The sequence below is a fragment of the Uloborus diversus genome, chromosome 3 (assembly GCF_026930045.1).
Source record: "Uloborus diversus isolate 005 chromosome 3, Udiv.v.3.1, whole genome shotgun sequence".
Lineage (NCBI taxonomy): Eukaryota > Metazoa > Arthropoda > Arachnida > Araneae > Uloboridae > Uloborus > Uloborus diversus.
In genome coordinates, this window is record NC_072733.1 from 144866813 (window position 1) to 145010991 (window position 144179).

A 144179-nucleotide genomic window follows, 5' to 3' on the forward strand; every position below is an offset into this window, starting at 1 on the left:
CAATGCTTTCTAATTCTAATAATTAGCACTAATTCTTCAATTTTGTATTTTTGTATTGACTTTTTAAGTGTACCATTTTAGCTAGAATGGGAGTTATATGCATAATGAAGGAGGTTAAAAGTGGTAAAGGGGACAAGTGGATTTCTTGTGACCTATGTCAGATGTTCTGCTTATTTAAAGGGAAGGATGAGTCTGAGAAGGATTTCTTTTGCACTAAGTGTGTTGAACTCTCAGAAATCAGAATTAGGATGCTTACTTTGGAGGGTGAGTTAGCATTAAGCTGCAGGAGTGTAGATGGGGTAAACACTCCAGAGGGAAAGGGGGAAGTTAGTAAAAAGGAGGTAGACATTAGCTGTGTTAGATAGTGGGTATATTCCAGAGGTAAAGGGGAAAGTTATTGCTGAGGTGACAGACTGGGAAACTAAGGGTATAATTTTGGGAGATTCAATGGTGAGTGCAGGCACGAAGCTAGAACTTTGTTAAGGGTGGGGTCCAAGGTTACACGAACTTCAAAAGAGGAGGCATGCTAAGGCAGAATTAGTAGCTGATAATTACACAAGATACGATAAATCCAATTAAAACTGATTATTAAAATATGATAATTAACTAAAATTAATTAAATAATTGAAATAAATAAAGTCATTAGTTAAAATTAGTTAACAAGAATTTTATGTTAAGTGGTAAATTAATTATTGTCAGTTTGTAAATTAACATTAAACTGAAAGTTATCACATACAAAGTTTCCAAATATGGGTAACCTCTGCTCTCTTGAAAATGAGTGATATATTTTCTATTAATAAAAAGGGCACAATAAAAGAAAAACCGAAAACTGTTCTAGAAATTACTTGGAAAATGCATTCGATAATTTATAAAATTTTAAAGCGTTGTAATATATTTCAACAAAATATGTACATTTGTACTTATGCCATTTTATTTGAAAACTAGAAAGTCAGCCGTCAAGGCACAACGGGTGAAAATTGCTTCAACTCTTCTTCATTTGAACGAAGAGATTGCCTGTTTGGTGATATGTTGATAGTTGAAATTTTAACTTTAACCCCAGTGGATTAACCCTAAACTCCAGTAGATAGCGTTCATTGTTTTCGTTTCTTCATTCCTGTGAGATGACACAGTCTTACCAGTAAAACTGTTAAGTTAACGGATCGAGTTCAGCCTTGTCACAGTAAAGCCTTTCCCTGCATGTTAAACATTACCAAAACATATAATCAAATTACATATCATGTCGTGGCACGAATTCATTGTTGAAACATGCGAATTACTCGATCATCGGCATTATTTATATGAGGATAAAAAGATCTATATCTATGGAGTCGAATGTATAACTAGTGATCATGTTACATAAAGTAACCCTGTCCGATTTGAACAACATTTCAGGCAAAATCCCACAACTCTCTCAACGAAAATATTAACTAGATTTCATTTAAAGGCTTGAATTAGTTTTTATTTATTTACATTTATAATATTCTTTTGATCATATGAAATAGAATGATATTTCCAATCTTATCCGTTTTCTAATTATCATTCCTAATCATCAATTAAAAGCTTGAACAAACTATTAACTCTTTGAGGGATGGAGGCTTCCTTTGGTGCAACCATTTTTTTTTATATACTTATTTTTTCTTTCTTTAGCCAACTGACACAGTGATTTCAGTAAGCTGAAAAAAAAAAAAAAAAAGAGAGAAGCAAGAAATAAATGGGGTTGAAGTCATTATTCCTCAAAGGGTGAAAGCTGTTCAAAAAAAATTTAAATATCGGAAAAGGCGTATTGCCGTTTTTTACCATTATTTTTTTCATTCTAATGGGGCTGTGTTAGAGGCTTTAGCCTTTTGCGGAACAAGAGCGAACCAACGATATGGCATCCAGTCATTCATATGCCACCATTAAGGCGCGGATGTGAATGTCACAGGAAAATTTGATGCCCAGTTTCCACCAGATGGAGACACCTGAGCTCTCTTCGATGCGAAACTGCAAAAGGAATTTAGTTTTGTCAAGAGTATTCACAGTCAAACGACCTGAGGGATCTTTTACATGCCGATTAATGGAATGTATACCTAATGAATTTAATTAAGCATCTGTGTAATTTTATTTTAACAACGTGTTGTTAGTTTTAACAACAATACATATCATATTTTATGACGCAGGAAAATGATTTTTTTTCTTCAATACGATGTTAGCAAAACACTATTGCAAGAAATAGTAAATATCTTTAGCTTGAAGAAAATAAGTGTTTAAAAAAAAAGGCAATATATAAAAGAAAAGCTCAAAAACATTTACCTTGTATTCACCTTTTTTGTTTCTTTGCTTTTAATGCAGTAAATAGCGGTAATTTTCTTCTCGTAATTTATAGTGAAATGCACATGCCTGTTTTTTGTTACGTTTAATGCTACCTTCACAATTTACTAAAGATGGATGCATAGATGCTAATTAAATAACTCCTTAGTACAAACGGAAAATGTATTCCAATGATGCAAATACAAATATGTTTTATGGAACAACATTGAATAAGAGATGTTTTCGTCAATTAAAAACTGACAAACTGTTTTTCTTTTGAGATCATAGAATCACAATTCAGTAAGATTTAAAAGTAGTAACTTCTAATAAATTACTTATTACATGCGTTAATATGGCCGAGCTTGCAATTTCATAAACTGATCACAGTAAAATTTTCAAGTAGTTTTCAATGTTATTTTTCTATAAAATTTTGATACCGCAAAAAGTTAGTTACATCAACTTCATGTTTTATTTATTCATTTATTTTACCTTCAAACACGAATTCTTTTTCGGCATTTTATATGTTCCATGATCATGCTTAAATATTGGGGGAAAAACATAAGTAAAAAATTACGTAAGTTGTTACTCAGAAAGGAAAGAGATGTTAAAAATAATCTAAAAGTTCAAATAAAATTTTTATCAAAATATGAAATGAATCTGAAATGAACCATGCCAAAAATATAAAGAGTTAAAATGAAAAAAAAAAAAAAAAAAAATCAATAATTATTTTTTCTCATCCTCAAACACACGAAATGTGTAGAATTTCTTTTTTCACTGCTGGCTTAGAATCTAAAATTAGTTTTTAAATGGAAAAACAAATTAACATGTAAAATTGCTCGTATTATTAAGAAAACTTTAAAAGGGAGCACTGCGACTTACCTAGTTTGGTTAAACTTAATTTCCTTTTGCATACAAAATTTTGTTCAAGATATGTTTCCTATAAGTATGACGTAGATAAAAACTGCGTGTTAAAACAGAAAAAAAATCGGAATTACTGATTCACCAGGAATGCACCTCACTCTGGCTGTCTTTCGTACAACATGCGTCTACGAAATCCACGAAAATCCAAAAAGAAAGGAGAAAGAAATAAAGAAAACCACGCTAATGAGACTGTGGAATACGGCGGAAGTGGCAATAAATGCTTGTTTTTACTTTGCCGATGGCAATTTGATGGACCAAAGGAGAGGGGCTGAATTTCAAGGTCACACGACCCAGCTGGTTTGAAGGACGAAAGGGACATCTCCCCGTTTCGAGCAAAGTATGCGACACAGCAAAAAGCAGACGAAAATTGGGAACCTGCAATTGTTGCACAAGGTTTTTGCGTTATGAATTGACTCAAGAGCTGAGAAAATTGCCGATTAATGGGAATATTTAAAGGGAAAATGCTGCGTTTTATAAAAGCATTATCTTTCAGAAAAATTTTGTTGATGCGAGATGCAACAACTGAAAACAAAGGACAGGGGTCTTTCAGGAAGGGGGGGACCCCATGGACCCCCCCCCCCTTGGATAAGTCCTTGGTGAGTGAGGTGGAAACTCAATAGGCAGAGTTAGACGTAAGGTGGCTAGATGTTGTTTGTCAGGGGCTCGGGTGAGAGATGTAAATAGGGTTGCTGAAAAGAAGGGGATATTTAATAAAGAAGATGTAGTTACCTTGTGGGTGGGAACTAATGATGTAGGCCATAATAACAATGATGAGTTTACAAAGGAATGGGATTCCCTGTTGGACAAAGCAACCAACTGTTCGGCAAATGTCCAAGTGGTTGGTTTGCTTCCCAGGTATGGAGTGCATAGGAGTTGGTTAAACCAACGGGCTAGATGCATGAACCTGGTACTCAAGGAAATTTGCGTCAAGCGTAGTATCAGGTATATTGATGGGTGGAGTAAATGTAAACGTGATTGGATTGCTAGGGATGGCCTGCATCTGAGCTCTACAGGGGTCAAAATGGTTAGTGGTTTGGTTTTAGAGGCTTCAGATTTAAAAAACTAAGTTGGAATGGGGGGCATGGTTTAAGGAGCAGAATTCAAAAGGGTACTAACTATTGGGATTTTAGTAGAAATGGAAATAGGGTGGCTAATAAGAGAAAAGATTTTAACAGTTGGGATTCAAATAATCACACAGCATTAAATAAAAGTAAGATGGGCTTGCTTAAGATTTTTATACGAATGCTAATAGTATTAGGAATAAGATGGAAGAATTGAAAAGCATAATAATAGACGAGAGGTTGGATATTATTGGAGTTACCGAGACATGGGCTACCGAAAATGATGATGATTTATTATCTATTGCTGGGTATACTTTGTTTAGACAAGATAGAGTAGGTAAAAGAGGTGGTGGGGTTTTATTTTATGTCGGAGACACTTTAACTTGCAACGAATCGGTAATTAATGATAAACCTAATGAGATTGATACGATTTGGCTGGAGTTGATGAGCAATAAGGGCAAAAACTACGTTTATGGAACATTTATAGGCCACCCATCTTAAGCCAAGGTCAAGATGAACAGATGTTTAGTATTATTAGTGACATTTCAAGCAAGGGGTCAGTCATCATAATGGGAGATTTTAATTAACTCAGGGTACTCAACAGGACATGATTTTGGATCTAGTTTTCTGTGATATGGAAGTTTCTGTTCAGGGGTTATGTGTAGGGGACCACATTGGAGATAGTGACCACAACAGTATTAGGTTTGGGATTAAATTTGATATGCACAAAGTAGAGAATTTTAGGTTTGTGCCCAATTTCAGAAATACTGATTTTGTGGCACTTAGGCAGAGTTTGAAAGCAGTTTTTTCTTTTGGATTGGACAATCGCGATGTGAATCTTCAGTGAACAGAGTTTAAGAAAAATCTAGCGAAAACGGTTGGGGATCATGTTTCCTTTAGGAGAAAGGGTGTCAACACTAAAATTTGGCCAATGTGATTCTCCAGGGAAACTAAAGACGCTCTAAATTACAAGCAAGCCGCTTTCCATAGGTTTAGAGAAACTGGTCACAGTGCAGATAGGCTCCAATATTGTAACGCAAGGCGTAAATTTAAGTATTTGGTACGGATTCAGAAAAGAGAGTTGGAGCAAAGACTGGCAGATAACATAAACAGGAATCCCAAGAGGTTTTTTGCATATGCTAATTCGGGGAAAGTTCGAAATAGTCATATTGGGCCACTGGTTGATGAGCACGGAATTTTAATTCACGACGATAGTGATATTGCTTATGTTCTTAATAACTTTTTTCGAGTGTTTTTAACGATAACTGTATCTCAACAGGTGACACCAACAAGACACAAGCTATAGTACAGCTTGAGGACTTTGTACTTTCCAGGGATGATGTTCTACTTCATTTGAAAAAAATTAAAGAGACTAAGGCTCCGGGACCAGCTAATATTTATCCAAAAATTTTAGTTGAATGTGCGGAGGAATTAGCAGATGTAATTGTGAATATTTTCAATGCTTCTTATAACTCGGGGGACAGTGCCAGAGGACTAGAAGCTGGCTAACATTACACAGCTCTTCAAGAAAGGGTCTAAAGGGAATGCGAGAAATTATAGACCTGTGAGTCTAACTTCAGTGGTTTGCAAAATTTTTGAAACATTGATAAAAATTAAGATAGTAAATTTTCAAGAGACTAATAATCTATTGACTAGTTTTCAGTACGGTTTCAGGAAAGGTAAATCTTGTGCAACTAATTTATTACATTTCTATGACAAAGTTACCATGGCTTTGGACAATAAGAAGCCTGTAGATGTTGTTTACATTGATTTTCAAAAAGCTTTCGGTAAGGTACCGCATGTTACTCTACTTCGCAAGTTAGCTGATATAGCAATAGGAGGGAAAACTTTCATTTGGGTAAAAAACTGATTGACCGGAAGGAAACAAAGGGTAGTTGTAAGGGGAAATTATTCTAATTGGAGACAGTTTTTAAGCGGGGTTCCTCAAGAATCAGTGTTAGGGCCTGTTTTGTTCATTGTTTTTATGAACGAGATTCACAAAAATATTTCTGGGAACATGAATTGTTTTGCTGATGTTGTCAAAGTTATGGGGACTGTAGAAAATGAAGAACAAGCAAATCAGCTGCAAGAGGATCTAGATCGTATTACAGAGTGGGCTGATAAATGGGGTATGGCTGTTAATGCTGGGAAATGTCAAGTGCTACATTTAGGGCATGGAAATAAGTGTACAAGTTATTATTTGCAAGGTTCAGTCATTAGTCAGGCAGACAAAGTGACTGATCTGGGGGTCTTAATAAGTCAGAATTTAAAGTTTAGCCAACAGAGTGCAGCATTGCTAGTAACAAAGCCAATACGATGCTTGGGTTTGTCAATAGATCTATTTCAAACAAGTCTAAAGAAGTTATTCTGCTCTTATATAGAAGTTTGGTAAGACCTCATTTGGAGTATGCTGTTCAGTTTTGGTCTCCTTATCTTAAGAAAGATATTAATGTATTGGAAAGGGTTCAAAGGCGGGCTACAAGGCTAATAAATGAACTTTCTCACTTAGACTATGATTCCAGGCTTAGAAGGCTAAAAATGTAGTCTTGAGCAAACAAGAAACCGAGGGGACATGATTCATTTTAATAAATTTAAACAACTGAAAGATGTTACGGGGCTGAAGTTTAGCACTGAAAACAGGACAAGGGGTCATTGTTTTAAGCTGTTTAAATCTCAGGCTAACATGGATATTAGGAAAAATTATTTTAGCAGGGTAGTGGAACCTTGGAACAGCTTACCGGAAGAGGTGGTAATGAGCAAGGGAGTAGATAGTTTTAAGAGGGCCATTGATCTTCACTGGGGATTGTAAATTGACTAGGACCAGTCTATAGCTGGGCCCAGAGCCTGTTGCTGGTCGTCACTTTTGTATTTGATAAAGTTCCCTAACTTTTCCCTTATCTGTCGCCACCCTGCAGCAGGATAATGCCCATCCACATGTCGCCAGGACTGTCAAATCCTACCTTGATTCGCAGCAGGTACAGCTTCTTCCTTGGCCTGCATATTCCCTGGATATGTCACCGATTGATGTGTGTGATTCTACATGCGTGAGATTTCATTGGGTGGAGTCTCGCTCGTGATCCTAGTCCTGTTGCATCGACAGACGAACTTTGGTAGCGCATACGAACAATATGGAATACTCTTCCGCAGGCAGATATTCCAACTTTGTTTCACTCCATGTCGAGTCGTGTAGCAGCTCTTTTTGTGGCGCCTGGTGGCCACACAAAGTACTAATTTCTATCTCTTTTTATTGTTTGTTTGATTTGAAAATGTAATCATTTATTTGTACCATTACCACTCAACTGTGTATTAAATTTCTTTCAACTATGATGCTTCCTTCATGGTGTTGTAATTTTCACAAACAGGAGTGTAGTTCAGCTCTATCCCTGTATGATCCCACATCTTTGGGGACCTTAAGGAGGCACTTCGGGGACAGTTTCATTCGTATAGTGATGTAAAGGAGTGTGAGTGTAATTGGTTCCAGCAACAGCCAAAGGACTTTGCATGGAATTATACAACTAACTTCCCAGTGGGATAAGTGTTTAAACGATTTCAGTCAGTAATTTTGAAGAATGACGAATAAAATCTGTTTTATAGCCTCTGTCTTGTTATTTGTTGACTGCCCCTAATAAAATCATTGTAGACCTAACTAGAGCCAAAGAAAGAAGTGTGTTCATTGAAAAAAACTATTTTTTGAAAGAAAAATACTTTTACCAGAAGTTTTAGTCACACGTATTTGTTTTAAGCAAAATTAATTATTTTTTTTTTAAAAATGTGTGTGCATATCTAGTTTTCATCTCAAAAATTACTGCTGGAGAACAGTCATCTTTTCATCAGTTTTGGAGGTTGGATAATTGTATTAAGGTAAAACCATTCGTAAAACAAGGATCTTAAATTTTCGGTCACTTCCATAACTTTTTGGTGCCTCTTCCATACTCTCAACAGTAGCTCCTCTTGCATGAACAGCTTATCCCTGGAGACCTGAGCTCAATCCAGTCTACAATATCAAAATTTCATAAACTTTCCAACAAATTTGACAAAGTTTGTAACAAGTAGCTGCAGTTGGGTCAATGTTTCAAAACCTCCTGCAACTTTTAACTCATCTTCCCCTTCCATAATAAAAGCTACGTTACTAAGCCCTGAGAATTTGAGTCTGTAATCTTTCTTTTAATCCAATGCTGAGAATTTTTGTTTTTGTCCTGTGTTTTTCTTGTTTAGAGTTCTACTTTTAGCTTTTCCTTTCTTTTCCAAATATCTCTGACGGATTTTTTCAAGTTTTTATACTGGGCCAAAGTAGGTGGTAATTTTTAGATTAAGACATGTTGTTATTGTGAAATTTTTAAATAAAAACTTTAACAGAAATGAGAAGTACAACTATGCTATTACATTTAGTTTTGAATAGTGTTCATAAATAGACACTTTAACGCTTAGCTAATACAGAACTGCTTCTACATGTAGAAGTCTGAGAGGATATAAGTTACATCTTAGCTCAAGGAAAGTGTTGTTCCTTGAGCAGAATTAGCAAACGGCTTGGCATACGTTACTGAATCCTTAAAGCTGCTCTCTAACGGATTATGCCAAAATATGTTTAAAAATTGCTTCCTGAAGGCTCACAGAAAATATCTTTTTCTCAATTTCGGCCAAAGAAGGAGCCTAGGGCCAAAGAAGTCCGTGTTTTCAGTATGCAAAAATAGATAGAAAAATTGATTGATTTCACACTTTGTTTTGCGTTATTGATATGATCTTTCATTTGGTAGAGACAGAAAAGTAAAGATTGAAAAACTCTTACAAGTAGCTCTATGCAACTAAAATGGAAACATTCAATTGGAATTTATCAGGGTTGGCAGGGTTTTGAACACTACGGTAAAAACCATGGTAAAACCCTGGTTTTTACCGTCCTGTCCAAAACCCTTGTGTCCAAAACTGTACGAAAGTGTCCAAAACTATATTTTTAGAAAAAATTTATTTTGTGAGAAAACATCAAAAACAGAATAAAATGTATCAAATGTTTTATATTAAACATTTATTCAATGAGAACATTCTACTTATTCATGCAGCTGATTTTAATCGAGTTGCATACAAGTTGAATTCTTGATTAAAATTTCAACTTCTATGCATAAGTTTTAGTTTTTGATAATAGTAACTAAATTTCCCAATGTTTATGCAAGTGTGCAAATGAAAGGTTTTTTCCATCCTGTTCAAAACCCTTGTGTTCAAAACTATTTTTTGACAAACTATATTTTGTGAGAAAATATCAAAAACAGAATAAAATGTGCCAAAATTATTTTTTTGACTACTTAATATATTTATTCAATGTTAACATTCAAGAATAAATATATATATACATATCTTATTTATGCAGCTGATTTTAATTTAGTTATGTAGAAATTAAATTCTTCATTAAAAGTGTATGCAGGAAGATTTTCTTTTTTTTCATAAACCAAATTTTTTGACATTTATTCATGTGTGCAAAAGAAAGTGTTCAAATTATAGTGCAATAATTTACTTAAATGCAATAAATTACAATTTTTTATACTTACAGAATGTATTATATTAATATGACCTAAAAAAAAAGAATAGCACAAGTTTTATAACATACATGTTTAATCATCAATTTCTTCTTCTTTGATCTATGATTTAAAAATAATTTTTGCTTAAACATCAATTATTATACAAACTTACCAACTGTTACGTAAGGAAGTTTTTTTTGTAATAGTTATCGGCAATTTTTTTAAGCAAAATATTTTTTGAATAAACATCTTGTAGAAAAATATTATCAAATACTCATTAATATCTATATTTATGCATTATGAATACTGCAGTAAATACGAATTGATTAGATTGCACTGCTTTAGCTTTAGCATAGTTTTGGACAGTTCAAGACAGTTTAGAGCTTAGGACAGTACTGTCCTAAACTAGTTTTGAACAGTCCAAAACCCCAACACTGGAATTTATACATCACATAAGTGTTTCATCTCACACAATCCTCTGTGCTACCAATATGATAAAAAAATTTGGGACAAGCATAAGCCGCTAATCTCATTTTTTTTTCTAAAACACAAGAATTAATCCTCATAGATGAACCTATTATTTCCTTTGTTATTTATTTTTACTGCAATATTTTATACTATACAGGATTTTTTTGAAGATCCCAATTCGAATGTGGAACACGTTGTCGACCTGATTTTGAAGCAATAAAGAGTTCCAGTGTCATAGATAAAAGTAAAACCTGGAAATTTTGTCATGTATTGAATGTGAGATGAAGTTGACTAGGTAAAAAAAAAAAAAGTAAACAACATTTTTTTTTGGGGGGGGGGGGGGGGGTTAACAGGAAATTTATCTGGGACTTAAAGTAGCTTTTTCTCGATTTTCACTCATATATTGAGGAAAACTGAACAACTCATCTCCCTCATCACTGAAGATCATCTAAAACTTGGTTCCTATGACCTCTGTTTGAAATACAGTAACCCCTTGTTATATCATGCTTTTCGGGAGACAAAGAAAAAGAGCGATACATCCAAAAGCATGATATAACGGAGGTTATTAAAAATAGTTATAAGTCCAATACAGAAGTAAATTAGCATTCATTCTTTTAGAAATGATTTTCTCATGGTTTCGATGTAGAGTTCACAAATGTACTATCACACCTATCGAAATTTACACAAGATTGAAGTTTAAGTAAATTTTCAGTCAGAAAAATAAAAACATGAAATGGCGAATGAAGACGATCTTTCTGAGCAACCACGAGATGAGAGTGAGCATTTCAATACCCTCTTATTCACAATAGACTTTCTAATCCGTTTGACTTGCTGTAGAAAGGATGTGAAAAGTAAAAGTAACCACATTATTTACAGAAAACTCTTTTACCTGTCCATCCAGATCATTCTCCCTTTCTTTGATGCAAATCCCAGTTTGTGCAATCAAGCACAAATCTTTTCTGTACTAAAAGGGCATATGCTCTCTTTTACATGGGCAAGTACGACCTGCTTGGTGCTTGATGTCTCTCACTGACTGGAAAGGCAATGTATCAATACAAAAGAAGATGTCAGGTAGTTTTACAGACTATCTTAAACTGAAATACACTGCGCGGGTATGTACATTTGAATTACAGGAACTGCTGCTGCTTTTCCAGTGAATTCAGAAGAATAGTTTCCTTTTGTTCATTGACAAAATAAAGAAGAAAGAGATCTTCTCTGAGCAATACCATATGTTTTCAGAAATGGTTTCAAACTTAAAGCAAAGCTTTTGCTCTCTTATTTTAAGCTTTAATGTTTCGGGAAACAGAAGTTAAGAGCAATATAACGAGGGGCTACGGTAATGCCACAGGAATGAAAGTCAAGGGAGAAATGTTATTTTGGTCCTTGATAACGCAAGCTGTCACTCTCGCGACCTAAAGCTAAAATGTGTAAAAGTAATTTTCTTGCCACCCAACACGACTGAAAGACTTCAACCCCTTGGATAAAGACATTATCAAATGTTTCAAGATGGAGTACAGAAAATTAGTCCTAAGATTTATAATTTCTTATCTGGACGACTCTCTAACATCATCGGAAATAATGAAAAAAATTATTATACATGATGCTGTGCAATGGATAAAACAGGCGCGGAAAGAAGTAAGCCCAGATACTATCAAGAACTGTTCTGCTTCTTGTGGTATGATGAACTCAGAAATTGAAAGAAACATTCCTGCGGTTGTCGACAATAATGTGGAGGTTGAGCTTATGCAACTCTCAACAATTTGTGAAATCAAATATGATCCGAAAGCAGCAGAATATGAAGATAATATTCAATACTATGACAACTTAAATGTAAATTGGGAAAAACTCCTAGTGGAAAGCTTTACAAATTCTGGTAAGCTCATTTTCGATATTTTTAGTAAGGAAATAATTACAGAATACATTTTGGGAAAAAAATATTTTTACCTTTCAGGCACTCAATTAATGAAGGTGACGAGTATGCTGAGTTGAGGAATGCTGTACGACTAAAGCTGTCAGCACAACAAACTTTAACATAAATAGATAATCTTATCTTGCACTCAGATTGCACTAACAATGAGGACATTAGTAATTCATTTTTACAGCTAAAAATTAAGTTAGAAACTATAGTTGTTTCAGAGAAAACTATCAGTCTGAAGCAGGCAAATCTCTTCATATTTTAAAACTACTAAATAGTTTTTAAATGGAAAAATCATGTAAAAAGGATATTTTACATAAAAAATTTAAAAAAAAAAGTTTTTTTATTTAAATATTCTTATTATAATGTTCTTGATTACTCTGCAGGAAGAATATAAATAATTTCTATTGGTGCTATATTTACTTTTTGCATGTTCAAAAATAACCTCTATAAGAGCAACCAACCTCCATTAATGATCACTTTTTCAGGAACGGAGAGTGCTCGCTCCTGAGAATTTTCACTGCATTTATTTTAAATCTCAGGCAAAGTCACAAGAAATCTAAAATGACAAGGCATTTGTAAGACTGGTTTAATCTCTCTACCTTTTAAGTTTCTAATGTTAAATAGGGCAGGGCGATGCACAGTGGAGCATTTGAAAAGAAAACCTGGCCAAAATTATTTTATGTTCTTTATCTATATAAATCTCACATAGAAGCAATATAAGATATTATTCAATGCATAATTTTAAGAAATAAGAAAAAAAAAACGTTTATTTAATACAAAATTAGATATTAAAACTTGATTCATTGCTTCCATCGTTTTTTCATCGCTGTTCTCAATTCGCACACACCATATATCAAGGAGCAGAAGACTTTGACTTCAGAAGAAAACATTTTGTTCTTTTTATACATGACTATACATGCTGCTAAATTAAGGGTCGGAAGTTAATAAAAAAACTTTTTACTACATTGCTGTCGCACAACATGAATGAAAATTTGCGAGAAGAGTTTTATCTATAACGCCTAAATTGTTTATTTCGAGCTTCGGCTGCTCCTTCTGAGATCTTTAAAATTGCCAGAATAAATTGTGAAATGACAACAGTACCACACATTAAAATTTTGTGTACAGTGGATGGCATTGAATACCAACCATCTAGAGCTGCTAATAAAGTTAGTAGTTTGCAAAATTCTCTGCATCAATGATGTGACCACTAGACTGTCTTTCTATTATCACTTTGAACCAGTAATGAAAAATGATTTAAGCTTACTTTTATGTGCATATTTTAAAGCTTGATAAAATTGGAAGGGGGCCTACAAGATAGTCTGATAAGAGAGCCTATTAATGAATGCGGGGGCCGTGGTCCCCAAGCCTGCATTTGGGATATTTATTAAATGCTCCAGAATAAATAACACACAGACAGCCAAAGCTTAACATAATGTTTGTTTTTTATTTATTTATGTTATTACTATTTATTTTTTTGAAAATAAACTGGTTTTCCTGAATTGCACGGTTCTTGTTGGTGATAAAATTATATGATTAATTGTTTTAGATACACGGGCATTGTCTTTTACACGTTAACTCATTTGAGCACAGCATAGCTTAATTCTCTCGTAACTACTTGCTCCCTCAAATCCTCCGCTTGCTTCTCTCACTTGATTTGACAAATTGTCTAGTTGATTCTTGGTCGTCCAGGTTTCTCTGCGTTTCAAAAATCAAATTTATGTGATTGAACAATTGATCATTCTTTTGCAAAACACGTCCCTCCACATAGGGAGTCATTGGCAGCAGTCATTTTTTGTTTGAAGTTTGACCTAAAATGATTAAAAGTGATTTAATAGATCAAACTCACTCTCTGGATATTTGGTAGTTTCTGAGAGGTTTTTCTCAAAAAATATAATTTTTACATCCATTTCCTTGGGTGAAAATATTTATATTATGTCGTATAATGACTATTCAGTAATTTATTTAAACTTTCTAGAAGTTTCTGAGAAAAAAGAAGAACGTGTGCAAAATCAGTAGAAAAAATGAAAATGTATACCAGTAAGTTTAAACCCACTTAAAGCATGGTGATGGGAAAATGGGGTAAATTTTCTTTCACAACCATTTTAAGAAAACCCTAAACTTATATTTGGTGGTCGAATGAAAACCCGGAAGCCCCCGGAACACAAACAAAAAGTCTTAGATTAGAATTTTTTCCCAAAAATCCAATCACTGATTTATAGTTGTTTAAAACAATACAAAAAAGATATTTCCTCAACTAAAAGGCATAAAACATGTATTTCTTAGTAAAGTACATAACTTCTTCCATCTGTGAAAAAAATATTCTTTACTTCCAAGAAAAACGACTGACACAGCGGATAGAATAAGTAGAGCAAATGCAGTCTCCAAAAACACAGCAGTGCAGCTTCTACAACGACTAAGTTTGGAGTTCCGGTATGACCCTCAATGAAGGATGAAAAACTTCATAAAAGGGAATATGATGTAGCAAATATTCAGGTGTTTGAAAACTGATACTAGAGTAAGATTGACCGTACTTTCCATTTTCGATTTTGGCCAGGTTTTTGGTATAAATACTCCTCTGTGCGATGTAGGAATTGATACATTGTGATTCTCACCAACCTTACATCACAATATTGTTGTGACTCACGAGGGCTCCCACTATCACAGCATATTAAAAAATTAAGTCCTTCCTATTGCCTTTTTCTGGTACATTTCTAACTTTATAATGCTCTATCCATTTGCATGAGTGTGAAATTTTTAGTTTATATGTGTACTTGATTTTTGGAGTTTTCAACCTTGGCTTTTGATTCTCTTATATTTTAATGTAAGGAAGCATTATGTATTGAATATCAAGTATCAACTTTCTAAATGTAACTATATTCTTAAAAATGATTGGTACATGTTGTGAGTGTGACTGTATGGTCACACTTACAAAATGTACAAATAATTAATTCTCTTAAATACAAAAAATAAATAAATAAATAAATAAATAAATAAAAAATCATATACTTTTTTCAAAATTTTTATTTTGTTTGAAAATTTTTGAATTTTGTAGAAAATTTTTCTTGAAAACTATTTAAATTTAAAACGTCAGATAATTTTTTTAAAGGAAAGTCCAAACAGTAGATAAAGAGGGTGTGCTCTACATTGACTACTACAGTAGAATTAATAGGGAAGTTGCAACCTATTAAATGTTCATATTTTGGCTATTGGATATTGTTAATTGACCCTTAAAACTAAAAAAATTACCATCGCTGAATTTTAAAACACCGTTGTTGATTTTAAATGAATTTTTAAAATCCACGCGCAAAAGTGAGCTGTTCTGAAACGTCACGAGCCTACGTCACAGGGCGCGAATGGGCAGCCTTCCGCCGAAGATCCCTTGTTTTCACTAGGGACATTTTGAGCGCGCTGATATTTTTATTTTTTAGAAATTCAATAATCCTTTTGAACACACTATGGAGACCGGATTCGTTAAAGCACAATCTAAATAATCTTCCTCATGTAACATCAATGATGATATTCATATATTTCCGAGAGGATGAGAGGTTTAATGTTCCAGAAACGCGAGGAGTTAAATGCGAGGAGATAAGCCTTTTACGTTTCGTCTTCGAAGTCGAATGCGTGACCTTCGGCTTCTCCCCTATCGGAAGAGCGCATGACGTCACTTCCTATGCCATTTGACGTCACAAGCGCTTGAAGTTTAAAAATTAATTTAAAAAAAAAAACTACTTATTGTATCGCAAAAATTTTTTCACCTATGATGTTCATACATGTTACTCTATCATATAAAGATAAAATTGAAAAATCGAAAACTTCCCTATTTTAGAATTCTTTCTTCATACATGTACACAGGTTGTTGTAATTTTACTTGTTACATTGTACAAAGTTTTAGATTGTTTTTTTACAAACTCCTCTAGACATATAAATTTCAACATTTACTTGAACTTGTGCAGTTTTTTCTCATTCTGTTTGTAAAAGATAAACGTTACATTACATGCGCTAACTTGTAGTTTATCTTTAATTAGTTTCAGAAGCTAAATACTAGTTTAGTTAATGACTACACTTTGTCAATGTTCAGCACACAGACAAAACATTATTTGTTGAATCACTCTTATCATCAACACTATTAGCCCTTCCCAGAATTTTCCCCTATGATTTCTTGTGGATTTTAGAGTGCTGTTCTATCATGGGAAAAAAACCCTACCATATTCAAATCTTCAATGATTACATCAGATCTCAAAATATTACAGTCAATCTAATCATAGAATGTTTTCAATAGAGGAAACAAAAAGCAGATTTTATTTCAAAAAATAGGAGAAAAACAGTACATTTGACATCAGAAAGCAGAAGAAAGAATAATTTTACATTAAAAAGGAAATTTTACAAGTTAGTTTTCCCAACCAAATTACTTAAATAGAAAATTGTAACTTTACTTTCAACGGACAATCATATAAGAAAACAATAAAGTGGAAAATAAAAAACTTTACAAATCAAAAATGAGAGAATTAATGCTGAAGTAGTTAATAAAGTACCTCAATCTGTAAATTCTTAACTGTTAATTAATTGCAAACAAAATGAGAATAAATAAAATACAAAAGAAATAAGATATTTGCAAAATAATTTAAAAAAACAAAAATAAGTTTTAAAAAAAATTGCATGCGCGTGCATTAAAAAGAACATTTCAGAAAACAAATAATAAATACTATTTAGCAGAAAAAATAGAGTTAATTATTCCAAGAGAATAATGAAACTATCAATAACACATAAAGCATTTCTCGACATTGATATAATATCAAATGCATCATATTGCACTTTCAAATAAATTTTTTGGTTTCATTTTAGATATTTAATGCATTCTTTAAATACATAATCATTTAATTATGATGAATAAATCTTTGTTTACTTCATAAAAACATTTATTCATCACAATGAACTAAGTTATTGCTATGGTGATGCTGCAAGTTGTGCATAGTCAGCAACTTTTGTTTTTTTTTTACTTTTCCACATGCAACTAATTTTTATCAGTTATTCTTTAATTCAACCATCTTCTAATCATTGGAAATATAACGTATGTATTTCAATACTTGACAAAAATTAAAACAAAAAACTCAACTAAACTAGCAATTCAGTATTTAATTTTATGAAATTTGAATGCTTACACTGAAAACCATCTGTGAATTCCATTAAGAAATTTTCTAAGGTTTTAGTGAAAATGTATTTTATCTTCTAGTCTTCAAAGTGAGCTTCATGAGCATTGAAAGGGGGAGTGGGCGGAATGGATGCAAAAACATCATACGTTTTAAAATGTAAACAACTGAAGTAGTAAATAAAGGAGCTTCTTAAAGCAAAATAATTTCAGAATTGTATTTTAATAACATTAGTGGCCAATATTAAATATTATTGAGAGTTAAAAATAATGAAAAAAAAAAGATATTTCAGATAGAGATAGCACGATGACCTATTTGGCTGAAGCGCTGAATACTGAAGCTTCCGCCAACTAATAGGCTTTGGCTACTCCACATGTTGAGTTCTAGCATTTAACGCACAATAAATGCATTTAACATCATGTTATTCTCCATATACTTTACTACTCTTTGTTTTGCCAACACATTTTCTGCTCACTGCGGTTTTTTAAAATTAATAATTATTACTAGTTAAGATTTTTTGCTTTGCCCTTGTTCCAGAAAAGCACGTTTCTAATTTTTATTAGAATAAGTACTATAAAGCATTATTTGGAATATTAAAGGCATGCTCAACAATTAAGTTAATGTTTATAATAATCAACTGATGTGATCAAATATTAAGTGAGGAGTAATTTATCAAAAGGGAACATAACCACTTTTCAGAAAAATTCATTTAATGACATTTTCTAAATCTTTCAGATAGCACTTATCAAATCACTTAGAAGTCCAAATGTGGAAAACCCGTGGTTATTTAAGAGTAAAGTGTGGCTTTTTGATCAAAAAGTAACAAATCCGACCCCTGCATGTTTTATTTTGAACAAAAAGGGACCTTTTCCTGAAAGAATCTGTAGTACGAAGACTTTTAGATTCAAAGGAACACATTTCCAAGATCCTCAAATTTATTCCACTACTTTTAGGTTTCGATAAGAGAATATGAGAAGGTGAAATATTAGGGTTGTGGTGAAATTGGAATTCTCAACATTCAGGTTTTCGTTCAAAAGGGCACATATCCAAAATTAAGATGGCGATATCTCCTTGTTTTTTATTTTTACACTAATATTTCTTACCCTGGGCCACGATTTCCTGTGCTTTTGTGCTCAATTCTGTACCCACATAAGTTGTTGAAATTATTTTGGTCTTACCCTAATTCGTTTTTCTCACCTCCTGAACATGATTAGAAAATGAATACGTTCCTTTTTGATAAATTAGTCCTCAAATCATAGAATTATCCATTAATAAAGTACCTAATATTTAGATTATGTGTTAATATTAACATAAATTTGCAAACATTCTTAATGGAAAATGTTTAAATCTTGGATTAAGTTGTAAAAGTAATACCATGCCTTCTTTCTTACTAGTCCATCATTTAGTATTTATTTTTAGCAAAGGATTTAACAAAATTTTAAAACTAAAAATATTTGAAGAATGTTTAATGCTGTATATTTTTAAATAACTTCATGAGTTCTGCCTCCAAAGGTTTAATGCACACAAATTTTAAAATTAAATATACATTTCTGTTATGATTCATCATAGGGTACAATTTTGAATTTAAAAGACAATATCTTAAAAATAATAATTGTAAAAGAAAATTTGCAGCATTAAATTGTTTCAGGCTGAAACGGCCAAACCACAGCTCATGATTCACCTTGGCCAATGCTTTGTTCCATCTCTAATTTCAGGTAATATTTTGCAAATGTTATCCTTTTTTCTAACATTTAATCTCGTGAGGATTTTTAACTCCCTTTTTTTCCCCCATAACTTCAGGTATATTTTAAAAAGAGGGGGGAAATTATACTTGTGCAGAAAATTTGGAAACAGCCTATAAAAGCAGAAAATTCTTGTGAAAAACAGTTGATTTGAGTAGGTATGGAGTCGAGATCAAGAAAACATTTTTATAAAAGAACATCTTAAAAGCAATGTTGTTGTCTAAGAAGCACCTCTGTTTATAAATCAGTAAAAAAAATCTACCATACTGTTAAAACTTTTCAGTTGAATTTTCAAAGAAACAATTAATAAAACTCAGATTATTAATTTGAGATACAGGTCTCCCGACAGATTTTTTAGTTTCCCCTTAGGGAGGAAAGGGACCAAAATTCTATAAAAATAGGGATTGAAAACGGATTTTAATCATAACTTTTAAATGTTAAAGTTATGGGTATGCTGAATAATCTGAAGTATTCGGAAATCGGGCGCATGCGATTGTTGAAAATCAACCTATTTCGATCAATTTACCAGCTGGAAAAAAAAAAAAAACCCTGTTAATCAAGATTACTTTTGCTTAGAACAAGAAACTATGCGGAATGAATTTACTGCACATAGCAAAAAAATTTGAACACTAGCTGTCACATGTCCTGACATGCTTCAAAATTTAAATTATTGGGATAGGGGTGTTAACAACATCCATTTTTTAAAGGATAAAAAAGAATAAAAGAGATTGCATGGAAAATTCAAAATAAAACTAAAAAAGTAAAGGAAAAGGGAACCAAATGGGAGCCTTGTAAACACTTTTAAGCAAAAAAAAAAAAAAAAACACATAATAAATTTAAACTTTAACTTACTTTTTACTATAATTTAAGAACCAAATTTAGATTATGTAATTAAGTATGCAACAGTAAGATTATGCTCTTTGTAACTGAACAACAAATGCACATTTGTAGGATTGATATTTACAAATGAAGTACAACAGATTATTTCTGTATGAAGATAATGGAATATTACATGTTTTAAGTGATTACAAATGCCATTAATAACCTTTCCATAAACTTAGACATTCTCTTTGATAGCTTGGTTTAAAACTAAGGTTAGCTTCAATTAAAATGCTTTTTAAAGAAAACCATTGCATAAAATTTGATTAAAATAACTTCTGCTATTTAAAGTTTTAATACAAATTTATTTTGTTTCAATACTCAAGACCTGTTTTAGAATATTTTTTTTCAAGAAGTTAACTCCCCCCCCCCTTTACTGAGAGGTTTTTTCAGCAGCCCAATAAAAGGGAGTGAACCATCTGGCAAAAAAAAAAAAAAAATCACTTCTTAGCTTGAATAAATATCTATACAATTTTATCACAGTAACATCAGATTGAACTGCATTAGTTATTACCATAAAGCCCAAACTCAAAAAATAAATCAAAATGCAGTTACTTGATATACGACTTTGTCAATAGTTCTTCTGCATACAGGGCATCTTTGTTTCTGCTTCTTCAGCTTTTTTGCACATTTATAGCAAGCAACTTGATGAGCATATCTGCTATGCACAATTGACGCATTTGCTGGTTTTCTACAGCAAATTATACACAACGTATTTTTTCGAACAGCATCAGTATTTGCTATCTCTTGAGATGATGATAAAGATTCTTGAGTTGAAGGAGCTGAATCACGGTCAGTTCTACTTACATTTGCAAGATACCTTTGCCTTTTTCGCCTGAGAGAAGCTTTCTGTTCTTTAAGTTTTTTATCATTTTCAGGCAACCAATTTGGTCTTTCACCCCAGCATCTTAAGCAAAATCTACGCAAGGGCTTGTTCAAATTTTGACAGTCTTCACATTTCCACAAATCCTAAAAAATAAAATTCTGGAGCTACAATCATGGAAAGATTTAAAGCTGCTTGGTGAAAAGCATTAATCAAGCACAATATATGAATTTATGTAATTGCACGGAAAGAAGCTTTAGTTTTTGATTTAAGCACGAAGATGATTGATGAAGCAAAGTTTCGATTGTACAAAAAACAAATGTTGTTTTCAAAATACATACACCTATCTTTTACAGTTTTCAATGTCTAACGGGCTCAGCCCGGGCCCGACAGCCCGAGTCCGAAGTGGACTCGTGCTCTAGAACTGAAAATAGGTTTTGGGCACGGGCTCAAGCACAGATATTCAATCTCCAATCTTCATACAAATTCAAAGCAAAGAAACATTTTCCTGAAGTAGAAAATGAAAGGAACATTTAAATCAGTTCAATCAATGTCAAATCCCCCCCCCCAAAAAGAATTAATTAACGCTTATTTATAGTGGTTTTTTTTGCGATTACTATTACAATATATCGTATAGTAATGCATTTGAAGTGGAGCATTTTAAGGAAATTTAAAAACTTCTGGTAATGAAGAACATTTGACGTAACATTTTTCAGTAACAGAGAGATCATGTCAGACTGTAGAAGGCTCAGTTTTTGATACAAGAAAGTTTCCTTCAAACTCGGGTGGGCTCAGTTACAAATTTTCGGGCTTGGGCGGGCCCGGGCTCTCAAAAATGAGTCCAAACTCATCTCTAGTGTCTAATGAATGAAAAGTTTGACTTCCAGTGCATCGAAACTGCGCATCCAGCAGATGTACATAAAAAGCATTTCTTCAACAGTTGTTAAAACTTTCGGCTTGATTGCGATTCAGATTACCTTTAAACAACCTAAAATTGTCTTGTCGCATGGTTCGTGCTCATTACGAGCAACTCACATTTTAAAAGAGGTCATATCATTGGATTGAAAGAGGCCGGTTGGTTTAATTGGAGAATCGTTTGCCATTTGAGTTGAAGCGATGCGGCGATTCGAAGATGCTGGCAAGGATGGGTGAAAAAGAGCCGAATTCAGCATCAGGATGGTAGCGGTCGACCTAGGGTCAAAACAGATCATGATGACAAAGTGATTTTCCGATCAGCTGTCACAGCGCTTTCTTCATCTCTATGAACCATCAGACGTTCAACCCAAACCCCAGTGTTCATCATGACCATGTACAGACGGTTGAGACAGCGAAATCTACGCTCGCGCTCACCGTTACTCCACCTGCCACTGACGCCTACATACTGCCGAGCCAGATTACAGAGGTGCATGGCTTGAACAGGTTGAAATGATGCCGACTGGGGACGTATAGTCTTTAGCAACAAATCCCGCTTCCAACTGTGTCCTGACGATAATCGAAGAAGCGTTTTGGTGACACCCAGGGCAGAGGGGGGGACCCTGGTTTCACTTTTGCACGCCGAACTAGCCCTCGACAAGGCATAATGGTCTGGGATGCCATTTCCTTTGGTAGCTGGACCCCTTTGGTCATAATTAGAGGTACACTTACTGCACAGTGGTACGTCGAACGGTTTTGCTACGGTTCCTCTTGCAGTACCCTCAGCTGGGTTTCAGCAGGACAATGTCAGATAACATACGGCTCTTGTTGCTATGAACTGTCTGAAAGCTTGTCAAATTCTTCCGTGGCCTGCTAGATAGCCAGAACTCTCTCCCATCGAGCATGTCTGGGATATGATGGGATGGCGATTGCATCTGGCAAGGAATGTTGATAACCTTGTTCGACAATTGGAGCAAATTTGGCAGGAAATAACATAGGACACCCTCCGGGAGCTTTATCAATCTTTGCCACACCTTGATTCAGCTTGTATCCAAGCTAGAGGCAGGTCAACACCTTATTGAACTTGTTAGTGTAACTCCGACATAAAATATTCAATTGTTCTGAGAATTTAATCATTTACTATTCTGTGCATTGTCTTCCTATCCCCCAATTTTCGTCTCAATCGGACAACTCCTTCTTGGTGCGTCGTTTTTTTGTTATCGAGTGTATTTATGCATGTGCATATTTCTATATGTATGAAAACTACTAACAGTATCTAGATTGTATCACAAAATATGCAATGCCTATAAAAAAAGCAAACAGTTTCAAAAATACACATACAGTATTACAGCCAAACTAAGGCTGAATAATAAAACATACAACGAGCTCCAAGCTTTGTCATCTAAAAGATGTTTAAAGCACTTGTGGGCTCGATTCAGTTTCATAAACTTAATTATTCGATAACACAAACATTTTAAGTTCATCAATTTTAATAAACACAATGGAATAAGACTTTTTGATAACTAGTGCTAGCCATTCATCATTTAGATATGGAGTTTCTTAATTTTTACTCAAAGTGTAATCAAAGGTATAAATCTCACATACAATGAGAACACATTGATTAGCTACATTTAAACATTACGCATAGAAAAGAACAAGCATTTCCAAGCACAGAAATCTTTGGAACAAATAGTATTAATATGCATGAATAACTAACAAATATTAATAAGTGTTTCTAAAAAAGTGGAACTTACAGATCTGGGTATTGGTGAATCCTCTTCAGAACTGTGATCAGCCCAAAATTCAACATCACTGTCAGATCTGGATGTGAATCTAATAACAGCTGCATTTAAAGCAGACTGCAATGAAAAGAAAGTATTTGAAGAGATGCATTTTTATCTCAAGAAGAAAAAAGTTCATTAAAGCACACCTCTGTTTCCTTGATTTATGTGGAAAAACCAAATTTAAAAAGACTTAAAAGCATTTAATGATCTCTCTATATATGGGGTGACATCAGTTGGGGGTCTGGGTGACATCAGTTGTTTCACTGCAGGAAGGAGGGGGAGGAGGGTCCGTCCAGGTCTAATAGGTCAGGGGGAAGGAGTGATACACAAAATGAATTTGCAAGTTTAGGAAAAATATAAATACTTCAATTCTGAAAATGTTCTCCAGTATTTCGCTTTATATTTACTTCATCAAAGTTAGTAGCAGCACAACTGGGGGTGGAGAAGGAATCGTTCTGGATGACATGCCCCCTGGGTGACACCAAAATGTGTTTAAGAGCTTATGAAAAATATAAATACTGAGATTCTTGATATATTTAAAATAATGTTAAATCTATCAAATGCAGAAGCATCACTATGGGAAGGGGAGGGGGAAACACCCAAAAATGTATTTAAATTTCTAAAAAATATAAAAACTGTAATCTCAGTACATTTTTAATAATTTTTTCCATCAAATGTTCATATTGAATGCAGGTTTCATTTGATTCAAACATGTAAATTATAGGCAATAATATAAAAAATACAGTTGGCTCTCTGTTTAACAACGCTCTATTTAACGACTTTCTCTATTTAACAATGGCTTTTCACGATCTTAGATGGTCCACTGTAGTGTTAAAAGCATTCTATTTAAGGACATTTTCTACTTAAGGTGGATTTTTTGTGGTCCCTTGAAAGTTGTTAAACAGAGAGCCAACTGTATAGGAAAACAAAATTACATTTTCTACAGAAGCAGATCACATGGGGTTTAGTTTTTCCCATCTTCACATTCAAAATATACTTTCAAGTATATTTTCAAGAATAAACAAGCTTATTTAAAAAAAACCTCCATGATTGCAGGGCAAAGAAAGCTTTGCGCTTTCACGGTAAGAAATAAAAATACTCAAGTACAGTGGCCTAGCCAGGAGTAAGGTTTTAGGGTTTGCCCTCCCCCTCAGAGCCCTTGGTTTTAACCAGAGCAGTGGAGTCGGAGTCTGATTGATTGTGGAGTAAAGGAGTCAGATTCAGTCATTTTCTTTTAAGGTCTAAAACTCTGCCAGCGATTGCAAAGTCAGAGTCAAACTGATTTTGGGGTAAAGGAGACAGAGTCAGGGTTGGTCATTTTCCCTCCGAATCTGCAGCCCTGGTTTTAACACATATTTCCAATCCTAATATGGTAGTTTATATAGGGGAAAGGGGGGCAGATGTGAGCACGGGGCACATGGTATGTTATGGTATGTTTTACTAGGATAACGTCAAAAAATCTTAGTAATACAGCAAGTAATAGCAGTACCAGCCCTACTATTTAACCAAACTTTCAGAGCAAGGAGTCAGTTTACGTTCCTGTGGTGACAGCTTCTTGGTTTTAGAAGATGCTGATGTAATTTAATCACTGTCATCTTCCCGTAAAAACATATTTATAACATACTAAGCTAAACTTAATTATTGCAAACCATTATATGAGGCAGTGAGAGGCAAAGGAATGTAGGTCAGGGTTCATACTCATTTTTAAAAGTGAAAATTAAGGACTTTTTAAGGAATCATTGGAAATAAGATAATTTTAGGCACACCATTGCAAAGTTTCCCAGGGGGAAAAGTACTTGATACATATTTATATACACATACACAAATGCATAACATTGTTCCCAAACTGCAGGAAAAGGCACAATTGACTGCGATGCCCCATTATGAGTGAATTATATTTTAAAATGTCATACATCACAGGGATGAGAGTGGTCTGAGATCAAAAGGGAGAAAATCCAAAAAAAAAAAAAATCATGCAGAAAAGGGATGAGATCAAAATAGCCCTGGAAGTCCATGACATTCCAAAACTGAACAAAAAATGGCAAATTTACCAAATTCAAAGATAATACGAACATTTCCCTTATTAATTATCTCTGAAATAATTGGGTAGTGATTAATACAATACACGGGACATATTGTTTTTAAAACATTGTATTTATATCTCAAATTTCAGTTATAAAAAAAAGATCAGGAAAATAATAAATGTAGAAAATTATTTGTATACTAAAGCATTATCTTTTTAGCATACCTTATTGGAGTGAGAGGGAAAGTGAAGAAAAAGAACTAAAATCTTTTTTCAAGGTATTCAAACTATGGTTAATTATTGCTTTGCATTTGTTATTGTTACTAACATCCCATTTTGTTCAAATTTGCTGCATTGCACAAATCCTTACAAGTTTGTTTATTTCAATATAAATTTAAATTTTGAAAGACAGGCAGCAATTTCTAGCCCCCCAAATCCTGAAATAAAGGGTTGAGGGAGCTAGAGTTCAATCTTGGCTGTATCACTAAATAATATCAATTTTTCATGTTTTTTAGAGAAAAATATATTTTTTTAACGAAAAACATTTGTATTTAAGGTATAGAAAATTAGATCGTAAATTTTAAAATCAGGTTTATTTGTAAAGTAAAAATTTACAACAGAGTAAAAAATCTAGGTTTTTCTTATCTGGGAGAACTTATTTTCACAGTGATAATTGAAAATAAATAAACATATATAAATATAAATAATTGGTTAACCTCTTCTCTTTTATTGGAATTTATAATTTGGTTTAAAAAACTTCATAACCTTATTTCAGGATCAAAATAACTACTTGAAATTGCTTCATTTAATCATGAAATTCCAAAAAAAAAAAAAAAAACTCACAGGCTGCAAAAGCGTAAACCAATAGAGATTCCCCATGAATATTTAGAAGGTTTTTTTAAATACATAAAAAAGTAACCATGCCAAGTTTCAATACAATCTGAGCTTGTGGGGGTTAGCCCACTTTTTTTTTGATTGAGTTTTGCATTTTTTCTAAAATAAATTTAAGAAAAAATTATTATTGAAATAATGAATAAAATACGTAGATATAAATTAGCCTATGGTGAAAAAACCTTCCAACATTAAAAATGATTGAAATATTTGCAGGATGCAAAAAGATTGAAATCTGAAACAACACATGCAATTTTCGGCGAAACACATGTTTCCCAAACATACGTTTTCGGCAGAAAATGCGGAGGATGAAGATTTGAAGGGAGAAAATAGAAAAACTAAGAAAAGGGGACCAAACTTAATCTAGTTTTGAAAAAATTGAGGAAATTTTCAGAAAATTAAAGACTTTTTAAGGGTTTTTTCTTCTTCTTCTTCATCAGCACAACAGCCTGGTGCAGGCCAAGGCTTTCTCCGTCTGCTTCCTCCAGGCGGTACGACACATTGCCAGGTTTCTCCAACTGTTCACTCCCAAAATTTTAAGGTCCTTCTCAACACTATCCAGCCACCTTGTTGCTGGTCTTCCCCTTCTCCTTGTACCCTCAATCATCGAAAATTTAGCTTTTTAATCGAATCCAGATCTGCACGCCTAAATACGTGCCCCAGCCATCTGATTCTATTGGCTTTAATTACTCTTAAGATGTTGGGTTGTCTGTATTTATGGTATACTTCAAAGTTATATAAACTTCTCCAAGCATCATTTTCTTTTACTGCTCCAAAAATTGCCCGAAGGATCTTTCTTTCAAAAAAGAAAGTCTGTTTTCCTCTGTTTTATTAATTGCCCATGTCTCACTACCGTATAAAATGATCGGTCTTATGAGAGTTTTGAATAGGTTTATTTTTGTATTAATGGAAAGGAGCTCAGATTTTAATTGGCTCTTTAAGCCAAAGTAGCATCTATTTGCCATCAAAATTCGATTTCCAATTTCAACTTTAAACTCATTCTTACTGGTAATAAGTGCACCCAAGTATTGAAACTGGGTGACTCCTTCAAAAGGGTTTTTTAGGGACCTTAATTTTGCTTGATGAAAAAAAAGGGTTTCTTAAGTGTTTTTTAAGGAAGTACGAATCCTGTAGGTGGACATTTTCAAGTTTTCAGTAAAACACGTTTAGAGATAAAGTCCTTGGTAGGCTTTCATTGAGAAGTTTTTTAAAACCATGCTGTACAGCAGCATCTACCAGGGCTACTAGTAGTTTTACTTTTTAAGGACGAGTTTCTTGTTTAAAGATGCATGTTTTAAACATATTTCAAAAAAATTATGCACAACTCTTTTATTATTGATTTTGCTTTCATACAACACATTGAATGCACACAAACATACTAAATTTATAGTAAAATATTCAGTTACTGCTTCTTTGACTTGAGCCAACTCGGAATCAAATTCAAATATGGGGGGGGGGGAGGGTAACCATTGAAATATATTTGCATTTGAAATTGAATAAAAAATAAGTGAAATTGATTGAAAATTAGTATTTTCTCAAAAACAAAACACAATACTAACAATTTTCGAACCAAATAAAACTTTAAAAAATAAAATAATTGTTAAAATAAGAACTATAATAAGCCCACTGAACGTAGTAGAGGCCAAAATAACTTCCAACTATCAAAATAACTGAAATCTTTACAGGATACAAAAGGAAAAACTTGAAACACAACAAACAATTTTCGGCAAAGCTTGTGCTTGATTTTGGCACATTTTAAAAACATAAGGTTACTCATACCAGATTGAAATACAGAAAACTCAATTTAAATATTAAGCATCCTTTTGTAAAATTATACAAATTGTACTAATCTTAAAAGTGGATCAAAATTTTGTAGACTATTTAAAAACTTTTGTGATTCCAAGCTAATAAACATAGAAAACTGCCAAGTTTTAAGAATTTTTTTCTAAAAACTATGAAAATTATAATTCTAGAAAATAGTGGTACCACTGTTTAGCTATTAAACTCTTTCATCTATTCCATAAAATGTTAATTTATAAATGTTAAATAATTAATATCTGCAAATTTTTCAAAGTAAAAAAAAATTTGGAACTTTTTTAAAAATTTAAATTAGATTTTTTTAATCGAAGAAAAAAAAATCACAAACCCTGCCAACTACACGTATTACGTATGAATTAAAACACTCAAAATAGTTGAAACAATAATGAATTTCAGCCAGCGATTCCATACTTAACTTTCTGACATTCGACACTTTTAAAGGGCATGAATTTCGTTTAAAACTTTTTAATTTAAAGATTTTAATAAAAATATAAATAAAACTTAATTTCCTTACCTCTTTACAATGCATTGTAAGTGTCATAAATGCAAAAAATTTTATTCCCATGGCGGATGCAAAGAGATTGCAATTTTCGAAGTGAACGCGTTAAAAGTAAAAAGAGAATGGCACATAAAAGAATTTATTTAAGTAAATCATTTTAGAATTGCATTTAGAGCTTAACAATGAACATATTATTCATAACAATCGACATAATGAAGCAAAATTAAATTAAACCAGCGATTTAGATTTTCTCTTATAAAGGACACAGAGAATTTTGTTACAAAATTTTAACTTTGTGATTCTTAGAGGAATAAAAAGAAATTTCATTTATTTGCCCTCTAAAAAAGCATAATGAATATCAAAAATCAGAAAAATTTGATTCTCATATTGGATGCAAAGAGATTGCTTTAATCAAAATGAATGACTTTTGCTACCTAAAAACAGCAAATAAAAGAATTTATTAGAGCCAAAAAATTTTAGAATGGTACTTTAACAAGTCTACAAGATGTATATTACAAATAATTATCGACATTATCATTAGAAATTTAGAGCAAGGGGAAAAAAAATCGGATGTGGGGTAGAAATTATTCTAACGAAAAAGCTGGATTTCTGTTATTAACAGACGAAAAAATATCGGAATTTTGGTAAAATTCAGTATAATGTATTCACTTGTATCGGATTGGCAACAGAAGAAAATCTTTAAGGTTATGTAAAATAAAACATAAGGAGTTTGTAAGGAAATAATAGCAAAATTCAGGAGTTTTAAGGGCCTTTATTTTCTTTTCTTAAAAAGCAGGAGTTTATAAGGAATTTGTAAAGGGTGTACAAACCCTGTTTGACAACCTGTCATTCTTCTGAAAGGGCAATAAGCTCCAATCTCATCTTTTGCATAGTCCCTTAAAACTTGGAATTTGAATATCTCCATAAGTTTTGGTCCCACAAACGTCAATATTTTTGTGTTAGTAATATTTTTTAATGGAGATTATTTCTCTAAACATAAGTTAGAGGACTTAGGGCCCTTATAAAAGGTTACATTTTGTGTTTTTTGACCCAGTATAATAAATTTAATGTTTACTTATTTTGATACAGATGCACAACGTGCATAAATAAAACAAATTAACGTAAGTGTTTATAAAAAAGAGCTGGCAATGATATTCTTTTCACAGACAGCAACTATTTTCTCTTTAGTTCTTTGTGAGGCACAAATTCATCAATGAACACCTGTGTCCTTTTCCTGACAGGATCTTCCTTCACTAACACATCAGAAAGATCCTTTGAAATGGCTGAACCTTTTCAAAACAAAAACTCCTATGCCTTAAATATACATTGATTGCTTTTGATAAAGATACAACTGGGGGTGGGGAAGGAACCGTTCTGGGTGACACCAAAATGCATTTAAGAGCTTATGAAAAATATAAATACTGAGATTCTTGATATATTTAAAATTATGTTAAATCTATCAAATGCAGAAGCATCACTATGGGAAGGAGGCGGGGGAAACACCCAAAAATGTGTTTAAGTTTCTAAAAAATATAAAAACTGAAATCCCAGTACATTTTTAATGAATTTTTCCAAACATTCATATTGAATGCAGGTTTCATTTGATTCAAACATATAAATTATAGGCAATAATATAAAAAATACAGTTGGCTTTCTGTTGAGCAACGCTCTATTTAACGACTTTCTCTATTTAACAATGCCTTTTCGCTGTCCCAGATGGTCCACTATAGTTTTAAAACATTCTATAGAAGGAAGCTTTTTACTTAAGGATGATTTTTTGTGGTCCCTTGAAAGTCATTAAACAGAGAATCAACTGTATTTGGTTTGTCTGCCGAACATGCAGTATACCAAATACCAGCCTAATATTTAATGCATCTCTACTTGGTATTATACTTATTGTTTCCAAATCCCTACATAAAAGATATCACTAACTATAATATAATTGCACTAATAAAAATTGCACTTTTACTGGATATGGAAAAAAATAACTAGATGCACTATATAATTGAAACTTTTTGGTATTATGATTTTAATAAAAATATATAAAACTTTTACTTGTTCTGCTTTTTAAAAAGCATAGTAAACATCAAAACAGGGCTCATACACTGGTGGTTAAAAAAAATTCCCTGACTTTTCCAGGTTTTCCAAGGTTTTTTTTTTTAAAGAAAATTTCAGGTTACTCGCTTCATTCAAAATTAAGTTTGAATAGCAATATTTTCAAAATAATTAAAATGGTTTAAAGTAGCAATGCGGAAGAACTGAAACTTTCCCCATCAGATTTTTTAAAAAAAGAAAATCTTGGAATTTTTTTTCTTTTTTTTTCTCTCTCAAAATTTTAAGTTTTTTAAAAACATTATGTTCAAAATTGTTTTAATTCATTTATCACTTGTTGAAAACAAAGAACTTTCAACTTATTTTCGCATTTTATCGATGCCACATGTCATGAGTGAAGCGTTTTGCTGTAATCTCGCAACTTTTAGCATCTGCTTTTGGTTTACAATACTTCTTTTCATTTTCTTATTAGTATTTCACACAAAACATATTGAGCAAAATAGAAAGCTATTTTCTAGTATAAATATGATTAACTTGTTGCATTGATCGGCATGCCATATAATGCATAATAACAAAAATAAACATCCACATATCATAGGTCAATGCCAATAATCATCAGTTTGTTTTTCTTTCGCATTTTAAAGGATGCTTATATTAAAATTAAACATTTTTAAAAATTTATAATTTATTGCACATTTTTTACATTGAGATAGACATCCAATTCTGTTTTTGGAAATTTAAGTCTACTTTCATCGTGCAAACGACCAAATATGGATACTAAGTGAAAAGTTTAAGATAATAAGTAGATATTTGAATTTGTATCATAAAAGTAGTTAATGAATAATTAATAATCCCTAAAAAAATACAAGAGACAAAACAGTCAGTTTTTAGCACATAAGTGTCTAATCAATTAGAATAACAAAAAATGTTCTGAAGATAAAAATTTTGTATTTTTTCAGAAAATAATTACGAATTATCCAAAAAAAAAAGACACATTTTGCATTGTTTTTAATAGTTTGCATTGCAATAAGCATCCAATGCCGTTTTCGAAAACTTGGGAATGCCCAAATATGGCGGATATGCCAAAAAAAAAAAAATATAATAATAATTTTTTGAATATGTAGCATGAAAACAATTTTAAAATAATAAATCTTCATAAAATTACAATTTAGTTGAAAAGTTTTTAGCACATTTGCGTGCAAGTCAATAAATAAGATTAAGTTTTAAGAACAAAATTTTTCCTTTCCCAAAATAGTTTTTTAAAAATAATAATAATAATAAAATTGTAGCACATTTTGTGTTATTTTCATTAGTTTACAGTTAAAGAAAACATCCAATTTTGCTTTGCTTTGGGAAACTTAGGCATTTAAGGATCGTGTCTACTTCCACCTTGTGAATGACCAAACATGACGACTACGTTTCACACATAGCTGAAAAGACTTTTTGATCAAAAAAGATTTTCCCTGATCAATCCTCCCATCTTCAGGCTTGTGCTTCTGAAACAGTAAATTATCTTCTCCCCTGTTCAGTTTGTGCATAATTTCTGTTCTGTTCACCCGAGGAATTTTTTTATTGGGAACTATTGAGGGTCAAAAATGGTGACTGTGGAAGCTCTTTTGGGTCGCCACTTTTGTTATTGGCAGCGTCATTTTACTTCAAAATTTTAATTTTTTTTCAGGAAACATCGATAAAAATGAAGATTAAATCTCCTAGAACAAAATTCCCTGCAAAAAAATTGGAAAAAAAAAATTTGGAGCAAATTTGGAATATTCCCAGACTTTTCCCAGACATTTTTAACAATGTCATTTTCCCTGACAATTCCAGGTTTACCCGGAGCTTACGAACCCTGTCAAAAATAAGAAATAGTCAATTGACATAGCTGATGCAAAAATGTCACAACTTTCAAAATTAAAGCACCAAAAGAACAATAGTGGCAATAAAGAAATTTATCAAAGGAAAATTATTTTAGAATTGCACTTTAATGGTCTACAATAAACATTGCGAATAGCTACGGACACAATTGAAAAAAGAAATAAATAAACCAGTGATTCAGCATTTAACTTGAAAGTTTTCAGTTTATGAGTTTGATAAAATTAGAAAGGAATTTTATTTGCCTCTGAACAAAACCTATTAAGCATCAAAAATGAGGAAATATGTTTCTCATATTGGATACAAAGAGATCGTGTTATACAAAATGAAGGCATCAGAAGAAAAAATGACTAACAAAATGGTTTAAGAATTGTATTTAACAGGTCTGTACAATGAATAATAACAATCCATATATATAAAAATAAATGTTTGTCTGTACGTCATCCATGGACTCAAAAACTACTCGGCAGGTTTGGCTGAAACTTTCACCGTTTGTTATTTTTGGTACTGGGAATGTTTATAGACCAGTTCGAAAAAAAATCCGATCAATAGTTCCTTTTTTATTCAATTTAAGTCACAATCCATTGGATAAATACGAATAAAATTATCGGCTGCAGAAATTAATTCGCGTGAAAGATCTCATTGATAAGAAGTTAGCTGTTGCCATTTTTCTTGAGTTTGAACAAATAAATTCTTTCTTTATTGTTTTATGGCTTTTCATGCAACGGGGGGATTTAAAACTTTTTCTATTTGATATTTTTAGCGATTGATTGATCTTGCAAACTGCGTGAGTACAAAATTTGAGTATAGTCACGGCTTCACTTGATACCTGGACCGATTATTATGAAAACTGCTATATATATGTATTTTTCCACGGAGAAGGTGCATAATATGCTCATTGAAGCCACTCGCCACCAGGTGGCACTGCAGAGTAGCAACTTCTGCCCCGTTCAACCAATTGTCATGAAAATCAGTATAATGATGTAATTTTTTGTTGGCGTAGCAACGCGCGTCGGGTACAGCTAGTTAGAGACATGAATGCCAAAATTGGGGGTAATGGAAAAAACACTAGTGGTGGGAAGGTAAAAGCATAACGAATAACTCCGGATTTAAGGTGAAAAAATATGTGACATATTCATCCCTATAATATACCTCAATTATTTTAGAAAACACCAAAACGTTAAGATATATAAAATTCAACTTTATATGATGTTATTTTTCAAACACAAATGATAAGTTCTTATATTATGTGCTCATCTGTTTAAATTTAATATTTTTCCAAAAAATCTGTTAAATAATAAATAAGTATATAAGCAAAGACAAAAGTAATTAATAGTTTAGTTATTAAAAATAAAATAATCTAATCTGAGGTAGCACATGACAAAATAACTTCCAGTTTCTAAAACTATTAAGATATTTACAAGATGCAAAAGGATTTAAATCTCCAACACAGTTATCAAATTTTAGTGAAGCATGTTGAAGTTCATGTCCCCCCCCCTCAAAAAAAAAAACATTTACTAAAATTAAACATGAAATATGCTAATCTAAGGTAGCCAGGGGGTCATTCCAGGATTTTTTGTCAGGGTAGTGTTTTAGGAATTTTGTGAAAAATAATTTGGAATTTTGTGAAAACTAAAATGGAATTTTGTGAGAAAAAAAAATGCAATTTAGGTTTTGTTTTTTGACAAATCATTGAAGTTACACCGAATAATCGGCAACCGAAAAGTAAACAAACATATTTCTTATGCATGAAATGAAAGCTTCAACATAGTACCACAGACCAAAATAAATTCAAATTGTTTCTTATTAGTTTTATCACATTCATAGTTAATATTTATGTAAGGGAAGACACTCGGTTAAATTTATGCTTTATTGCTTTTCAATTTTTTGAAAATCTTATGACACACAACATTAGCCTCACTATTACAATTCATTTAAATATGATAGTGACTAGAAAAAAAAGAAAAGAAAACTCATAATGTCAAGTTGTAATAAATATAGTCAACTCTCGATAACTCAAACTTATTAAATTAGATAAATATATTCATGTAATTTTAAGAAAAATTTAATTTTTGTCAAAAATTTAAAGCTATTCACTTACAAATACAAAAGTCATTTAATGAGTTACATCATTTACAATATATTTTATTTTAAGTTTTACAGAAGAATACGTCTATTGCCAGTTGAATTAAAAATTGAAATAATCGCATCACATTCTTGTTGTGAAAGTTTTTCGGGGCCATTTAAAATAATTCTTAAATGCTTATCAAGAGATTTTTGTGACAACTTTGATCTTAATTCTGTACAAATTAAGTTCATCTGGGAAAACAGTCTTTCAACAGTAGCTGTTGAAGCTGGAATGATGGTAGAAATCTTAAAAAGCTTCATTAAGTTTGGATGCTGGATCCAATTTGATGGATCCTCTTCAAGAATTTGGAGAGCCTCCAGAGCATTTATTTTTTTTTTTTTCTAAAGTTCTTTGAGCTTCTTCTTTTTGATCTCTAAGCAACAGTTCTTGAGCACTAGAGGATTTCCTCATATCATACGATAACTTTGCAAGGGCTAGTTGGTTGGAAAAGTCAGCCTTCTCAGTTAGAACAGCTTCAGCATCAACTATTGGAGCAGAAACTTTCACAGCATTCCTAAACTCATTCTTTTGCTCTTTGCCATAAAATTCCAAGAGTGGATAAACATGTAGCATCCTTCATTTTTAAATCTATATCTAAGGAACTAAACATATCAAATGCACTCAAAACTTCACTAGAGATACTGAATGCAGTTATATCTCTTTTTTAAAGTCTATCATGAAATTTTTAAGGAACTTCTGTTTGAAGTCATTGATCAAGTCCTCTGTACAGGAATCTTTTTTACTTCTTCTTTTTCTACTCAACTCAGTATGCTCTGAAGAAAACAATAAAAATTTCGACACTTTTTGAAATTTGTAGCAGAACCCAAATTCTCAAGGAGTTCTTCAATTTCGGTACACGTTTGCGAAACTTTCTGTTCAACTAAACTGAAAAATATTGAAGAATTTTGTAGTCAAACGCTAAGTTTGTTGATAATTTTTAGAAAATTGCTTAGAAATAACATTGTGAGAATTCTAGAAGCTGCTCTCTAAGCCCTTTCAATTCGGGTTCCCTGGAATTAACAAACAGTGTATCCAAGGTTTCAACCAATTGTTGAAAATGAGAGCAGACTCTCTCACAAGCATTTCCATGAGACAGCCATCTTGTGACCGACACTTTAAGCATCTTCAAAGCTTTTTTGTCATAAACATTTTCCTGAATTTCTTTAAACACTTGCTGTTTAAAAGGGCTGTAGTGAAAAAGTTTCCACAAACTCACTAACAGACAGTCTACAGCTTTTAGCACATCATACTTTTTAACCAAATGAGAAAAAATCAGGGCTAACCTGTGATTACGGCAGTTGATGTACAAGCAGTGAGGCGAGAGATTTCGCATATGGCGTTGCACACCAGAAATCTCGCCACTCATAATGTTGGTACCATCCAAAGATAGAAAATTGCATTTGGAAATTGAAATTCCTTTTGCAGTCATAAATAACTCAATGGCAGAAGTTATTGATTCAGCATCCCCTTTAGTCAAGCTTATTATTCCTAGGAACTCTTCTTTTACTTCTGAAGCACCTTGCACCTTATATACCTTGCAATTAAAGCAAGTTGTTGGTGTTGAGCTTTGTCAGTTGACTCGTCTGCAAGTAACGAAAACTCGTCAACTAAACTCAAAGTCGTCAGTCTTTTCCTCAAGATATGAAGAAATTGCATCCATCAAGTTATCTACTGATACTCTTGACAAGTATGTAGCATTTTTTGCACACAGACTCAAGTAGCTCTCAATATCTGAATCACCTAATTCATTGCCAATGAACTTTACAAACGATTCAAAGTTCTCGGTTACTGCCCAATGCTTCTTTATCATAAAATATAGGATCTATATATATTTAGTTAGCACTTTTCTATTTTTTTCTTCTTTTTTTTCTAACACAAGGTTTGATCCCTCCACCAACTTCTCATGCAGAGACCTTTTTGAGGCAGAATTTGAAAATGAAACTGCCTGCTTGTGTTTTGCACTATTTTCATGTTTAGAAATACATCTATTAGGATGGTCTCCAAAGTTGGCAGCTAGGTTTATCCATGGCCCATCTTGGTAAAAAACTGAACAAAATTTACACAAAAAGCCATTTGCTGAGATGTTATAAAAAATCCACTTGTGTAGCTTTTCATATCTCTCGATATTTTTAGTTATCTTAATTCTGGAACCTTTTTTAACACATGAACTTGTACTAGGAAGGTTATCAGGTGCTATTTCTGGGTCCAAGCTTTTATCTAAATCATTTCTTTCATTTTCTCTGCACAAGCTTACACAAGGAATTATGTCAGGATCTTCTTCTTGGCGCATATTTTCATCAACTGAATCTGATGCAGTTGAGGGGGGTACAGGTGAATACGAAGCAGTAGAGGGTACAGGTGAATCTGATGCGGTAGAGAGTACAGGTGAAGCTGATGCGGTAGAGGGTACAGGTGAAGCTGATGCGGAAGAGGGTATAGGTGAAGCTGATGTGGTGGAGGGTGCAGGTGAAGCTGATGCGCTAGAGTTTTCGCAGGCTTTAAAAAATGTTGATAATTTAATGCACCCCTTTGCATCTGAAGGCTTGAATTTTTTAAGAAAATAATCGGAATTTCTGGTATTTCCACCCGATTGTGGACGGCCACGCATCATCGCAGTATCAAATAAAAAAATTAAAAAACTAGCTATAAATTTTTCTAAGATCACTATAACCTAAATAACTCTTAGTTATAGTTTTAAAAAGATGAGAATTCAATTAAAAATCATTTTTAGTTCATTTATTTGAACAGTTTAAGTTTAAGAATTCAATTGCATGCCGTGCATTTTTTCTACTACTTGAACTTGTTGTTTGCATAGTGTTGCCAAACTGGAGGTTTCAAAACCGCCAAGAAACATGATCATTCCGACTAGTGAAGTAAAAAAAAAGGCCGAAAATCAACTTAAAGTCATATTTTTTATTTTTTAGTAAATTTGAGAGCAAAAATAAAAGCTTTAAACAAAATTAAGATGGCATTCCTAGCTCAATGTTCCAACGTGGCGAGCAAAATAAAACACACCATGCAACAAGGCATCCGCCAACAACTTCCATTTCGTTGCCACACTGCTCGCAGTTCAAAATGGAAACCACCAATAAGCAAGCACGCTGCGCATTTGAAATTCCTTCAATCACGGAGAGTCACACATCATCCTGCCTCCGATACAATTGGATACAATCAATCCGATCCGATCAGCATACGTGCGCGTGACTCATTCCGCCCGGAGTGCCTAGGTGATCTGAGGTAGAAACAACTTTCAGTGACTGCTTTGCGAAATAGATTTTGTGAAAGGTCCGGTTTTAGTTACGGATTTTTGTGAAAGGTCCGTTCATAGGGGTCCGAATTTTGTGAAGGGTCCGTTTTTAGGGTTCGTAAATTTGTGAAGGGTCCGTAAACGGACCGAATTTCTGTCTAGATTGACCCCTGGTAGTATATGTGAAAATGACATCTGGTAGCCCAAAATATTAAAACATTTACAATATGCAAAGAGATTGAAATCTCTACCACAAGAAGCAATTTCCCATGAAGTTCGAGTAAGTTCAATGTTGAAGTTAACCACAGAACAGAAAGTAGTTTTTCCAACCACTGAACTGCTCATTCAATTTTGTGAGGAGAAAAAAAAAAAGAAAAGTAGAAAAGTGGATCAATACACTCAGACTGCCCCTTTATTTATCAGTGATATTAACTATCAATAATATAAGTTTAGTTTAAACTTACATCAGCATTTCAGAAAATAGAAAAAAGGCTTAGCTACAGCATTTTTATCAAATATTATACCTCTTCAGCTCCTTCATTTTCAGAACCAATTTGTGTTCCATTATCTGAATCTATCTCAGCATCAAAAGTCCTTTCCTCCGCTACAATGAATTTGCTTTCATTTCCTACAGACCATACATCTTCCTCAGTTGAATCTTTCACACAAGCCTGTTGATGAATAAAAAAACAAACTGTATAAGCATTATACAACAGTGTAGGGTTTTTAAGCTACACTGCATTTTTTTACAGCAAAAAAAAAAAAAAAAAAAAAGAAGAAGAAGAAAATTGTAATTACAATAGAAAGAAATAAGAAAATATAAGGTCATATTCAAGCAAAAGATATGGTATTGTTTCCACCCTCGAGTGCAGCCAGAAATACTTTCTGGAAGGGCTTTTTTATGATCAAAAATACCTTCTGGAGGGTTCTTTTTTTAATGAAAAAAACCTTCTGAAGAAGGTTTTTTGCTTAAAACAGCAATTTCAAATGCATAAACTACTGTATTAGAATTTATATTTATGTTAAAACCAATACCTCTAGAGGGTGTTTTTACCCTCAAAACCCCTTATTCACTGCGCCACTGTCTCCATCTAATAACAGAATGAAGAACTTATGTTATTTCCGATGAGCTGAATTTTGCCAAGTTTAATATTTTTACGATGTTAAGGAAAATTTCTTTGCTGACTAACTCTGGGCTGACTTTCTTTTGCAAATCAATGTAAAAGCATTATGGAGTTTAAACTAGTGGTTCTGGGAAATTTCTTTCCCCTCTTCGAAGTTGGAGCATTTTAGGAAGAGACAGTGAACAGAGGGTCAAAACTCTCTGGTATATACCACAAGATAAATAAACAAACCACCAATATCCCATGGGGTTTTTCAAAAGAAACTTCTTTTGAAACAAGTTCTTTTCGCCAGGAAACAAGTGAGCATGATAATTCACGGATAGAGGACCATAAGCAATAAAAAGTACACAAGTGATTTGATTTCTAATAAATCATCAAAAAGGATAATTTAATTCATACGGAGTATTGCGGTACAAATTATACTTAATACATAGGTTTACAATATAATACACATAGAACGATGCAGTGGTTTTTCACAACATATTAGACATTACCATAACATCATAAATTCTGACATTAAAATTTGTCTCTGTATTTTAAAGCAAAATTTTTTCTTGGGATTTAGAACATCATAAAGTACTAGATTGCTACCCAGTATTGCCTAGTTGCTTACTATACCACATACAGCGGAACCCTGATTTTACGTATTCTGTCGGACTACAGATAAAAAATACACCTAGCGAGAAAATGTAAAACCGGGGTCCGGGATGAAAATCAAAGCATTCAGCTTAAAAGTTAATATTGACTAGTGGAAGAAATTTGTAATCTTCATTTATTTTCTGTTTTTTGCATACATTTTCATTTATAGCTTATTCTATTAGAGCAATTTTTTGCAAATTTGCACCTTGGTTTACATTTGCAAAAAAAAAAAAGTTTCTGAGTTTTTTATGCTTTGACAATAAAGATAGTAAGACAGAACAGAAAGAATACCAGATTGGCTTCAAACAGCAGAGAAACAAATTTATCTCAAAAAAGACACTGAAAAAAAGTTTGTGAAACTTTTAGGGAAATACGATTTTGATGTTTTCAGAAAAACGCATTAGACGGATTTTCTGAAAAAAGGCAACGTTAAATGCAGAGTATTTTAACATTAGAGGTATACCAATTTTCTTGGATCAACAGAAAATCAGAAGATGGATAACATACCAAAGGAAAAATGTAAAATCGGGGTTTCACTATATCTCTTAGATAATTATGTGGATTAGTTTATTTACATGGGCGTAAAAAAAATTGCATCAACTCTGCCTCTGCTGTTCATGAGGAAAATACCGATTAAAAATTTCACTCAACCCTCACTTTTTACCAATTTTTAAAGTAATTTGAATTAAAAGGCGGCACATAAGTTAGGAAGGACCTTGAGTGACCCCAATGAAACCCAGGGGCTTCCCAGAGCATGATTTAAGAAAAAATGATGAACTGCAAAATTTTTTATAACTATGGCTTTCTTGACAAAAATTTTCCAAACTTGTCGATGATAAGCACTAAAATCAAATGTTAGGTATACTTTTTATGCTGACTGTGTTTACATTTTTTCCTAGTGATTATAAGTTGCTAATCATTTTTGTTTGCTTGCAACTTTAACAATTATACGTAACCTTCGAAGAAAATTTATCTTGGTTAGTTTTTTACTTTTCACTCAAACCAAATTTGTAAGCGGGAACTCGTTTGTGAAGAAAAGAGCAATTTAATAACTCACGTAAACTGTGGATTTATATAAGAAACATACATGCAAACACTTACATAGTTATTTTTACTCATATAGATTACTAAAATCTCATTTTAAATGTATAAAATATCTTTAACCCAGGGGAATGTGCGCTACCTGAGCGAACAATAAGATGTTCTAAGGGTCATTGAAGGACCTCAATTGAAAATCCAGCTACACAAATAAAAACATTATATATCTACTTGTTTACTGTTGAAACAATAGCGTTTTATAATTTCAATACCAATTAATTTCAGACAAAAATGAGAGCTTTATAGTACACCTACAATGAAAGCATTTCTACATTTGAGGCAGTGAGAAGCAAAGGGATACTAGTGAACATTTTTTAGTTTTGAGTAAAACACAGTTACAGATTAGCTCCTAGGTAGGCTTTCATTGAATTTTTTTTCTAAATCATGCTGTACAGCAGCAACTACCAGGGCTACTAGTACCATCTCTTGCCCCAAGACAGAGGACAGGTTCACCTACCATGTGTACTGGTTATCTCCAAATTTTTAATTTTGTCACTTATTTCCCTTTGCTTCTCACTGCCTCATTTGTTCTCTAAATCAAGTATATGTAGACACTGCGGGTAACGCTTTTTGAGTTTTACAAGCTTTGTAACAAATAAATGCAGTTACTGGTATTTTTAAGGCAGAAACATGTAAAATTAATGCAAAAAATATCTCATTTCTTAAAAAATGTTACATTTAAGGCAATTGCAATTCACTTTACTTCAATTTGTATCATCTTTTGCTGTAAAAAAAAAAAAAAAAAATCAGAGTTATTTCATTTTATTTTCAGAATCTCCACCTTCTTTTGATTCTGTATCATATACGCCGAAAATTTCAATGAAATTCCTTCTAAAATATCTGAAGCTCTATTTTCTTCATTGAAAAAACAATCATCTGCTTCAATTTCAGCAAAAAATGTATGCAAATGACCCATTTCTTCTTTTATGGATTTGGCATTACTATATATGTTTAAAAACTTCAATGCAGAACAGATAGAAGCAATTTAACTGTAATGGCTACTTGAAATAGTTGGTCTATGGAACAAACAGAAGGATGAGCAGGGTCATTCTATGATTCCAGAAACTGATTAAATGTGCATTAGTAAAGCAAATGCTGGAAATACCTTTTAACTGCTAACAAGAGGTAGATGGGGGGACCAAACTCGGCTACTGCTAAGAAAAGAATGAACTGATGGCTAGGTTTTTGGCAATTATAATTTGCAGATTAATTGGGATCATAAAATGACCCCAGGCATTCTCCCAGGTTAAAAAAGAACTTTCAATTGCAACAAATTCTGATAAATTCATATCTGGTGGCTGAACAATCAGTATTAGGGAGAATATCGGAAAAATTGCCAATTTTACAACAAAAATTTCAACTTTTAAAGATATTTAGAAAATGAAATTAATAAGATATGTTATATATATATATAACTACAAATTTGTAATAGATATTGTTTCAAATTAGGGGGCAAGGTCAAGGTGAGAATTTACCTCAATTTTAGGAGGGCTGTAATTTTTATTGAAATATCCTAATGAAAGCAAAAGCAAAGAAAGAAGATTGAAAATTATTTTAAAAGCCCTTGCTTAAATTAACTAAACATTTTATTTCTTAATAAACAGAAGATGGCAACAGATAAAAATTTTAAATCATTGAGATTTTTTCTGATCATTTGCTAACAATTAAATTGCGAGAAATACACAGATGACAATTAAATATGATTTATCTTTCTTATTGTTTCAAGTGAATACAAGAAAATTTGCAAAATCATAACTTTATGTCGTTCAAATGTTATGATACATTAAGAATTTGGGTTGAAAAAGTTTTTTTTAATAGCTTATTAGAGTCTCAAACTTCCAACTAAATTCACATCTTGTATTTAATGAATCTATAAAAAAAAGTTTTAAAAAAATATCACGAAATAAATTTGCATGAGATGATAAATAAAGTTACAAACAAATATGAAAATAAACAGCTTGCATTTACCAGAGTTATTACTACAATTTATGTAAATAAAACAGAGAATATATATGGGTGATTATCCAAAAACCTGACATTTTCGAATCACATTTTTTTTTTTTTTTTGAAAATAAAAATGCTTTAAAAAAAATAAGAATTAAAAAAAGAAAGAAAAAATTCTTATTCTTTGTTATGAACTTATTAAGGGAAAATAAGTGAACTCACTTTAACTATGCTACACCTCTCAAAACAGGGGGTCAAATTTTCACACACCAGGAGAGTGACAAGCAGCTCCAGGTGAGTGACAAAATGAGTTCCATCAAAGGTTGTCAAAAATTTAGTTATGGTAATAAAATAACTGTAACCTCAATCAAAAAGTATGTTATTGCATGACAAAACAAAATCTATGTAAAACTTCCCTTAACGGACACTCCCAAATAAACAAACATTTCTTCGAGTCCCAGTCTCTTTACATAGTTTTTTCCACATTATTCACTTTGAATATCTTACACGGCAAATAATGAAGTTTCTTACACTCCATATAATGAAGTTAGTTTTTAAAAAAAGGTTTCAATTGCTATACTAAAATTCTAAACAAACAAAAAAATAAATAAATAAATAAAAAATAATATTAACAACAATAATAATAATAAAAATTTTCACATAAAGTTCTATTGTTCATTATTTCTTATCATCTATTTTAGAAAAGTATTTACATAGTTCTAAAAAGTTAGGCTCTAATTTATCCAAGTCAGAAATTTAAAACAACTTCATTTACCTATTCGAGCAACATTTGGTTAAACATGTCTAATGAATAAATATCTTTTGGAATGTTTCGTCTGAACTACAAGAAAAAAAAAATTAAATAAATAGGCTTATTCCACTGATACATTTTTTATTTATCGTTTGCCAAATTTAACTTTATTTTTTTCAATCAATCTTATTTTTCAACTAATGTATTGGAAATAATTCCTTTTATTCTACAGAATGCATTACCAGTGCTTGAGAAATAATGCTAGGAGAGTGATTTTTTGCACAAGAGTATGACATTTTTTAGGACAAGAGTATGACATTTTTTAGGACAGGAGTATGACATTTTTTAGGACAGGAATATGACATTTTTAGGACAGGAGTATGACATTTTCCATAAAATTTGCCTGTTACATAAGCCCAGGATCATATTTAAGGTAAATAACATTTTTCTATTCTAACCTCTTAAGTCAACCACACACTATGAGTAGAGTTTAAATTTTCCATTTATTTAAAACAGAAATATTGTCCAGGAGAATGACAGCGAAAATGTTACATACCCTATTCTTGAACTTCAAAATGTTAATGAGAACAGCAGACAAATCAAATTAACAAAATGCTCAAGGAATCTAACAAAATGGTGATAATAAACAGTTTTATAGTACAGCAGATTAAAAATTCCCTTTTTTATGCATAATAGTTGAACTCATTCTTAGGACAGGAGAATGACATGAAAATCTGAGGACAAAGTTTAAAATGATGTACATTGATTATTTAAATTTATTTAAAGAATGCTATTTTACACCTTTAAGTATGCTTAATTTTGTACTACAAATTGAATTTGTAGACTGTTGATATAACATTTTGAAATGATTTAAGGCCAACTGAAAAGCGGACGGGTACACGCAAAAAATGTGACTTTCTGGCTATTCAAAAATTTTTGTAGAAAAAACTAAATGAGTTATTATTTTAATAAGAGTAGAATAACATCAGATAAGTTATTCCTAACTATTTAAAAAAAAGGAAAACACTTTCTGGGTTACACAATTTGGTACAGATGTGATATACCCCCCCCCCCCCCCCCCCCCCCATTTGGCAACATACGATTTTTTGCACAAAATTGAAATATTTTTCTCGCCAATGAGGCGATAACTTTTAAAGCATGGCATCCCTGGTGAAATTAACCCGTGTTTCGCAACCCGAAGGCAATCTTGTTCAAACTTGTTTACTTGAGTTGTTTACTCGGTTTTACGTAGGAGAGATAGATGTTGTTTTGCGCAAGATACCTAATAGGAAAGCTTATTTCGTGTTAGTTTAAATTCAGTAGTTGTGTTTTGAAGTAAAAACATTAGAAAATGCCAGTTTTTTCAAACTTGAACGTTAATTAAAAGTTAACTCCATCGTGGTGTGTATCTGTAATGTGCCATTGTCATATAATGTATTGTTTTAGACTGAGTGTGAGGATTTATACCATAAAAAGGTAAGTTCTTTATTTTTACAAATCCTTGAGGCGGTCTTGTAGTTTTTAACTGTATTTTTACTGTATGTAAATTAATTTTACAAAAATAGTATGGTTATTTTGTTCCAAAAGTTAATTCTTATCGATGCCACGAATTATTTACACATTCTATGAACGTGCCTCCTTTAGGTACTGAATTTCTGAAAATAAGTTGACAGCATTTTATAGAAATATAAAGGTGTTATTTTATGTAAAATATAATAGGTATTTTGAAAGCATGTCTGGATAGCAAATAAATGTATGGTATTTTTGTATTGTTTATGCTTAGGATGGTTCTGTTGAGACATTTTTACTTTTCATACATCATACATTTGAGTAACTAAGCGCTTTATTGGCTGAAATAGTTATTGATTTTGGGGATGTTTTCCTCTTTAAACATCGCAATTTGAATCGCTTTGCTCTTTTTTAGCAGAATATGAGAAAAGTTTTTGTTCGATGAAATGCATGTTGGAAAATAGCTTTTCTTTCTATTGGTACATATTTCATTGGTGACCTGTTATAGTAATTTGTCAATTTAAGCATTTTAAATACTTTCTAGTAATTGTTCTTTGTGTACAAAAACTTTCTAGTTTCTGGTATTTTTGAAGCGTATATTCGTGATGTTTTTTGTTGTTTTATGTTGCTTTTATATATATTGTGTTCTGAAGTGCTTTGATCATGTTTTTTTCTCTGATTTTTTCCTGTTGGCACTAAAAATGCACCACTAAGAATGATGTATGACATATGTTGTCATACATCGTTTTCTTGGCGACGCTTTCTTGGCACCAACAGGAAAAGTCACCAAGGGTGGGGTATATCACATCAGTTCCCACAATATTTGTACTAGGCAACTGGGACATAACATTGTTAGGATTTTGGAGAATCACCCATATGTGTGTGTGTGTACGTTCTCTATACAAATACACCAAATTTGGCAGGGAGGTACTTGGGCACCCACCAAGGAACTTAGGGGGTTTTCAAACACTAAAAATGTACCGAACCGTTCAAATTTAAATTTTAGTACCCAAAAATGGCACTAAATGGCTTTTTACTTGAAATAAAATACCAATTTTCTTGATTTAAGTCTCATTGGAAAGCTTGCGAAAAATACCCCTGAAGTTGATTTACTTCCCTCGAATTTCTTAAAAATCAGGGCTGTAAAATCACCATGAAAAACATTATAAGCATTGTTAAGCCTAATCGAACATCAAAATCAAATCGGAAATTCATAATTCACCATTCAGCTTATTTAAATTAGCATGAATAAAATCATTGAACTGAAAGATCTGTTGCCTATTTTTTTTCCCTCGACTGTGAACAAATAAAATTCTTGCTTTTGCTTTGAGGTAAAATTTTCTCCTTTTGATTATTTTTTGGCCTTTCTTTTTCTTTTTTTTTTTTTGTACTGACAGCAGAAGATAATCAAAGATTTTAGCTGATTAATGGAGGATATAATTTAATTTATTTCGGACTTTTAGATTTGCTGTTAACGAAATTTAAGAATCATTTTGACAGCAATTTTTACAGTATTTTTTCTTTCTATTATTTAGGCCTAATTGTTGAACACCCGTCACTTGATATATATTTTATTTTCGAGGTAGATTGTGCAAAGCCAGGCTAAGCAGCTAGTCATAGAATAAACTAAACGCAATAATCAAATGATTATCAAGTAACTTTCATCCCAGCTGAACAATTTTTTTTTTTTGGGGGGGGGGGTGGATTATTATCAAGGACAAGTGAACAAGTGAATAGATCAATAAATTTTTTAAGAGTAGATCTAGACAATATTAATTACCTGAATACTTTCAGCAGAGCCTGATGTAGCACATCGAAGAGGAGATGTAGGGATGTACAAAACCATAGGTGAATGTTTATTACAAGTGCACACAGAAGAATAACTTTCTGAACACTTTCTTTTTCTGGTAGTCTCTTCTGGTTCTGTAAGAAAATAGGGAATTAATGGACTTTTATTTTTCAAAGAAAAAAAAAATACAGAAGAGAGATTAAAACAGTACCAATACCAATTTCAAATGCAATTATAATGCAAAGTTTTACTGCATTATTAAACTGAACAACCAGCATTTTATGATGTTTTAAAATTCTAAAAACTACACAAGAAAATATTTTTCTGGAAAAAATTGCTAAAAATGTAAAATATTTCAACTATTAACTGAACTATGAAAATATTTGAATTACACTGGCTCATGGGGAATGGTTAAACTCTCATTATATAGGTTCAGAGAATTGTTTTATGATAAATACTGATATGCATTCAATGCTATAAGAAAAAAATGTACTACTAAACAGCAGCAAACTGTTGTGGGAATTGGGACTGGGAGGTGGATATGGGAGAGGCGGGGTCATGATTTACACCTAAAACCATCCACACGAATAAAATGCAAACAATTGCAGCAATCTTTTTAATTCATTTTTTAAAAAAATAAGTAAACATTTAAAATACTTCTTTTCATTGTTCATGAAATTAGCAACATTTTCCCCCTATTAGGTGCATTGTTCCTGGCCGATTTGGTGCTTTTTATTGACATTCAAGTAGTTTCAGAATTTGTTTGCACTCAAAACTGTAGTGGGGGGAGGGTCGTTCCTCAGCATGAACCCCCCTCCTAAAGTGATAGTGTGCATCCGCCTTGATTGTGTCATCAATGGGGATTAAAGTTGGTTCTCAATGACTTACAAATTTGCAGATCAAGTTGAAGTCTGGTGAAAATGAGCTTGCTGTGGTCTAAAATTAAAAGTTAGCAAAGTGAGTATTCGCAATTGCTGTTAAAGTCACGAGGATGCACAGACTGCTGTCTTTTTTTTTTTTTTACTGTACAGACAGTTGTCCCTTTTTTACTCTATATAGTAAAAATTATCTCCATATTTCACGTTCATAACAACTATTCAATGCACTTAGCACAAGTAAATTCCCACAGCATACATTTTAAGTCAACACCAAAATTTTACTATTAGCATACAAATTTCAAATCATTTGGAACCTTTAAAAGTGCAACTAACATGTCATTCATAAAAAATACAGCAAGTATTGGTCTGAACTTATGTATATCTTCAAGGCAATAAGACTCATTTGAGAGACATGAAAAAAATAACAGATGACTTTTTCAAAGTTATCCATTTGATTATATCAAATGAAGACTACTATGCTTCTTTACGAATGCCATGATGAACCAAACATCTTGAATTCTTTCTTGCTCAAAAAATTCTTTTCTTATTAATTTTAATACACTTGAAAGGAAGTTTCCAAGATAGTAAGAAATATATTAAAACATTAATTATTAAGAAGTACAGTAAAGTACTTGAATTTTTTAAACTTTATGAACAGCTGTTAAGAAATGATTTTTAAACTATCAGATGCTATGTTTTACAGTGCTTTAGAACAATTTTTGGTAGATTAAGAAATTCTTTAAGTCCTTTTCAGGAAAATGAAAATCAATTATGGAAAACAGTACTAGGTCCTTTAAAGCTCATGAAAATTATGAATTATCTATAATTTTAAACAAAATACAATTATATGAACAACACTGATAAATTTCACAAAATATTAAAATGCTGCTCTTACCATCTGGTGTTCGTTTTGCTGTGCTATCAGATATGGCTTTCATCACTTCAGGAAATGCTTTTTCACAGAAATATCATATTAATTGCAAAGCACATTTTAATAAAACATAAATAATTTTAAAGAGTTATGATACATATCTACTTATTCTCTAGAAGCAAGCTTTAAAAATTAAAAAAAAAAAAGCTTTGTTTCTCAACAAACATCCAAAGCTAAAGTGAAAAACTTTCTTATTCGCATTTGCTTTCTTATTTGCATATGATCTACTTGTCCATTTGAAGAGGAAAGTACTTTGCTGTAATGCTTCAGCATGAAAAGTCTTTACTTCATTATTTTTATATCTTTAACAGCAATGCCACATGAACACGACAAAAATCCAAAGTTAGTTGCAATACCTAAGTCTTAAACAAAACATTAAAAACAAGTTGAAATCATTCCGCTTCTATTCCACTGCAATTGCATACAGCTGTATCTTGAACATCATCTGAGGGATTCTCAAAGTAAATGAAGATTCTAAATTCACATTGTTGTTCCATCTTCAAGATGAATATATTCAAGTTAATAATGCCTAAAATTTCAACTGATAGCAAAAATTAATGAATAAATAAATAAAAATTGTAGCTTCATATATTACAATTTAAAAAAAAATCAACTATAAATGTCAAAGCTTCATTAATCTGTTTAGTAAGAGCAATTATAAAGAATACTGCATATAAAACATTTTTGAAGCAAAACTTTGAAATTCTTAAGTGTAAAGCATACTACATGCTATTTTTGTAATTATTTAATTTTAAAAGTAGGTATGATACAAGAAAACATTAAGAATGTTTGAAATTCTATGTAGTATTAGAGAAATCTGATACTTGGTACATTTTTTCTACAAATTTACAGGATTGAATCCTTCATGACAAAGCAACATACAAGGAAAAAACGCATACAAGTTTGTTGCTAAACTTCAGAGGAAAGAAATGAGACAATCACAAACAGTCAAATGACAAATTAAGATAAATATAATTAAGGGGATTTGCAACAAAACTACAGAAAGAAATAGATTAATTTATTGAACAAACATAAAGCGAAGTTACACAGCATGGGATGGAAAAATAAAAATAATACATACTGGGGAAATAAAAATGAAATAAGTTAAGAAGCATATTACTATTTTTAAATATCTCTAGAAAAAAGACTAAGGAAGCAAAATAATAATGATTTAAAAGTAAAAACCAAAATATACATTCAAAAGCAACACTTTTACTGAAAAAAAAAACTTAAGAGATAGTTACCAAGATAAGTTTAAAGCAAGCTACTACAGTAAATAATAAACTACCGACAATTGTCACTTTTATATTTTACTAGCAAACATACTCAGAGTTTCCTAGGTCAGTAATAATATTGAGAAACTATTTATACTTTCCTTCATTTATTTTTAGCTGTGCTCCGCGGTTTCACCCGCGTTAATAAGACAACAATGTATTAAAAAACTGTTTGAGGTACTTCACGCTATGATATATATATGATACATATATAGTAAAAAAATACACACCCTTATCCACATAGCTGTTTTCCATTAAATAAGGAAAAAAAAAACAATGAAAATAATTGAAATCCCTTGATTTATAAATTAATTTTTAAGTGGTCGGGGTGATTAATGCTGAAAATCATCAAGTTTGCAGCGGGTCTCGGGTTTCAACCCAGCACTTTACCGACTGAGCTATTCGGGAAACAAAAGTTTGAACTGTTGATGCAACAAAAAATGCATGGGCAGTTCTCAAAAGGTGGGAACAAAAAAGTTAACTTTGAGCAATTTCAAAAATTTTCAAATTTAACATCAATTTTGCTTTTATTCCATAGTATGCATACCTAGAATACAATATATGAACATGAAAAGACAGCAGGTATTTGTAAAAATTGTTAATTAGCAAATTAAATCAGCAGTCTGTAGGTAACAGATTTTGGACATTGTTGTCCTGTAGGTAACGAATTTTGGACATAATTATAATGTTAGTTTCACCATTTTTGACGATTGTTAATCTGATTTTTAACTTTTCCAATGAAAAATTTATTTACTACTTTTTGAATTTTGCAATTTAATAATAAAGAGGATATTAATGAAGTACTTGAATGGCTATACATTCTGCTCTTTACACATAATAAAGTTTTGGAATGATTTTGAAATAGTTGATGAAAGGTAAAAAAAAAATGGCTTCATGGAAATAACTACACAAACTCGTAGTTTGATTTATTGGGACAAACAGGAAATAAAAATGGAGACAAATAAATATGACATATACATTTTTAAAGGAAAAATAAACAAAATATGCTTTAAGAAAGTATATAAAAAGTGACACCAGTTTTAATAATGAATATTTTTTCTAATGTCATAAGAATTAAAACGATGTCTAAAAAAAAATTATTGAAAAAAGAAATTTGTATTTCTATTTGGAGATCGTTAAATTATGTTTCCAAAAGAAAGAGAAAATAATTTTTTTTTGGGGGGGGGGGGGGGGAATTGCTAGCGCAGGTGATAAAGTCGCCAAAACTGGTGCAGCTGACGATAAACTACATTTGTCAAACTGGAATTCCCCTCTGGTAAACTTTAGCGTATACTGTGTTGTCGCCAAGGGAGGTTTGCTTAGCGATTTTAGTGCAAAAGGCTTTCATTACGATCATAACCAGCCATGTTTCTAGTGTAATTTATGTATTGTTCAATGTGTAACGTATTAATTATGCAAAATACCAATGGATTAAAAAAGATAACATTATAATAACCTTTTTTATTGAGGTTAAAAGACAGTGAATCATCAAAAATTATGAATAAACGGACAGAATTATCGGCGTCAAGATCGTAACGCCATTTGGATATCTCACATGTATTTTAATAAAAGTAATTTTTCTTCTATGATACTGTATAAAAGCTTATGAAAACATTTTTAAACAGCTAAAAATTGATTCTGAGGATCTATAAATACCTTTAAAACGAAAACACCATGTACTTAGTTCTCAAATAATAGCATTGTAAAGATCGTAACTTTTGGACATGCATCAAATTTCAAACTTACTTTTTTCTAAAATCGTCTACAAAGTAAATAATGTCTTTACTTTTGTTATTTGTGTAAAATATTAACAAAAATTATTCAGTGTAAGATTCATACCTTTAATTTCTTTTTTTTTTTTTGAAACGTATGGAAATAATTTAAAAAAAAAAAAAAATTAATGGTACATTTGCTAAGTTAACGTTTTGGTACGTCCAAAATTGTGCCTTTTAGCAAAGAAAATTTTTTTTAAGGGCATTTGAAGAGCATTTTTTCCATAATTTATGTCAATTCTTGTCTCTATACAGTATTAATTTAACTCAAAAATTTTTCAGTTAATTAAAATGAAAGTTATTTGGTGTTGAAGCTTCGAAGTTGAAGTCTGAGTTTGCTCCCACCTTTTGAGAACTGCCCGCATCATGATTATCACTTGATTTAATTTCTATTTATTGCTGCTCCACTCCTATTAGTTATAGAGTGATGTTATATTGCCTATAGCCTTCCACAATAAATGGACTATTCAACACAAAAGGAATTTTTCAATTTGAATCAGTAATTCCTGAGCTTAGTGCATTCAAACAAATTCTTCAGCTTTATATTATTAGTATAGATTTTGAATATGTCCTTCTTTAACAGTACAAAAATAATAGTTTCACATGAGGTACAGTCTGGCTCCAATGAGATGATATTTAATTATAAAAAATGACTTTTAAAGCTTGTTAACTATACATTATTAAAACTACAAGATATAAAATCCAAGCAATTGATGTGATCAATTACATTGATATATTTTTGACAAGTATCTTGATGCATGAATGAATTGATACACATGCTATGCTCCATCACTAATAGAATGGTTGATTTTAATTCTAAACTAGGATGGAGTATATACATTTAAAAATAAACTTGACCAAGATTTGCAACTCAGTTGGGGTTTTATAGTTGAAGTGTACAATCTTAAGACTCTATTAGCTGTTTTCAGTTCTATTTAGCACACCGAGTTTGTGGTTAGCATACTCCTTATTTTAAGGAATGATAAGGAGGATAAGATAAGGAGAAACATACTCCCCATTTTAAGGCATGTGAAATTAGTGAGATAAGTAATAATTATTGTTGGTCTTGACTCAATATTGTTGGGTCAACTTGCAATCAACTGGCTTAAAACTAACTATGGGTCATTTTTCAGAATGAAATTTAATGAAAATGACAAAGCGAGAAAGTATGCTTGACTACATATTTAGGCATACTTCTGATTTTCTATGGAAGAAATAAGTTTAGAGCATTTCTTTTTCACCCATCTTTTAAAAACTTTTAGAATTAGGAACATAAATATGAAAATTGATCATCTTACTCTTTTGATGTAAGATTTTAACACTATTTTCTTCTGATTAAAAAAGGATTTCATTGCAGTTACTAGAAATAAATATTTTTGTCTCGGAAGAAAAAGTTTCAGAACACTTTTTCATGCTTGGGGCTGTGATTAATGATCTTATTTGTCTACTCTTTAATCTTTACATTAATCTTTATACTAACTTTTCATTTGGGCTGAAACTATGACAAAAAAAAATAAACTTCATACTGCCTACATTGCATACCTTTGCCAGTAGAAATAAATTTCATCTTTACGAAAAATTCAATGAAATTAAAAGTTCTCCAAAGAACTATGAATGTATAATCTGTACAAGAGTATGTATGAAGCCTTTTTTTCCACCCATAAATTCTTTGTTTTTTAAAGATGTTATCCAAATGCTCCCATCCAATTATTTAGAATAATCATTGCTCTAATGTGATTGTATTTACAGGAGAGCATACAAAATAAACATATTAAAAGAAAATACAGAAGCATACACATTATATGCAGTTTATCAATATGATGAGTTTAAATAAAAGTACTTTTTAGAATTAAATGTGCATAAAATCTTCAGTATTACAATTACTTAATATTTGTGGTCTAAGATAAGAAAAAAAAAAAGCTTCTTTTCTCAAAAGTTCCCAAAACAAATTTGTCATTCAACACTGAATAATAAAAATAAAAAATTAATATTTAAATTTACTTACAGTTAACGTCACATTTATCAATTGGCTTTATGTGCATCTCAAGAATATTCCTGAAAAAAAAATATTATTTTTCTTAGGTAGAATAATTATGGACTTTATATGATTAAATAGTTTGCAACACATGCAAAGCAAATGTATAAGAAATATCAAAACTATTAAAAATAAAAAGTGAATTTTAACAGAACATGCTAGTAAAACTAAGGGGATAAAAATTACCCCCTATGTAAATTAATAATAATGGAAGTTTTTGCAAAACAGTTCTTAATTTTAAATATTCAGAGTGTTAGTAATTTTTATGTAGAAAAACTAGTCATTCTAAGCCTCCTACCCACACAGACTGGGTAGGACAAAAAACAGCTGTAACAAGTATTATCTCTCACATCTGATCCTTCTGTTTATCTGTTTCTAACTCTTCCTCACTTTTTCATACCATACAGAACTTTGACAATTTGGTCATAGCATATAGCGCAGATACAGATAATACTGCCTGGACAGGTAAACGGCAGTATCTGCAGAAATGCGTTATTGAGATATTTGAAGAAATGTGTGTTGGATTCAATACTAACAATAGGGAGATGTTGGAATTAGACGTTATTTTCATGCCTTTTTTTCAGCGGAAACCAAATAAGCAGACATTCTTTCAATTGGGGGAGGGGGCAGTGAAGAAATACTGGCATATATTAACATTATATTTGCATTGAAAGAGCTGATTTTTCTGCTGAAGATTACATCTGTTTGAAATTTCCAAGTTGAATAAAAAATGGAGTTTCGCTTTTTAGTTACATGTTTAAAGGCTTTCCTCAACCCAATTCAGAATTTACTGTATCATCAACTCCCTGTTGATACCTAGAATTGATTATATAATTCCTGCTTTTCAAATGACTGTTCAAGGCTTTTCTCAAGTCGAATCGTAAAGTTACGTTTTTTTTCTTACTTATCCTTTCGACCAGGAATCTTGCCAAACTTTTTGCAGAAAGATTTCAATGGTAGTTTTTCAACTGTTTCTGTTTTTTAAGCCAAAGACAATGTAATATTGTTTCTTAGCTTTCACCATGTAACCAAAAGTTGCCATTAAAATAATCTTTAAAACGTTTGCAAATATGTAAAATACTATGAATGCCAACTAAATTAGGCAAATCCTTAAACAGCACAGAAACTTTCATTAGTTTGACTTTTTGCAATTTCAAACAATTGTCATATTGTACTACGCATTTTGATAATATTCCAGATAAAAATTTTTAGCGTCACTTTATAAACACCAGAAGTATCTCATCATTTGGCGACAATATCTCTTAGATGAAAATTAGTTTAGGCCTTTTCAAAGTAGGGAGGGAGAGCATTATGCAAGGTATCCCAAAATGATTACCGCAAATTTGGTAACATTTTAAATCATACCAAGCACAATAGTTAAAGTTTTCCAAAATAACTATTGAAAGTATGGGGGGGGGGGAGGGTTACTAGGGAGGCAGCTACATTTTTATACAACAGTTTCTACTTCAGTAGCCATATGGAGAAGGTTTAAGATGCCATAATAAAAGAAAATAATAAATATATTAGAGATAAATCTTTTTAAACAAGTGAAGGTGGGGTTGATATAACTTTTTTACATTCATGTAGATAGAATTCATCCATTTGATTATTTATGAGATATGTGGCATTAATAAGCATCCCCGTAATGCCGGGTAATAAGCTAGATAATAAATAAATAAAAAGTCTCTAAATTTAAAAGGCTTTTCAGAAGAAAATTTTTAAGAGGAGTTAAGAGTTTTCCCCAAAATTTTAATTAACAATTACTGAAAAAAATATTATCAACATTTATATAGAAAGAGAGCTCACTGAATTTTTTAAGCAATATATTAACACTACTCTTAACTTCACTGATCAGCTCATATTCAGGAGTAGTATTTCATTAGCTTACCAAAAAAAAAAATCATATGCATGTATTTTATATAACTTTACACAATGTCCAGAAAATTTTGTCACCTTCTCCTGTGTTCTGAGAACTACTCGGTGCGCATGAGAAGAGCCACTTCAATCACACTGCAGTTTCTTTTTCTACAGCAAAAGAGGTCTGTAGATCCATTTCCAGTGGCATTTGCATATTCCTGTACTTTTCCCACAGCAATAGGGGTCCTCAAAATCTAATTCCATGGCATTTTAGGATCCGTGGAGTTGCCTCACAGACAAACAAATTTACAGACAGATTTTTTGATCTCATAATCAACCTTTTTTCTTTTTTTATTGATTGTGTTTACTCATTTTATTAATTTTATTTCTGACTCACTTTTGCTTTTTAAAACATCCTTTAAAAATATTTTTAAAAGCAAAATGCTTTCTTTTATGCTTTTATTTAGTACTTGCCTGTTTTTAAAAACTTTTCCCGGAAAGTAAGCAAATAAAATTTGACAATGCATGACTTATCTTAAGGTTCTTTTCTCTAAAATAATGAAGTCTCATCCTTACGATGGTATTTCCTAAAGTTAGAAATGGAGGGTTTGAGCAAAGCACTGTAGCTTGAGCTTGAAACTAGAAGTTGTTAAGCTTAGTTTATGCCAAAAATTTTCTCTTTTGACTTGAAACTTCATGTGCATCATATTTTTTTTTTTGATTTTATGACTAGGGAAAGGCTTATGGGGAAAGGTAGAATATATGTAACAAAAAAAGCAAACTAAAAACAATCTGTATATATTTTTTAAAAAATTAATGTAGGAATTGCTTTTGATTATATTCAAAATCAAAACAAAGCCCTATTAAAAACCATTTCCCAGAAAATGTTCTTTTATTTAAATGCAAATTAAAAGCATAATGGGAAAATATTAAAACTATGGAATTCAGTACTGATTGTTTTGAATTTACTACATTACCCTTTCCTTTTACTTCTACTGAAAAAAATGGTCGATGAATTCAATGCAGTTAGAATAGTTAAATGACTTAGCATGAGAAGGGCTGAAACGGGTTTTAAACCTTATGTCTTTTTATTAGTTACATGGAAATTGTACAAAGTGTTTCACGTCGCTTTTGTGCTTAGATTGCAACAACAAAGTTAGGAAATAAGCAAAATCACAAATTACTAACCAATTTCAACAATGCGTCAGTGTTTTAACAGTTACTTTAAAAATGTTTCTGCATAAAATTTAATGAAAACCATGTTCCTATAGTAAAATTATTCTTACTGAAAGTAACTTGGCGACAATAGTTCCTAGAGTCCTTGTCTAGTAAAATCACGAGTATTAGAAATTCCGTAACTGTGAAATTTCAATCAGTACTCAAGAGCAAACATCTCTCTTCATCTCCCGTGAAAGCAAACTGACCACCTACCACCCTGGTGAGACAGAGAACGTTTCTTCTCATCAGCTTTAGTCAGCAGCAAAGCATTTATGTTAGCTTAATGGTAGGGAGAATTGGCGAATCTCAGAGAATACCATCACAAATGGTTAAAAACTGGTTTTCTCAGACTCTTCTGGGGATATCATTGGAAGGGTCCTGGTACCAGAGGAACTGTTCTTACAAACATCAGCTGTAGCCAGTAGATAATGCGTTAAATTAACTATTGTTTTTATAATTAAAAAATAAATCAGTATAGGTATGTGTAAAAGGAATTGTTGGTAGATAATGTGCTAAAAAATATATATGCAGAAATAAAAGAAATGAATGCACGTACGTGTGGTAATATCTATACTTCTTAAAAGCATTATTTACAAAAATTAACTTTAGTACTGTACAGTAGATACAGTAATAATATTTATGAGTTAAAAAATGAAGATGATGAAGATTTATGCTGCATAATCAGATCGTTATTTTTTATTAAATACATTTTAAAATATGGTTGCTTCACCTTTTCTTTTATAACGTTTCCATTTATGGCAACAAGCCCCTCTTCTCAATCTCTTTAATCCACAATGCAAGAGCAGCTTCCATTTTCATATACTTTACTCAGACTCTGCAAGCTTTAACATTGAAACTAAGTTCTGAACTTATACGGATATCATTTTGTTTTTACTTTTAACTGTACGTATGGAAGATTCACTCATACTTATTGCGTTGTTACCGTCAACATTTGGTAGTTGTCCAAACATATCAAGAATCTTAATCTTCTTTTTATTGTCAGAAACATTATTTCCCCCCTCCCCCCCCCCCCCCATCTTCATAAACTTTAGATGAAACAGCTCACTAAGGTTCCATTATATTTCATCAACATTAATGTTTAGAATGTAAAAAAAGAAAGCTGCTGAGCAGTTTTTTTATGCACTAACAACGTGATGCCTAGACTAGTTTGATGTGGAAACTTTCGATGGTCAGTGTGATGCTAATGGGATGTAATAACATTCACAAAATATATATTTAGTTGTCAATAACGAAGCTGCTACTTCCTTCTAAAGAAATTTGTGTTGTAGACGAGGAATTCGCTCGCGTCAGCTCTAAAATTCGTTACTCGTGGAAAATTCGCGTTATAGCCGTTTTGCATAAGTTGAATCGCATTGTAGCGGGAGTCGACTGTAATTGAAAACTGGACAGGATGCAAAATGAATGTAACTTAACGTACAGCACACAATTTTTGGTGAATAAAAGAAATATGATGAGTTCTTTCACCCCTCTTTTACTTATTTGCTCTTTCTTGACTTTCAGTGAATGCCCTAACTGCTATTTTTATTTTTAGTGAAGTTTTTGGATGATAAAAATATCATTTTGGTGCAGTTCGGCACAAAAATTGTGAATTAGGACATTTTGTATCAGGATGTATCAGAAATTGAAAATTGATGCAGATTCCCCTCCCCCCTTGGAGTAAATGATCTGAAGATCTTTCTGAAAGAAGTTTGAAACAATTTACATTATGCAGAAGCAGGACTAAGTTTCATACTGTGAGTTGCTCAAAGCAATGATAACAGAAATATAGCATTCACATTCGTACTAATAAATATTATGGTTCAAAACGATTTTTGAAATGTTTGGTTAGGCAAAAACAAAGTCATATTTACACAGAACTAACATTAACAGAATTTCCATAGAATTTTTTAAATAAATAAATACTGTACCTTAGCTCTAGAAACGTAAAGTCCGCCACACCAAACACAGAGGCTAATTCATCATTTTGACATGAAATTCTAAATGGATTATGAGGATCAAACAAACGCTTTTTACAAATATACACTTTCAACCCTATCAAGACCTAAAAAGATAAAATTTAGAAACTATGAGCATGAACAACTACCTTTTCTTGAAAATGCAAAAGAAATTACACAAAAATTTGGGGACTCATTGTCAAATATATGTGTATATCTGAATTACCTGCAGTACAAATTGTAAAACAAATGAGAATGCATTACAAACTTGATTTCTAATCAGAAACTGAGAATATTATGCAAAAAAAAAACTTTACTCAAAACACAGTGAAATTCCATCACAACAAACTTATAGGGACCACAAATTTTATCTATTGTAGCGGAATTTTGTCATAATGGAATTCAAGCAATATAACAGGAATTAAATTAGGACTGAAAATTTGATTTCATTGAAATGGATATTTTGCTGTATAGGTATTGGTTGTAGTGGTATTTCACTGTATACAACTTGCACTGCATTCATACCTAAATGGTCAATTTAAATTAAATGATTTGTAAGACTTGGTTAGTAGGGAACACACCAGAAAAAAAAAAAAAAAAAAAAAAACAGAAATGAACCAAAAGGATTCATACAAAAATAAAGCAGAATTAGAATTTCCTTTTAGGCAATTATGAACTTTAAAATGTAAAGAAATTGTTGATCAGAGCAATAGTGAGAACAGGGCTTAATATGAATGAGAGCTCCGCTCCAGTACCTTTCAACTGTATATGAATTTTAACATAACTGCTGAAAATGTCATGTGCAAACGAATTTTTTAAGTAGACAAAATATTTGCATGGACAGCATGGATCATCCTCAAAGTCTTAAAATATCCTAGTGAAAGTTATATTAGTTCTGAAAATTTGAAGGGTGAGAGCAAAAATTTAACTTCATCAAAAGATTGAAGTTCATGTTTTGTGTCTCAACTTATTTTAAAAGGCATATAACACCTAAAAATTATTTATGGTTAATAGAGCAGAGGTAGAAGTGGCTAACATGTAACATATAGGACATTTTCCACGAAAAATAGACAAATACAGGACACGTTTTATGAATAATTTTGTTTGAAAATATAAAAAAATACATAGTTTATATTATCTAGTTATTCTTGCACTAATTATTACCAATGATTTTAATTAATACTGCATACAGTTAAAAAAAAACTAAAATAAAAATTATAACATGCCTCTAGAATGAGTTTTCTGAGTTCTTGAAAGAATAACTTAAAAAAAAAACTATTTAACTTATGTAAAAATATTTTAAAACAAATTTTAAACAATGTGATGTCTGAAATACACCGCCAGCTCAGTCATTTCCAGCCGAGGACTGCAGTTTCGTGCTTATTAGAACTCATTAGCACGGCATAGGAAAGTGACTGAGCTGGAGACGGAAAACCTCTTAAGGAAGACAAGAGTGCGAAACAAACTGGTAGCTAATATACTGAATGTGATGTCTATTTACATTTAATACATTCATTTATAATTATTGATTATTTATATTTTTGAAAAGCTTTTGTCAAACCCTTTTTTCTCCATTTCATCTTTTGCAAGTTCAATATTTTTCTTGCCAGAATCAATAAGAATTTGCAAAGCTTCTATTTAATACATATACAGTGGATGCCGGTTAGTTGAATCAGCCGCTTAAATAAATTATATTGTCAAAAACAGAATAAAATCCAGCTTTATTGATTTTTTTTGAAAGTACACCAACATTTTTCTTTTGTCTCGGACTTTTATGAGTCTTTAAAAAGATTTTCCCATTACTTTTTGGATTTCGTATTTAGCGACTAAATTGCCAATTCTTTGACTAAGTACTTCATCAATAGTTAGGAGAGCTTGTTATGGATCATTGAAGCATTCTCTCAAAACAATTTTAAACATTGGCAAAAATACTCGACACCTATAACAAAATTAAAACTAACAGAGGCCGCCAGAGATTTCAAAATTTGTTTTTTATGTACAAGTATTTTGTTTTCCAGCAGTCTTAAATTATTTTTTGTTAAACTTTGAAATAAAGTATGAATCAAGTGACCTAAAGATTTTTCTTAGGTCATTTTCTAAAAATTTATACAACAAATTATAGGAATATGGGAAATATAGGACACTTTTGATAGTTTTTTTTTTTTTTTTTTTTGAAAATATAGGAAATATAAGATACTAGAGGACCCGACAGACGATGTTCTGTTCAAACTTTGTAAATTGAAAAGTTGAAAAATTTCAGTAAACTATCAAGTATTTGAACCGTTTTGTTACAAAAAAATAAGTAAATAGAAAATATTTTAAGCTGCTTGGTGTCAGAATGCATATATTTATTACAACCTGATTTATCTAGTGCCCACTGATCAGTTGTTTTATCAACTATTTTTTCTCGCGTACTTGAAAGATCTTCATAGATTGTATAGTTTGTTCCTTCAGACATACTCAAAGGATAAAAATATTCCTCAGATATTAAGTATAAAAAATAACTACCCATGTAGAAAAAACGGGAAATCCCGCTGCAACGTCCCCCATATGAAAAAAAATAAAACAATCCAATGGATATTGTTTACAAAAGTGATAATTGTAAAAACAGTTCCCTGAATAAGCAAAAACACGCTGATCTTGTGTGTACAGAACTACCCTGTTGTAATTTATCTGGACGAAAATAAAATTTGTTTCGTCTTTGAATTCCACCATCCTTTCCTTTAATAATGCACTGATTAGTTGATAATCCTTAAAATATTCTTGCTATTGGTGCCAAAACTCAGATGGATTTGAAACGAGAAACAAATGTTGTTATGGTACTTTCCGATCATTTAGTTAGGAAAACCTAAAGCACCGATCCGGTCACATGGTTTAACTACGACGAAAAACACCCGTTTTGCGTGAACTTAGTGAAAGAAACTCTATTTCTTCCAGTACTTTACTTTGAAATGTATCACTGGACCTAAAATTGTTGCTTTCAAGAAATGAAGGCTTCACTCTCTCTCATTATCACAGTAGGAAATTTCATTACAAAAAGCAGAACTGGCTTTTGGCAACGGGTTAAATATTTATTTCAATTCTCGCTCAACAATCGGTTAAAATAAATATTAATCATTTGGGAGAATAAACCATCCAATGTTTAAATTAATTAATTAACAAAAACGTTTCCGATTCGATCCATCGCGCTTCGAAACCATGCTTGCCATAACTCAATTATACACAAAAAATTTGATCAAAATCAGTCCAGCCGTTTAAAAGCCTTATGGTGACAAACGTCCGCACAAAAGATTTTTATATATTAAGATTATAGCACTACTTCAACCCCTGATAGAGGAATAACTTGAAAATAAAAATTAAAAAACAAAATCAAAACCATCCACAAAATTAGCGAGGAATGCCTAAAAAACTGGTCGAAGCATTTCCTGGAAAAATGTTTTGACCAGTTCAAACCAGTGGTTGGAAAAACTACATTTTTTTGTAGGGAACTACAACTACTTTCTTCAAAATGTAGCAACTACAAACTACTTTTGAAAAGTAGTCGCTACCTCGCTACCTTTTTAAAATTAAAAAATGAAAAGCATACACATACACACCATTTGAGGATTGAACAAAAGAATTCAAAAAGTCAGGGTTCATACTCTATTTGGATGGAAAAATTCCATGACTTTTTCATGACTTCATAAAAATTTTCATGACCTTGTTACACGAAGAGAATAGTACTATTTGCCAATTTTCTGCAATGGTATTGGCAAAACTATTATGTGAATGCCACTACCTTATCAAAACATTTACTTGTGATAGAAAAAACATCAGCGCATAGTACAGAACCTAATAACTATTCTTATTTACCTTTTAAATTTAAGTAAGGTAAAAATATAGTAAATGCAATATACAGATGTTCAAAATTAATAAATATTTAATAAACAGAGCTTAATACAGTGAAACCTGTGTAAGTTGAACACTTGCGGTGCACTACTTTAGTGGTAAACTTAAACAGGTGGTCAACTTATAGATTGATTTATATGTCAAGGGCAAATTCCGTGCCTGAAAAAAGTGGTCAACTTAGACAGGTTTTACGGTAGTAATTAATGGGACAGAATATTAATAAATGGGACAAAGGTTGAATGAGTCATTACAAAGTTTACAAAAATAAATTTACTTCATAAAAATATAGCATTTTGGTATCAACAGTGTAGCTAATAATCTATGTAACTTGACAGTATTTTCATTCATTGAAGTAAAGCCTCGTTTTACAGTAAATTCTTTTTTTAAGTATTAGAATACCCTATTTCTTTGTTCTATCGCCTGATTAAACCTTTATTTTCTAAAGTCTTCAACAAATTAAGATAAATTCTGACAAGTTTAATAATGGTTTTTTATGAGTGGTTGAAACAAACTTATATGCAATTGAATTATACTTTTTAAGTGGGTGTGGCAAAATCTAGAACGTGCAAGTCCAGTTCTAAAAAAATATATAATGTGCTGAAAATAATTATGAACTCTAAATAAGTGACATCCCAGCAGTAAAACCACATAACAAAAAAAAGGCGGAAGGCTGTAACACAAGCGGATGCAATAGGATTCCAAAACCCAGATTCGTGTTTTGGGATGGTTCAGTTTTCCAGTGTAAATAGCTTTTACATGCAATACTGTTAAATCACTGAAGATTTCTAATGTTCTTTTAGCTTCTGTTACTTTCTTACTGCCCAAGACATTTTTCCATAACTTAAAATAAATTTCCAGGACTTTTAATGAAAACATGAATTTTCCATGACTTTTCCAGGTCTGAAATCTGTTTATTTTTTTTTTTCCATGTCTTTCCAGGATTTCCATGACCCGTACGAACCCTGAAAAGTGCTTAAGATTAAAAAATTGGCTCATTTGAACATGGAATATTACTAAGTATTATTTATTCTTTTTTAACTTTACTGAATCAATTTCTCATTCCAAACATTTTTCACGGTTTTTTCAAATATTCGCTGCAAGAAATTAAAAGATGAAAGTTGGATTTAAAAGTTGAAAGAATTCAACCTCCAAATTTTTAATTATTTCTGAACAGTGAACATTTAATTCAAGAAGTACAATTTGGCTACCGTATATACTCGCGTATAAGTCGAGAAATTTTGTCCAAAAAATGAGATCAAAGGAAGGGGGGTCGACTTATACGCGGGTCAAATTTTCCGAAAAAATTTTTCCGATCAACGAGAGCTGGGAAGCTACGAGAAATGCCGATGTGCGGTTACAGGTAGTTGCTGATAAGTTGATCGTGTGAAAAAGTAAACTTATTCAAAAATAATAACAAAAAAAACCTAAATAATACACATAAATAAAGATAATTTTATTCTTCTTTATTAAGGATCAAATCAGCAATTAACAAATATCGTGAAACGTATGAAAATATTTATCGTCAACAGTCACGCCATTCAGACTGAGAGTGCGTTCGACGAGCACGACCGGGAGCGACCGGTTAGTGAATCACGTGACAGCTAATGATCACGTGCTCAAATCAACCAATCAACTGCTTAGACTAGTAACCGCTGCGGTAACCGGTTGATCATAGAACGCCGCGGTTAGTAACTGGTTACTTACCGGTTTACCGGTGAGGTTCGTCGAACGCAACCTCTGATGTCATTGACGATTCTGCAGCCGCCGATGTATACGATGACGCGGTGATGACGGAAGCGGACTTTAATGAACTTTTTTTTTGCGTCCGACTCGGAATCCGAGTTTGAAGGCTTTTAGAAATGTTTTCCTATTTAATTCCTATTTTATTTGTAAATAAATGTGTTCATTATTTTGAAATTTCTTTGAAAATAATTCGCGATGTTTTTGGAAAGTGTGGGGGTCGACTTATACGCGGGTTTTAGATTTTTTCTGAATTTTTTCTCTGAAAAAGGAGGGGTCGACTTATACGCGAGATTGACCTATACGCGAGTATATACGGTACTTGAAAATGTAAATAGATGCAGGCATAATTTGATTCAAATTTTACATAGGCATACATGTACATAAAATTGATTTAGATGATGAAAAACATATTTTAAACAAAGAGAAAAATTTTAATTTCCATTATAGAAGTTAATTTTAGAGGAACTTATATTTTGTAGGAGATAGTTAATTGATTTTGAGCTTCAAGTTACAGGTCAGGAAAATGGAAACCATCTCCTTTCTTACGTCACTGATAAAATGAAATAAAAACATCATTTAATTTTACCGAATAACCTTAGAAACTTAATATATTTAATAATTGACTTTTATTATGCTAATGTGCCAAAACTCAACCGGTAAGAAGAAAAAATAAAAAAAATAGGAAAAATATCCCAAACGGTACTAGTATTAAAAATCAAATATTAATAAATATCCGAAATATGAAACATAACTAAGAATGTTTACTTTACTTCTATGTGCAATTTTAAACTGCAGTGAACTTGGGCTGCAATGCGATTCAAAAAAACTCAAAATGGCTATATAGCGAGTTTTTTTTGAAGAACGAATTTTGGAGCCAACGCAAATTCCCCACCCGCAACACAAAAAATTTCGGAACTGAATCGCGGGGTTTAAGTATATTGCCTTCTTTATTAGGTATGAAATATTAGTATCGTGAATGAACTTTCCCTTTAGCATCACTGAAAGCGGAATGTCCTCGCACCATACTAGCGGAAACATTGCTTTGTTAACGTACAAATTGCCACTCCGTAGCTTTTTCATTCTAAATATGACGTTGATGAAATATAATTTCACATAAGTGGGCTGTTTATCTAAATTTTGAAAATAAAAGGAAAAATAGAAAGTTTCTGACGACAACTATAGAAATTTTAACCTTTTCAAAATGCTTAAACAACTAAAAATGTGTCGAATATAATTACTGTAAATTACAGCCCATTAGCCAGGGCTAAAGCAGTGGTCTGCTAATTCTATATTAGCTACCAGTTTGTTTTGCACTCTCGGCTTCCTTAAGAGGTTTTCCATCTCCAGCTCAGTCACTTGCCTATGCCGGGCTGATGAGTGTTAATTAAGCACGAAACTGCAGTCCTCGGCTGGAAATGACTGAGCTGGCGGTGTATTTCACATAATTACTGCATCTATTGTATAGTACTATTGCAGTGCTGCATTTTATTATTGCTTTATATTATTAGTTCCATACTATTTTATTTTGTGCCATTCTCTCCCATTGATTATGTGCACCATAACAGTATTTTCATTCAACAACACAGCTTTTTCAACCAATGCGACGAGGAATGCATCCCTCACACAAGTTCAACTGTATATATGGATGACATTAATACCAAAAGATTTTTCTTGACGGGCAAAGTTTGCATGAAACAGAAAATTTTCCTTTATCATACATTTCTATAACACTGTAATATTTATTGTTAACCAGGTCAGGGCCTTAAACATTTTTAAATGATCATCCCCGGGACATTTTCTGCTGCCAGAAAGCACAAATGCTGCACTAAATTGGCAATTATCGCTTATTGTTTTCTTTCTATGTATGCTCTATTCAAGGCGAATATTGGGGAAATGTGAACATTTCGATGCAAAACTAACTAATGAGAACAAGCAAAGAGAAAGAACATGCAGCGTCAAAATAATGTGTCTGAGGTCAGCTCGTATTTTTCAGAGTTTTACGAATCTGATTGGTGCAAATTTTACTCGCTTATGATTTGCACCAGTCAGAATTGTTTGACACCTCATTTCTTTCTTTTTCTTGAAACTTTATTTAAAAGTAGTTTCTCGAAATGGCTACAAATTACTTTTTTTGTATTGCACTACATGCTACTCTATTTTTTTTCAAAAGCAGTACGCTACTTCCAACCACTGATTCAGATAAATAAAAATCCTATGAATTTTGGGTAACCACAAAACAGAATCATAAATGACCTAAACATTAACACAAATAATATAAAATTAATGAATGTAGCAAAAATGAATTCATACAAAATTTCAAGCAGTTAAAAAAAGGTCAAAACTCAAGAAAATATTAAAAAGAAAACCCTTTAATCACAAAGCATGTCCCAAACTTATAAAAAATATGGAACAAAAGCTGAATCATTTACCGAACTAAAATGATACCATAAAATGGGGAAAACTTCTTTCCAAAGCAAAACCTACAGGGGAGAACAGTTTTGGACACTTTTAAACTTAAAGGTGAACTGAAAGATTGAATGGAATTAGAATACAGTAAAGTCCTGAGAAACTTGTTTACTTGCCAATATAACTTTTAAATAACATGAGAATACAAAAATAAGGATTAAAAGTCCTACATAACTACTCAACTTTCAAAATTAAGGTGGAAATATGAAGTTGTTAAAAACAAGCAACAATCACTCATTTAAAAAATTGTTTATTTAGAGGGGGGCAGTTCTGTGGGCTGTTAGGGACTCTTTGCAAGGAGCCAAAAAATTTAGATCCAGGCATGGTCGATGGTTTAGGGGGGGGGGGAGTCAAGAGCTTACCCGCCTCTGACGTGACAAGCATATTTACAAAATTAAAAAGTTAACATTCTATGTACTTTGTAAAAAGTTGTATTAAATTATTTTTTGGGAGAAAAAATGATCCAAATCCTTTCAGTTTCATTTAAACTTGCATTTAACCTAAATGTAAATAAATTTCTTTTCCTAAATATATAAAAGTTTTGGAGGGAAATATATGTAAAAATATCATTCTAGTATGACTCAGTATACGAACTACTCAACTCATGTGACTTCGGTTGTTTACCTTTTTCTCTCCCTGTAGTTCTACTTCTCTTTTGTGTGTTACTATGTCGTAATAAATGTTGTGTGTTCGCTAACGGCGCATATTATTGTTTCCACTGTGAATATATCACTTTGCTAATAGGTTATGGGCCCAGGAAACGTCCAATGCGCCATGATATTTGTTATTTTAAGTTCATAACAACCGCTTAATATCGAACAACAGCAAAGTTAAGATTTTTCTTTTCGAAACTATCGAACACGTTCTTCATCAGAAACCGTAATTTTTCCTGATGCCGTTAAAAACTATTCGCCGTCAAATCTAAGAAAAAGGTACGTAACTGAACTTTTCGTTTTCAAAATATAACGTTTTCATCGATCTGTACTATCAAAAAGGTGACTGTTCTAAAACGAAACTCTTTTTACCGTCATCCATATATGCTCTCCGATCTCATAGAACAAGTGTATATAAGTCGATTTTTACGAATTAGAGGTTGTATTTTGAACATTTTGCGATAAATTTCATGACACAATGACGGAAGCAGCCACAATCGCCGAATTACAAGAAGAATTGAAAAGAATCCAAATTCAGTTAAACACGAAGAAAAAAACCGTCAGCACATCCAGTGGGGGTTTGCCAGATTCTAAACACCTTGATGGCAATAATTATTCGGAATGGAAATTCCTCACGAAAAATTTCTTAATTGATGCAGGTTTGTGGCAGTGCATTGATTCGTCAGATGAAACCGATTCCGAAACTGATCAAAGAGATTTGGCAAAAATCAATTTATCCATTAAACTTTGTGCATCAGCAGAAACAAAGAAAGCGACTATCGCTAAAGAAGCTTGGGAATCTTTACGTAAAACTTATGAAGACAAAGGTATTGTTCGCCGCATCGGACTTTATTCTTCACTGTTTAGAACAATGTTTAGTCCACCAACACTGTAGTCCACCACACCAGTAACAACACTGTTTAGTCCACCTACATCGATCGCCGAGCAGCTAGACAGCATAGGAAAACCCTTAGATGATGAAACTGTCAGAGGAATTATCCTAGGGGGACTACCTGAAAAATTTCGCCTTCTGATACTAGGAATACAGGGTTCCAATCAAAGTACTTCTGTAGACTTCATTAAAAATTTACTCTTACAAGATAACGTTAGAGACATTTGTTCTAATCAAATGATAGTGCATTTCATGGAAAATTAAATCAAAACAGATTTCCATCGAAACAAAATGAAAATCGCAAACCAAGATGCTACAATTGCAATGGAATAGGCCATTTTAGCTCTCAATGTAGGAAGCCTAGACATGCACGAAAGTCCAAAAATGAAACTGCAGATAAGCCAACTAACTTTTTCACAGGCACTTTTTCGACCCCACCTGAACCTAGTGATTGGTATCTTGATTCAGGTTGCAATGCTCATATGACACCAAAGGAAGACTGGATAACAAATCTTTCTCCTGAAAGCGAAAAGAAGGATAGATGTCGCAAATGGGGATACAGTTTCAACAAAAGGAACCGTAAATATTCCACTTACCACAAGCTTAACTGCAACTCTAGAGAACGTTATTTATGCAAAATGGCGTTGCAGAGCGCTTGAATAGAACTCTCGTTGAAAAGGCACGTACTATGCTAATTGATGCTAACTTACCGATAAAACTTTGGGCCGAAGCCGTGTATACAGCGAACTATTTAAAAAACCGTTCTCCTACGAAAGCCCTTTCTAAGATGACTCCAGAAGAAGCATGGTCCGGAACAAAACCAGATCTATCGCATTTGAAAATCTTTGGATGCAAAGCTATGTGCACATTCCTCAGGTACTTAGAAGAAAATGGGATGCTAAATCGGAAGAGAAAATTTTCGTAAGATATGCAGAAAACACAAAAGGTTACCATGTCATAGATCCAGTTAGCTTAAAATTTACCATCGTAAGAGATGTTGTATTTCTCGAAAATGAGTTCATCAATAAAGAGATACCAAAGACTGAAGAAACAGACAAATCCCAACAAGTAAGTCAAATAACATCGGAGGAATACATTAGCACCAAAATTTCATCCAGTAAAGACGAAGTAGAAGACACTGAACAAGAAGAAATCCTAGAAAATGATGTCATTGATGAAGATAATCCGCCAAAACGAATTCCCATACCCAATAAAAGAATATTTAATGATGATTTCATAGTATACCAAGCAAATGTTTGCAAAGAACCTTATAATTACGAAGAAGCCTGCAGTAGACCAGACTCCCTCAAATGGAAAACTGCAATTAAAGAAGAAGTTGAAGCACACATCAAAAACAAGTCCTGCGAATACTGTGAATTACCACCCGGCAAAAACGCCATAAAAAGCAAGTGAACTTTCAAAACAAAACATTGATCTAATGGAGAAATTGAAAAATACAAGGCAAGACTCGTTGCCAAAGGATATTCCCAAAAACAAGGAATCAACTATGACGAAACATTCTCGCCGACTGTGAGACACAGTTCAATACGATTTATACTTTCTCTAGCAGCAAAGTTCAAATTAAACATATACCAGATGGATGTTGTGACCGCATTTCTTCACCCAGTTCTAGAAGAAGAGATCTACATGGAGCTTCCGGACAATCCAGAACATTTTATCCACTGGTACTGTAAACTGAAGAAGTCTATCTATGGCCTGAAACAAGTCAGCAGAGTTTGGTATCAGAAGCTAGACAAAATTCTTTGCAAAATGGGACTGCAACGATCAAAAGCTGATCCATGTATTTTCTTTAGACCAGATCAAGAAAACATGCTCATAATTGCTGTATATGTTGATGACCTGTTGATACTTTCCAATAACCAGAAAGAGAAAGAACATGTTCAAAACGAACTTAAGAAAGAGTTCAATATGAAAGATCTTGGAGAAGCACACTACATTCTTGGATTGAGAATTAGTAAAGACCAAACGAATGGAACGATCACCCTGGATCAGTCAAACTACATCAAAAACATGCTCAAAAGATTTGGAATGGAAGACTGTAAGGAAGCAAGCACTCCCATTGCTCCGAACCAGATCATAACGAAAGAGATGTCGCCACAGACGGATGAAGAGAGGAAGTCAATGGAAAAGGTTCCCTACCGAGAAGCAATTGGTAGTCTGTTATATGCGTCTCAGGGGACACGACCTGACATTTGTCATGCTGTTGGCGTCCTAAGCCGTTTTTCAAACGACCCAGGGCAAGCTCATTGGTCCTGTGTGAAAAGAATATTTCGTTACCTCAAAGGTACTATAAACAAAAAGCTACATTTCTTCGAAAGTTCTCCCTCCCCCGAGCTAGAGGGATTCTCCGATTCAGATTGGGCAGGCAATAAAGACGACCGTCGCTCCACGTCTGGTTGCATCTTTAGTCATGCAGGAGGAGCCATAAGTTGGTGCTCTAAAAAGCAACAAACAGTCGCCCTATCGACGACAGAAGCTGAATACATGGCCTTAAGTTCAGCTACTCAAGAACTGTTGTGGTTGGTGCAACTGCAACAGGAGCTACTCAAGAAACAATGTCGCCCAGTACCATTATATTGTGACAACCGTGGATCAATAAATCTCAGTTCGAATCGAGTGTTATCCCCCCGAGTAAAGCATATAGACATTCGACATCACTTCTTGCGTGAGAAAATTGAGGAAGGACTGACTACAATAAACTTTATTGACTCTAAAAACAATGCAGCTGATATGTTGACCAAAAGTGTGTCTGCTGGCCAACTTCATTCATGTTCAATCAAAATGGGACTAGAATGAAGTGGGGGTGTTAAAATATCATTCTAGTATGACTCAGTATACGAAATACTCAACTCATGTGACTTTGGTTGTTTACCTTTTTCTCTCCCTGTAGTTCTACTTCATTTTGTGTGTTACTACGTCGTAATAAATGTTGTGTGTTCGCTAACGGCGCATATTATTGTTTCCACTGTGAATATATCACTTTGCTAATAATATAAACATTTAGAAAGCAAAGAATTAGAATTACTTCTTCCAGTGTGGTGACAGCAGCTATCTCTTTCACAGTTCCAATTAATGCGTGAAGTTCTTCTGATACCTTTTTAAAGAGAGAGTGTATTAGATCAATCTCTTTAAAAATACATTGCATAAAATTCAATTTTGACATAATTTAAGTATCAATCAAAGCAAAACTAGTTCTACACATACTGCAAGACAAATTTACAAGAGTAATTTAATTAAAATCATAAGCCACATGAATAAGATTTGAATCAATAAAATAAATTAAACTGCTTTTAAAAATTTTTCAAAACATAAACTCCAAGTTGTGTTATTCAACATAAAATACTTACAATGCACAAAATCTGTCTTTAATTGTAGGAAAAGTTATCTTCCACTTTCTGTCTTCATTAGTTTTGTCGAAACAGCTCATTTGGGTGACAGTGTATTGAATATCACCTAACCACTCCACGCACAGATTAAAGCAGTGATTAGGTGTTGGCCTCTTACACCCAAAAGAGCAGGTTTGAATCAGGATCCAGATTTTAGATTTCAGTCTTGCATAATATAGACGAACGCGCGAACGACGTTCGCAAAAAGTTTTTGGTTCTGCAGAATTTTTTTTTAAATACTAATGTTAATTTTTTTAAAGAAATTTTTAAAAAATCTCACACTTTATTTCTGTTTCTTCTAAATCTTGTGCAAATTTCATCTAAAAAATAACGATTGCTTCTTGAAATCGTGATCATAGTACGTTAATTACTCAAAAGACTAAGGAGTAAACAGTTGCAAATGGAAACTGCTTCCACTATGACTGTATGGTTTTTTTATTTTACACAGCCTGAATCGTGTATGAGGAAAATCCAAGCTATGCAAAATAAACAACTTTACAGACTACAGAACGGTCTCTATTGGTGAATCCTGCTGTAAATTGAGTTTCAATGCATTGGTGTTGAGAGAGAGGCGGGAAAAAGCAGATAATTCGCGGCAGCGTATACTCTGAACCTCAATAGTTAAAAAAAAAATTTTAACAGATAATATGCAGAAAAATACGGTGTTTATTTTTGCAGAAATACATAATTTTTAACAAATAAGTAGTTTTTGTTGATTTATTTACAAAATCAACTATTTTCGTAAAATTTTCAAGTAAAATGCAGGTACCTCATGTTTTATTAGATCTACATGAACTTTTTCACTATAAAATGAAAATAACGATAATGATCATGTGATTGATTTTGGACAAAAAAAATGGTCACTGCTTCAGTTAGTGAAAAGGAAGCATAAAATATATATTATTGCAAAAAAATAAATAAATGAATAAATAATTTTAAAGCCTTTTTTTTTCATATTTTAATATAAATTAAGGATGAATTAGGCAGAATAATTATTTGCAGAAAACTTTCCTGTTAGGATTTGTGTTCGCAGAAAACTTTTCATTTTACTTAAGTCTGGTAGATTCTCAAAATGGAGAAAATCGATAGCCTCTGTGTCACATGATTATGTGGCAGACAAGTATTTGTCTGGCTTTGAATACTCTTTGCAAAATGAAATTACTATTTTAATGCAGTTTCAAATGATAAGAGCCCAAGTGCCTCCAACTGGTGGGGTAATTGGGTATCAAATTGCGGTAATGGCATCTGACAATAGTAGCGCACGTGAAGGAATTGAAGGGCTTGGGGCAGAAATGTGACAAGCCACAAGGAGCGACTTTTCAATCAAAATTTTTGTTTCTCAAACCTAAAATTGAAATAAAAATGAAAACGGATTATGCCATTTGGAGAAAAACATATCTGGTTTTAGTATTGCAGAATATAGAACATATAATACCTTTGAAAAATTCTACAAATATCTTTTATAAATTGGAAATTAGCCTACTGAAAATTCACATCATGTGGCATATCACACTCTTGCTCCAAGCCCTTCAATTGTTATTTGGTTTCTGAGGAATGCACTAGGTCTGTGAATGCTGAATTGCCAATATGCTGCCCCATCAGAAACAACAGCAACATATTTAATACCTTTTGTCTTTAGAGCGAAGAAAATGAATGAAAAATACCAAGTGGTTTTTCATACACACTAGCATAGCAAAGTTTAGACTGGTATGGTGTGGGAACTTCCGCCTTCAATAATGGGTCATTCCATGCGAGATGAGCAAATCAGCTGTGGCTGACATGTCACAGATTTCCATGAAAATTTTTATTTAGGTAAATCATGCATATATATGAGGGAATGCAAAGAATGGAAGTATAAAAATTGTTTGTAGCTTTGTTATTGAAATTAGAAGTTGATGCTTACGCTAAGCCTAAATTTTCAGAGTTCATGGCAGCCAGTTTGTGACTCAATAACTCCGTAAGTTACGAACGTACACTTAAAAAATAAATATTTCTGCATTCTATAAACAAATCTCTATTAGGAATGAGGAAAGTAAGATTTATTGCGGAGCTTTTTTTGAATCTGAGATAGTAACAAAGATTGAAAACTTGCCAATTTACTTCAGATTTCAAATCACACTTCCAGCTCTTTTAATGAAAAAAAATAACAGCAAAAAGGATTCAAATTAAAAAATTATCTATAACTAACAGTCTGCTCCAATTTAGTAATTGTTTTTGAATTCCTTGATAGTGAAATTGTACTTTGAAAAAATCAAAAATGTCCGAAATTTTCATTTTTTCTTCTGTTTCAGATGCTTGGTTGAACATGAGGAAATGCCCTTAATTCATTTTTTTTTATGTAACATACTGAAGTGTCTTTTAGATAATACTAAATTTCAATCAGTGGAATCAGCGTAGTTTTGTTACTAGAGTTACTTGAACTAAGATAAAATTCCATTAGTTACGGCTATTTATTGTAAGTTTAGCAAGACTTAAGGCTGCTCTTCAGTGGGGAAGAAAAAGGATCTCGCTTGAAAATGTGCCTTTTCTTTAAACGAAAGCAGTGTAGATCAGGGAAGTGATTGACACTTCAACAACCAATAGAAAGAACGGTGACCGACGAAAGTGTGGATCATGTGACCTGTCACATTTTGCAGGGAGACAGACCGGACGCTCCCCCTGCTGTGCAAGTCAAGGGAGGTATAGCTGTCGGCGAAATGAAACCGCAGCTTTTTAGAGACCCTTCCAATGAAATTCTAGTTCTTTCCCTCTTGAGTCTTGACTACATAGGTAAAAGAAAAATAACTCAATGTAAAAGGCGCGGCATTTTACATTGCCGCGCATTTTGCAATCCTACTTGTGATATTAATTTATTTGTATTCGCACTAAAATTAATTTTGAAACGAAGATTTTTCCCCCCATTAAGATCTCATCTAGGAAAAATTAACGAATGAATGAATATTTGCAATAAATAAATTCATAAATTCGTTTTATTTTTAGAAAAATGTTCGTTATTGAAAATTGATGATTTCAAAAAAGGAAGGTAAAAAAAGCCTGCATGACCACACTGAATTTTAACGAAATGAACTCTAAATTCTAACCAAACAATTTTTCTTTAAAAATGGATGATCCTACTTAATATGTTTGAAAAATCAAGTGCCGAATAAAAGTGGGGACTAAAAATACCAGTTATCGGTTGGCGAAATTGTTTCGCTTCCGCTGCCTGTTTGCCACTCTCCCCAACCCCATCCGAGTTGTCAGAAAACATTCTTCTTAAAAATGAAACTAGATCCTCTTTGCACAGTCCAGGGGTCTGGCCAGAGGATATTTGGGTCCGTTAACGGACCCTTCACAAAAATCCGATCAATCAAAACGGACCTTTCACAAAATTCCGATCAAACAAAACGGACCTTTCACAAAATCCCGATCAAACAAAACAGACCCTTCACAAAATTCTGATAAACAAGATCGGATCTGTCAAATTGTTTATTGAAAGAGCAAATCTGAAAGCAAAATAACGCATATTTCTGTGTATAAACCGATAATTTTTGGAACCTTTTTTTAAGTCAAATTAGAGGGATCAGCTTATACAAAATCGGCTAATTTTGAAAAAAAAAAAATCGGCACTCTTGGAATGCTCCTGCAAGCGATAAATAATGGTTACTGCCAAATAAATATAATGGTTGTTTGTTTTATCACAGCTAATTAGCAGCGGTGTTTTTGTAAACTTTTCTGAAAAGGCATTGGTAAGCACTTTTCTCCGCTCATGATTTAATAAACAATAATAATATATATCTGCGAAATGAACTTAGAACTGCAAAGGGATAGTAAGGGTGAGGAAAAAATATGATCCCTTCAGATAGTGTTACCAACTTCAAAATTATCACCCCTTAGCGTCTGGCTTTGAACCTTTATAATGACTTGATTAGAAAATATTCTCATCATTTTGCCAGCTTGTCAATATTTGCGTTTTTACGGTGGTGCGGTGAGATGTTTAATTGTTATTTTGGGAGAAAATTATATGGGTTTTGATTTTTCGATGCTAACAAGGATGATTAACTTTAAATAAACTCCTTTAATTACCGTTTTTTTTTTCTTTAGATGTCTACATTTTGAAAAATGCAATCTTTTAACATCCGATATGAGAATCACATTTTGTTCTTTTTTCAAGCTAACTTCGCTTTACTAGGATTCAAATAAATGAAAAGTCTCTTTATTTCTGTTAGAACTCTCATTTCAAGTTTTTATAGCAAAATTCCATTTTCTGTTATGAGTCAAAACTTAAAATGCTAAATAGATGGTTTATTTTATTTTATTTTTTGGGTCAACTGTGTCCACAGATATTAATGATATGTTTATTATAGGACTCTAAAATGCAATTTTAAAATAATTTTATCAAAAATATTTCTTTTACAAGCTGTTTTTATACTTTTGATGCCTTCACTTTGAGAATTGCGATCTCTTTGCATCCGCTATGGGAATCCGATTTTTCGAATTTTTAATGATTATTACGCTTTGTTAAGAGGTAAACAATTGAAATATCTTTTTATTTTTGTTAAAATCACGGAATTTAGAAGTTTTAAACCAAATTCTGTGCTTTTTAAGAGTGTCTTGGGTCAAAAAGTTGAATGCTGAACCCTATTCTGAATTTTATTTTATTCATTTATATTTTTGTTACAATTATTTTAAGTGCTGTACAGAAATATATCTAGTATAATTTAACATAATGTAGAATGGTAGATAAATATTGATACTTGAAAGAGCGATGCTTCCCCCCCCCCCCCCGCCAAATATCAGAAAAAAAATCCAGAATGATTTTCTCGACGTAGAAGAGGAAAACACTCAACTTTAAGTTTAATTGATGCTATTTGTGCCATCTCTAAATTCTAAAATTTGTTTTAACAAAAAAAAAATTTTTTTTTTGCGAAATTTTTTGACTTTTCACAAAATTAATTCATTTTTCACAAAATTATTTGATTTTTCACAAAAAACGGACCCTGTGAAAAATCCTGGACAGACCCCAGCAGTCAATACTTGATTGTACAATTAATATTAATGCCACTGTAATTAGTTACATTAACCTTTATTTGAACTGATAATATTTATATTTTAGTGGTAAATTAAATGCTACTTTGTTGGTTAGTTACCTGTTTTACAAATGGAGTGGCGACTACAAAAAAATGTGGCTACTATAATTGCCTTTTCTCACCACTGGTGACCAGAAACTTCCCCCAATCTTTATCGTTGAATCCTTTTCTTTTTGAAAAAATATTTATTTATTTATCTAATTACTATATGCAGATGAGAAGGCTACGATAGCCTTTCTCAACGGGTTGTTATGGTGAAAGTTCTTTCAAATTGAGCATAACAACGGCAAAGTCGTGGACGGCTTCGGAGAAGGATTTCCTGAATTTGAAAAATTAAAGATTTTTCTCTGATCTTTGTTTGTATGCAGGGGTGCTCACCTTGCTCCAAACTCAAAGGCACAAATCACCCCTTCACCCACTCTCAATGTTTGTAAACTATCTTACGCTGAAATTTTGGAATAAAGCTAAACCTAGCACTTTTAGAGTCTCATATTCCCAGTTACTAAATTCGGCAAAATACATGAGGTATTACATACACTATATGACCAAAAGTATTGGGACACTTTCAAAAATTCACAATTTTACGGATTTCTCGAGAAATAAAAGAACAATTGCTCTCTGCTCTGTAATTTTTTTCACATGAAAAGTATACTCCAGACGTCAAATCCAATAACAATTAAGTCTGCTATTCATTTAGGGGACCAGCAACAAAATATACGTTCTTATAATGAATCACTCTGTAACGATGGCAGGAAAGTGTTGCCAGTTTGCGAACGACCCTTTACCATTCGTCGCCTATCCTAGAATTATAGAAATTCGGCTCATTAGATCACTGATAACTTTTTAAATTTTAAAGAAATTGCGGTGGAATTTTTTTTATGGCTTGTAGGAAGTATCTGAGCTTTGGATTATGAACGTTATAAATTGCTATCTTCCGTGCATGCGCAGTGAAAAATTAATTGCTTTAATTGTTCATATTTCATCAATTTTTCCAGATTTTAACTTCAAATTTTACTATTATGTCTCTCTAAAATGCTGTCAAATATTCTAAAAGTTTAGTAACGTTTGACGAAATACTCTGCGTGATATGAGGCGAAAACCTTCAACAAAAAAATTTGCATTTTTGAAAGAAATGCTTATATTTCCATGGGTATAAGAGATACTTTCACAAAAATATAAAAATAAGTTTTTGATAGATTTTTAACTCATTTCTGAAAATTATAGCTTATTCCCAGCAATTTACAATGAAAAATGATCAAAAAACCTTTTTTTTTTATTTCCTCAATTTGTTGTTGGTCCCTAAATGAATAGCAGACTAAATTTTTATTGGAAAATGACAGCTAGAGTATACATTTTATGCGAAACAAATTATAGAGCAATTGGTTTATTATTTTTCGAGAAATCCCTAAAAATGTGAATTTTTGAAAGTGTCCCAATACTTTTGGTCATATAGTGTATATAGTGCTTCTGCTTCAACACATTGAGTTTTTATTAAAATTTTCTAATAAGTCTTGTGAGTATCTGATCCTCGTTAGTTGTCATGTAATAAATATTAAGGGTTGTCCTTTTTCTCAGGAGGTACGAAAATATTACCTAGATACATATCTGCCTGAAAAAAAAAATCTCGAAATACTTAGGTGAAAAAAATCCTCGCTCTGCCAGATTTTAAAGTTTTATCGCTCTGCCTCGTTTTCATGCATCTTGCATTTAATGGATCAATAATAAAAAATAAAAAAAGGGCAAGAAACTGATTTGCAGGAAATTACATAAAGTTACGATGAAAATGAACAGCTTACATTTAGGAAAGCAATTATAAGTACAAGTAAGGGTATTTCACAATTAAAAAAAAAAAAAAAAACCAAGACAAACTTTTTTTTTAAAGTTCTGTGTTACGCACTTCTGTGCCGAAAAATTATAGTATTGTGTCTTCAGTCACAGAATAAAATGAATGTTCTAATCAAATGATGATTAGTAATTTTATCATTCGTACTGAAAAAAAATCTTTTTTGAGATCCCACATTTTCTATTCTACTGACTCCTAGTAATATGTAAATACAGTGAGAGAAAGGATTTAGCTGAGAGGGAACCATTTCTATATTTAATTAATATGATCTTTATCGTAAGCATACTATTTACTCAGAAATACTCCCTATTTTTCCAAGCACTCTGTTTGGGGACTATGCCTTTTAATTTTCTCGAAAACAAAATTTTCAAAATGCAGTTTTAAACGATCTCTGGTAGTATTTGAAAACGGGGAGTTCGGAAGCTTTCCCCGGAATTTTTGGAAATAGTCTAAACACGCAGTCTTAGTGTGATGTTGGGGGGGGGGGAGGCAAAATTTTCAAAGTGTTATAAACATGATTGTAGGCCATCTTTAGTAACGTTCTGGGACATGCAGGTTTTTGAAATCAAAGTTCCAAAAATGCAATTTTAGACGACTTTTTTTTTATGGTCAAAGAAGGACTTTTCGCAAACTCCCTTCCCGAAATTTTTCGAAATTAAAGTCATAAAAACGAAATTTAAGACGATCTTTAATGATGTTTTTTAAAGGGAGGAGGGGGGGGGTGCTTATGTGACCTGAAAACCATTAATGCCCGTAATTAATTTTTCTACATCATATTAAAATACTGATCTAGCTTCTGAGAATGAAAATAGAAAGCAGTGAAAAGTTGTAACCCCCATTCTATATTGTTCACACCTTAAGGCTGAAAACGTCATTAAAACTAATACATACAATGCTTAGTAATTCTACCATGGTGTGTTTTTTACATTAACCGAATCATATTAAATTACTAATATATTTTTCATGATTTTCTATGTATTTAATGAGTATGTTGGTGTACGGAATGTTTTCCGCAACTGAATAAATGTTTTTGAAAAGTATTTTTATTCTCCAAAAATACAGCTTCCAAATTCTTAAAAAAATAAATAATAAAAAAAAAACTATTCCTATTGTGAAAAGTTTCTGAAGACATCAGAAAGCCTTCTGTATTTTTGTTTTCTTATCAATCTTAAATGTCGGTATTAGTAATCTGGAAATTCTGTATTTGGATGAAATTTTGTTTTTAATTTCATCCACATTGATGTTTTTTTTCCTGAAATGTAATTTTACACCCCCTCCCTTTTTAAAAGTAAAATCTACTTAAGTTAAACCTTGAATGAACACAAATAATTAGTAACCATGGCGACGAAAATTTGACTTCTTAGTAAATATTAAAACAACGAGCTAGAGTTATTCTTCTCATCATGACAATCTGAAAAATCAGAGCAACATCAGCTTTGGTCAAGTAAAGATAATAAGCATTCGCAATTGCTCAAAAAAAAAACTTATTTTTTTCTGGAAGAATAAATATTGTCCTGAATTTTAGTTGTTTTCCAAAAATGATAGCGCTGTTGGAGAAATAATATTTAAGCAACGTAATTAAAAACATATAAAACATGTTTTTTAATTGTAAAGACTATCTGTACAAGCTTGATTCATTCTGAAAAGTATGGAATAATACAAGTACATGATTTTTTGATTTAAACACTCAAAACTTGCAGTTAATCACAATATCGATATATTTAAGCTATTTCCAAAACAGTTAATTAAAAATAAGTATTTTAACTTTTTTTTTTCATTGTTTCTGGCAATAAATAAACCTTGAGGTAAAACGCAGGAATTATGACACAAAATGTAAGCTAGGAAATAGTCTTTAATAAAAATAAAATTAGCGACAATTCGCATTGCTGCACTGGAAAATAAAAATTATGCTATTTTGTTTCTCACGTAATGTTTTAAAAACTGTATAATATCGTACATGTCTTAAAATAAGGAGTAATATTGCGACCCCATAAGAAACGTTTCACGATTCTATTGGGGTCAAATTATGCATCGTTTTCTTCCTTAGAAAGTTTTCTAAAGTGAAATACAGTAAAATCCTATTACAATGCATACTAATGCAACGAAATACTTGTTTCAACCAAATAAATTTCTAGTCCCGATTCTGAAATTCGATGAATTTTACTGTATATTATGAATTACATGTTCAATGTGTATCTACCTTCTGAAGAAATTTGACGAGTCTGGCTCTTAAAGACACAAATAATTTTCAAAAACGTTTGTTGAGCTGAGGAAAGCACTTTATTTGTGTACATTTGTAGTAACATAAAACACATGTAAAACGATGCAAAATACCTAGTATCTGGAATCTGGAATACGATTTAATCCATATATAAAAATATTTTTCTACTGGAAGGGAAAAATGTCAACTTTTCGCATTCGACAGCATTGTAACAATATTCATTATATTGTTAATAAACAATTTGACTCAGAAATATCCCTTTCCAATCTATTTCTTTTCAAACCAAATTTGAAAAAAAAAAAAAAAAAGCAGATGTTGCTAATTTAACAACTAATAGCATGCATCTACATGAAATCACTTTCAAAAGCACTTGATTCTTCAAGAAAGCCTTAGGAAAAAAGAGGAGAACGTCCAGCGAAGGTCAATGAGGGGAACTAATGAGAGGGTAATAAATCTTACACCGCATTAGCTCAAAAGAGGGCGTTTACTATGAGGGGCGGGGCGAACGCAAAAAGTGAATGTATTTTGAAATTTTTTTCAATAGTTAGAACCCGATATTTGTTTAAAAAATGGTCCCATTATTTCAAACAAGATCTCAAAAGAGAGCTGGAAATATTTTCCGTGTTAGGGCGTTCTTAAAATTTCGATAGCACGAGTTCCAGATGTTTTACAGAGCGAAATGTCCAACAGTACCTCGTTTTCGAAGAAATTCATTTTTTCTCGAATTTTAAAATATCGGAGAATAGACACATCAAAAAAGTAAAAACTAAAATACCCAGACATGGTCTTGAAAAATGCTCAGAAAAAAAAATTGATCCGAAAACTTCACAGGAATTTGTAAAACAAGCTCCAACTTTCCTGGTAGGTTAACATTAGATCCGAATCTTTCACTCTCAGTGAAGAGCACCCTTAACCATTTCTTTCATGTTCTCAAAAATAAGTTCATGAAGTACTTGTTGAAATGTTTCCCTCATTATTGTGAAGTATATAATAGTCCAGTATGCATAATTAAATATAATTGTGCCACTGAAAGTTGAATTTTAATCTCTACCCGTGGTATAAGAAAATATAACAGTAAAGTTTCTAGAAAACCTACCATGTCAGCATGACTAAAAGAACATACTGAGTTTAAAGATTAAGAAAGAGGACCATCTCGTCTAATTCTCAATAACATTTGAGATTGGGCTATGAGTTTGAGGAAATTTGTTTTATCCATGAATAAGTATATTTGACGAAATACACCCATTTATTTCAACCGTCCTGCTGCAACGTTCGTTGAAACAAAAGGATTCCTTTGAAAGCGAAACTTGTCTATTTTAGTTATAGGTTTTCTGTCCAGAATAAAAATTGCCAGTTAAACAACGTTTGCCACACAATTAATCTAATTTTCAATGGAAAGCAGATCACTTTTCTTTCTACTATCAATATCAAAAATGCATATTATGGCATATCGATAAAACTATCAAACTATTATCCGTCAGGACAAGTATGCATATGACGTATAATAATCCACTTATAACTGCAAGATATTTTCTCCTTCTGCCTGCTACAACCACAAATAGTTTTTTTTTTTTTTTGTCTCGTGAGTAAAACTTATCTATCTTGAAAGTTAGGCTCAATAACAATTTATTGAAGTACCCATAGCTGTCTTGGAGATATGAAATCATCATCGTTTCAACTCAATTAACAATTGAACACCTAAATTCCTAGCCTCAGATTTATTTCAATCATCAGTGAAAGGAGCATATGTTTGAAGCGAAAGAGTTTAGAGATCAGGATGAATCCAACATCAATAATTTCCATTGTTTGTTACATATATGTAACAACTATTTGTGGCTGGGTAATGTTTTTCTACACATTGATTTTATGCATCGATATCTTTTCAGATAAGTGATTTTCTTATTAAGTTAGCGAACCCACATGGTCCGTTACTATAGTACACGTGACCTATTAAAGATGATGTCTGTAACTTCTTTAAATATATTAATGAAAGTACTATTAATGTCTTCAGCTGGATTTTCCTTCAAAAATTGAGCCTCAAATTTTTAGCCAGATCGAAAGAACTTTTGCAGAGAGCAAAAAAAAAAAAAAAACTTTTGATGTATTTGTTGAAGTTATTATTATTGCTTAAGATATAAATTTTATCCACTAATTGTTTTATAAATTTCACACTATGCCAGTACATTTTTTCAAAAAAAATGAAATGAATGTTAGATATACTTGCTTTTGCATCATTTAGTTATTTATCTAGTTTTTTGAATTTTTATAATTTCAAATAAAACAAAGAAAATGTTAATGTTCTGATTTTTTTAAGCTTGGAAATCAAAAACAAATTTCAAATTTCTTTAAACAAATAGTAGAAAAAGAAATATTGTTCTATATTTCTGCAAAATTTGAAAGTTGTCGAAAGTTTCCCTCATTTAAATTGTTGGGTCTATGTGAAGGGGAAAATTGCCATTTTACAAAATGTCACTAAGTTCAAAACTGATTTTGAAAACAAAAGGAGTTAAAATACAACTTCAAAAGTACTTTATTTCTTTTTTGACACTCATCATGTAATTGGGTCTCAATTTCAGCAAAGCTAATACATTCCTTAAAGTTGAGATTAAAAACTATTTATGAAATATTTTCAGTTTTTAAAACATGGTTAAAACTATAATAATCGTGAAAATTTTACTCATATCAGATGAATTGCTCTACTTCATAGATTACAACTAGGGTAGACCGACCAGTGAGTGAACACCTCCCAGTGAATGAACAGCGCGTCATTTTTTAAAAGAAAATAAGCTTCCAATTTTTTTTTTCTGAATAAATTCGCTACAAAAGCATTATTTATTGATATTCTAATCTATCTGACACCTGATTGGTTAATTTGGATACGCATTTTTTTCCAGAAATTTTTTTTACATTTTTACTGCCTTGAATCCTTCTTTTTCTCTTTCAAAATAATAAGACTGGTTTCGTGCTATCAATTATTTTCATGAATATTATTTTTATTAATAATTTTATTTTTCAACTCCTCACAAGAAAAATGAAGTATACACATCTAGGCTATAGATTTAAATTGTTTCAGTCAATGCAGAATGCATATTTTTTCACGTAGAGTGGTGTTCAGTCACTGGGTACGAAAAATTGCGAAAACCCAGTGAATGAACACTGGCAAAATTTCTTTTGATTTAAAAATGAATTTGAAGTTTCTTTGAGATATTTTCATTTTCGTACTTTTTTGTAATGCAGATAGTTTTATATGCTTATTTATTTATGTATTTCATTATATATTTTATAATTTATTTTTGTCTTCGCAAACTATGCACTTTTTACTGAGTTTTATCTTTTATCTATCTATATCTCAATCTATATATTACCTACCTACATATCTATCTATCTATCTACTTATCTATTTCACCGCTCTCACTATCTATCTATCTATCTATCTGTCTGTCTGTCTCTGTCTGTCTGTCTAGATTTCTACCTATCTGTATGTACCTATCTACTTATCTATCAATCTAACTATGTATATCTACCTATCTACATCTATCTATCCATCTATATCTTTATCTCCCTTGATAGATAGGCAGGTAGATAGAGAGATAGAGAAATAGAAATATATATACAAAGAGAGAGAATAGATAGGTAGATATGTATGTATGCTTGTATATAGATAGATAGATAAATAGATAGAGGAAGATATAGAGATAGACATATTAAAAGAGGTAAATAGATATATATGTGGATAAATATAGAGAAAGAATAGGTAGGTAGATAGATCGATAGAGTTATTGATAGATAAATAGATAGGTAGTGGTTAATAGATAGACTGATATAGAAATAGCTAGGTAGAGAGACTGATATATAGATAGGTAGATATATTGACAGGTAGATAGACCTATAGATATAGATAGGTAGATAGTGATAAAGAGAGAGATAGATATAGATAGGTAGATAGACTGATAAAGAGATAGATAAGTAGATAAGTATACAGATAAGTAGATAGATAAGAAGATGGATAGATAAATAGACAAAGAGATAGACTGATAGATGTGTAGATAGAAAAATATGTTTTTAGATTAACCGATAGATATGTAGATAGACAGATAGAGACATAGATAGATATATCGAAAAATAGGTAAATAGATTAGTAGATAGAAAAACAGAAAGATATATATTTAGATGGATAGAGATATAAAAAGATATAGATAGATATAGATAGTTATATAAATAGAGAGAAAAATAGATATAGATAGTTATATAGATAGATAGTTTCTTTCTGAATCAAAATTTATTAAGTTCATTCACTGGACCAATTTGTGTTCATTTACTGGTTGGAGGTGTTCATTCACTGGGTCATTGTGCCATTTTTTCTTTAAACACCTAAAAAAGTCGGAAGCGGTACCATTTAGGTTCCCAGGATTTTTACGAGATATTTACATAGATCAATTAAAATGTTTTAACTATCACAATCTGTATAGTATAGAATTTAAAATTACTAGGATTTTTTAAAAATGAAATTGTGCTTAGCTGTTCATTCACTGGTCGGTCTACCCTATATATAAATTTTATGTTTTGATTAAATAGTTAATAAAATACAAGCCTTCAAAAATGCAACATTTAGCATTTATGAGAATGCTGTTCAATTCGACCAAATTTCAATCGCATGTAACTATTAAAATAAAAAATATTTAGCCAAAATATTTTAGATATTTTTATATAGGCATAAAAGAACCTGTATACCAAATTTCATAAAAATATGTTACCATGCAGCCACCATTTTTTTTTTTTTTTTTGCGAATTTTGCTCATTTTGTATGGAAAGACTCTAATGCTAAAGCGATGAAAGTTTATTTGCTTAGCAAATACTCATTAGCCAATATTTAGTCTCTTACTTTGCTTCTGAAAAATCAAGTGCTACAGATGAGGTCATAGGTATCAAAAGTTTCAACACCTGTAGCATAAAATACCATCAACAAGATTGTTTTTTTTTTATTGCGACAATGATATGGATGTAGCAAAAAAGTACTACAGTCGTCCCCATTCAATTGGGGAACGGATAATCCCAAACAAAATTAATTCCAATAGCAATAATGTTAAATTTCCCCATTTTAAGAATTAATTTTTTCCATCCATACCCCGCTTAATTGCATACATATTCAAAGTTTCTTGAGCGAAACAAATTTCAAGTCGAATTTTTCCTCTACCTTTTCGGAAGAAATTCCAGTTCACCCCTTGAAAGTAAAAGGTCATTTGTAACAAAGCACAAAAAGAGGGGCTAACAGTTATCCTAGTTGGCTTCTAGCTCTAATCTTATCTCAGATTGTAAAATGCATCAGAGATTGGGTGTTTGGAGAATTGGATGACATGAGTGAGCAGGGATTAAAATGTTTCTTTGATTGGCTCTGGTCCTGTCCGATCCCATTCCATCTAATCCTTCAAGGAACTTAATTGCTTTCTGAATAGGAAAGTGGTTCCCAAGGCTATTTAGTTCTTGTTCTTGGAAGAGACAGTTGTCAATGACATTCTTAGACTTGGTTTCCTGTTTGACGCAGGTCTTGTGTTTGAAAAGGTTGTAGCTTTAGAATACAGAAAGGTTTTTTCCGAAATCGGTTAATTGTTGATCTTCTGCTCAGCTTCGGACTGATTGTGCGGTAAAATAAACGGAAAAAGGAACGACGTAAGCTTATATGTTCAGTTAAAAGTTTCCGAAGCAGTTGAAAATAGGAAAGCACTGACAGATAATTGCAAAAGAATTTGGGATTCCTAAACTCAGGTTTTGAGAATAAACCAAAGCACTGCAGAGTTCTTTAAGAAAAATGAAAATAAGTAAATATAATTTTTTTATGTATTCACGTACAGAGTACATGTAATTTTTCTATCATTTTACATTAAAAGAAAGTATTTTATTTTTGGTGAAATTCATGTGTATATTTAAGAAACAAAGAATCATTTACCATTTGTTGTAGTAATAATGAATATAATACCAGCAAAATACTTCCAAATTACGTTTCTTGTATTCCCCGTACAATCAAATTCCCCTCATAATCAAATAAGGCATATTGGAACTGCTGATATTTGTTTTAAGCGGGGCTGACTGTATGATTTTGAGAGACGCTCTCGATTAAAGATGTTCTAACAGTAAATTTCTTCAACTTTTTTTTTTGATCTTTCACAAGACAATAGAACAATTAGGGAAATTTTTTCTATACTTCTAATGTTTTGATATAGCATTTTAAACTAAACAACTAAAAAAATTTATACAACCATTAATTACCCAGAAAAAGTGTGACAAAAAAATTTCCCTCAGTACAACCCTTATGACAGGATCCAAGTTTCCTATGAAAACAGTAGGGTGGGTCAATACTTTTTTTTTTTGCAAAATTTTGCTCTCAAACTATCATGTGTGAAATTTTATTACATTCTGATAAGTCTTTTTGTATCTGAATTGGTTTTGAATTTTCGATTCTTACACCTAGTTTTGCTCCATAAAGGATTGCAACAACAATAAAAAAAACTTTACTTTGTTTACACGTAAAAAATTTATCAAAAATATCTGCTCTGAATTCATAACTGCCATTCAGCAACGAGAATGCCTTTAAATAGGCAGCTGAGAGTCAAGCACATGAGCAAGTTTATTACAATATTTCAGTACGGCTTTGATGTTTTTACCATGAATCACACTGATTGATTGCAAGCAATTAATGCAAACTTGCGAACAACCCCTCATGATTCGTCGTCTATCCAAGAATTATTGAAATTCGGCTCATTAGATCACTGATAACTTTCTGAATTTTTAAGATATGGAATTGGACTTTTATCATAAGTTGAGAAATTTAGTTGAGTTTTAGATTATGAAAGTTATAAATTGCTATCGCTCCTGCATGCGCTATGATAAATTAATTGCTTTAAATGTCCATATTTCATCAAAATTTTAACATTTCAATTTCAAATTTCAGTATTATATTTCTCTGTTTTCTGAAAGTTTTGTAAGCTTTAATGGAAAACTTCTCGTGTTTAACAGTAGCAGAAACTTTCTTGCCAGTCTGCGACACTATTTTGGACAGTTGAAAATATTCTGCAGCATTATTATCAGTTTTATTTTAAGTATTCATAAAAAAAACAAATAAAGGTCCAGACTCGGTAATTTTCCATCTGGCCAGTGGCTGCTAGACCTCAAAAACTTAGTAGCCACCACTGTCGCAGAGTTTTAAAGTACAAAAAAAAAGAGGGTGTGGGGACAGTTTTCACTACTCTCACAAAAATAAATAGAACTCTGCGCATTATAAAAATCAATTAATCAATACATATTTATTTAAATGTGGAAAATTTAAGTAAAAATAGGTTTTTGAATTTTTTTTCAAAAAATAAATAAATCTGCAAATTAGAAGTTGGCTGGAAACTACATTTTAGATGAATGTTTTTAGTTTTTAGGAAAGCTTCTAAAGCAAATACAATTTTGCAGGTAATAATTCATTTTTTTATGAAAATCATTTAAAAAGAAACACAATTTATTGTATATTTTTATGTAATCTTCAATAGTTTGTATTGAGATAAATATCAAATTCTGTTTTTGGAAACTTAGACAATTAATAGTCTTGTCTATTTCCATCTTGCGAATGACCAAACATGGCGTCTACGCGAAAAATGCATGATTCTAAATATATTTTTGAATCTGTTACTTAAAAGTAGAAATAAATTCAAAATCCTTAAAAAACTACAATTTAGATGAAATAGTCAGTTTTTAGCACATTAGCCTCTAAAGCAATGAAGATAAGATAATATTCTAAACATAAAATTTTGCAATTTTCAAGACAATAATTAAGAATTATCCGAAAAAATGGCACATTTTGCATAATTTTCAACCCCCCCCCCCTCCAAGTCTGTTGCGAACCGAAGCAAAGAAAATGTTTTATACAGATACAGTTTCCCAATATTGGCAGTTTTAATGTGATTCAATGGTTAACTCTCTAAATATGGCCAAGTTGAAACCAGAGTTTAAAAAATTAATTTGAATTTTGACATCTGGAATTCAAATTATGTTTTTCACAATCACGAGTGTGGGTATGTAGGCGTGTGTGTTTGTGTGTGGGGGGGTATGTGTGTTTGTGTATAGGGGGTATGTGTATCTGTGTGTAGACATATGTGTTCGTGTCTGTGTGCAGGCATGAATGTGTGGGTAGTTGTGTGTATGTGTTTGCGTGTGTGAATTGGTTTGCGTATGTGTGTGTGTTTAGTTGTGTATGTATGCGCGTGGGTGTAGAATATGGATGAAACCTGTGGACTGCTTTCGCTATAGGAGCAGCATTGCATAGCTGCCAACCTCAAGACAAAAAAAATAGGAGCACCGAAGAAAAAAAATAGGAGCACCGAGGGTTAAAATAGGAGCATGAAGTTGAAGTACTAAATTGCATATTTTTTTAATATTTCTGCTCGATTTTCAACAAAACTACAACTCGGCAAAATTAAAAAATAATTTTCATTTAAAAAGATTACGCAGTTACATACATTTTTAAATGAATTAATTTCATTCCATGAAATTACAAGCTAGTCTGGAATTAAATTTTTTATATTAAAAATTCAAATGGATGGAATTTTGTTAACTTAAGGTAATATTACATAATAAGCCACAGCAAAAAATCCAAACATAAAAACACAATTCTAATGGCACTATTAATTTTCCTATTGCATAAATAGATTTTTAAATTACAATGATCTGATTACCTGAAGTCAAATCAGTTTCAACTTGAAATAAATTATTATGCAATTATACAAGAAACACACAATCACAAAAAATATTAATCAAATTAAATTATTTATTTAAATTTAATGCAACTGTTGTAGCTGATTTTGCTTTTTTTAAAAACTCCTTATCATAATTTTGCAAGTAACAAGCATCAGTAATTTGAGATTTTGCAATGAGAATTGCTTGCAGGGTCGATATGTTCATAGAGCTTCTGAAATCAGTTTTGTTCCTCCAAACAAGACTAAATATGCGCTCACAGGTGGCATTACTATTTGGGATTGTCAGTATCCCTAGCATAACCTTGCTTAAATTTTCGTACAACGGCTGTCCAAGAGGTCCAATTTCTTTGGACAACATAGCCCATTGTTCATCCATTCTAGGAAGCTTTAAAATATTTTCTGGAATGTCAGCTCTTTGATAGACCAAAAACTCTTCTTCCAATCTATCTATTGCATCAAATTTAGTTTCAGATACTTCTTTTTTCAACAAGCAAGGAAACTTGTCTGTAAAAAACTTCACAGATGAAAAAGAAACAGAGTCCTTTTTTGAAGTGTCTGCAACCACAGCATTTTGAAGTACAGCACAATTAATGGGAAAATTTAACTTTATCTCGAATTTGAAGGGAGCATCAAAAAAATTCGAGTTAACAAAAATTCGAGTTATCAAAAATCCTTGGGTCGCTGGGGGGTGGGGGATAAAATGCAAACAAATACTCTGAAAATAAATGCATATATTATTCACAAAACACTTACTGATATATTGAGTCATTTAAAAAAAGAATCGATGCTGGTTTGCTTCAAATTCAAGTCCTTTTCTCGTTCCACTACAAGTTCTAAATGAGAAAGTGCTCTAAAAGTCTCTTCTGTCATATGTGGACGGGATTCGATGAATCTTCGTAGAACATCAGTAGCGGATAGGGCTTCTTTGTTTGTAGGTTTTTGGTGAGGATTGCAGATCTCTTCTTCATCCTCTTCGAAATTGGGTCGCCAGCGGTTATTTGAGAAATAATTTCGTGGTCTTCCCATCGACCACATACTGCAACTTCTTCATCAACGTTTAGGAAGTCTTGAAATTGCACTTCATTTAAATCCAAACGTTCGGAAAGTCGTCCCCAATCTGTCCTTGACACACTCATCTCAGGTTCATCACTTATGTCGCATACGGGGATATCCTCTTCATTCTTTACGAATCCAGCTTTCTTAAAGCAATTTCTGATGGTTGAGGAAGTTACACTATTCCAAGCTTTGTCAGTCATTCGCATGGCTTCTAATATGGTCACTCCAGAAGACTTGACTCCTTCTTCAATTTCAGCCAAGAGTTTTTTCACAACTTGATGGCGATATTTGATCTTAAAGCTGTGAATGATCCCTTGATCAAGGGGTTGTAATTTTGATGTCGTGTTTGGGGGAAGAAACTCAACCTTTACGTAATCCAATTTCGGAATTATGTTGTGGGCTTTGCAGTTATCAATGAACAATACGATTTTCCTTTTTTCTCTTTTCATTTTCCTTTCTAATTCTTTTAGCCAATTTTCAAAAATTTTGGAAGTCATCCAAGCTTTACGGTTAGAATCGTAAGCAAAAGGAAAGGATTTCATGCCTGAAAAACACCTTGGTTTAGCTGATTTTCCAATCATTAGAGGCGGTAGTTTTTCAGTCCCATCCATATTGGAACAAAGCAGCAAAGTCAATCTTTCTTTACTTCTCTTGCCTCCTTTGCAGGCTTCTCCTTTTATAGCCATGGTTTTATCCGGAGTGCATTTAAAAAAAAGTCTGGTTTCGTCAGCATTAAACACAATTTTTTCATCATAATTTTGCAGGATTAAATGTAGTTTTTCTTTAAATTCCACGCAGACTTCCTCATCAACACTTGCACTTTCGCCGCATACCTTAAGAAATGTAATGTTGTTTCGGTTTTTAAAATTCTCGAACCATCCATTGCTTCCTTTGAAACTTAAATGGCCTAATTCCTTAGCAAATGCTTCGGCTTTCTCTTTTATTAAATTTCCATTCAGAGGGATGTTTTGTGCTCTGCATTGCGTTATCCAAATCATTAAACATTTTTCCATATCTTGAAACTCGCTAACTCGAATTCTCTTTCGTTTCTCAAAGCCGTGAGCACACTTTTCCAGAATAGCCTCTTTGTTTTTCAATATGGTCGATAATGTACTGCTTGGAATTCCAAACTCTTTTGCGATTTGGTTTTTCTTTTTGGAACCTTTTTCCACTTCTTCAATTAGTCGTTTCTTCTCCTGAATAGAAAGCGTATTTAATTTTCGTTTGGTTGCCATAGCTAACTATGCGTAAATGGACGGCTTTGAAAGTTATCTGAAATGATTCTTTTTTACCACTGTACGCGATATGAAGATAGAACAGAATGAGGGTCCAGCAGAACTGTAACAAGAAGCAGCTACCGTATATACTCGCGTATAAGTCGAGAAATTTTGTCCAAAAAATGTGATCAAAGGAAGGGGGGTCGACTTATACGCGGGTCAAATTTTCCGAAAAAATTTTTCCGATCAACGAGAGCTGGGAAGCTACGAGAAATGCCGATGTGCGGTTACAGGTAGTTGCTGATAAGTTGATCGTGTGAAAAAGTAAACTTATTCAAAAATAATAACTAAAAAAACCTAAATAATACACATAAATAAAGATAATTTTATTCTTCTTTATTAAGGATCAAATCAGCAATTAACAAATATCGTGAAACGTATGAAAATATTTATCGTCAACAGTCACGCCATTCAGACTGAGAGTGCGTTCGACGAGCACGACCGGGAGCGACCGGTTAGTGAATAACGTGACAGCTAATGATCACGTGCTCAAATCAACCAATCAACTGCTTAGAATAGTAACCGCTGCGGTAACCGGTTGATCATAGAACGCCGCGGTTAGTAACTGGTTACTTACCGGTTTACCGGTGAGGTTCGTCGAACGCAACCTCTGATGTCATTGACGATTCTGCAGCCGCCGATGTATACGATGACGCGGTGATGACGGAAGCGGACTTTAATGAACTTTTTTTTGCGTCCGACTCGGAATCCGAGTTTGAAGGCTTTTAGAAATGTTTTCCTATTTAATTCCTATTTTATTTGTAAATAAATGTGTTCATTATTTTGAAATTTCTTTGAAAATAATTCGCGATGTTTTTGGAAAGTGTGGGGGTCGACTTATACGCGGGTTTTAGATTTTTTCTGGATTTTTTCTCTGAAAAAGGGGGGGTCGACTTATACGCGAGATCGACCTATACGCGAGTATATACGGTATCCCCCCCCTACTCTCCTACTGTCCTCCCGCCAACATTTCACAGCTCCCCTCCTGCAGGTGTGTGACTTTGAAAAGTCAGAAGAAGGGGAGAAGGGCGGAAGAGGGTGAAATGACAAAAGGAGAGGAATGTTGAAAATTCGGAACGGCTCAGAATAGAATAGAAACAGGTTTGTACACATTTTGGAACAAGAAAAAAGGAAATGGAATCCGAGCGAAATAGCAAAACATTTCGAGTTATCAAGAGCTTAAAACTGAAAATTTCGACTGAACAAGGTAATTTTAACATTGACAGCATAGGAAGTATGAAGGGGGATAAAAAAAATTCGAGATATCAAAAATTTCGAGTTATCAAGGTTTGAGTTATCGAGGGTTGACTGTATATAGTTGCAAGAAGCAATGAAGAATTTCTTCACGTGACAGAAAAATGCTTCCTTTTCAGTTGGTGACAACTTTTCTAAGACATCTGTTGTCTGGGAACCAACTGTAATATCACTGTTAATCTTATGGTTTGATTCATCACTAAATTCAATGGAAAATATAGATTGAGAATTTTTGATAACTTCCATCTTAACAAACCTGCATAAAAGTTCGGTAAAAAAAGATTCCAGGTCTGATTTTAATTTATGCACTCTGGGGGTTTCACTTTGAAATAAGGTGTTATATTTTTCAAAGCTTGTAATTATATTTCTCAGAAAATAGGCTATAGCCCGGTACAGGTCACTACTCAAAAGGAAAAATATTCTTTCTTCTCTTTTAAGTCCTATATAATGCATTTTCTTTTCGATGTTTCCAAATGACCCGCCTTGGTCTTTTTCTTGCTTCCACTATTCATAGGCGCACATGTTTTCTTTTTAAGAAACTCTTCAGGGTTTGTCTTGACCTTTTTGTTGATGGAATTAGATGAAATTTTTACCATACCTTCTTTTTGCTGCTTTAAGTCTAATGTTGCAGGTGTGGATATTTTCTTCCTTGAAATCACATCAAGACTCGTCTTAGCCTTTTTGTTGCTCTCAGTAGATGTATTTCCTTCAGGATTAAGTAATCCAGATGCTTTTCTTTTCTTTGTGTCAGATGCAATTGGCTTTTTACTGCTGGTACATTCTCTTTTAAAATAAAAGAGAAGAGGTTCCCATTGATCAAGAAGGCGGTTTAAACATCTGCCTAGCGATAACCATCTGGTTATTCCATGCTTCAAAATTTTTTGTTCTTCGGCCCCATATAGGTATTGGAACTTTTTCAATTCTGATATTCGTTTCAGACTTCTTTTTAAGTAATAATAAATATCGATTAATAAATCATCTAACGAAATAGGCAACACTGCAGAGCCTTTTTCGGCTGCAAGACTAATTAAGTGGCATAAACAGCCCATGAGATATAAGTTATCATTTTCTTTTTTTAAAAAAGCATACACACCTTTGTTTTTTCCAGTCATTACGTATGCATTATCACAACTTAGAGACACACAGTTATTAAAGGGTACTTTAAATTTCCGGAACTCTTCAAATATTACATTTGAAATGTTCTCCCCTGTGCCCTCTGCTTGAAGGCAGGGAAGCGACAGAAGCTTTGAAGTAATTTGGTTTGAAGTTTCATCAAAAAACGTAACGACGATGGGATACATGTGATGTTCGGAGTCGTTGCTTCCATCAGTTGACACTGTGAAGGGGCTATGTTGAAGAATTTTTGAAATTTTGGTAGTGGAGTCTGTAGCTATTTCTTTTAACATATGTCCAGTTTTTGTTCTCCCGGAGGAAAATTTCTTTGCTTCAGCAGAATTTGGGAACATCATCTTAAATAACTTCGAAGCGTGGTCTGCTGCAGCAAGCGGTATGTTGTGCTCCAGTAAAAAATTTGTAAATAACAACTCTGCTTTAATAGTGTCCATATCTTGAGTAATTGCAGAGAATTGTAGTTTCGCATTCTTGGAAGCATTGTGATTTACAACGTGTTTTTTTGTCTTTGCATGAGAGGAAATGTCAGTCTTGCCACCGTGATTGATGCTAATATCAACATTGCAAGCAATGCAATATGCAAAGCTATCACCTTTGCGTGATTTTTGAATAAAATTGAATTCTGTAACGTATTTGTCACAAAATGTCCGATAGTGACTTTTTTGCTTTGAAAACATATTAAGGGCATTAAAATAAACAAATCCGCAATCAAAAGACAAACATAAACATCGAAAGCCTTCAGAAATCCCACGTGCGTGCAACGCTACTGGCGTGAAACTGCTGCCAGACGCGGAGTAACAGCCAACTACTGATAAAAATAAAACAACGCACTTTGGATTGCTTGACGCCAGTGGCGTAGCTAGACCCGACTTTCGGGGGGGGTTACTTCTTATATATATATATATATATATATATATATAGATATATATATATGTATAATCGCTTGGAATTTTTTCCTTTTCTTCTTTTTTTTTCTTTCTCTTCTCTCTTCTTTTTCTCTTTTTTTTTTGAGACTAACTTTTCGGGGGGGGTTTGTCCCCAAAACCCCCCCCTTAGCTACGCCCCTGCTTGACGCGTTCGAATAGAGCTACCGAATATTTACCAGCTCTACCAATCGAGTGGACCGGTAGCTCTATTCGAACGCAAGCTTGAATGACGCTACTTGACCAATTTAATAGTATCAAGTTGGCGCTGAACGCTGGGAGGTACGTTCAGCGCCTCCCTAAGGGGGAGGGGGGGAAGAAAATAATGTAAAACAGAAGGAGTGAAAAGGAATTCTTGTTGATTGACAGATGGGAGGGAAAGTTCGGTTTTGACGTCACGAGCCGATACTATTCTTCGCGAATGGGGAAAATTCTTCCCTCTTCAGATCTGGAAGTTGATTGGAGAGTTCGAAAAATCGGAGTTTTCTAGAGTAAATCGGATTTTCGGAGCACGCAAAAAAAATCGGAGAAACTCCGGGAAAATCGGAGCACTTGGCAGCTATGGCATTGTGAGGCGGCCGGTCGACGGTGGTGATGCAGAGGGTGCTGGCGGGAAAATAAAATGATAGGACACCAAAACAGTCAAATGAAAGCAATAAGCAATCGTGATTGCTTGGTGATATATTGCCAAATTATAGCACCGCTTGAGTTTACATTGAAATTAACAATAATTTTACTCCAAAAAGGTGTAAAAGACCCCCTTTGGAACATCCAAATGCTACTAAAAGAGAAGGTGCACAACTAGACCCCAGTTGGAGTCTATGTGCCAAATTTCAACTTTCTAGGACATACCGTTCTTGAGTTATGCGAGATACATACACACATATGCACATATGCACATATATACGTACATAGAGACGTCACGAGAAAATTCATTGTAATTAATTCGGGGATCGTCAAAATGGATTCTTCAGGTGTCTATGCATTCCTAGGCATGTATCCAAGTGTGGTCGGGTTGAAAAAAAAAATCAATATTCATTCGGGGGCGAGCAAAATGGAAATTAAGGCCAATTTTTGAGTGAAATTTTTTTTAGGCGAATACAACTTCCTTTTTTTGTAAAAGGAAGTAAAAACAGTCAACTCACAAGGATATAGAGGACATGAATGTAAAAAAAATAAAATGAAGAAATACGTCTAAATGCATCTAAAAGCTCAACATAAATAAGTGAAAGTGATGTTAAAAAATTGCTTTTTGAAATGGAAAAATATTTTCAAATCACACTTAAATTTCATATAGGATATTTGAAGTGTTTCCCAGTACCAGCCAACAAATATTTGACATTTCATCTTGTAAGTGCAAAGTAATTAATTATTGCATTGGTCAAAAGAAATAGGAGAGAAAAAACCCCCAAGAGCAAAACTTCCTAACTAATCAAATTAGCACTTGAGAAGCAGTGATTGGAACACCATGGAATGTGCTACTGTAAAAATTAATTTCAATTAAATCAATGTCCAAGAGGTAAAATAACATAGTTAATTAAAAAGAGCTAGTTTTACAGAAGCAGATGCACATGAATTTCAAAATTTGTAACCAATTGGGTAGAACTCGGCTGATGTTAATTTGGTAAAAACATCCACCCATTGGCCTTGGAAAACATCTAAATGCCGATGCATCCCTGATGTTTTTCGAAAACTAAAGGGAAAAAAATCTAACTTTTATTTATCTATTTTTTACTGCATAGTTAAAACTAAGTACAGAAAAGGCACTAAAATAGGGCAGCAATGGGACCAACACCTGCTTTGGACTTGGGAAATATGTCGAGTTTCGGACCACTACCGAAATTTTGACAACATGTCAGACACTTATCAAACACTGATTTTAATGAGAGTTTTAAGAATTGCATGCCATTTAGTTCAAATAATTACAGTATTTATTAGCATGTTAGTGGAACAGTTTAGTATAAAAAACAAGGCTGAAATTTGTGGGATTAACCAATGTCACAGGACAATATTTCTGAAAATTTTCCTTTCCGAACAGAAATTGCAAACCTCCATGTCCCCCCCCCCCCCGATTTTAGATTACCCTTTTTATCTTAACATTGAACAAATAAATACTTACATATTCATGTAACCTGGTCCTTAATAGAAGACTTTAACTGCAGCAAACTGGTAAACACCAAATGGTATGTATGGTGATTAAAATCAGGGCTGTGGAGTTAGAGTCAGATTTATTTTGGGGTAAAGGAATCAGAGTTGTTCGAAAACATGCCGACTCCGGGTTTCTTTTTTTCTTTAATTTTCACCGACTCTCCTTGCATTTTTTAAAAAAACTGACTAACAATTTGATTACATGTATAAAAGCCTACTAATAAGAAAATACAGTAAAACCTCTTTAAGTCGTCACTCAAGGGACCAAAAATTTTTGAACAATTATGCGGAGTGACATCTTATGTGGAGTGGGAAATTAAGGAAGAAAAAAAAAAGCCTTACAAATAATATTCATGAATGGCAGTAGAATTCTGTGAGAAAAACAATAGCTTATGTAATCAATGTCTATAAATTAGTGGAAATATTAAAAAGGGGGAAAATACTAATGACAGTTACTTTGTTTTATTTTCTCTTACTTATGCATTACTAAATAACAACAACTTATTTTAATGTAGTTAAGGTACATTAATACAATCCTTCAATGTTGACTCATGAAGTTGTTGCTTACGGAAAAGAATGATATCTTCTAACATACATCAATCTTTAAATTCTGTGTTTGTAGTTCCTTGAACGGATGTTAAATAGTGACTAACTTTCTCTAGGTATTAGATTTTGCATGTCTTGCTGAAAGGAGTTTGATTCATACTCTTGGCACTCGGCAGAGTCACAGCAAGAAGTATGCTTTGAACGACCAGAACGGAGGATCAAGATTTCATGGAAAAATGACTATCAAAACAGTCTTTCAACTAAATCCGACACTATTTTCGAAGATCCGATAAGGAAAAGGAATTTTAGAAAACAATTTTTGAGTGACTAGTTAACCGGGTAAAATGAAATTTGGTGACCAGTAAAAGAGGATCATTTTATATTACTGTGAATGAAACCTTTTTGGGACCAAAGAAAAATGACCACTTAAACGGAGTGACCACTTAACCGGTCGACTACTTATTGAGGTTTTACTGTAGCTCATTGTGGCAACCACCTGGCTTGACTGTTCATCATTCTGTAACAGCTACCTATGCCGTATCCTAGTTTGCTTATTTTTTTAACTTTACTATTACTGATAGCAACTCTCGGCAAACAGTTATGTTGCCTAACATTTTCAAAGTAATCACTTTCAAATAAAAATAATATATTTTTTACCTCAATCTCAGTTATAAAATAGTAAAATGAATGTATGTATTGCGTGAGCAAGTCGGGAAACTTCTGAGGGTGCTTGGTAAATTCAAATAAGTGCTGGCACAAAAGCGCAAATCCAAAAGATCCATTAAAATAAAAATGTGTTTTTTTTTTATCTAAAGACTTTATCTAAGAAAGTTTGGTTATCATGAAAAAGCACAAAATAAAACCAGTACATGATTTATTGCTTACAATATTCAAAAATTGTAGTTAATCCTAAAATCTTCATATTATAGTTAATTCTAAAGCTGCTAATAAAATTAAAATTAAAAATTGAGCCAAGAAATCTAGTTATAGTAAAAGCTATTCGTACAAAGCGGTACATCGCCTCATTTTGTGTAAAATTTGCTCCAGATGTACATGTACCCGACCTCTCCCCACAATACAAAGAAATATTTTCGTTGAAATTTTTAAAATGAAACTTAAAATTTATTATTGAGGAAATTTTTCAGAATTAAAGTGTTTCAATTTTTACAAACTCTAAAATTAAGTTGAGGTGTTACCCACCAGATGGTCGTCGCCGGGGGGGGGGGGGGGGGACCGCCCCCTCTAAAGAGAAGTTTTTTTGACTTAGAAAAAAGTTTTTCTCTCAAGTTACAGCTTTCAAAAATTGAAAGCACAGGATTTGATCAATGTTAAACATTAAAGGGGAGCAAGTTAATCCTTTTCACTTTTTTTGAAAACAGGACTTATCTTCTCAACAGAATTATTAAATTATGCTTTTAAATAGCATGAACACTAAATTTAATGTGAAATGGGTATTTTTCGCCGATGTAAGCTAATTGGTAGTAACAAGAAAAATATACTGCAAAGGAAAAACCAAATAAGGAGTGATTTTGCTTAAAGTTTTGTACATTCCCTAGTCCCTACCAAAAAGGTAGCAACAAAAATTTAATTACTAAAATCAAAAAAAAAAAAATCAATATATTACGAACATAAAATATAAAATAAGTAGGTATAAGGTAGCACATGTTAAAATAACTTCAAACTTTCAAAATAATTGAAATACAGTTGAGCCCGCTTAATGGAATAGGCAATTTGCCAGGAAAAACTATTCTAATAAACGGGATATTCCATTATCCGGGATAAAAATAATGCACATCAACGGTGTTGCACATTGGAATTTTATTACATTAAGCGGGATATTCTATTATCCGATATTCCATTAAGCGGGCTCGACTGTATTTTCAAAATACAAAAGGATTGAAATTTGCAGCAATTTTCGGCAAAGCACGTAATTTGTTGAATATGCAATGAGGAAAGCTTCTAAAAAACTAATTTTTACTAAATGAGTTATTAATTTAAAAAATTCTTATTCTCCGATATTGGTAGACTAGAAAAGGGTGCCATCTATTGAGAAGAAAGTGAAACGTTTTGATAATTAACTGAAAAAACGGGAGAATATCTTTAAAAATGGGAAATCGGGAGACAGAAGCAAAAATTGGGAGTCTCCCATTAAAAACAGTAGAGTTAGCAAGTATGCTAATAGATACATTTTTCAGGAAAATTTTTTTTTCCTTTGTTGCTACAATCTGCACATGTTAAGCACATGAAAACATGTTCAATTCTTTTTTAAATTAATTTACATCCCTGAAATTTGAGTTCACGGATGTGAGGAGTCAGAATAACCACACTAAGTTTTTAAAGCAAAATGTCTATCTTCATGTTTTTCGACAAAAATCTCACAACTTCAACTATGGCTGTTATATAAACAAGGGGGCTCCCCTGTATCATGGAAAATAAAATTTGATGTCATAACTGCCATGCATTAATGAGTAATGGCATTTTGTGCTTAGGTAACAGAGGTGAGAATTTATTGTGTGACATAACTCCTTATCCTTCTAAAACGAACTAAAACACAGTATTAAAAAATTAAATATACTTAAACAATTAGTATTTGAGCCACTTGTGAAAGGAATAATAAATAAATAAGTATATATTTTTAATTAAACAAGTTATTAAGCAACATAAACAGTGACACAAAAGTGTGTGATATACAACGGAGGTGAGAATTCACATGTTGTGAACCAAAAATATACTCAAATAAAAATTATTATTAAAAAATTGTTGGCAGGTTCAAATAGATATATTTCTGATGAAATTAAAAACCATTGTTAAATTAATTGTTTCTTATTTACTGTAAAAGGTGTGTGACACAAAAGTTACACTTTTTGAAGCATGACCATGTAGGTTTTTTTTTTGTTTTTTTTAAGGAATGAAAGATGAAAAACAATTACATTTCCTTAAATTTTATATTCAACTTTCCCCCGACTGTGTATGCATATGAACTAGTTAAGAAAATCATTATTTCTCCTCAGCTACTAAAGTGAGCGACTACAGAAAGCAAAATCAAAACTCTAATATTATTGAATGCTTAAAAAGAGGTCAAAAATTTACATGAATGTTCTTGTTCTTTCAAGCCAATTATATCTTTCAAATAACTGTAACTCATTTAGCCACAAAAAAATTATGCAATATTAATGGTGTCTAACGATATGTAGCATACTCAGTAAGTATATTCACGTTTAGTATACTGCTAAAAAAGCTCTGCACTTAGTGTAATAGCAGTTGTGGAATAGTGTGTATATAGAACTGATTTTGCGCTGAATATTAGTGTTAGAGATATTTATAAATTAAAGCTTTATTTGAAATTTTGATTTATCACTATTACTAGTATTTAATATCCAGTTTGTCTTTAAAAAGCTAATAAAATTTTCGGAAATTAAAACGCAGTTTTAGAGGGTCTTAGTTTTAAAAAGGCAATTGTAAGTTATTTTGACAACGTTAAAGAAAGGGAGTGAGTTCAATGACCCTCCCCTGTAGCATTCTTTGAAAATGGAATCTTCAAAGCGCAATTTTAGATGGTATCTGAAAATGTAAAATGTTGGGGGGGGGGGGGGTCTTTGCTAGTAATTTTTCAAAAGTGAACTCTTAAAATAATTAGTAATATATAAGACTTTAACCCTTTTATTCGTTGAAATACAATAAATCATTAAAAGTTTTGCTTTACTTCCGTTTTTACCTTTGAACATTTAACTACCAGTGTACTGGTGTGACTTTTTATTACAAATCTTTAAATTTCTATCTTTTTCTCTTTTATCTTTTGCTAGACATATTTCTGCCACCCATATATCTTTCTCTACTTTGCTGTGATTTTCGACACAATATTTTCATTAAAAAATGAAAAATGTCAGAGGCCTCTATCTAGCTATCATATTTATTTATCCATACATTTTTTACTTCCTTTTACAAAAAAGGAAGTGTTGTATTCGCGAAAAAATTTTCACTCAAAAATTGACCTTAATTTCCATTTTTCTCACCCCCAAATGAGTGTTGAGGTTTTTTTTCGATCCGACCACATGTGCATATATACCTAAGAACATATAGACATCCGAAATATCGATTTTGACGATTCCTGAGTTAATTACGAGTTTTTTCGTGATGTCTGTATGTATGTGTATATGTACGTCGCATAACTCAAGAATGGTATGTCCTAGAAAGTTGAAATTTGGTTCGTACACTCCTAGTGGGGTCCACTTGTGCACCTCCCCTTTTTGGTTGCAATCGGGTGCTTTTAAAGGGGTTTTTTGCACCTTTTTGTCGGGAAATCATTATTAATTTCGATGCAAACACAAGTGGTGCTATAATTTGGCGGACACTTGGCGATATATCACCATTTTTTTGGTCGCCAAGTTTTGTCGCCAACTTGGCGGCAAGTTTGGTGATTTTTTTTCTAAATCTGGTTTCAATTTGGCCACTGTTGGGGATATTTATTGAATCACATTAAAATTGCCAATAATGGAGAAATAACATTAAATTGGTATAAAAAGAAGTCATGTGATGCACACATCAGCTCGTTTTAAACATGACTTGACATCAGTTTCTACAACGTGCTGAATACTTTTTTGCTTTTTGAAAAAGGTTTGAAAGCTATATTTTGGCTGTTCTTAGGAAGGTGCTTCCATCGGTATCTTAGAACCATCGACCAACAATCTGCATCGCCCCATGGGTCAAAAATTGCCTTTGGTCAAGCCCAACAACTGGGATAGGCAGATAAGAAAAAGCTCAAATCTCACAGCCCTGTTATTTTTCTTATAGGTAGAGTGATGAAACATTTGTTTAAAAGATTAACTGGGTTGTCTTTTAGAAGTAGAATTTTGTGAAAGGTTGTTCTAAAGGAAAAAATATTGTGAAGGGTCCATTTTTATAACAAAATATACTTTTAAATGTCTATTTATCAGCTCTAGTGAAAAGTTTATTTCTACAATAAATAGTTAGTGTGAAGGGTCGGTTAAAATCTTCCAAACAGACCCTAGTAAAGTTATCCTAATTTTTTTAGGAACAACTACAAATTTAGGAGTTTTAAGACTTTTTTAGGAATTGTGTATTTCAGGGGGAAAGCTACCCCTGTTAATTTTTTTAATGTCTACACATTTGCTGATCATACGGCACATCAGTAAACTTGTTTTTCATGATCTCCTAATGTAATAAAATTTTATATTTAGATTTAAAACATCACTTGACACTTTTCCAAGTTACGCCCACAAAAAGTAACTTTTTTTTACCATAGTATGGTGATCCACCCAAGTAAACAGTATTTGCATACAGTTTTCTTTAATGTAACTCATAATATGTTTAAATACTTACATAAAAAAAACTTTTCAAGGTTTTAGGCGAAAATGCAAACGCTTCTGCAGTAGTCATACTCATGGATTGCAAATATCTAAAAAAGAAAAACAACATTTTAAATTAAAAATTTACATTAACAGAAAAGAAAATTACCAAAAATATTAAACAAAAAATTAAAAGTAGCCATTTCAATGGAGATCCTTGCATTAGATATCAGAAATTGCAACTTCTAAAAATCATATATTGCTGGAAATTGAATATATGAATCTATGTGCTCACATGATCATAGGGGGAAATGGGGTATGTTGGACAATGGAGCACATTGGACCAGTCTCACTTATTTTAATACTATTAATATCTTTTATTTTATGACCAACAAATAGCATCTATGGTCCTACAAACCCTATAATGAAATCACATGGTAGTTATATTGAACAAATTTTATTCCAGAAAGTGTTATTTCAGTAAGTCTTGAGTAATTTTCAGAAAACTTAACTTTATTTTTTTTTTAATGGGTTTCATCAAGATTGCGGGGGAAAAATTTAACTCCTTTCTTAAAGTTTTTTTAGTTCATAATGATTGGCATTTTTGTGTCAGAAAGAAAAAAATAATGACAATCCTTTTTCAGACCAAGAAGGTGGGGTAGGTTGTAGGGTTTCCAATCCCACACTAAATTCAGTCCCGCGGGATTTCGGGATTCTAAGGAGCCAACCCCGCGGAATTGACTTGATTAATTAAATTTTAATGTCAAATAGAAAAAGTTGTGCTTTTTAGGAAGAACAGCTGTTGTTACTTGAATTAGTAGTTTTCTCCAATCCCGTACACCAATTGTTTTGCATTACAAAGTCAATTCCCAATTAGCAATTACCGTTGAATACAAAAAAGTGTGCCCTAAAAATGTCCAATGCGTCTTAACAAAGCTTGTATAGAATGGGAAAGAATTTTGGCTCAAAAATGATGCGCTTGATGAAAACACGTGCTGTTGCTCTACAGCAGTTGGCTTTACTGAGATTAAATAATTATGGACATTTAGCAAAAGATCCACATCAACTTAAAACCTTCTGAAATAAATTTTTCTTTTCTTATGCTGATAGGTTTTTGCTCAAGAACTGCAAATTTTGGACAAAAATGATGCCTATTGGATATATATTATGCTGTATCCAATTTAACTTGCATTGAGAATACCTTGTTCCTTCGTTAACCCATTCCGGACGTTGCATCAGCGCTAGGTGGTTCTTCAGAGACGAAAAACGCATTCCCTGCTTTACAGTAAGTAGTCGCAGCCGGCCTAACGACGCTATGCTATTCTGTGTTTTGGATTTGGAACGAAATGTTTACAATTAGATGGCTGTTAGATGGCGTTACTTATCCATGTTCCTTTCAAGTGATTGGTCTCGAACATTAGTATTTCTCTGTCTGACGTCAGAATGGGGTCTGTCACGTGTCTGTGATTTATTGGATTTCGTGAAAGAAAATATAAACATGTGCTCCCAAGTGAGAAGGGAAACGTATACTCATTTTGAAGTGGCTCTTTCTAGTTTTGGTTCCATTTATAATGGGATTGGAAAGGAGATATTCAAGCAAGGGATTTTACTTTTATGTTCATTTGGTAGCCATGGTGAACATGTTATCTTTCCGAGGAGGAAATATCTTAATTTATGACTGATCCATTTATGGATCTTTTGGGTCACATTGAAACAACTATAAATTATTTTTGTTGGAATTCTTCATACAGTAGTTACTTTCGAAAATCATACACTGAAAAAGAAGGCAAAGAACTTAGACAGAGATGTGCAATTTGCTCAAAGCAGAATAAAAGACGTAACACTAGGTATGAGTGTAAAATGCTCAATGCGCATTTATCTGTGCTTTGAAATTTTTCACGCGGTTTTAAAATATTAATTCTTACAATATTCTTCAAGTATTTCATAATATTAAGCGTAAATATTTTTCCTGTTATGTAGAAAATATATTGTTTAATTTTGGTACTTTTAGTTATTGTAAAAAACAATATATTTTGCATTTTTATTGTTAAATATCAATTATTTTCATCCAATTTTTTGTTATGATTGAAATTTTGATATATTTTATCATATATTAAAAAATGGTTTCATTTCTGCTTAAAGTATACATTTTATCCATTATTATGTATGCGTACTTTCCGAAATTGCGTATTAGGCTTAGCGGGAGAAATTGCCCCGGCCTGTGCGCACAGTCCGCGTGTAACAGTTGCCGTCCTGAAGGAGTGCTATCTTCTGCGGACTGCCGTCCCGAACGGGTTAATGTTGGTCACTATATCACTACATTTGATCCATTACAGCAATGGGTGATTGCTGGTTGGTAACAGCGAGTCGTAATCTCAGTGAAATTTTTTGGATACTTTCGCTAATTTTACCTCTCACTTTTAAGAGACATTTAATAACATGAGCAGTTTAACTTACTGCACTGTCAAGTAAGTAATCATGGGTTTCATCCACATTTCTGTCACCTCTTTTAGAGTCGTGCCGAATGAATATATAAAAAAAAAATGTCGGACTTTTCATTGTTTTTTTCTTTAAAGTTACAGAAGTACTCCAACAATGCATTCTGGCTACTCCAGCGGGTTTTGCAACCTGTAATACCCTTTATTTTTTATTACCCCCCCCTTTTATTCTATTTATCTTTATTTTTTCCTTTTCTCAAATATTTTTTTCTGTTTATTTTATTTCCTGGGGTTTTTTTTCCCTTCCATTCAGCTTCTCCTTTCTTGCGGTTCACGGTTATTGACATTTCCTTTTGTTTAAGCTTTGGCTTAATCTTTGTCCAATTGAATTCTTTCTTTCTCGGTTTACTGTACCTCAGAGAAAGCTCTTAGCCTTTGCTTGCATTCCTATTGGTTCCTTATCGGTTTATAATTTTCTCATTGGTGTTTGGCTAATCCGCTATTTTTATCTTTTAAGCTGCATGCTTATTTGCTCTTGGCTTTTGTCGGATGTCTTTTCATTCATAAGCTCATTACTTTTTGCACTGAAAAAGGAGTTCCCTGTAACGCCGAAACATGTGTAGTCTGCTGTAATTGGCAATTTGTGCTTTTTTGACGTTTTTTCTTACTTTACTGATACCTTATTTGTTTAGAAATTTTAAGTTTGAAAATTTGATCATCTGGTTGACCTTATCATGGAATTGCCCTACTAATGGTGATAGCTTATTGCTGTTTTTAATTAAAGATGATTTGTCAATTAAAATCAATTCAATATGTTATATTGATCTTTAATATGTTTTATCGATCTTCTTTTAAACTTTATATTTTTCACTTTACACACAAAAGAGAATAAGGTAGTTACAACGTTTGATGGTATTAGTCACTAAAATGACAACAAATATTGTTTGAGTTATGCGGTTCAACGTGCCCCACTAGGAACCACTTTACAAGGTTCCATTAAAAATGAATATTCAAAAAGTTAATCAAGTCAACTTTTCCAAAAAAAAATCTGTGGTAGAAAATCAAACGGTACAGATGTGATCTATCCCTCATTTGGCGACATCCGATTTTTTGCACAAAATTGAAATATTTTTTTCGCCATGAGGCGATAATTTTTTAAGCATGACATCCCTGGCGAAACTAACCTGTGTTTGGCAACCTGAAGGCAATCTTAGATCTGTTCAAACTTGCTTACTTGTTATTGGTTCTTGTTTTTTCGTGCAACATACCTTACAGGAAAGCTTATTTTGTGTTAGTTTAAATTCAGTAGTTGTGTTTCTATGAATAAATATTAGAAAATGCCAGTTTCTTCAAACTTGAACGTTAATTAAAAGTAAACTCCAACTTGGTGTGCAATTTGTAAGGTGCCATTGTCATATGTTGTTTTGTTTCAGACTGAGTGTGAAGATTTATACCATAAAAAGGAAAATTTTTTTTTTTAGAATTCAAGAAAATAGTGCATTGCTTACAATATCATTAATTTTACAATAATAAAAACTAATAAATAAAGATAAGGCACTTAATATTTTTCTTTTTGTTAAATCTTACAAAATATGCATCTTTTCTTCAAAGAGAATATAGTATAGTCTTGCTATCACAAAATTGAAGGAATGGTAAAAATTTTTGAGATATCGAGTTTTCCGAGATAGCAATGTCATAATCATAGTAAAATATTCTAAAAATTAGTCACGATAGTTAAAAATAAGTAGAAACATGTAATGAAAGTTGAAAAAAAGTCTTTTAATACAATATCAAAAATTTTAATTTTTAAATGAACGAAAAAATAATAGAAAATAAAGAATAAAAAAAGAACACTCTAGTGTAGTAGCAAAATGTAGTGATTTACCACTACTAAACTTATGAAAGATTTGGATTACCAAAGTTGCAAAATAGTTTCAAACAAGTTTCGAGCTCCCCAGAACAAAAGAAGTTGGACAAAGTATTGCACCATTCCCTGTGTCTCTAAAAGGTTTTTCCGTTCATCTCCATTTTTTAAGAAGATGAAAATAGAGTCAAGGGGACAAAAAGTTTTAGTTAGGTTTTCTGAGCTTCTCAGGACTTGAATTTTCTGACACCCTCGAGCTCTAGAATGAAAGTAGATAAGCTTCTCCAAATCATTCCTATTCTAACCCCAAAATAAAGAAGGGTATGAGAAATATTTGGAAACATTCCTCATGTTGCTTCGAGACCATAAACTGCAATCTTTCCAGAAAAATTATTATTTGGCTTTATTATTTATTAATCTAAAATTATATTTGGCTCTATTTGGCTATTAAAAATACTCGATATAACAAGGCTTTGATTAAAAACTCTTCGACACAAGAATGAAAAATAACATTAGATAAATACGCAAAATCAAGGGGGAAAATAATTTTTCATCATATCAAGGTTTGTTTTTACTATTTTTATGAATTTATTGAATTTCTCTAATTTGAAAAGTAAAAAACCAAAATTATCCGTAAAATAGTAGGGACAGCCCTCAAATGAATTTTAGACACAAGTTATGAAAATTGTTTAGTATTAAGATACAGTACAACCCTGATTTAATGATTGTCAAGGGACTGGAAAAAGTTATCGTTAAAGAGCCATTTAACAGTATTTTGTCCAAAAGGTGTCTGCAACAAAACTCATTGTTTTTTTTTTTTCAATAGATATCTGAGCTTAAATGTTTAAATTATAAGAATATATTAGTTATTTTGAATTTGTTTGGGTATTTATAGAGATGTGCAGCATGTAATTGGAAAATCGGTAAAACTCATGCTGCAGACTCGACAGCGCAAAATTGCATAAAAGCTTCCATATCTGACAAATAAGACATATTTCAATCAATTTTTTGCTTGAAACAGGAAATAGTATTTAGTCACTCACATACTCTTTCAATTTCAAATATGAAATTTTTTTTGTGTTTTGAAATCAGAAAAGTGTACCTATAGAGTTCAGCACAAAAAAGAAAAAAAGTTTTGTTTTTATGGCTCTAAATAAACACATCATTTTCTTCTAATATTATATACCATTCAATATAGTTATACAAAAAAAAGTGCATTTAAATTAAATAATTTCACATTAATAGTAATTTAAAAAGTGGGATGCATTCTACAAAAACAGACAGGAATCCACACTTATATTAGGTTATTCACAGTGCTGGCTTTCTGCCGGCAGAAACTGGGTTTTGCCCTGCCAGTGACAGAAACTGGTTATAACCGGTAAAAACCGGCAGGAACTGGCAAAAACTAAAAATTGTCTTTAAAAGTTCTAGTAATTATTTAGTCATATTTGTTTAAGTAAACTATAAACTGTAAATTCATTTCTTCATTGTGAAAAGTAAAATCCATTGCTATTGCACTTGATTTGGTTCAGAATGAGTATTGTTTGATTACAAATGCCTGAAAAGTTTGGATTAATCTAACAAAGGACAAGAATCTTATTGGTGCTTAGAAAAAAGATGTGACATGCAGATTTAAAGAGGGAGTTACTGGTTATCATTTAATAGCTGATATGCTTCATCCAAATTGTTTGGGACTGAGTTATCATGTGCTCAAGAAGAGAGTGACAGAATTTTACTTGCCAATATTACCGTAGATTTTGCACATAATATAGCTTTGCAAAACAAAGTAGTGTTTCCTGAAACGTAACTTTCTAGTCAAGTTATTAAACACCTATGATAACATAGTCAACCAATTTTTAAAAATGCGCAATCCATGAAAGTCTTGTTAATCTAGCATATTCCAGGGATTATACTACCTGTTAGCTTTGCTCGACTTGATAAAATCTTCTCGATTTTGAACATTGTGATAATATTGTAAATAAATTACACATGTTCATCCTTTGCGCACAATTAAAGTATACAATTTTTGTAATTAGTTTTTAAATTTTCAATATTTTTCATTTGATACCTAAATACTTTTTAAATGTCTTTATTATTGTCATTAATCATTTTTTATTCCAGAAATGAAAGTGGATGCAATATTAATTTTTTAGTTACTTTTTCCTAAATTTTAACAAATATGCACATAATGTATCAAGGGCATTTCACAGTATTTGGCTGTTACGAACTCCACACTTCATAAGGATGTTTTAGCCTCCTACTCATGATTAGTGCAAATAATCAAGTTAAACTTTTTGTAAATGATTAATCTTATGTGTACTTATGTAATAGCATTGAAAAAAGGTTTAGATTTGTGTTGAATTTCTAAAGATATAGGAAGATATATAGCATGTTACGGACTCTACACTCAAAAGACATGGAAAGCCTTGGAAACAATTAACACTCGTTTCCCTCCTGAAGAATGGCTTTACATCTATACTGATGGATCCCTGTTGGATTTTTCACGGAGTGCTGGCGCTGGAATATTTTGTGACTATTTTTCTTTTTATCAACATATTGGATCTTTTACAAGCCATTTCGATGGAGAACTTGAAGCCATTCATGTGGCCTTACAACAACTTGCTTCACATCTGTATCCCTTCCAAAAAGCAGTAATACTTTCACACTCAACCTCTGCTTTACAGGCTTTGTCTAGTAATAACCATGAAATTAAGAGGTCTCGTATACAGAGCTGGAAAAAACTCCTGAGAGGCATTGAGAAAACTGTGGCTTTTTAGTGGGTACCATCCCACTGTGGTCTGCCCGGAAATGAGAAAGCAGACTTCTTAGCCAAGAAGGGATGTAATATTCTCCAAAGGTCTCCTCTGCTGGATTGGAGATCAAGAGGGTTCGTAGGGATGCGTTTCGTCGTGTTGCTTAACGGACTGCTGAAGGTAAACTCTGGGGGAGACTGTGCAATGCGTCCCACTGTATCCTGAATTCTCCTCGAGCTGCTGCTGTGGCTGCTTTCAGACTTTTAACAGGACACGATTGGTCTCAATGCCTATTTGCTCCACTTTCACCTGAAGGATTTCCCGACCTGCACTTTATGCAACTCTGGACAAGTCACGGACGCTGCTCATCTGGACGATTGCTCTGCCCTAACTAATTTTAATTGTGTTGTTGAGAAATATCGGAGAGCCTGCGGTTTTATGGCCTAGTTGCCAACTGATCCGGCATTTATGAAATAAATAAAATTTAACATTAAAAGTATAATAGAAGTTGTTTTTGTAATGTGGGGACCCCTGGACTGTGGCAGGTTGGTTCACTTCACAAAGTTCTCTTAAAATATTAATGGGAGAAAAAGGTAATGAATTGAAAATTTTCTGGGATGATGAGAAATATTTAATGTAACTCATGGTAGAAAATAAAACTAATTGAATTTTATGATAAGATTTTAAAAAAGAAAAAAATTAGAGAGCCAGCTCAATATGCCCCGACTCCCCCTATACACTTGTGCAGTCAAAATTCTTCTGAAAGTCAAATTTTTTTTAGTTGTAATTCCCTTTAAAGGGATACTTTCATTATTTTTCTGTGCAGGCTGTACAAGCATTTTGGTAAAGAAAGAGCTGTGCTGAAACAGTTGCCAAATGTCGAGTCCGTAACCAAATTTAGAATATTAATAAAAAATACCGAATTTAAATTTTCATGAAACTTATTTTAGAATATTGTAACACCAAGTGAAATTAGAAAATATTCAATTTAGTGATATAAAATGCGTAAATAAAAATTTTAACAAAACTTTTCTTCTAATTATTGTTACGGACTCTACAATCACCATTTTCACAACTAATCATTTTTTAACGAATGCACTTTTTGATTAAAAGTGTTATATCTATTAGAGATAATCCTTTATTTTATTTGTCCCAAGCACCAGTTTTGGCTTGAAATTAAGTTCAAGTCACTATTGAAGAAAAATTTAATGAAGAGTCCGTAACGATAAAAGTTGTGTTTTTGATGTTTTGATTGCGGTAACCTGGATAATATGAAGTAAATAAAGAAAAAAAATGACATGCATGTCCTTTGGAATGTGTTTTTTCAATATACATAAAAATTTTAACAAGTTTTGTTACGACACCCCTATGTCAAATACCGTGAAATGCCCCATCATCTGGACTCAATTTATAATAATTTGCTTCACCCCCCCCCCATTGTTTTAATTTTTAAAAAACCAAGATCAAAATTACTGACTCAAATCAATTGATATCCTGCTTGGACGCACAGTTTTAAAAATGTTCAACAACTTAATTACTTAAAAAATCAGAAATTACACATTATTATTTAATTCCTTTAGTTGCTGCTTTATTACTTCCAGAAACGTTATGCAGATTTCATAAAAAAAAATAATAATAATAATAAATATTCACGTTAAATTAATTTCTCTTGCGTCAATCGTTGAAACTTTTTTGTTCGTCGTATCTTATGTTTTGAACACTTTACTACACAACAGCAAAAACCGAAATAAAACACTAGCTAGTCAAAAGCAACAATAAAAGATCAGTAAGCGTTAAGTCAACAATAGTTATAGGAAACAAGATACAACATAAAATATAAAAGTAAATTACTGATGAACACACGTAAGATTCTTGTGTAATTTTCGTTACAACAAGAAATTTCACGTTTCCACAGGAACACCTATAAACTGTATACTGTTGTAGTGCCTAGAAAGAGTAGTGTGGTGCCGATCGACGGAGAAAAAGTGAGGTCAGATCTGAGGAAAATCCAGATGGCGCTGCGCTCGAGGAGTACGTTATGCTCCTCAATTAGACTCGTTTTAAATCAGCGATTGCATGCTGATTTCGCAGTTTAAAAGCCCCGTTTTTCGGATTGAACTTATTTCAGCGCAAAAGACAAATTCTGTAATTCGCAACTCCAACGAACTATAGGGGGCACTGAAGTCACTGTCTAATGGCGGACTTAAAAACTAAAAAAAAAGCACATGGTAACGAAGAAAATGCTAAAAGTGTTGTGATTTTTGTTCGTACGTATGATTTTTTCGCTTTATTCTTTTTGAATTAATTTTCAAAGTCTTGTGGATATTCTGGCCCACGTAGAAAGAAATGAGAATTTAAGAAGCATTACTAAACGTCAAAGATTAATGCAAACTACGTAGTTCGTAGTTCTAAGCAGCTATTTCCACGATGTTGAATTCGATATTTATCAATTCTTGATAAAACTAAATAATAATTGTGGCCTGACAAGAACAACAATTAATGCTAGAAAATTCAATATGACATTACAAATTGTTATCGAAGGAAGATGATACTTTTTTGCCTTGCTTGGCTAGCGCTTATTGTTTTCCATTTGTAGCTGAGTTATTTCTCTCGAATTCCCGAATCGGTTAATTTAAAAATTTTCTGTTTCGATTTTTCTAATTTCTGAGTTACGATTTAATTGTGTCATGTTATGCAAATCATCAACAAAATTCTCACGGATATAAGGTGGTAGTTTTCTTTTCAGTTGATTGACCATTATTTCTTTTCACTTATCGAATTCTGTAATCTTACTACCATTTTATTCCACTCATGATAAAAATTAAAAATGGTTTAACTAAAAACGCGAAATCTTGCCAAGGCTACTTTGCTCGCACTATACTAAAACTATAACCCTAAACAAATTTGGCGAAACCTTTCAGCTGAGAATAAAAGGAATAAAGTAAATTCTTTCTCGGTTATTCATTTTGTTCTACGATAATATATTCAAGAAAATATTTTGCATACTATCCATTCCAACTAAATGCTGCTGTAAAATATGGTAAGTTTAATTAATTTAAGATTTAAAAAAACCCCATATTCTTACAAATTCATACAGAACAATGAAATTTTTTACCTTGTATAACGTTATCCAAGTTTGTTAATCCAGAATTTTCGCTTTCACCAATTATTAAGGAAATAATGAAAACTAACATTATTTTGAGAAGCTCGAGAATACTACTAAGGGACGAATTAATTTCTGTAGCTGAAAGCAAACTAAGACACATCGATTGCGTTAATAAATACTCAGAACAAACTGCCTGTGTTTACGTCAACAGACACACGTGGAACGCAACGTGGGAATGTTTTAGTTTCATTTGCAGTTTTGTAAATCACCGCAAGGTAGCGTATTCGAGCGCTGGAGTTCCGAATTAGTGCTATTTGTTACATGGATGTTCATTTATTTTTTGAAGCATATAAAATTACCTAATGCTAATTTATCTTCAATGAAAATAGTAGACTATAAGTATTCAATAACTGCGCGTCTCTTATCTCTCTACTAATAATAAAGCTGAAAGTCTCTCTGTCAGGATTTCTGATTAGATCTCTGTGACGCGCATAGTGCCTAAGACCGTTCGGCCGATTTTCATGGTACAAAGTTAGTTTGTAGCAATGAAGTGTGCACCTCGAAGCGATTTTTCGAAGATTAGATTTTGTTCTCTTTCTATTTCAATTTTAAGAACATTTTCCGGAGCAAAATTATCAAAAGATGGGCTAGTAAATTACGAAATTATCATGACGTGGAACCGTAACATGGGAAGAGCGAACGAACATAGCCAATTGGCGAGAAATCCACGGTCTAGGAAGATTGGGCGCCGGGAACTTTGGGCGCCGAGCACTTTGGGCGCCGGGAACTTTGGGCGCCAAGCACTTTGGGCGCCGGGAACTTTGGGCGCCGAGCATTTTGGACGCCGGGAACTTTGGGCGCCGAGCATTTTGGGCGCCGAGTCCAGTATTCCCGGGGAATAAAATGCTCGGCGCCCAATGTTTCCGGCGTCCAAAATGCTCGGCGCCCAATGTTCCCGGCGGCGAATTTTGAAACGCTCTCAATGCTTACGTTACGGTAGCTATTGTCCGTTTTTCACTAGTTGAGACTTGGCCACGCCCCCAACACGTGGTATCGGAAGATTCTATATGTGTTTTTTGGGGATGAGGCTTCAGACCAACACTGAGAAAGGTTGCAATTGGCCATCGTTATCGCGCTGTAAGAAGACGAGTGTTCTATAATTTTCTAAGAAATTACCTCCCACCTTCTTTCCCGAAAAAAAGGTGTGCTACTAAGACAATTGTTCGACTTAAAAGTATTTTAAGATTTGCAGTGTATTTCTATACGTTTTGGGTTAATTTATCATTGATTTTGCGAAGGAAATCCTAAACTTTCTGTCTTTCACGCTAAGTAAACATTTTCTGAAAACACGGTGAACAGTTGCAGGTGAAATTGGAAGGAAAATTTTTCCTTCTATTCTGCTGAAACTTTCACAGCTCTCAAAAGTGGGTTTTTCATAGGTATTCTAATTATAAATCTCTAATCGCATATTGTTAACTTTGCTGGTCAACCATTTCTCACCTTTTTTTCGATACGATTTTCTTCTTTAAAGCGTTTATTAAATATTACACAGTGCTTAGGGATAAATGAACTACTTTTGCAATATTTCGAACTGCTTTACTTCGAATATAATGAAGAATTAATGCGTTTTCGAATTGTGTTTGTTGTTACTTTGCGAATACGAGTCATTTTTAAAATAATACGTAGATTTGTAAAGTGAACAAGCAAAAATTAACGCCAAAAGATTTTTTAACTATCACCGCATTGAAAAAATAACAAAAAAAAGAAAGAAAGAAAACGACAGACGATAACTTTAATTTCGAATTTTTCTGAAAATATTTCTCTGTCACCTCATTTTTGGCCCATTTCAAACAGTCAATATTTTGTTTAAAAAATGTTGAATTGATGTAATCATGTAGAGACAGTATGAAAAAGTATTGAACTACTATTTCGATTCCTACGCACTTCATTTTTAACCATACACATTTAAAGCCTACGAGCAATTTTGGAAGCCTCAGTAGGTAAGTTGCACTCTGTGTGACACATTTCAATACTTTAGGACTATTTTTTTTTCCAATATGGCTTTTATTCTTCAGAAATGAAAAAAGGAACAAAACAAAAATTAAAGCTTTTCACATGCCAATATGGTTATCTACAGAATAATTGAATAAGTGCCTGAAACAACGTTTTATGTTACTGTTTTAACCTATTTATATTTGTAAATACGAAAAAATATACATGCTTTTTTTATTCAAGTTTTTTCGATTACTCTAAAAGTAATTCAGTTCTTCCAGTACTTTTACGGAACAGCGTTATTACGTGTGGGGATCATAAAATAGGCAAAAGTTTGTTGCCCGTATTCTAATACAGATCCGAACAAGGACGGACACAAGGGAGGGGCGATGGGGCGACCGCCCCTTCCTTGAGTCGAGATGCAGAACTCTTCCACGGCATGTCTTTGATACTGAAGTTGAAAATTGTTTTAGCCTATCTTCAATAGTTTGACGAAGCTCTTGCTGTCTGGAAAATGAAAGTGTAGCACATATCTTATTCTTAACACATTACAGAGATCTGAACTTTGTATAGGAAGTATTTGAAAGTTCCAAAAACTCAATTTTAAAAGATTTTAGATGATATTAAATAGGGTTATAGGGTTCAAGGGCTCTTCTCAGGAAAGTTTGGAAAATTGAAGTCTCCCCCCCCCCCCCCCAAAAAAAAGAGGAACTTTAATGGGACACCTTTGATGGCGAATGGCGTTAAGGTAAGGGATGGGGTTTGGTACACTCCTCCGCAATTTTGTAGAAAAGGAAGTCCCTCCCCTTCCCAAAATAACTGAAATGAGACGATCTTTCATGGTGTTTGGAAAGGGGGGGGCGGAGGTTTGAGAATTTATAAAAGGGTAACTGTGTGAAATCAATCGCCCCTTCCTTGAATAGTTTCTGGATCCGTCCTTGGCTCTGAATGTAAAATGCGTTATTTTTATCAAGAAACGTTGCTATATAGTCAACCTATTCAGTTGTTCAACATATCCCACACTGGCAAGGAAACTGACTCAACAACAAGAAAAAAAAAACAGCAATGGAGAAAATTAAGGTTTGACGCAATAGTAATTTTAAGTGATTTAGTCTCAAACATTACAATATGCGCAGTCAACTTATTATGCGATGTTTATTAATTAGTTTTTAAAATATATGCATACTTTAAGCTCGAAAAATATTCTTCCAAATTATGAAATTTTAATGATGTGTCATTATTGATGAAATCGTTTCTACGCCCCCCCCCCCCGCACCATTTAGGTGAGCTAACTTTGCGGTTTTTATGTCGAGAAAAAGCACTAAATTTAGATTTTAAATCAAAAGCCGGTACGGTTTTCCCAGATTTTGAATTGTGTCACTTTCCTTGCCAGAGGGGGGGGGGAGCCGGTCTTTTCCCTTAAAACAATTGTTACTGCGATTTTGGTGACTTACAGCAAACCTAAGGAGTCGTTCACAAATGATGTCACGCTTGAAAGGGGTAGGGAGAGAGGGTTCGGGATTCATGAACTTCGGACAGTTAGTCTCAAGGGGGAAGGAGGGGATTATAAGAAATATGACTTCACATCTTTTGGTCCAAATAAAAGCGTTCGTTATAGCAATATGTTCATCGAACATTGCGTGAGATGTGACGAGGGGAGAGGCTAAGGTGAAGTGTAACGTCCTTTATGGACAATCCGTGTTTACGTTAGGCTACTGTGTACTGAAGTGTTATAACTAACTTCGTTTCTGCCCCCTCCCAGAAACGAAGTTGGTTACCTCCCCCCCCCCGCCTTGAAAATACTCGCCCTGGGGCAGGCACGTAGCTAGAACTTTGTTATGGGTTGGGTCCAAGGTTGCACGAACTTCAAAAGAGGAGGCATACTACAGCAGAATTAGTAGCTGATAATTACACAAGACTATGATAAATCAAATTAAAACTGATCATTAAAATATGATAATTAACTAAAATTAATTAAATAATTCAAATTAATAGAGTCATTAGTTAAAATTAGTTAACAAAAAGTTTATGTTAAGTGGAAAATTAATTATTGTCAGTTTGTAAATTAACATTAAACTGAAAGTTATCCCATACAAAGTTTCCAAATATGGGTGAACCTCTATCCTCCTGAAAATAAGTGATATATTTTCTATTTATAAAAAGGGCACAATAAAAGAAAAACGGAAAGCGAAAACTGTTCTAGAAATTACTTGGAAAGTGCATGCGATAATTTAATAAAGTATTAAAGCTTTGTAATATATTTCAATAAAATATGTACATTTGTACTTATGCTATTTTATTTGAAAACTAGAAAATCACCCGTCAAGGCATGACGTGTGAAAATTGCTTCAACTCTTCTTCATTTGAACGAAGCAATTGCCTGTTTGGTGATATTTTGATAGTTGAAATTTTAACTCTAACACCAGTGGATTAACCCTAAACTCCAGTAGATAGCGTTCATTGTTTTCGTTTCTTCATTGCTCTGATATGACACAGTCTTACCAGTAAAACTGTTCAAGTTACCGGATCGAGTTCAGCCTTGTCACAATAAAGCCTTTCCTTGCATGTTAAACATTACCAAAACATATTATCGAATTAGATATCATGCCGTGGTGTGAATTCATTGTTGAAACAAGCGGGTTACTCGATCATCGGCATTATTTATATGAGGATAAATAAATCTATATCTATAGAGTCGAATGTATAACTATGCGAATGTTACATAAAGTAACCCTGTCCGATTTGAACAACTTTTCAGGCAAAATCCCACAACTCTCTCAACAAAAATATTAACTAGATTTCATTTAAAGGCTTGAATTAGTTTTTATTTTTTTACATTTATAATATTCTTTTGATAATATGAAATAGAATGATATTTCCAATCTTATCCGTTTTCTAATTATCATTCCTAATCATCAATTAAAAGCTTGAACAAACTATTAACTCTTTGAGGGATGGAGGCTTCTTTTGTTGCAACCATTTATATATATATATATATTTTTTCTTTCTTCAGCCAACTGACACAGTGATTTCAGTTAGCTGAAAAAAAAAAGAGGAGCAAGAAATAAATGGTGTTCTCAAGTGAAGTCGCTATTCCTCAAAGGGTGAAAGCTGTTCGAAAAAATTTTAAATATCGGAAAAGGCGTATTTTATCATTATTTTTTTCTTTCTGACGGGGCTGTGTTAGAGGCTTTAGCCTTTTGCGGAACAAGTGCGAACCAACGATATGGCATCCAGTCATTCATATGCCACCATTAAGGCGCGGATGTGAATGTCACAGGAAATTTTGATACCCAGTTTCCACCAGATGGAGACACCTGAGCTCTCTTCGATGCGAAACTGCAAAAGGAATTTAATTTTGTCAAGAGTATTCACAGTCAAACGACCTAAGGGATCTTTTACATGACGATTAATGGAATGTATACCTAATGAATTAAATTAAGCATCTGTGTGATTTTATTTTAACAACATGTTGTTAATTTTAACAACAATACATATCATATTTTACGACGCAGGTAATGATTTTTTTTTCTTAAATACGATGTTAGCAAAACACTCTATTGCAAGAAATAGTAAATATCTTTAGCTTGAAGAAAATAAGTGTTTAAAAAAAAGGCAATATATAAAAGAAAAGCTCAAAAACATTTACCTCGTATTCACCTTTTTTGTTTCTTTGCTTGTAACGCAGTAAATAGCGGTAATTTTCACCTAGTAATTTATAGTTAAATGCACATGCCTGTTTTTTGTTACGTTTAATGCTACCTTCACAATTTACTAAAGATGGATGCATAAATGCTAATTAAATAACTCCTTAGTACAAAGCCAGTGAATAACAATCAGAAAATGTGTTCCAATGATGCAAATACAAATATGTTTTATGGAACAACATCGAATAAGATTTTTTTTTCGCCAATTAAAAACTGTTTTTATTTTGGGATCATAGAATCACAATTCAGTAAGATTTAAAAGTTATAATTTCTAATGAATTACTTATTACATGCGTTAATATGGCCGAACTTGTAAATTCATAAACTAATCACAGTAAAATATTCAAGTAATTTTCAATTTAATTTTTCTATAAAATTTTTATACCGTAAAAAGTTTGTTACATCAAGTTTTATTTATTCATTTATTTTATTTATTTTACCTTCAAGCACGAATTTTTTTTTTTTTTGGGGGGGGGGCATTTAATATGTTCCATGATCATGCTTAAATATTGGGGGGGGGGGACATCAGTAAAAAATCTACGTAGTTTGTTACTCAGAAAAGAGAGAGATGTTAAAAGTAATCTAAAAGTTCAAATAAAATTTTTATCAAAATATAAAATGAATCTGAAATGAACCATGCCAAAAATATAGAGAGTTAAAATGAAAAAAAAAATCAATAATTATTTTTCTCATCCTCAAACACACGAAATGTGTAGAATTTCTTTTTTCGCTGCTGGCTTAGAATCTAAAATTAGTTTTTGAATGGAAAAACACATTAACACGTAAAATTGCTCGTATTATCAAGAAAACTTTAAAAGGGAGCACTGCGACTTACCTAGTTTGGGTAAACTTAATTTTCTTTTGCATACAATTTTTTGTTCAAGATATGTTTCCTATAAGTATGACGTAGATAAAAACTGCGTGTTAAAACAGAAAAGAATCGGAATTCAATTACTGATTCACCAGGAACGCAACTCACTCTGGCTGTCTTTCGCACAACATGCGTCTACGAAATCTACGAAAATCCAAAAAGAAAAGAGCAAGAAATAAAGAAAACCACGCCAATGAGACTGTGGGATACGGCGGTAGTGGCAATAAATGCTTGTTTTTACTTTGCCAATGGCAATTTGATGGACCAAGGAGAGGGGCTGAATTTCAAGGTCACAGGACCCAGCTGGTTTGAAAGTCGAAAGGGACATTTCCCCGTTTCGGACGGAGTAGGTGACACAGCAAAAAGCAGACGAAAATTGGGAACCTGCAGTTGTTGCACGAGGTTCTCGTGTTCTGAATTGACTCAAGCGCTGAGAAAATTGCCGATTACTGGGAATATTTAAGGGGAGAGAAAGCTGCGTTTTAGAAAATCATTATCTTTCAGAAAAATTTTGTTGATGCGAGATGCAACAACTGGGGAAAAAGGAGAGGGGTCTTTCGGGAAGGGGGGAAGGGTCCGGACCCCATGGACCCACCCCTTGGCTACGTCCTTGCCTGGGGGTAGTCGTCATCTCTTAAGCTGGCCCAACCGATGAACCTATAATTTTAAAACAGTATTCAAACCAAAGACACTTTTTATAACACATCGCAAATTATTACATATTTCTAAACATTAATATTCATGCAATACTTAGAGAAATAGCCTTGATTTTAATAGTCAATTGCTTTAAATATTTCAGATTGATTTTTTATTGTTTTCTCATTTACTTTTATTTCTCACATGTAAATCCTTTCTGGAACAATTGCCCAGTCCCCGCCTTTAGTTCAACCTAGTTTTTTTTTGGGGGGGGGAGAGGGGGGCGGCAACTTTTGTTCGAATAATGTTTTCATCATTTTTCAAAAATAACTGCTACTGTAGATCTACCGACTGTATATCCGCTCTATATGATCTGAAATTTTGTACAATCCATACAGATGCATCAAAAAGACCCAACCCGTAAGAGCTACTGAGTCACCCCCCCCCCTCAAGAAAAGGAAGAGGGAGATGGAGAGAGATATTAAGTCTTCAAAACGAACGCAACCCTTAAGCATTTCAATGCCACAGTCTGTGTGGTAATGAGGTTTTCCTGCCCCCCCCCCCCTTTTTTTTCATCAGAGCACTTGCAATTTCGAATACAGGACGTTAGCCGGGCTGATGAGTGCTAATAAGCACGAAACTGCAGTCCTCGGCTGGAAATGACTGAGCTGGCGGTGTATTTCACGTATTTTTGCTTTAGCCCTGGCTAATGGGCGGTAATTTACTGAATATAGGACGTTAGTGTTTAAAAGGATATCGTTCAAAATTCAGAAAGCCTATCCTTAATAGGAATGTTTCATTCGGAAAACAAAATACCTTACTTTTTTCTGTAAATACAATATTTTTGTTCTGAAATTTTCAGTTTAAAAAGTAGATTCCCCGTAGACGACAATTACGCGAAACTAGAAACGAAAGGAAAGAACACAAAGACATTTTTACAAATTTAAATGCCCGCCAAATTTAGGGTTGTCTCAATTGAAAGCGGTAGCGATCACCCCCGCGCTAAACTTAGCTTTGCTTTCGGGAAGGCGTTCCGAAGTCTCTTCTCCTCATGAACGCACAATACATGATCACGGGACGCTTCCACGTCCCGCCGCCAAGAAAACCAAACGTCAGCAGCCAACAAAAGCAAATCCACCGCCAAGAAAGACGATAGAAAATAAAAGCGACCAAGAAGTTATACGACAGTACAAGTTGGGGTTTTCTGGGTTTTTCACCCCTCTGTATCTCAGCCCCATGAAGACCCCCCGGAGTTGATTTTTGGTACACTCAATCTCTCGTGGCCCCTGAAGACATAAACCGAAATACAATCTCCAGGACCATTAGGGGGAGGAGGAATTTAAGTTGGAAAATCGCTGTTCAAAAAAGTTTTCGCTTTCTTTGACAGGGCTACAGCCCAGACGAGAACAGGAATCGAGCTGAAATTTCACACACATTTTCCTTATGCCCTACTGATGTGCCTTTTGTGCCATTTGACCCCCTCCCCCTCCCCCTTGTTTTACCCCCCAAATCGTACTTTCCCGGGGTACTGCAGCAGCCCCCGGGGGGCGGCTATGGTAATGATTTTTTGTATACATATTCTTGTAGGCCATTGAGGCGGTGGCAAGCGAGATTATGCTTACAGGAGAATGAATTTTATAGCTCAAACGGTTTTCACAATCATGAGCCAGATGTGAAGAAAGCTGAAAAAGAGAGCTTTTTAATGAAGATAAAGGATGAAATACGAGCAAATGCAACTGAACCGGTGCCAAGGATATTCAAGTAAGTTTTAATTACTATTTTATTATCGATACAATAATTTTACAGTATAGTTTTTTGGGAATAAAATCATTTTGCGTTTTTTGGTCATGCTTATAATTTTTGTAACAATTTGCCTGCACGTATATTTTATGTGAGAACTGAAGCGCTTTATTTAAGTTTTACTTTTTCGGACTAGCATATTGTATATGTGATCCTGTATTCGGAATTCTCTGTACCGCTACCTTTCCAAATTTTAAAATTTAAAAAATGCGAACATTATTGCGTTGTGCGACAGTTCATATGTTCTCACAATTTTATTAATATTTGTGCCCGATTTCTTTTATTTTTTTCTTTTCCTTTTCTATTGATCAATCTTTAAAAAATAAAAATTGTGATAACGTATAACGTTATATTATTCGCGAACGTTACTTTTAATTTTCATGCATTAATAAATAGTTTTCACTAAAATAACATTAGATTTTGACTCAATATGCTTTGTAGTGTATACTAATAGGAAAACAGATAGAAGTATCGTAAAACTAAAAGTAGATGCTAAAAGATAGCTAAACAACTATAGCATAAGGTTCAAATTGTGCATGACACGTGTGACCGCAGAAGCGTAAAAATAGGCTTTCAGAAATTGTGTTTTCAAAAAATAATAACTGAAAGTTAATGGTTTTAAACGTTTAAATGAAGGAGTTTTTTTTTTTTTTTTTGAACTTACAGAAGAAATCCTAGATTTCGAATATCCTGGATATGAATGAGTATTCCGAAATTGGAGCCCCATTATGCGCAAAATTCATTAATCTGATATTTTTGAAATAGATTGATTATCACTACAAGCAACAGATTAGAAATTTGTATAAATGTGGTGAAGAAATAACATTTTCGTATTCACTTCTCTGACAATAATATTTGAAAATTTTTGCACTATCGAAATTACCAAAAATCACTTTTGAATTTATTGAGAAGTATTTTATATGTGTTAAGCATTCGCTAAGTATTTTTTTACAAATATCATTATCCCATTTTTAGAATTGAATTATTATCTACTTTAAAGAAAAAATGAACTAAACACAGTGTTAGCTTTGGATGTGTGATAAGTGTTTTTACACGCATTGTAAATATTAAAATATGTTATTGATGTATACATTTTAAGGTATATTAAATGTTGCCCCTCATAGAAGGAACAATTTTTTACTAACGGAAAAATTGTTGATAATGTACGTTTCTGGTAGTAAATATGATCTGAAAAAGATGATGCTTATACAATTTTAGTACTATATTAGATGACTGTTCATATTTAATTAACTGCAAACAATATAAAGATACTAAAAATATTTTAAATAATGGGAAAAATAAACATTAAGTTAATGAACATGATTCAAAGATTTTAAAGACTTTGAAGCATTAAGTTTTCCCTCTCTTGAAAAAAAAAAAAAAAAACATCTTGTCTGATGCTTAATTAATACTTGCAGATTCATTTATTTCATCTAATATTATGGTGGTGCTCAGCATTGTTAGGAAAACCGAAAAATAAACAGGAAAAAATTGTTTCTCAAATAATGCAGTGAAATGTAAGCAATTAATGCTTTTTTTTATACCAAAAATCATTATGGAATGTAGAACATTTGAGAAATTTAAATTATAAAAGATTGCCCATAATCAATTAAAAAATACCATTATGAAAACTGGATCATATTACATACATGTCTGAATTCAAGCTTCACTCTATTAATACGAAATTCCAGTACATTTCCAATAAAACTAATTTGATAAAGACGTTCATTCATATTATCTTAAATACATAAAATGTTTACTATGTTCCGAAAAAATAGAGTCAAAAATGTAGCCTTTGTCCTTCTAATTTTGACCAACTCTGTATTTATAAATTATTGCTGTATTATCATTTTAAAAATACATTATCTGAAGAAAAAAAAACGAAGAATGAAAGAAAAGGTGACCATTATGGGCCCTCAGAAGTGATCAAGAAATACTCAGAATCAGGGGCAATTCTTATTCACAGAAAGTTTGAAATATTTAAAATTGAATTTTAATTCATAATGAAAAGAAGGTCGCATAGGCTTTCCTCATAAACAGGGTTCAAAAAGATAAAAAATTCCTGATATTGTGATATTATCCGATATTTTCTATTATAATATTACAACATTATTGGTTATATATATAACCAATAATTTCATAGCTACACAACAATCATAATGTTTTTATACGTCTTACATAAATATATTTGACATAGTAAAAACAAACCTTGTAAATCAAGCAAAACCTCTTTTCCCATCTTTTAAAGAAAAAAAAACTTCAAATAACTCTTGGCATTAAATTAGTTCTGGACTTCATGAAATTTTATCTAATTGCCCTCTCCCATCAGAACCTAGCTAAAAAATATACTTCTTTTTTTAGTACGTAATATTTTTTAAGCTAACTATTAATTACAATTTCTCAAAAATATTGTATGTTTTACGCACAAATAAAAATGAAATTATCAGGTGGAGGTTGTCTAATGAATTCATATTATTTTATTTTTAGGAAATGTTTGTCAGAAATTGCCGTTGATATTGAAACAGCTAGTGCTATTCCACCATTCCAACAAATTAAAACTGAATTATATAAAGTCAGAAACTCGACAAGACCTAGTTTGCCTAAAACCATCCAGGACATTTCGTTGAGCGGAGAGTGGACAAGTACTCGAGATGGTAATCGGGAGTTCCTCATCATAGACAAAATAATTGGTCCAGAAAATCGAATGATGGTAAGGATTGAGTTCATTTATTGCATGCATACTTTATGGACTATTAATTTTTCTGTATCTTTCTGCATGCGAGTTTACGCTTTCACGAATCAAAGTACAAACTTGTATTTTTGAGTGAAAATGCACGTACTAGTAATCTTTAAAGCAATATTTTTACACTACTTTATTTCTGTTTCAGGTGTTTTGTTCTGAAGAGGATTTGGAAAAACTTTGCCAAAGTGATAGCATTCACATGGATGGTACATTTAAAATCGTACCAAAATTGTTCTCGCAATTATATACCATCCACGGATCATACTTAGGAAAGATTTTTCCCTTAGCGTTTTGCTTGATCGGGAGCAAATCCAAAGAAACATATATTGAGTTATTCTCAGCGATAAAAAAACATGCACGTTCCCATGGTCTGATATTTCATCCGAAGTTCGTCATGATGGACTTCGAGACGGCCTGCATAGCTGCACTGGAAGAAGTATTTAAAGGTGTTGTCGTGAAAGGCTGTTTCTTTCATTTCAGCCAATGTATATGGAAGCAGGTGAGTAAAAGTATTCCTCCCCCCTTTTATTTTTTAGATCAGTAAAATCAATAAAATTTTAAACACAAATTTATGTACTTAGAATTCAATTAAAAAAAATTTGGATTTAAAATTATTTTAAATTGTACATGGTAAATGAACATTTATTATGACAAAATAAAATTAAATACTGTCGCTGAATTTTTAAAATGTTCGTTGAAAATTAAGATCTTAATGAAATTGAAGGTTTTTAGTGTGTACTTTCATAACTAGATTTAAGTAACTGGAGGGAAAGAATTATGCAAGTTTTTCGAATCATAATAATTTCGATTTTTTTTTTTCGCAGGTTCAGAGACTTGGTCTAGTCACTGAGTATGCTGGAAATAAAGAAGTAAGGAATTTCTTCAGAAAAATGGCTGCTCTGGCTCTAGTTCCACCAACTCTGGTACCTGAGGCCTTCCAAGAAATCAGCCAAGTACAGGAAAAGAAGACACTTTTATATCTTACATGGCAGAAACTTGGATCGATGAGCAAGATGCCAAATTTCCGATGTAAGTACAAAAAATGCTGTGTGCGTGAGTATTTTTTTTAAATCTAAATATTTTACTTTTATAATAGCTGTAGTCTATTAATTTGAAAATAGTGGTGCTCCATCTTAAAATTGGAATTTGATTCGTTTCTTTGATGCAAATTTGAAGTCGTTTCTTAGATTTTTTCTCCTTTTCTTTGATGTCATTTCTTTTAGTTGAAACATATTTTATAAGTACATAGTAATGCCAGCCTATTTTTGTAATAATTAGTTTCATATCTAATCATGTGTTTGCGGAATTAAGAAAAAAAAATACTGTTCCTTTATTATTTTTTTAAAAGCGAAAAATGGACTGACCAATAAGCGGACATAATTTAAACCAACCCTCACCAATTAAAAAATCATCATCAAAATTTGTACACCTAGTGTTAAGATGATAACGTATAAGAAATTCGTAAATAAAATAAAAACTAGTATCATACATATAGCATGAACTGATAACGGACTCTTTTTTTTTTTTGAAGTCAGTTGAAAAGTAAATTTTTACTTAGATTCTCAATTCATTTCGTTCTTTTTTCTTTTTTTTTTTCATGCAGCTCTATATGGAATCATTTCGATACCAATGGTGCTCGAACTAACAACGTAGTCGAAGGCTGGCACAGCAGCTTAAACAACAAAGCATAATTTAAAATATAGTATTTTACTATCCAAGCAGTTTTCTTTGCAACAGAGAGGTTACAAGGAATGCAATAACATTTAAACGGCCCAATTCTCAACAAACGAACATAGAATCTTACTGGTCAGAAAATAACGTAACGTAAAATTAAGCTTGCCATTATTCTTCCTTAAAAACACAAAACAACGTTGTTTCAATTGAATATTTATAACTTGAAATTCTCAATTCTAAAAATACAGACAAAGTAATAATATCAATGCAAAAAGATGTGATATCTCAGCAAAAACAATCCTGTTGTAAAAGTTTCCCCGCCAAGAAACCTTTAACTCTTCTCCACAAAAAAGAAAGTCTTCATCCTAAACCAAAAAACTTAAAAGCCTTAAAAAGAAATGATATCGACACTGTAACAAATTTCGGAAACTTTTCTGGATATATCGGAAACGTTTCCGAAATAGTAGGAATCCTTCATCCAATAGCGAACTCCTCAATATTCAGAAAGCTTTTTAGTATTTCAAGAAATCTAGAAGCGGAAGTGATGACGCAACGCTTCGAAACCTATTTCATATTTCCAACTCGGGCGCCAATGAGTCGGAAATAACAAGAACTTATTTTTTTCTTATCTATGGTTGCTGCAGTCAGCAACTGTTTAGCATTGGATTGCTTGTTATTTCATGTCTAGAGAGTAGTAAAATAAGTCGAAACTAATTTTACGCCTTTGCATTTTGGACTGCCCTTGACTTTTTAGACGATGTACGCAGCTATTAAGTTAAGAAACAAATTAACCAATTGTTTCTTTACAATTTCCAATGCGACCATAATTAGATATATATTGTGTGTTCAAGCGTGAATAGTTTCAACACCCGTGTTTATACTAAATGAAACGAAACCCTTTGGATTACTTATTCAGTTGTAATGGAGGTACTTAGATTTTCTTCCGCTCATGTTCACTTGTAAGTATTAATGAATATTTTAAAACATGTTGTTATATACATTTATATTTTAGTTGATTTGCATTTAATGAGGCTCCAAGTGTAAATGTTTTTGGGTTTATCAAATTAATTTAAAGTTATCCTACATACCTTTGTGCGCGGTGTACTATTTGTTGTAACCAACTGAAACTGATTAATTACGCAAAAGAAATAAGATTTACATTTGAGAAGCAATCACAGAAAAGTTATTTCGAAATACTTGGATGTACATACATTTTGGTTCAAAAAGAAAAAAAGAACAGTTGTTTAATTCATTAAAAATATGGTAATGCAAATATTTTCTAGTATTGTAAATATGCTTCCCAAATAATGTGCCAGTATTATTTATCTTTTTTATTATAATTTATTTATTCATTTAAAAAAAATTTATACCATTAGAAAATGACCATTTCATCTATTAGTAAGAACATAGTTGTGCAATTAATTCATCTGCTTATTCATTTTGTTAAATGTGGTTAACAATAAAAAAATTCCTTGACATTAGTTGTTCCGAAAATAACATTTCCTTCGTGGATATACTAGTTTAATGTAGGACATTCAGGAGGAATGAGTCAGTGGCAAAAATGGAACAGCTGTATTTACATGCCGAAATAAAAAGTAATATTATTTCATGTCATCGTTTTAAAAGTGATCATTTTTTAAATACTATGTTATTAATATGCAATACACATATGGGGAGAAGACGAGGGGCGTTCACCACGCAGACTGTGCCATTGACATTTCCAAGGGGTAGCTTTTTTTAAGGGGGGGGGGCGCTTTATATTATTTTATGGGTGCACCATCACTCTTATGGTGTGGGAGGGGGGACTCTCGTATATATATGAAATGGAATAATCATGTAATAGAGTTCAATGTTTTAATAAATAAAATATATAATGCATTTTGCGCACACTCTAAAAATAAAATCAGTAACCTATTTTGATTACGTATCTATATTTGTGATAAACTGGAAAAGGGCAAGAACAGAAGAATAAACCCGAATGGTTCCAGCTGGGGGACTTTTATAACATATTTAAATTCATCAATTTCTCTGTTGGTACTTTTCGGTACACTTTGTTCGTCAAAGAAATTGACTTGACGTGAACGAATTTCGGAACGCAAAGTGTAGGTAAGTTCTGTCAAATTATATCCGAAAATAAAAGCTATCAAGTTTGATACAAGATATGCTTTTAAGTTCTGCATTAAAAATACAATATGTTGATAATTTTGTCTTGAAAATATTGAGAGAAAAACTGAAGTTTAATATTGTTTAACAAACAATCCCACTTTTGAGAAAGTACTCCCCTTCCCTCCCCCGACGATTTTGTGATTATGAATGAAACTACTATATTATTTTATAAATTTTCAAAAATTTATAACTGTGCATATGTTATGCTATTAACCATGCTATTTGTCATTAGAAATTCAGAAAAAAAAAATCCACGAATGATTCTAAAATTGCTTGTTTCATTGCTCTTAGATATGAAAGAATTGAAACTGATATGACATGCAATACTATAGTAAAGAATTATTTTTTAGAAAAAATCACGGAAAAAGGATTCCGAAATTCTCAGAAACGTTTTTGAAAATTGTTTGGAGAATTCCGAAATACTCGGAAACGTTTTCGAAACTTTCATGAACCACAGCTGCACAGAATACTCAGAAACATTTCTGGAAATTACGGAAAGAGGATTCCGAAATACTCAGAAACGTTTCTGAAAATTACAGAAAGAGGATTCCAAAATACTCAGAAACATTTCTGAAAATTATAGAAAGAGGATTCCGAAATACTCAGACACGTTTCTGGACATTACAGAAAGAGGATTCCGAAATACTCAGACACGTTTCCGGACATTACAGAGAGAGGATTCCGAAATGCTCAGAAACGTTTTTGAAAATTTCATGAACCGCAGCTGCACGATATACTCAGAAACGTTTCCGAATTTTTTTTACAGTGTAGTTTGCCCGCCAAGTATCTGCCAAACTATCATCCTCCCTGTTCTCCTCTTTCATCACATCTACTTCCGTTAGAACCACCTCCCACCTACAACTCTTCAGAAATATGGATAGATCCTTTAAATTGTTTATCTAGATCGGCGGGAAGTTTTTTGCACACCAAGCAACCACCTCAATTAGAAAAGCTTCCCGCCGAACAAGATAAACAATTTGAAGGATCTATCCATATTTCTGAAGAGTTGTAGGTGGGAGGTGGTTCTAACGGAAGTAGATGTGATGAAAGAGGAGAACAGGGAGGATGATAGTTTGGCAGATACTTGGCGGGCAAACTAGATATCATGACTTTTTAAGATTTTTTGGTTTAGGATGAAGGCTTTCTTTTGCTTTTTTTTTTTTTTTTTTGAGTTTTTGCTTCCTTTAGGTGGAAGGGGGCGGCAGATTTCAAATCTGCCTAGTGGCGGCATGGAGTTAAATTCGACCCTGATGTACGCCACGCCACTGATGCGTGCAATACCTAAATGTCGGGAAAGATTAACATGTTACCCTGAAAGTGTCTAAATTAGCAAGTACAGTAGAACCTCTCAATAAGGGACACTAATGGGACCAGACAATTTGTCCGTTAAATAGAGGTGTCCCTTAATCGGAGGTGGATGAATTGATGCATGTCGTGTACTTAATAGTATAATATCACGATAAGCATTAACTATTGACACTTATGATTAAATACTGAAAATGTTTCATACATGCTTAATAAAATTCAATTATTCAAATTTCTAAGTTTATATTGTTTTATCAATTAAGATTTAATCAAAATTTTTTTAATGGCAAAGTTTTGTAGCATGCAGAAATAATTTTGAAATAATTCATTGCATATATTTGCTTTATGTTGGGTAATTTACTATGTAATACTATGTGAATTACAATTAATGATCAAATTTTAAGTCTTATATACAAAGCAAATTAGTTGTTGAGCACTCTCCGTCGACCTTGAACCTACTTGAATAAATTGAGAGGGCAAATCATGCATGTTAATTTCAGGAAGTTTTTTTTTTTTTTTCAACACATTACTTGTTTCCTTCACATATGTTTATGTCAAACTTACCTCAATTAATTTTTAGAGGAAAAATGAAACTTGAATTTCATTAATTTACTTTCTCTTATGCGCTTATACATTATTTTTGCATTTTTTTGCTTTGTAGCTGTCCCTTAAACAGAGTGTCCCTTAATTAGAGGTAAATACATGGAAGTCCCTATTCAAAGGGACTGGGATTAGTTAAAATGTCCCTTAAATAGAGGTGTCCCTTATTCGGAGGTGTCCCTTAAGGGAGGTTCTACTGTATATCATTCTTCCCCTCTTTGAAATTGTTTCTTAATCTTGCTAGAAGAAAGACGTTCTAAGAATGTTTACACCAGTTGTTTGTTTCGATGCGGGACTTTCTCGCAATATTTTGTCACATTTGTTAAATCGAATAACAAGATTTAAAAAAAAAGAAAAAAAAAAACTCTCTAAATTTTTAAAAATATCATTCTAATTTCAACAGAGGGTGAGATCAGAACCGGATCTACGGGGGGGGGGGAGGGCAAGCCGGGGTTCTTGCCCCGGGGGTGCGGCAAATTCGAGTGGTGCTTCCACGGGCCAACTGGCCAACCGACCGATGCGCCCCCCCCCTTCTGTGCGCCCTTGCTGCTTCGTGGTTTTTTATTATTATTTATTTTTTTTTTTTTTGCGCCCTCGAGTCTGTTTGCCCTTGGCTCCTTCTTTCCACGCCCGAACATGCGTGACTTCCGCTTTTTTTTTTTTTTCCTTGCGCCGTCCAGCCTCTGCGTTTTCGGCTTTTTGCACAAATCTGGATTCCCAAAGGTCTTTGGGAGTTCAGGTTGATGCCCTCTTGAGGGGAGACGCAGTCTACGCCCCGGGTGCTTCCGGCAGGAAAAATAGGCCTATTCTAAAAAAAATCAGAAAATGCAAGAAATATTAAACATTTAAAATCTGAAACTATGAAGGAAAAAAAAAGAGAGTAATGCAAAAGTTAATCAAACTAAAAATGTAAGGAGTTACTTAAAAAAAAAAAAAAAAAAAAAAAAAAAAACAGATAGGATAGAAATCGTATAGATGGAATTTTATGCATTCGCGTTTATTTGGCTGACAATTGAAATTGATTAATTGACTCATTTATTTTTAAAAACAGTAGCATATTTTTCAAAAGAAGTCGATAAAACGAATCGGCGACCAGGAAGTGGCTCTTTACATAGGCAGTTTTAGGTGTTAGAGAATGGGATAAGTAAGCACTTTTAGTGAGACTGAAATGGAACACGTGTACTAAGCCACCTAAATAGTTTCGTCTCTAAGTCCCTGTAGTAAATTATAGAATAATTTACTGAATATTGATTGCTTCCTCGTTGAACAGCCACTGGCTCCTGGTGCAAGCGCCGTGCTACCACCAATGGCGCAATGGCGGTTCATTCCAGGGGGGCGCCACATTTTACGATTAAATGCATGAATAAACTTTTTCTTCTTGTGATAAAACCATACAACAATAGTTCTTCCTTTACAAATCTTCTAATTTATCCTTTTCTCTGAACCGGGGAAGGGGGGGGGGTATGAGCCTGTAAATTTTGCCGGAGGCACTTACAAGCACCAGTGAGTAAACATATGGCTGTCCGTCATGGGCGCAAAAAGGAGGGAAACAGTCTTGTCCCCAAATTAAAAGAAGAAAAAAAATATTGCTAACTTTTTTCTGTATATTTGTTGTGCAACTATGAAATACGAGTATTTGGAGATTTTGGTTAACATATGACCGGTATTACACAGAACAAAGCATTAAAAAGCATAAGAATACTTAGCTTATGCAGGGGCGTCGCCAGGGCCGATCCTAGCAGGTGTGCAGAGTGTGCGCCGCACAAGGGCGGCCAAAGCAAGGGGCGGCCGCAGGCCGCATCATATAGTTCTTATAATCAAGCAAAATTTCTCAAGAATTTCTCACAAGATAACTTATAATAAGTAGAATAAATATGCTGATTTTTAAATGTTCAATTGTCAAAGTATGTGTCGATTTTCCAACAGCATAGCATAGTTTAAAGAAAATAGAATGTTAGGGAACATTGTGTTGGTTTATCGTCCATTAACATCTACTCTTAACACACATGGTCCATTTGGTTGCAAAGTTTGTGACAGAACCGGTAATCAGGCAAGGATGCAGGGATGGGGAAAGGCCCCCTTCTGAAGCATGAAATGGTGCAGTCTAAAAGGAGCACCGAGGGCGGTCACTAATGTTTCCCCCCCCCCCCCCAAGCTTTTATAGACCTAAACAATGAAGACATATTTTATTTATTAAGAAAAAGCTATGCTGATTAGATACTCACGCAAGCATTTCAAACAACAAACTCGGTGTTTAACAATCGTGGATGCGTGGAGAGAAAGTGGAAAATTACGACTCCCTTTTGAGAGTAACATATATGAATGACCAACTAAAATGTTGTACTTTTCCCCCTTTGAGACAATTTTTCTGATTAAAACCTGGAATGAACTGCCCGGTTTCAGATCAAGTAGGAGGACAGGGCCCTTTCCCCGGCAAGCAAATTTAAATGTAGCTCCAAAACGAAGATCCAAAAGGATGCCATGACCTCCTTGACGAAACTAAAGAAGGCTTAAAATTGCGTTTCTAGGACTTTACTTTTGGAAAATTTCGCTGGTTGAACCATTGATCTTAACGACTTAATTAAGTCTCTGATTCATCTCTTCCACTTTAACTTAATCAAACATAACCTAAAAATGTTGGCTTCAAAATCCAAAACGTGTTTTCAGACGACAGCCCTTTTTATCATCAAACGTCATGTAAAATTGCGTTGGCATTTTTCGAAATTTTTGCAACTGAGGGCCCCGAAATCCATTCTCAAACATTACTACCAAAGACAGTCTCAATTAGCGTCTTTAGAGAAGCCCCTAATTCCACCCCCTCTCACTTAACGTATTGAAAAGCGAATTAAAATTGCGTTTTTCAAACATCAGTTTCAAGAACTTTTGGCGAAAGACCCCGGATTCCTCTTTCTCCAACCCAATCACTATGCTTAAAAATTTCGTTTTTAAACGGTTCCGTGGAGCCACAGCTTCCTGCCTAAAGTAGCCTGAAATTGACTTCAGTTTCAAAAACACAGTTCGTGAAGGCACACTGAACCCCCGCCCGCTCTTAGTCCCATCGTTATCGAACAATGCTTAAAATACGATTTTGGGACTTATATTTATAAAGAATTCCGGAGGAGAACTGCCAGGCTTATGTAACTTTTTACAGCGCTAGGGCATATCCATCAATCGTCGAGGTGAGGTGAACAAAAGTCTATAGTTATATTTTTCAGTTTTTAATGTTAAACGAGCTGATGTGTGAATCACATGACTTCCTTTTACTCCAATTTAATGTCATTTCCCCATTACTGGCAATTTTAATGTGATTCAATAGTTTACCCTCTCTTTCACCAACAGTGGCCAAATAGAAAAATTTAAAAAAAAATCGCCAAGTTTTTTGGCGAAGAAGACAGGCGATATATCGCCAAATGTCCACCAAATTATAACCCCGCATGAGTTTTTACCGAAATTAGCAATGATTCCCCCCCCCCAAAAGGGTCAAAAGATCCCTTTAGAAACACCCGAATGCTACCAAAAAGGGAGGTGCACAACTAGACTCCACTAGGAGTCTCCGTACCAAATTTCAACTTTCTAGGACATACCGTTCTTGAGTTATGCGACATAAATACGCACATACATACTAACGTACATACAGACGTCACGAGAAAACTCGTTTTAACTAAAATCTCAATATTCATTCAAGAGTGAGTAAAATGGAAATTAAGGTCGATTTTTGAGTAAAAATTTTGTCGCGAATACAATACTTCCTTTTTTGTAAAAGGAAGTAAAAAAAAACGAAGTCATATTTTGGTATAATTCTCTACATAGTCTAATATTTTCGAGGGCCCCAGAAACTAGAGGGCCCTAAGGAGGGTTTTATAGGCCAAATAGCTAATCAGATCCGGATGTTCGCTCTTAGAAGAAAAAAAAATCGTCGCCAAGTTGGCGAAAAAACTTGGCGACCAAAAGCTTGGCGATACGTCACCAAGTGTTTACCAAATTATAACACCACTTAAGTTTGCATTGATATTAACAATGATTTCCCCCCAAAAAGGTGCAAAAGACCCCCTTAGGAACATCCGAAAGCAACCAAAAGGGGAGGTGCACAACTAGACCCCACTACGAGTCTATGTACCAAATTTCAACTTTCTAGGACATACCATTTTTGAGTTATGCGAGATACATACGCACATACGCACATACGCACATACACACATACGCACATACATACAGACGTCACGAGAAAAGTCGTTGTAATTACCTCGGTGATGGTCAAAATGGATATTTCGCGTGTCTATACATTCTTAGGCACTTTTCCGCATGTGGTCGAATCGAAAAAAAAAACTCAACATTCATTTGGGGGTGAGCAAAATGGAAATTAAGGGCGATTTTTGAGTGAAAATTTTTTCGCGAATACAATACTTCCTTTTTTGTAAAAGGAAGTAAAAATATCCGAATGATCCACAGAAGCTTCCCAGATTTGTTAACGTCACCAAAGATAATATAAAATTGCGATTTTAGAAATATCCGCTTAAGAGCTCCAAAATTCTTCCTTCCCAAAAATAGCCCATAATGAATTTCAGTTCCGAAAAATATTTGGTTCGGAATATTTTCACGTTTCCCGTATTGTTTTCAAATCTAGCCAAAGACGGGATTTTGAAAAAATAGTGCCGAGAAATAACCGGAGGATAGCCGCCAAATCCGCTACCGTCACCAAAGACGGCCTAAATTTGCGTTTTAAACTTATATTTCGAAATCTTTCCATGGGAGACGATTGAATCTACGTCCCTCTTGCAACGTCAACAAAGGACCCCAACGTCAAACCCAAAATTGCGGGTTTAAAATTTCAGTTTCGAAGATTTTTCGGGAAGAACGCCGATCCTTCCTAAGTTACGGTCTAAAAAAAAAACTTCAAATTGATTTCAATTTTGAAAGAATTTTAGGAAAGAACTGCAACATTACTTTCACCTAAAGTTCCTAAAATTGCAATATTTGATGTGAATTTCGAAAATTTCTCCATGCACCTTGAATATACTTGACTCTTTTATCCTTGCAACCAAACACAACTAAAGATTAACTAAAAATATTTTTCATACGCAAATTTCGATAATTTTCTTGGAGCAATCCTCCTCCCTGAACCCCTGACACCTCCCCCCACGTTTCCCCTTCCTCCGTCCCTTCTCTGATGTCACCGAAGAAAGACTATAAAATGCGTTTTCACGACTAGTAAATTTTGGTATCTATTAATTTCTTCAAAGATATAAATTGTACCTAAGGAGTTTCTTAATACGAAAAATTTCTTCCTTTTTATAAGAAAATTCTTCAGTCCCCAACCCCCTTTTTTTAAATTCGAACTTCGCATAGAAGTTTAAAGAAAGGTTTATATTGACGTTAGTCAAAATATGCAAATTATTCTTGAGGGGCGGTACATTAGGTCTTTGCACACGGGCGGCCGACAACCTAGGATCGGCCCTGGGCGTCGCTAGCTAAAATATCTGGGGGGGGGGGGGGTGTTTGACAATTGGCGGCCCCCGTCGATCATTTAAAGGGGTCTATTGCCCCCCCCTCCCAAGGTATTGAAAAATTAATATTTTTACGTATAAGTGGGTGTGGTTTTCGTTTTTTTCCGATAAAATTTGCATTTAGATCCTTCGTCCCAAACTCCTGGAAAAATTTAAACGGATGGGATGGGCGGCCCCAAACAGCTCCCAACAGTTTTCAAGTATATGCTAAAAAATGTCAACTGAAATGAAGAACCGTTTTAACAAATATCATATAAATGCAATAAGTTCAAAAATTAGTATCTGATAGTTAAAGTCCCACCCTTTGGCGTTTTGCCCTAAATCCTAGAACCTTGACAATCAACATCGACAATAGTGAGCCAGTTTTTTTTTTTTTAAATCTTTTTTTTTTTTTTTTTTTTTGTGCGGTGATCTTTCATTGAGAGTACATGCCATAAAGGAGTGAAAGGCAGGAGGAAATGCAGATAAAAGTTCAATCGTTAAAAAAAGTTTTGGAAACGTAGATCCTATTATTAATGCCCCCACCCCTGGTAATTTATAAATAAAACAAATCTGCATTAACAATAATTTAATCCTAATTATACCTTTATTAAGATTAAGAAAGCATTTTATTATCGTTTTACAATCCCCCACATGTATAATACTTTCTCTGTTTCGTTTGAATTTGAAGGAAGGGGAGTATCAGGAAAGAGTTTCAAAGACAACCTTAAATGCGACATAGAATACTCCAGTTTAAGAGGGTCCGGGGGTTTCTCCCCCGGGAAAAATTTGGAAAAATCGATGTAAAATCCTGCGTTTTGAGGCCTTATCTGGCATAATTTGCATTAGAAAAATATCAGTAAAAATATAGGCAAACCAAAACTTTCAGTTTCACACTTTTTTGCAAATTAAGAAAATGCAAAATAATTTTTTTTTTTGGTTCTGCAAATCGTCGACATTGATCGACAGAGAGACGAGAGTGGAAAACGCATCATCACTTGCTCACATCAACATTTGATCGAGTTAATTTTTGATCGTCCCCCAAACCAAACGACAACAAAATAACTAGTAAAAAATAAATAAAACTCTTAAAAGATTTGGTGTGGAGATTCGGAAAACGGTAACGAGAGACTAAATCCTTGACTTTCAAACAGTTTAAAGTTTATACACTAGATAAGAAATAAAATTTAAGCACTTTTCAAGTACACTCAAAGACTTATTTAATTATTTTCAAAAATTCTAGAACAATTAAACTTATTTAAAGAACCTTCTAGTCTCTAACATTTTAATACTTGATTGTATCGTTTTACCAAGTTGTTCTAAACTTGTAAGAAACTTCTGTTTGAAATTTTTGTTTTTTCAAAAACTAGATTTCTCATTCCAAGAGTTTTACAGTAAGTCAGCGCGGAGTCCCCTGGCCGCGGGGTCCTGTGCGGCTGCCAAGACTGCACGACCCTGGAGCCGCCACTATCCATTAATTATCAGCTGAATACATCTTATTTCAACACAGAGCAAACTTCTGTCAGAACAGTCTCCAGTTAACAGCCAAAATGTCTGCCAGGAACAGTCACTTGTGTCACAAGTGATCGAACTCTAATGGATAGAGCAGCTGTTTTTCACCGAGACGAACTGAGCTCGAACTCGGGCATGGGTCATGGTCATGGCAATAGTTTACTACTTCTCTTGTAATATATGACAATTCTAAAGATTCGTGCTGAAAGGTAGGTACGGTAGGGAGTTATTGGAGAAACGGTTGATCTCGTGAAATTTTCTCTACACATGACTTTTTTTAATTGAAAATTTAGATCGTAAAACTGTTAAATTTTCCACCAGGAAAGAAGAAAAAAATATTTAAGCGCTTCATTATGCCCCCCCCCCCCGGATATACAGTTGCACGACGATTTTTTAGTTTTTAAACAGTACAGAAACTGCACTAGGAAATATCTGGAGAGGTGACGCGGGCTTGCCTGCAAAAGGGGCATAGGTTAAAAAGTCAGAACGACCCCTTGCCAGCCCCTTCCCTCTCTATAACACTTATAGGATTTATACTACTGTGACTCCGAACCCCCCCCCTCCTCCCCTCTCCCAAATGCCGGCTCCCCCGTTTTCCACTAGGCTGGCATGGCTTCTCGTCTGCTCTGCTTAAATATCTATATTTTTTAACGCATTTAAAGCAACGATTCTTACAAACCGCTAAGTAAAATATTAATAAATTAATAGTTTAAAAAACTAATAAACACGCTCTTGAACTAAAAAGTAATCTTTTAATATTAATTACATTCAACAGGGAGAGGATGTCCCACCCACAGCGCCACAGCTAAGTATAAATTAGCTTAAAACAATGGGAATAAAATAATTGATCAAATAATTAACTTTAATGTAAAAAAGCATGGGGTGCTCTCCATTTGCATATTCGCTAAGATACTGAAAAAAAAAAAAATGATAACGTCTGAGTTTGCAATGAGAAATCTAAGACATCTGATATCAAGCACCTCAAACGATTTATGTTATACGATACATTAAAAGTTTGGGTTTTAAAGGGTTTTTAAATAGTTTATTAATAGTTTTGCTAAATACATTTTCATCAAGTTATTTTTTCTTCGTGAGGGAGCTATATTTTAACATTGTTTGAAATAAATTGAGCTCGTTACTTACATTTTATTTTTTTAGGGGAGGAAGAACGGAATTTCCTTTTTTTCTAATAGCAGCAATTATTTTAATCTGATTCTTCCTAAAAGACATAAATCTTCGCGATCCACATAAAATTGCGCAAGAATCTTTTAAGGTTGTTGAGTGTCAACGAGCAGGGAGCGGAGCCCCTAGCAATTTAAAATTACATTGAATCTCTTCAATGGAATAAATTTTCACTTGCAAGACAGGTGTGCCCATCTCCCCCAAGGGCAAGATCAAATCCTCCCCTCTCCCAATATCACAAAGAACCTCCCAACTCGGGTGCCCCAAAAAAGAGAAACATACCCCTTAAAACACCTAAAAACTTCAATGGCGCAGCGTGTGCCACGATAACCCTTAGGTGGTCACCACTGTGTAAAACAAATCTTACCTATAAAGTTATTACAATGACCTCATACACAAGATTATCATTTAATGAATGGAAAAATCAGTTAAGGCAATTATAGATTATTACAGTTGTAGAAGTTTTTTTCTTTCTTTCTAACTGAAAAAATAAAAGAAAAAGTAAGTAAAAAGTACAGTTACACGCGAAGGTTGGGAAGAGCCGAGGGAGAATAAGAGTGCTCTTATGGGGAGCAAATATAAATAATAAAAGTTAAAAACAAGAAATGGAAAAAGCGGAGCGCCGCGCCGCTTTCAACTGTACATTATGGACTACATCAGAGTTCGTTCAAAAAACTTATAACTACTTACTTAATGTTGCTGAATAAAGCAGCTTTTCTATGCAGCTCCTCCAGTAGTCTTTGGCTTTGAGCATGAGTTCTAATTGATAATAGGAAAAAATTCTGTCAACACTAAACTGACAGCGGACGAGTAAGAAAATAAGAATCAGACGTTTTCTCGGAAACGTATCAGTAACTCCCTCTCTCTTGCCATTGCTCACTTTGGGCTCCCAAGGTCACACACAGAACAAAAACCCCTCATGTACCAGACAGAATTCTACTACAACACGTGATGAGAACAAAGTGCCCGTACCACACAGGGACACAGGGCTACAAACACTGTTGAGCCGTCCGATGTACTATCAAACGACAACCGGACGTGGAGAGGAACTACAGATCCGCGGGATATAAAGCAATTATTCCCTTCGATTTTCAACAGCGAAACAGTCTATACAACGACAGTTGTATCCAGTTGTATCGCTTGTTTCTGTTTTCCAAAAAAAAAAAAAAAAAATAGGGAAAAGGCTCCGTCATTTGACTGCCTTTGGCTAACTCTCATAGTGACTTATTCCGAGCGGCAGTGCAGTGCAGTGCCGTCTTAGATCATTTAGGATGTATATAATAGGGAGTTCACCCCCCCCCCCCGCCCCGCATATAGCAACAAAATGATTTGTATGAACACACTACAAGTGCCTAGATTGCACTATCCGACCTTTAATTTCGAAACATTTTAAATGACCCCCGTCCCCCCTTCCCTCCCAAGGAAAGTTTCTTGAAGCACGACAGCGGCAGTATACTGAAAATCTGAAGATGTTGTGCGTATTTATGCAGTACTTCTTTTTTTAAACATGGGATGATCGATTTGTAAAATCCCGTTCACGCGGCTCCGCTCCACTTAGCGATATATTCGTATTTTCCGCATCGAATGCCGCCTGAAAAGAATCTTAGCTGTTTTTCGCGGCCCCATTTATAGTTTTTTAATAGCTGAAAAGTACCGGATGTTTTAGATTTCAGGTATACTGATATTGCTACGGTTATTTCAATATTATAAACATTTCTTTTCTTCTTTCTTTTAAATTTACTACATGAAACAAATGTGGCAGTGACCCTCGTTTATTTTAAATCTTCTGTTTTTATTATTATTATTATCATTTAATTTAATACAAAATACTGTCCCTACTTCGGTGCAGTTTGAATCAGATTAATGTAATACTTCTGCATACAGAATTGATTCATGTGTCCTGTCTTCTCCACTTTTTTTCACCAACATTTTCAGATTTTACTGAAAATCTGAAAATGTTGCACATACATGCAGTCCTCTGTTTTTAAACACGGGATGACCGATTTGTAATATCCCGTTCACGCGGCCCCACTTAGCGATTAATATTCGTATTTTCCGCATCGAATGCCGCCAGAAAACTCAGGTGTCTTTCGCGGCCCCATTTAAAGTTTTTTGATAGCTGAAAAGTACCGGATGTTTTAGATCTCAGGTTTACTGATATTGCTAGTTATGTTTTAGTTATTTTATTTTTCTTTTAAATTTCAAAGAACCCTGCCGCAGTTTGAAACAGATTAATGTAATACTTCTGCATATAGAATTGATTCATGCCTTCTCCACTTGGCAGATTCTACTGAAAATGTTGGCGCAACTTTTAAAGTTCTCGCACGTGTTTACACAGTACTTTTTTTTTTCTAACAAAGGACGACCGATATGTAATCGTTCACGCGGCCCCACTTGGCGATTAATATCTGTATTTTCCGCAACAATTCTTAGCTGTTTTTCGCGGCCCCATTTATTGTTGTTGTTGTTGTTTTTTTTTTTTTTTTTTTCGCTATTAGGGCCGCGATAGCTGAAAAGTACAGGATGTTTTAGATTTCAAGTTTGCTGATATTGCTCGTAATGTTTGCTCCGCATTTTTTTCCACTTTGCGGTTTTATTCCTTGCATTAGAAATTAAAAATAACGTAAAATCGGCGGCCCCTTTCTCCAAAAAAGTGGAGGGGTGTCACCCCCCCCCCCTTGCCGACGGCCCTGAGCTTATGTATTACGAAGAGGGTCATTCTGTAAATAGTATTAGATTAACTTAGATCAGCGGTTACCAACCGGAGAGATTTTTAGGGGGTTCGCCAAAAAAATATTGTAATGGCGGAGTTTTAACATGCCTGTTTCTGATGAAGTCAGTCTCATGTTCATGCGGTTTCGAGCAAATTTTGCTCCTTTCTTATTCATTTGTCTCTTGCACATTCTACACTCTTAGCATGAAAACATTACTTGATGAAAACATTACATGGAACATATGCGAGCATCTCAAATATTTTAATGTTTAGTTCCTTTACCATTTGAGTCCGACGAAGAGCTATTGCTCTTCTCGAGCCCAAAATGCATAGAAGTGAGATCACGCTGTTGTTTGTTGCTATAATTTTCACACTGCATAGACTACAATTTACTTCGAGCTTTATTGTCAAAAAATAGAAAGAATCGCTAGCAACCCAAAAATACCACAGGAAGTATGAAAATTAATTACTTTAGAAAATTTTCGTGGGTGAAAGTTTGGCAGCGTGAGGTTTACGCAGTAAAAAAAAGAAAAAAATCAACGGAATTTAACCATGCAACTTAATTTGCGCTATATGTAAATAAGGAATCAATGAAATTTGTGTAGAAAATTTCTTTTGTAGTAAGCGAGCTTAAATATATTTGTTTCGTTAAAAATTACCTTTTGTGTATAAATGAGAGAGTCAATGCGTATATTGAAAAATAGACGCTTCTATTATTTTTTTAATATTCGCATTTTACTCCGCCCTTATAGCATAATTACAAGAAATTACTTCAGCAATCAAACGATTAATGTGCGCAGTGCATCCTTATCAAACAGCTAGGCTGCTAGGCCCATTACTGCCGTGCTAAGCGCAAAAGTCGTATCTACAGCTGAGCTCAAACCGAAAAACTGCTATTTAAAGTTTTACGTCTTCATGTATTTGATTCAGATTAAACTTTTTTAGAATTTTTTAAAAAATAGTTCCCATTCACAAATGACAGTAAAACATTGTATATCGGTAAAACACGTTATGAAGAACCACCTCGTGACAATAACTCAATTTTGACAAAAAGTGTAGATACCACTTTTGTGCTTAGCACGGCAGCGTAGTCCTTTTCAAGAAGACTTAAATCTAAAGATCTTTCTCATTTTACTGGAAGAAAAATTTTCATTTTCTTAATATGAGACAGTTAACTGAAAGGTATTTTAAAGATCCTTCTTTAATTGACTTCTGATTTAGTGATGGAGATAAATGTAGCCTTGTGTCAGAAAAATTTCAACCAAATTTTGATCCTATTTCTTCCACAAATATCCCATTTTCAAAACTTTTTCAAAGTTTTTTTTTTGCTTGAGCATTTCTATTTCAGTATTACTCCTTGATTATTTCACCACCTAATACTCAAGGGGTTCGCCAACTTCTTCGCCAACGTTTTCAAGCACTCCGACTCTTCGACTCAGAATGAGAAGCCCTGATAATTTTAATTAACTTCAAGAATTTAGAAGCAGTTTTATTTTGAAACTAGCGGTACGCACACGGCTTTGCCCGTAGTAGAAAATTAAAATGTCATTTGATTAATCTGTATATTTACAAATAATGGATGATGGGTTTCTCGAAATGGGAAGATTGGGCGCCGAAGATTGGGCGCCGACTATTGGGCGCCGCATATTGGGCGCCGACTATTGGGCGCCGAGCATTTTGGGCGCCGGGAACTTTGGGCGCCGAGCATTTTGGGCGCCGGGAACTTTGGGCGCCGAGCACTTTGGGCGCCGGGAACTTTAGGCGCCGAGCATTTTGGGCGCCGGGAACTTTGGGCGCCGAGCATATTGTGCCCAGTATTCCCGGGGCCTAAAATGCTCGGCGCCCAATGTTCCCGGCGGCGAATTTTGAAACGCTCTCAATGCTTACGTTACGGTAGCTACCGGTTAGTTAACCACGTGATAGCTAATGATCACATGCTCCAATCAACTGCTTAGAACGGTAACCGGTTGATCATAGAACGCTGGGGTTAGTAACCGGTCGACCGGTGAGGTTCGTCGAACGCAAGGAATGCTTGCGTTCGCCGAGCTCAACTGGTAGCTACCGGTTAATCGATCACGTGACATCTAATGATCACGCAGCGGTTAGCAATCGGTTACTCAGTGGTCGACCGGTTAGGATCGCCGAACAAAACCAATTACAGTACATTGGCGAAATGAGAAATAAAAACGAGCGCGTTCTATCAAACAGCATGGTGAACTGGATACATTAAAGCAACCTCGAGTAAAATGTAAACAGAGCCGCCCCTTTAAATTGTGAGGTAGAAATTGCAATGCGAAATATTACTGTTTAAAGTTTTAGTTCGTTTTAAT

At 33.1% G+C, this 144179-nt stretch overlaps 1 protein-coding gene across 1 annotated transcript; it reads right to left on the reverse strand.

Moving 5' to 3' along the window:
• Positions 1-16437: 16437 nt before the first annotated feature.
• LOC129218983 (E3 ubiquitin-protein ligase Mdm2-like) lies at positions 16438-112252 on the reverse strand. The gene is made up of 10 exons (XM_054853302.1): positions 112211-112252; positions 103339-103414; positions 71441-71509; positions 58726-58859; positions 53693-53742; positions 48606-48662; positions 46809-46966; positions 38503-38649; positions 23422-23526; positions 16438-20901 (listed from the first exon to the last, which is right to left on the reverse strand). The coding sequence occupies exons 2-10, from the start codon at positions 103399-103401 to the stop codon at positions 20473-20475; spliced, it is 1212 nt and encodes a 403-aa protein (XP_054709277.1). The 5' UTR covers positions 103402-103414; positions 112211-112252; the 3' UTR covers positions 16438-20472.
• Positions 112253-144179: the final 31927 nt, after the last annotated feature.

Coding starts and splice junctions, on each gene's coding strand:
- LOC129218983 (XM_054853302.1), bottom strand. CDS start 103,401: ATGAGTATGACTACTGCAGAAGCGTTTGCATTTTCGCCTAAAACCTTG. Junction 48,663..53,692: donor TGATAAATGTGACGTTAACT/GTAAGTAAATTT, acceptor TCTGTGAAAAAG/CATTTCCTGAAGTGATGAAA. Junction 46,967..48,605: donor AGCAAAACGAACACCAGATG/GTAAGAGCAGCA, acceptor ATTTTCTTACAG/AACCAGAAGAGACTACCAGA.